The sequence below is a fragment of the Gambusia affinis genome, linkage group LG23 (genome assembly GCF_019740435.1).
Source record: "Gambusia affinis linkage group LG23, SWU_Gaff_1.0, whole genome shotgun sequence".
Taxonomy (NCBI): Eukaryota; Metazoa; Chordata; class Actinopteri; order Cyprinodontiformes; family Poeciliidae; genus Gambusia; species Gambusia affinis.
The window spans coordinates 13,045,310-13,149,568 of NC_057890.1; the positions used below are offsets into that span (position 1 = coordinate 13,045,310).

Consider the following 104,259-nt stretch of genomic DNA (forward strand, 5'->3'; position numbering starts at 1 on the left):
AAAAGGAGGATTCCAGGTGTTTGTTTTATAAAACAGAGCTAATGTGGAAAAGATAGGGATAAATGTAAAACATTCAGCTTTGATTTACTTTTATTGTTTCAAACTTTATTGTATTTACCTCAAACCAGTTGTTCATTTTTATGCATACATTTGTGAAGTGAAGTCTGTTTTCTTCCTACCAGAGTGTCAGGTTACGTCTTGTTCTCATGGTTATTCAATAATTGGAATATGCCGAGTAAACCTGCTTCAAATCCTTCGTCAAAAGAGATTATGTCAGCGAACACCCCACTGGCACCTCAGGAAATGATCTGTACAAAAGACCTGAAGTTAATTTGAGATGTCTTTATTTTTCTTGCTCTCTTTCATCCTCAAGATCAATCTGTGTTTTTTTTATCTACCCATCCAATACAACCATGGACATGCTTAGGCAAATGCTGAATTATAAAAATTATTCCACATCAAACGTAAGCAGTACGCTGTCTTCTTCTCATTTCTTCTCAAGATTTCTTGACCTGTCAAACTTCACCAAAGTTTTCAAGTATCTCCATCCATCCATCCATCCATCCATAAAAGAATAAATTCTTTTATTCTCTAAAAGAACAAAACAAAATCCAACTCAAAAAATGTGCTAGACAAGGCAAGTTTACTGGTATTGCACATTTTAGCAATTCAAAGTACTTTATATGATAGAAATTTTAAATTCGCCTGTAAGATAATGCAGATTTGAAAAACTGTAAGATTTATTATTATCATCATCATTATTATCTTCTTGACAGGTGTGCTACTTGTGAAGAAAGTTCTAATCTGTAGTCACAAGGAAAATAAATGGACAACAAATGTCTGTCAACATATTTTGTTTATTTTACTCCACGTATCTGAAGCTTATAAACCAATGTGACTCTATAAAATTTTCTGCATTGTTTCCATGTCAACACTGGACCTTTAAACTAGATTAGACTTTTTAAAAAACAATTTGGAAATGGAATGGGCTAAAAAGTCGTTTTTCCATTTTTCCAAGACTACAAGGTACACTCTGCATACTGAGTTTAGGGGATTAAGAGGAATTGTCAATGATCATTTTCATTTTGTTTCCATGACATTAGATCTGGGAGAAATTAAATAAATGCAAATCCTAGGCCTTTTCTACAAAAAAAAAAAAAAAAAAAAAAAAAAAGAAAGAAAGCTTGGCAGCTGACATGTCAGTTTAAACGCCGGCCGCTCTGGAAGGGTTACATTTACTCTGCTGGCAGACAAAAGCACCACTTGGATGCTCATCAAGATCCAGTAAATCAGAAACAGATTGGAATGGAAAGAAAAATGCCCTCCAATTATATCAAGGTCCATTTCAAAACATTAATACAATCTCCTACAAAGATTGGTAGTTAGTGACAAAGTTTGGTTTACACAAGGTTGAGTTCTTGGACTTTACAATTCGGGGGGGGGGAAAAAAACAGTCATGTTACTAAAACACTGTTTTCAAACATCAAATATTTGTGCTCGATCAAAATCGCTCCTCCAACATGTTTCATACAACCATCTTTTTAACCATGCATGCCTCATATTCTATTCTGTGGTGAGAAAATTGATAAAATCAGTTTCTTCCCGGCCTGCCTAAAGCACCAAAACGGGAGTTTATATTGCTAATTTGTGGTGTCACTCAATAAGAACAATATCTAACAAATCTGTAGGTTTTCTTTCCATAAACTGTCACAGTTTAAGTCACTTCTTAAATAAATTTTAGATTTTCATGCAATGCATTTATCAAAACAAAGACGTTGGTAGGTGTCGGTAAGGTAAATTATTTCAAAAGGTTGCTTTTTTTTTTTGCTTTTTTTTTTTTTAAATGAGTCACATATGTAAGGCGTACGACCAATATAAAGAGATTTTTAAGCACAGAAATGTCACGAAGTGTCCACCCCAATGACTGGAAAGACTGCTGACTTGACAGTTTCCCGGTTTAAAACTCTTTACAAGAACGGTGAGTCTCCCAAAAACAAAATACTAAAGAAGCTGACTTTTAGTGGAAGGAAAACTTGTGGTAGAAAAACGGCCTAAAAGAACAGGGATGATGTCAGCAGGAACAATGAAGTGAGCTAAAGAGGAAAAACGACCAGAATGTTTTTTGTGTGGTCCATGGTTCTCTCTCGTATTGAAGGCCAAAAGTGACTAAATCCAATAAATATCTAGTAAGATTTTGAAATGGGTCAGGAGGTGTTAAACTTTAGAACCAGGGTCCTGCATCATTTACACCCACCTACCCATCAGCACACCTGGATTGCATAATTCACACATTAGCAGGCGTCTTGAGAAGTTCACTAAATGCTCAGTAGGTAATTCAGCCATTGGAAACAGATGTGCACTGCCAGGGACACATTCCAAATAAAAATAAAAAAATAAAAAACACCTCTTATTGTGTGTGGTCATTTTTTAATAAATATGTTAAATCAAAAACGAAATAATGCTAAATTTAAAAAATGAACCTCAAATAGACCCTGATGTTTGAAGTTTCAAATTGATTTGATTATATGTGCAAATACTGAGCAACTTGTGATTAAAGATTAAATGTCACTCGTACAAAGTTTGCATTTTTTAATATAGTTTTCAATGACAGCCTTATTTATTGAAAAGCACCTGCACATTCAGGCCTTTAATATATTTTTTAAGACAAACATAATTTTAGAAGAGTTGCCATGCTGATATGAATTCATATCTGAATTTCAGCATTATAGAACACAATTTAAAATAAAAAGATTAACTCTGTCGCTTTCCTGATTAAGTCAAATTATTAATTATTGTGTGGTTTGGTGTTAAAGCACTCCTTTCTACTCATGACTGCAGGTGAGGATGGTAGCTTCAGCCCAACCTGGCAGCATTTTGACACATCACAGACTTTTGAGCAAAAGAGGTGCAGCTGTATTCTGCGTGATTTAAGTGCTTTCCCTGCCCCTGTTAGTCACACCTGCACACAATATAAATTAATTCCACAGCATGTGTCCAAGTTCTGCAGGAGTTTCCTAATCACCCGTTTATTTACGTCAGGTGTGCTCAGTCACTCCATTCCAAAAAAAAAAACCTGCAGGCTGATCGAATGTGAAATAATCCACTGAATGGTTGTAAATAATCCATTTGTGGATATTGTTTGTGTTCCACACCAATGCGCTCCATTTCACATTGTGGAATGGGTCTAGTCCATAAACCTGATCCCATGTCTTCATTTTAAAACCATCCAAATCGTATTAAATCGGCAGGTTATTCCTGCAGCTCTTGGCGAGGAGTTTGAAATGTGACTTTTTGATTTACTTTTATTAGGCTCAGAGCAAATAACAACTAAAAACTTCACATTTTCCTCCTGAGTTGCACACTTACTTTGCAAATGGTCTCTTTATAATGACTCCTTTGTTTCTCTTTGCCATCACAAGTAACTAGTGTTTTTATGGTGAGCTTCCACACTGTGATTGTCAACTTTGGCACAATCTTCTCTTTTATTACAGGATGCGATTAGAAGTTGGCCGGGAAGGAAAGCGTGGCGTCTTTCGTTTCCCTTTCTGCTCGGCAGGAGACAGTCGCCATGGAGTCATGAATGCCTGCAGTTCCCCACATCAGTCTTTGTGCGGATGAACATTATTGTCCACCATAGGAGATTGCTTCTAGGCACATTTCGTCCAGTATTCACTTGGACTAATTTAAGGTAATTTCATTCAGCAACTGTCAGAGTGGCCTCACCTCAAACAGAAAGCAAAAAAATCTAGAAAATGTAAAAGTTGGTGTGTGGCCCAGTGCGAATTAAAGAAACGGATGTAAGCAGTGCTTCAGAACAGAAATTATCATATGAATAAGAATCACCACACTGACTCACTCTGATTGGCCCAAACAAGGTCATTTCCCACAGTGCTGCTGGCTCTGGGGCCATTGTCAGTCTGTCAGTCTGCCTGGTGCCTCCTCTCCACGTTTCTCTGTGCGTGCTCTGTTCTGCGTGTCACAGCTGAGCCGCTCCATTCAGAGATGGGAATGACAAATCCGCTCCGTCTCTCTGCTGGTGAATCACTTACAGGCTTGTGTCCTTGGTTCTGCGCTCACCGCCTTCATGGCTCTGCCTTGATCTTAGCAGAAACGGATAAACTCTCGAATTGCAAAGCAGGTGTGTTCGCGATATGCCAACACGCACGACCAGGAAACGCATGCAGGAGGAGCAAATTAAGGCCGCAGAGGTATTACTTGTAAATCTAACCACATCAAGGCATCCTGTGCGCTGACTCTCAAAATGAAACATAATTTCAGTTCATTATGGTGAAGCAGAGTTTGCTGACCACAAATGACATGCAATGTCTATCCTGGTATGTGAGAACATGATGGAGATTTGTTCTTCCAAGTTCCAGAGTTTCTGCTGGATGCACATCAAATCAGGTAGTTTTAAAGAAACAACACCACAAAGTTCTTTGTAAACTATTGATAAAAATTGATTGATGCTGCAGTAGACATCCTGCCTCTCCCACTGCTGGAAGTGTATTTTTTTTCCTGTTGCTGTGCTGGGGGAGGGGTGGGGGGTTGGCAAATCCACTGCAATTTCTAGCAAAGCAGAACAAAATTGAGGTCATGGTTTGATATAGATCGCTCCACGTTTATATTTTGTGAAACCCTTCACTGTTGCTCCTAGATCCTCACAATCTGAAATCCTTAAATTTATTTCAATATGAGCGTCTTTCTCCTTTATCTGAGCAGTTGTGGCTGTCTACAGTGTGAGATAGTAACACCTGAAAAGTTAAGTTGTCAATTAATCCCATCTGTAGTGCAGAAGTGATAATCTGTAACATCCTTAAAGGCCAACAAGTAGAAAACATCTCCAAGTTTTATCTTTAAAAGTAGTCCACAACGTGTCACAGTCAAACCACCTATATACAGTAATGATAATCTCCTTTCCATCATTCTTCATAGACAGAAGAATGCAGACAGTTTTTTATTGTTTCATAATCACATTGCTGAATGATCTGCCAGGTAATGATCTCAGTGTTTAGGTTGGACGCCGAGTTTATCAGATTCTCCAAGTCAGGCCACAATCCCTCTTGGCCTTTAAGGAGCAACAGAGATGAGGATGAGGGACGGAGGACCTGAAGTCTTCTGTTTAAATATGGTTGTGGTTGAAGTTTATAGTTAAAGTTTATAATCTTCGAAGAATTACAAAACAAAAGAGCCAAAAGGTTCACTTCCACATCAACAACAGCGACAAAGTAGCATAATAACAGTAGCTGTAGTCTTGAAGAAAGTTCATCAGCAGAAGTTCACACGAAAAAATCCTCTGATATCATCAAGAGACTGATGTAAAGACTAACGTGCAGTACAGCCTGTCAATGAGCGGTTTCATGATGTGCTTTGTAAATTCATTGAATTTACTACATTAGTCACTTTTCCGTTGTCAAAAATCTAACCTTATCATGCCCAGTTTTCATTGTTTATACTGTCACATGCAGGTCCATGGCTCAATGGGGACACCAGCGTCCTCATGGCAGTTAAAGGGTTAAGCGACAGCAACAGAGTTGGCAACTGAAATGTCAGATTAATGCATAAGATAAACTTGATTTGACCTTAAAACCATCAGAACTCGGTTCATTTAAGTGCTTGGCCATGCTAATGGCTTCCAGACAGAATGATGAATGAGGTTTGGTTCACTGGAGGTAAAAATCCCACTACTTACTTTGATTAGATAACACTAAGAGAGGAATGCACATAAAGTCCACATTTTATATTTAAGTTTCCCATTAATGACAGTCAAGTCATTTAGTTGTCCAGTCGCAGCTCAGTTACTGAACCCTTCTGCTTGGGTCCAACCAGGAGTTTGATTTATTTGGATAGATCTCCTTTGACACCTAAGAGAAAACTCACCAACATCTGGCGCTTTGCTTCCAGTGGGAATTCACTCCCACATCCATGCAGAGTTGATGCTGAGTATCAAACTCAGCACCACTATGATGAAATTTAAGGAGTTTTAAGCTTAAATAAAACCGATGCACTTTGTTGGAGGAAAAGTAGGGATTTTAATCATGTTTATTTATAAGAAAGAGGAATCTGGAGGCATTTTGTGCTTTCATTCCTCTGACAGTGGGAGTGTCTTCATACACAGTGTTTATGTGGTACTTATTTGAAAAATGTGAGAAATGTCAGGGGCTTTCAAAAATAATTCTTATCTCACAAAATAAACAGTAAAACAGTCTGACTTTATTCTGTACTTCCAAATATATGCTCTCTGCTTTTCTAGGAGTTGTTGTGATTTAACAAGCGGAGGATAGAAACACAAAACATTTTGATAAGGAAAAACACCGCTCCTGGTGTGACTAAAAAGGTAAATAATAAATAAACCAACAAGTATGTAATACTGAAAGAGACACACCATTTGACTTGGTGGTTAAAAATATAAACTGATTCAACTGTTGGACTTTAAAACTAACAAATCTTCCCCATGACTTCATTCAGGAGTTTCCGTAAGTGTTCAGTACTGACTGGCCTTGTGTAAAGATGTGTCTGAAAAAAAGAAACCTTTCAAAATGAGTCTTCTACTTCCCACATGTAGTTCACAAATGAAGCAACCTAAACTAAGTTCATCAAGAACTGCAGACTGTGATTTAATGTGCTAAAGGGAGGCATTGATTCCAGTTTATTCAGCCGGACAAAGTGTGGCTGAATAAATTGGACTCCATGCCACAACTACAGAAGTTGTACTTTTTCTCTGGGGTTGCATGTGAATGAATGAGATGTCCTGAAAGCAGAAGTGGAGTTTGTGTGCAGCACCGTCTGCAGAGCTCCTCATGGCCTATCATTACCAGATGTCACTCTAAGGGTGGCTGCTTAAAGTCCTAAACTCCAGCTCTCTGTCTCTTTTTCTTCCACTCCTGCCTTCCTTCCTACTTTCTTACGTTCCTTCCTCCCTCTCCCTGTCTCCTCCTCACTCCCGCAGCCCTTTTTTTTCCCCTCCTCTCCTCTCCACTTCCAGCTGTTTTTGGCTCCGAACAGCAGGAGCGGAGGGGAAGTTCTCCACCAATTGTCTGGGTCCTGAGAGGAGCTTGTTGGTCGGATCCCACCCTCCTTCTGTCTCTCTCCTCTCCCCTCCCCTCCCGTCCCGCTCGCTCTCTTCTCCCTCCTCGCCGTTCGTCTCTCCTCCCCCTGTTGTGAGAGAGCACACCTGCTTGATTTTGGCTGCACGCTCTCCGATTCAAACAACCCCACAGGCCCCGTCAGCCACTTCGTACTCTCATCCGCCCACTTGACAGGATTTTGGAAGTCAAGCTCATCTCACCGGCTTCTACTCTTCTTGCCTGGCTTCCACTGAGAACAGGTAGGTTTTACTCGTCAGTGGCTGGGAAAACTGGAAAATCTGCCGTAGATAAGATGACAGCTTTGGGTTTTGTTTCAATGCAGTAGATCATTCTCTGGAGATAGTTGCGGTGTTTTGTGAAAGGTCTCGAGATTAAGTGAGTCTGTTCATCTTTTATAAGCATTACATCGTTCCTTCCTCCCTTTCGTCCGCTCTCGTGCTGTAATATTCCAGATATGTTGCCAAGTCCTGTTCTCACAGCACTCATGACTATGTGAGGAGATTCCTTAATCAGTTCAATCTGCATACAGGACAAAAAGAGTCAAGAAAAGAGAAGCGGCTGCAGGAAAGGGGGTGTGGTGGGTCCGATCAGGCTGGTACCCAGCTTCGAATTCTTCTGGCCCCTCGGTTTCCTTTAAAGCATAAAGAGGCCCATATAATGTTTGGGGTTTACAGAGTGAGCTTGTTGTTTTCTTTGGAAAGTATTGGTTTTCAACTTGATTGATTCCAGGTTAACATCTGAGATGAAATATTGCTGGATCATCTTTTCCTTTGGAGAATCATAAAGACAAATGCAGGGAAAGGGGGGGGGGGCATCTTTGATTGTTTCATTGTGTTCTTTAACTGCCACCATAACTGGTCAAGGTTTTATATGGGGAAAAAAAGAGAGATTCCCTGATTGGTCAAACACTTTAGATTTCAGCCAGATTATGTAAATTCCAATCTCTTATCTTTCTGCTAAGAAGTGCCTGTTTCTTCTCAGCAGGAACCTAAAAAAAATTGCCCTGAAGGATCGGGGTGTGGGGGCAACGTAAAAGTAAAAGACTTAAAAGAGGAAATGAAGAAAGAGTCTTCCTTTTTTTTTCTTTTTTTTTTATCTGGCAACTCACAAAGTGCCATTAATCCTGTAATGGTACAGCTTCTTCCATCAAAGAGACATCTGAATGCTTCCCGGCAAGCCTCTGCACAACTCTCTGCTAACTCATTACATCTTTTTTCTGCGCAGAAAGGGAAGAAACTAATGTGGTTGAGCTGTAGTGAATAAAGTGAAACTGAGAGGCAAAGTGGAATCAAAAATGGCACTGTGAGTTAAATAAAAGCTACAGCAAAAGAAAGGCAGGCGCAAAGTACGAGAATAAACTCAAAGCAATGAGCAAATGGAAGTGCTGGATGAGGCAAGGCCCAGAATCTTGCACACACAGGCAGCATTTTTTCCATCTGGACTTTATTTTTCCAGGTCAAGCAGAGTAAGAGAACAATTGGGATCAAATGGACAGTAGCCAGGAACTCTCACTCTCCCTGCCCCACTTTGCTCATTGGAACGGCATAAAGTTCCACGTTTGAGCCTCTCTCCATGACCAAAGGGGTCAGAAAAGAAGAAGGAAAACTTAAAAGGGAGTAGCAGCGAGCACAGAATGGGAGGAAGAGATGCAAAGGGGAAGAAAAGGGAGAGAAGGCTGTTCCACGTCTGTGCAGAGCAGACTGATAATGAGTTTGAGGTATGATGGTTGGGTGACGGTTTTTCACACAAAACAGCTGAAATGTGGCTTAACCACTGGCTGTCTCACAGGCATGTTCGGAAAGCCCCATAAAGATCTTCCAGTTGAAGGAATCACAGTGACTGTGAGGTTCATTGGCCGGGTGTTTTAGGGGAGAGAACATTGAAAGCAGCCATTAAAGATCCGGCTGATATCCTGACTTCCCAAGAAGCTTCTGGGGATGTTTTTTGGCCATCTCTATGCACAGTTTTATAGGAAACTGCTGGCTCAGGATTAGGAACTGCTGTCATTGTTAAGACAAACTGAATCTAACTGTTTTGCATTTTAATTGTGGTTAAACTGGATTGTACATACCTGAATTAAAGCCGGTCTACACCACGGGTGGGCAACTCCTGGCCTCGAGGGCCGGTCTCCTGCAACTTTTAGATAGAGCTCTACTTCAACACACCTGAGTCAAATAATTAGGTCATTAGCAGGACTCTGGAAAACCTGACTGCACTTAGGAGGAGATTCCGCTCTTGGACCAAGGAGACATCTAAGAGTTGCAAGACACCGGCCCTGGAGGACCAGGATTGTCCACCCCTGGTCTACACAAATGATTTCTGCAGGAATTCACCGGTCTGACTTCCTTTCTTCACCTGGCTGCATAAAGCATTTTGAGATTCATTTGGCTGTGAATTGGTGCTGGTACAAATAAGCTGAACTGGACAGAACAGAAAATCCTCAGGCGTTGGAGAAACATTTCAACACCGCTGACCTCTGACTCCTCAGACGACGGTCGAAATGATGTGTTTGGGCAACCACGCGGGAGGGAAACTCGCATTCATTTGCTGACAGACTTAAAGACCTTCCCATGTTTTAAATGTCCTGTGGCCTAGTAAATACCTTACAGTGATAAATTGCTGACAGCCGCTTTGCAGACGCAAACCCAGGCCTTGGGGGAGGTGGAGGAAACAGGGAGGCAATGCACAAAGTTTAAGTATGTTTCGTGCGGTTTTTTGACTATCACTGTTGGATTTTTATGTTCACTCAGTTTGGTTTCTCATTGGTTTTCTTAGTCTGAACATTTCAAGTAAAGGTTCCAACAACATAGGAGCGAAAGTAGCAAAGAAATAAAGGGTAAATACCTTCCTCTCTCATGCAAAGGTCACGGTGCTTCCTATCTGGGAATCATTAGTAACGCTAGAAGTAAGAGACAGGAGAGTGTGGAGAGAGGGATAGATGGGAGATACAAGGAAAATGAGAAGAAGGGAGAGCAGACAAGGTGGCTGCCATCAGAGGAAATGTCACCCTCCACCCCTATTTCCTGACAAGTCATAAAACTAATGAATGATCCGTTGCAGCTAAGAGAGAAAGACTAGCAATTTGTTTATAACTGTAAAATGTTATTTGGACTAAGATAGTTTCACAGCTGTGTTATTCACCAATTTGTCCTCTGTTTACACGCTAAATGAGCATGTAATGGTCTTTTGTGACTTTTGAAATAATCAACTGATTGTATGACGTTCAAAGACAATGGAGGAACATTTCCAGTAAATGAAAGTACTACTCCAAATATAGAACTGATCTTCAAGAACTCAACAATCAAAACCAGTTTTCTTTCTTTCTTTATTTATTTATTTTTTTTAGAAGTAAGATTCTCTAAAAACAAAAAACATGTTTTGGTCTGCTATATCCACAAACCATGGCAAAGGTTAAAAGACTTGGAATTAAGTTGTAACTCACTTATGAAGGATGTTTATGATGCCGCTTGGTATTTTTGACAGTAATAGGTATTTTGTCAAAAAGACAGTCTCAATATGAAGCTCCAACATGGATTAGCTAGGTTGAAAACCCTAATATTGTCTTAGCAATATGGATTTTTCATGTGTTAATATATATTTGACTCCCATTTTGCTCCTGCTGAATGTGTTTTCATTGGCTAAAACGCCTGGCACTGGCATGGTCCCACCTCTGTTTTTATTCTTCTTACATATTTCAGTGCCATTCCTTTTGGTAATGAGCAAAGATAACCTCCAGGAAAATCCTTTCCTTCATCTTCATAAATGTAGAGCTTTGCCTTGAACATCATAAAACTTAAAGAGGATCGTTTCAGCTGCCCTCTGCTCCGTTTTCATTGAACACTTACAGAGAACACAGCCTCTCTCTCAATTTGAACCACATGGTCTGCAGTGAAAAACATCAGATCTGTTGGAAGAAATCTATATTCAACAAATAGATCAAATAAAAATGACTCTTATATGGTTTCAGTAGCTAAATAGGAAAATAAGCCATGCTCTTTTTATAGTAGCTGTTACATTTGCAGCTCTATAGCTTACTGAGAGTACATAAAACAAAAAATATCACAGTGCACCACACACAGGTATTTGGTATCCTTAAAAAAATCTCAGAATAGGCAAATATGCTGAACTGTGAAAAAAGTGATTTGGATCTACTTGCAGGATAGATTTTCTTAGATTTGCATTGCGGTTCTTAACATCTTAAAAAAGAGAAAAGCAGAAAAAACTAGTCAAACTGTTATGCAACCAGTTGGTTCACAATGAGCAACAGCTTTGAATTAGGGGAGGATGGTGATTTTTCTTTTACGGTTTCCCCCTATTAGTGGGAGGTGGATGTTTAGATGCCATGTCCTTCTTAAAAATGACACACAGACAGGGAAAAATAGAAACTAAAATTGTATTTTAAGTCTTAAAAGCATTAGCATGTACAGCTGTATTTTTATATCAGAAACAGAAACTGGAGGTTTTCTGAAGTAGCGCTCCAGCATTTTGTTTCGACTTTGCTTTAGTCTGAGCACACTAGTCCACCCTTTGCCAGGATTTTAAGTGTGTGTGCATAAACAGAGAGGAAAAAGGAAAGTTTTGGCCATCTTCCCAGTTTAGTGGATGTGTGTGACTCGAATGGTAACGAAGAAACTCCTGCCTGGGCTACAGCAGGTTGTCTCGAGTATTGTCTCCTTACATTCATCCCAACTTAATCCAGCTGAGAAAGCTTGGAAAGCCATGGATTTAAGCTATGTTTGGAATCTTAATCTTTTTTTAAACTCTTTGAATGGACATTTTTGCAAAGCTATTCTCGAGGTTTTATTTTCTAAACTTGTGCATCATCAATCTGTTGTTCTGCACCGTTTCATGACTGGGTCGTAGACGTAACACGTCAATCTCTCTCCATAGTGATATTCCACAGTCCATTCTGGATTTTTCCAGGGAATTTCCGGGCCACAAGGGATATAAAGTCCTTATGTGTTCGGGGTCTGCTTCTGGATTTTCTCCAAGTGGAATTTGGAAAACTGTCGAAGCGAGGCACCCATAAAACTTCTTGATCAGATGCCTGAACTGCCTCATTTACGGCCTAACAATGTGGAAGTACAGTTGCTCCACCCTGACCCAGATGACTCTGTTCCCGGTTGTACCTCATGATCCGAGAGTTGCATTTTGGCTCATATCTTTCATTCTGAAAAGATGTGAAATTGCACCAAACAGAGAATATATATATATATATATATAAGGGATCCCAATGACCCAACCTTTTGAAGCTGAGATTCCACATTGTGGTTAAATTTTTCAAAAACAATCATCACCTAGTTATGAGGTACAACAAAGCTCCAGTTTCCAGGTTTTTTTGCAAGAAAGGAAACTATTAATGCTAACAACACATTTTCTTGCCTATTTGCAGAATTGTTTGCAGAAAATGTTTGACTGCTTGATGGCAAGACAAATGGAAGAACATTTGAAATGGAGCACCAATAAACATGTTTGTATGCATCTGTTTATGTGCTCGTAGCCAACAGTCAAAGCAAGGAGCTATGGTCCATTAATACAGCAGTTAAATTAATGTTATTCTCAGAGTACTGGTGCTTTTATCAAGTAGAATTGGTACAGAGCGTTTCTCCTCACAGAACAGGCCAGATGTTAGTATTTTATGATTTTAATAGCTAGATGACAAGACTGACATGGTGGCTTTCGTCAGCACAGTTTTATACAACATTGAAAGTCCAATCAGTTTAACACAAGCTGGTAGAAACGATGCTTTTTTTCTGTGAAAGATTTGTGCCTGGTACCAATCAGGTGACTCAGACAAAATATCCAGTAAAAGAATCTACAAGCTCCGTTTGTCCTGGGAAGGCTATAAACATCTCAAGATGGAGAGCCACTGCTCTCAAAGTCTCCTTACAAAGTTTTGGTTGGACTGAACTGTCAGCTTTTTCAAAAGCATAAAAAGCGAACATCGCCAAGCTTAGTCAGCCTGTCAGACATTTGAATTAATCCTTCGCCTGGATCTGGTCTGTGCTTAGACTGGAGCCGGAGAATGCAATGTTTCCAACTGCTTGGAAAACTTTCCCCTGAAGTAAAACACTGACACGCATAATTCCAGATTCAGACTGAACGTGTAAAAGATGTCTTAACACGTCATATGCTCAAAACGGGAGACAAAACACTTGGATGGATGTGATTTCAATCCTCAACATACTGGAGCCGTACAGTTTGATAAAGTACTGGCTTCTGTGGACAGAGACTATAATTACTATTGGGTCAGAGCGTCTCTCTCAGCTCTCATTCCTTGACCTGACGTAACCCTAACCTGCATTTATGATGGTCAGCTATTTCCATCTCACACAGACATCAAACACTGTAAAGATTTTAACTTGCATCTCTTGTTGGTTTCTGTTGTTCCTCTGAAGATTTTCTTCTCCGTTTGACCTCAACTCTTATGAATGAAAACTCCACGTTGCCAGAGGTACTGGGATGGCTGCCATTGATCACTTTTAAATTTTATTGACATCCTCTTCTTGATTTTTGGGCTCTTGTGCACAGTTGGCACACTGTTTGTAGATAAAGCCCTTAAAGCTAAGCACATTTGGACTTTTCATGTCGGAAAACCTTTCAATGTGGTTGAATTTAAACAATTCTTCATAGTGGGCCAGAATTCATCCACAGTGATGTAAGAAACTCATTAACAGGTATAATAAACTCTTAATGGGAGCTACTGCTGCCAAGAGTGGTACAGGTAATGATTAGGCACATTTACTACTTTATCAAACAGAGCCAGTTGTGTAGCTTGTTCCTTGGATAAACTAAATCATCATTTGAAAACTAAATTTTTTGTTTTGTTTGGGTTAAATTTATGTTACAAAAATTTGCACCAATGCATTTTAATGTGACACAAAGAAAAACAGATGAAATGTGTAAGAAAGAAGACACTTTTTCACAGCAAAATTTATTATATATAGGGTATGTTGCAAAATGATTAAAAAAAAACAAAACATGAGCTTTATCAAGATAGGACACAGTCACAAGACAAAAATAAATAAATAAATAAAAAAAATCAAAGGCACAGCCCATCATCATTACAGATCATTTAAATGGGCTGAGAGTTGCTTTTAGGCTGTGGCCAAATGCTGGTCTTGGGCAGGTTTCCCCATCCCGATCATGATGTTTGGGTCAAGGTCCGCTGGAGCTGCGGCTTAAACCAGCCCTTCAATTATTGTGGCACCGCGTCGGATGGAACAGCTTTTGGATTCTTACCAGAGTTTTCTTTTCCTTTTTTTTTTTGGATTGTGATTCAATGCTTTGTAAAAAAAAAACAAAAACGAGAGCGACTCGACTGTACGTGGGTGTGGGTGTCTGTGGAAAAAGGTCGGGAAGTTTGTACAGATGTCTGGTGTGTGTCTGATTTTAAGACAACGTCCACATGTGTCATCTAAGTCATGTTGAAACTTAGAAATTGACAAGGACGCGTGACGCTCCCACTGATTTCTGCTTCCATAGTAAATAGAAACTCCCTGATGCTGTTGACACCCACTACTAATAGAAAATGCTTGGCAGACACTCAATCTCTGTGATTTATTACGTTCAAGCAGGAGAAAACATGGAACAGTGGTCTACAGTTGTAGCTATGCAGCTTCCTGCAATGCATTCCCTGCGTGTTTCTGTAAAAGTTAATGCAGATGTGGCAGTAGCCAGTGGTGTACTCATCATCTTTAGAAGAAGATTGGCTAGTCATAAATGGACAAAAAGTGAGCAAAGAAAATGAATAATTTATAGATATGGGGATTTTTTTTCCTTTTTTTCTTTTTCGTCAGATGCATTCAGTCATTGTTTAACCACTTTTGGTGGTGTCAAAATGAGTGCTTAGTCTAGAAAAAGGAATAGATAAACAGTTTATGGAGGGAGAATGAAGGGAAATCCCTACAGAGTGTATCATCAGTTAGGAATAACTACTTTTATGGATTTTTCCATTTCATAAAAAAATGTTAAACAGTCTGAAAAGCACTCAAACCATCAGAAAGCACCAAAGGTCAGTAATAATTAAGAGATAAATGGATTACTAACAGAAATTGCTGACTAAAACAGCCAAACTAAAAGTAGACAAATGATTTTTTGTTTAAAATATGAAGCATTTTCCACTTAAAGCAATGCACACTGTTGGACAGCTGGCTGAAAGAAGACTGCTACACTTTTCTCTAGCTTAAAAGAAAAGCAAATTTGGCTTTTTTGGAATCATTTCCATTTACAAAAAAAACCACAAAATGCCATGTTGTGGACACCAAAAGAGCCCCAAACATCACTCAGTACACTAATGTTATTTTTGAACTACTGTTTTTAAGCCTGCAGGCTAGCTAGCCAAGCAAACAATACAACTAACTAACCAGTTAATTTCAAGTTCTTGTACAATAAAGAGCAGGATGAACACTGGAATTCCACTTGTCAAGTTTTTGCACTGAAATAAAGCAATAAAAGATTAATATTACAGTTAACAATATTATAAAACTAATTGTCAATGTTATTTTTTGAGCATGAAAATTTTTGTTTTCTTTTACAAAATAAAGTATTATATTTATTTTTTCAAGATTCTTTACTAAATTACACAAAGCCATGAAATGATTTCTCAGTATTTTTAATCCAATGAGAATGTAATACTGCCTAATGAAGAATTTTTCTTTTTGTACATAATGTAACTATAAAGTAAAATGGAAATACTCAGGCACATTTACCTCAAAACATAGCTGTTTGGGGTTTTTTGGGGGGGGGGTTTGGCATATTGGTGGACAATGCATATTAACCCAAACACTGCCATTCGTACTGCCTCCAAACGCCTTTCATGCAAACAGTAGCAGCATCACAACCAGCATATTCCACCTGTTTTCAGGCATCTATAATGCAATCAACTCGCCTGTGACGTAAATCCCAGATTCAAGTTTAGACTCCTAAGGCAAATCAAACCGAGCAAAACTTTTTGCCTTCCACCAAAAACTGAACATTTGTCCTTTAAAACCTTAATTGTAATTAAAACCCTCAGCAGTCACAATATTTTGGGGGGGGTGGGGGTTTCTGAGTAACGCTGCACCAGAAGTGGTATTTGAAGAACAGATCTAGTTTTGGAACTAATACTTTCCAATGTGACTTTTGCAGGCTCCCTGCGAGCAGCACCATGCGGACCGCCTGCCTCTCCCTGCTTCTGGTCACTGCCTGCTGGGCTCTGCCATTCCATCAAACCGGCTTCCTAGACTTTATGATGGAGGACGACGCTGGATCGGGGGTTGATCCAATCGGGCCCATCCCCCCTAATGGCCCTGCAGGACCGAAGTGCCCATTCAGATGCCAGTGTCACCTTCGTGTGATCCAGTGCTCTGACCTTGGTAAAGCAGCACAAACCCAAATGGTTGCTTGCATGAAAGAAAAGTGCAACTCATTTTTTAATTTTTCTATTTAAAAAATGTCCTTTTCAGAGTGAATCTAGACTGCACCACGTCCTGATCTAGTAGGAACGTTGCAATTATTCAGTTCTGACTACCTTTGCTACATAGTTTACAAAAGTTTCAAGACCTCTGGAACTCAAAATAAATGAAAACCTTAAATGAAAGCCACCTCTCAGAGTTATTTGCAAATCAGGAGTATCAATTATATGTTGATAGGCATTAATAATGTCATCCAACTGCAGATCCTGCCTACAGTACAAGGTGGGGTTTAGATGAGGGGACAATGTAGAAATTTGCCTAAATTAATATCTCTACCTAAGCTTTTTATTAAGTATTTTAATGCCTAAACATAAAAAATAGCAAATGGAAACACCAATAAATGCCTGAGATACATTAAGAAGTAAAAACATCTCCTGAAGGTTTTCTTTCCTTTGGAATCTATCCAAACTCAAAATCATAATCAAATAAGAGTTCCTGCCTCAGTTTTTGTAAGGATATGTTTACGATGACCACAATAAAGTTGTGCAACGACTTTCAGTTGGCACAGTTTCTGCAGTGCAAACTTGTAATTTCAAAGCATCGTGCACCACTGTCAAAACAGTCAGGCTTAATTTATATAATCCAATGAAATTAACATTCACTAAGCACTCCTCCAGCCTCATTATAGCAACTCATTTGTTAGATTATCAACCCTACATGTTGATGGAGATGCCACCTTTGGGATTCCAAAAAAATATAAATGCAGTGAAGTAGTGAAGTCACATCAAGTGCCTCCACATCCATTTTCTCCTTGCAGTCTTCCATTTGATTCTTTGGCCCAGATTTCAGAGTACTACGCCCAGTTTATTGTACCAGGCCTTGAGGTCAGATGGGCAGCTGCAGTAGTTTTACTGAAATCAAACCAAGCTGAGCTATGCTTTAAAAGGAGAGTAAGTCACCGACCCACCCACCTAAACCCGGCTCGGTCATTCGACGGGTGTATTGTGTTACACATTACTGCAAAGTTCTCCAGAGAACATGAGGCCATGTGTTGATATGTTAATCGCTCACAGATGCTTTGAGTCTTGCTTCACTTCCTGTAACAAATGCATGATCTGCTCTTTCTGAGAAATTAGTTTTCTTAAACATTGGGGAAGATTAAAGCTTTCTCTCAACTTTGGAAAGTCCTGAGCAACCCCTAAAACAATCCAGGATGTGTTTCTCAGCAAAATGCTTACTTTACAATTACTTGGTGACCTCTTTTTACTTATGCGTAATCTAAACAGTTTTTTCAGTCATTGTGCTTGATGTTTGCTTAATCTGATGTATAGAGTATACAGCAGTTTGAGTCATCCCTGCAGACACTGTCATAGAAATAGCACCTATTACATAAAAAAGGAAAGACAGGCAGTAGGATTAGATTTTTTTTTTCTTTTTTTGGGGGGGGATGTTTGGAAAGGGAGAGGCTTGTTCTTGAAGAGAAAAGATTAGGGGGAAGGGAAACGGACCAACTGGGGATTCTGTGAGAGTGAAATAAAACAGCAGCAGACAGAAAGGAGATGCTTTGGATCCAGAGGATCAATCAGAATGCAAATTATAAGGCAACTGTATTTACTTCAGAAGAGTTGATGTGTCAAATGTTAACGATAAAGACAGTTTAAGTGAATAATGGTCATTTCCGTTTGGCTTTGTACCCCCAAAGATGTCGCCCTTTGTCTGGGTCCTTGACTGCTGCATAAGCTCTGCTGTCACTGAACCCACATCTGCTTCCCAGACCTGCTGGCATACACACACGCGCACACACACACTCTGCGGCTCAAACATGAGCAGGAATAAGCATCAGTGTTCAAACTCATACAAGCACAAGCCATACTGACGTCTCTGCTCTTCTTTCTGCAGTACTTTTAATGGAACCAAACTGGATAGTTTTCACACCTCAATCTTTTAAGATGTCTTTTTGGGAGGCATGTTGGATGTGGAAGGCATATTTTCCCAGTTTCTATTTTTATTGCTTTATAAAATGGTTTAACTAAGCAAGCAAGCCGAGGCCTACGGTGGTTTTGATGTTGTCCTGGTGTCTTTTGTGACCTTCTGGATCAATTGGAGTAGTTTTGATAGGTTAGCCACTCCTGGGCAGGTTCATCACATTTCTGTGGTTTCAATAGCTGTCACTGTTATCTGTGTCCCAAAGTCTTAGAAATAACTTTATAACTTTTCCTTTACTGATATTTAAAACTGTTTCTCACTTCTTGCTATTTTTTCATTAGATTGAGTCATAATGTCTTACTTTTTGAGATTGTTCAGCTTTGTGTTGTCAGACTATTTCTCTATTTAGGTGATTTTTTTGAAAAAACTCACCTCTGGTTGTGGCTGGTGAATAGCAAATAATCTAAAATCTGTGTAATCAGAGTCACTTTACTTAACAAGAGGAGGTTGTTTTTATACGTAAGACTAGTTTGGTTTAATTTCATCATTTGCTGGAAGGAGAAACATTCAAAATTGAAAGTGTTTGATGATAATCAATCCATGTTGCCCAATCACTGATCAATCTACTGGAAAGGAAACCTTTGAGAAAAATGTGCTTAATATTCTGATTTTTGTTGTGCTTTCTGAGTGCACATTTGGTATATTGTCATATAATGTGTAATATATACTATCTTAATGTTATGTAATTTGTTAATAAATACCTAAAAAGCGTGTTTTCATGTCTTATAAGTGAGCCAAAAATAATGTACAGTACAGTGATCAATTTATTTCAGCATATTTCTCAGGGTTTGTGGATGTATGCAGAAGGATGAGCCAGTCTGACTTTTCTCAAAGTAAATGAGGCAGCGACCGCAAACAGCTGTGATGGTTTGTGGATCATTCACAAACCATTTTCAGTTGGAAAAGCTGACAGAGGAAAAAAAACAGCTTGCAAGAAGTGATGTTTGTCTGCAGTCATCACAGGTTTTTGGGCCAAAGGTTAGGTAGACCAGAAACTCAAGGAGAGTCATTCTTTGTTAAATAGTTTATTAAATGTCTCTTTGTTTTAAATAAAAACTCTCTATTTTGAGTTGTTGTGTGTGCACTGAGACGTATCTCCTGTCTTTGTGAAGTTTTTTTTGTTTTGTTTTTTTAAACTGTCCACCTCACCAGACTATAGGACTTTCAAAACAGATGGGATTTTCTGTAACCGAATGCCAAGTAAAACAGTTTTGTGTGACTTTGCTGTCCAGGTATGCAGTTGCTTATTTACTCCAAAGGAAATTTGTTTTAGGGTCGATTTCCACCATATGTGCCTCCGAGCACAAAAAATAGTTGCTTAGTCGTCCAGGAAAGCCACTGTTTTGAAAACTTTAAGGACTATAAAGCAACATTCCGGGATTTATTTTTTTTACTTTCATTGAGATAAATATTCATGTGAGAATAAACAGCAGTCAAGCATCTCTTTAGAGTTTAAACAAGGCAAATGTTAGTACAGTGCCATTCATACACAGGGCAATTCAAAGTTACACACAAGAAAAGATATATATATATATATATATATATATATATATATATATATATATATATATATATATATATATATATATATATATATATATCTGAAACATCTCAGGTTTTCAGGGAGTTGGATCTGAAACTAAAGCTTCCTCCTCTTGATAACAATTTCCGTGAGGGAAAATCCCAAATGGGATTAATAAAGTTTTCTATAATTTCCTTTTTCTGTCTATCTACACAGATCAAGATCTCATTATGTATTTAGACAGATAAACATTTACTTAAATGCTCTCTGCTTTTCAGACAGCAGTCAATTTATTTTTTTGGAGTTTTTTTACATGCTCCATACGATTTTACCTCAATCAACTTTTATTTATCGTTCATAAAATTTGTTTAACTTTACACTTTGTACTAACCTAGCTCTGTCTGTTAGAGGACGTCAGCAGAACATCCACCTTAGCTGTTTCTCTTGTGAATTTCACCATCAGGTCTAAAGGAAGTTCCTGCTGACATTCCTGATGATGCCACTTTGCTGGACCTGCAGAACAACAAGATCACCGAGATCAAAGAGAGCGATTTCAAGCACCTGAAAGGATTACACGTAATTACCGTTGCCATGTATTTATTATTTTTCATGTCTAAATAATTGGTGTTATTCCCAGTAATATTGCTGTTGTACAAATTAGAAGAACTCGAACAGGAAAGACCAATACTAGACATAATTGCTTATCAACACAGATCTGAAAACGTCAAAGACAAAATACAAAAATATGTGGAGAAAAAAACGTAACAGACTTGCTGCATGCAGTGTGATAAAACCAAGCTGCTGTAATTTAGGAGTAAAGTCACCACAAAAAGGGCCTGGAAAAATGAGGTATAAATGATGTTCCCAAAATAAGGTCAAATACTTTACATCCATCCTTCTTCTGACACCCTGGTCCCCTAATGGGGTTGGGAGGTGCTGGTGCTCATCTCCAGCTAACGATCCGGGCGAGAGGCGAGGTTCACCCTGCCCACAATCTGTCGCAGGGCAACACAGAGACAGGGAGGACAAACAACCATTCACACACACACACACACCTAGGGAGAATTTAGAGACCAATTAACCTGACAGTCATGTTTTTGGACTGTGGGAGGAAGCAGGAGAACCGAGAGAAAACCCACCATGCACAGGGAGAACATGCAAACTCCATGCAGAAAGACCCTAGGTTAGGAATCAAACCCAGAACCTTCTTGCTGCAAGGCAACAGTGCTACCAACTGCGCCACTGTGCAGCCCTCAAATACTTTACATAAGAGTGAAATTCAAGTCTTGAATTGGATCACTAGTGATTTGAACAGTAGATTGTCTAGACTGCAGCTGCCAAGCTTCTGTCCAAGGTAGGCTCGGCTGCTGAAGCAACAACATGGACTCCCGTTTCTCCTTAGAATATACTTTAAGATTTTTAGGAGCTCTGCATGAGCAGGTGTCAGCTTACAACAGGAGAAGGAGAAGACAGAGCGTTTTCTGAAAAGCTAGTAAAATCCTGATTTTTTTTATTTGATTTTGATTAATCTCTCATTTTACTGTCGATTTTGAAGTACTTTCTGGCCTACATATATATTGAAAGGAGCTATATAAATAATCTTATTACTTCATTTTAAGTCAGCTACATCACTTATATATCTACACTAATACTACTAAAATTCCCAGGTGAAAATAATTGATTTATTCTGTGGTGTAGTGGTGTTACACCTTCTAACTCTTGCACCTGCCACATTTATTGTAAATTCCTCAGTCGGAGAGCAGAAGCTGCTCCACTATAATGTTTCTTTTCCCTTAACCAGAAAGACCCAGACACCTAACACTACATCCTCTCTCTTTGCCAGGAGAAAAGCTTTAGGCATAACTCATATGTCAAATATATATATATATATATATCATGGAGTGCGGTTTGCAATATTTTTAGAAATTTATGAGAACGTGTTAAAGAATCTCTTAATGTAATCCCAGGGATATAACGTTCTCATTTATTCTACTTTGGAAGCCAAATTTCTGTGGAGGTCGTGGTTTCCTGGACTTGGCAGCAGGAAGATGTTTATGATTTCTCTGGTATTTTTCCATATAGGCTCTCTTCCTCGTGAACAACAAGATCACCACCATCCACCCTAAAGCGTTCAGCCCTCTGACCAAGCTGCAGCGGCTCTACCTGTCCAAGAACATGCTGAAGGAGATGCCGGCCAACATGCCCAAGAGCCTGCAGGAGCTTCGCATCCACGAGAATCAGATCACCAAGATCAAAAAGGCCTCCTTCCAGGGGATGTCCCAGGTCATCGTGATGGGTATGAGACCGAAGAAAAATATTTTAAATCCACCTAACTTGGAATACTTAAATGTGATTATGGTAGACATAGACGTATCCTTTGATTTTCTTGCAAATCTTCACCATGTTGCGGTTTTCTGCACTGCTTGAATGCTCAAAACAATTTTGGTTTGAATCTTTTGAACATTCTTGGAAGAAGCAAACTTCCATACCCAACTAATTATTTATTTTGGGGGTTTTTTTAGAACTTGGGTCCAACCCTCTGAAGAGCGCAGGAGTTGAAGCTGGTGCCTTCGCTGACCTGAAGAGGGTCTCCTACATCCGCATTGCAGACACTAACATCACAGAGATTCCTAAAGGTAAGGATTCGTTTCCACAGTTTGCCGCAAGCAAGAATTAAAGTCAAATGCATTGAAGTTAACAATTAGATTGGTGATTGTAGTTGCAAAAGATGTGGATCATCTTTTGTATCTTTATCAGATCTCAACTCCCCAGATTATATGCTGATAAACACGATCTCTGCAGGGACTGCTACACTTTTCTTCCCATTTGAACAAAATTAACTTGTCAAGATATTTCTGGATGTGAAAAAGATGACTGACATGATGATGAAACAAAATATTGTCACGATGTGCAGTTAGCAGAGGTGGTGAGGCAGACGCCAGGTTGGAGTGAATGATGGTTATTTAATGATGAAATAAATTGCAAAAGCACAATAATTCAAAGTCAAAAATCCAGGCAGCACAGATGAGCGAAAGGCTAATGCTCACTACTGGTAGCAACTGGTACAACTGAATAACAGACGGCAGACAAGACAAGGCCAGACAGCAAGACAGATTAGACAAGGACCCAACAAGGAACAAGGAAAACTGGTGGGATTAAATACAGAGAGGGTAATCAGGGAACGAGACACAGCTGGGAACAATCAAGGGGTAGACAGGACAACAGGAGACCCAATAAACACAGAAACCTAAAAGAAACACAAAGAAAACTCAAATCCTCACAAATGTATTATTATTTTAACAGAAGACTTGGTAGAAATAATTGTTCAGTTTTGATTGAAATGCACATTTCTTGAAATCTTTTTATAGACTGTGAAAAAGGAATATTTTGACTCTGATTTTTGAGAATTACATGTTTCAAGCGAGCTTATTGTTGTCTAACAATAAGAGTAGGTTCTGATCAGAACCAGAAACCTACATATTTTATCATGATCATTACAAGCTTTACCAGAAACTTTAAAATAAAATTCAGAAAAAGTAAAAGCAGATTAAAAACTAGTTAATTTGTGTTGTTGTGAACTGATGACATCTGTGGCCAGGCACCGATGGTCTTCAAGGACTGACAAGTTGAAGATTTTTTTAAAAATTTGGGTTTTTCATTTTGAATCTGTGTCTAAAACTATCTGCTAACAACTGAATTTGTCTGTCATCCGTCAGTGGACTGAGCTTATCTTGTACTTCAGAACGACACATTTCATCTTTGCTTCGGTACTTAAAGTTTAATTCAGCTGTGAAGAATTACAATCAACCAGTTCTGAGCTGAGGAGCACAAATATGTGCGGCTTAGCTTCTCTTTCAGCTCTTGGCGATGCATTCGCAGTTGATTTATTCGCTGTAGAGTCACAAATTAACATAAAGTATTTTCCAAGAGTTTAGAATTAAATTCTTCTGCTCAAAACCACAAAAATTACAAGTTTAGCTGTTTACCCTCTGAAAAGAGTCTGTGAAAAGGGATTCGATTTAAAAACCCAGAACATTTTGCTTTGATGAGTGAGTTGAAATTATTTCGTGGCGTTCCTCAGCTCGGACTTGATGGTAATCCTGTCTCATTTGGGTTTGCAGGTCTTCCTAGCTCTCTGTCTGAGCTTCACTTGGATGCAAACAAGATCACCAAGGTGACATCCAGCTCCCTGAAAGGCCTGAAGAATCTGGCCAAGTAATAAAAATGCTACTTCTCTTTCCAGCTTTGCTTGCTGCCTTGCTGTAAACCAGCATTGATGCCAACAGTAAACATTTTCAGAAGCATAAATGCTCACAGCTTTGTTTGCCTCTAAACATTCGTAAATCACTCCAGTGAAAGATGATTGAAAGCAGCATGTGTACGATGAAAAACCTTTATGCTCATTTCCCTACAGTGGCTTTATCTTCCTTTATTGTATAAAAACTTTTACAGTATCGCTCCGTTTTTCAAATCGTGGCAGTTGTGCTCGTTTGTCTTTGGTTCTTAAAGACGTGACTCATTCCTGCGCTTATTTTCCTTGCAGGCTCGGCCTGAGCTACAATGAGATCAGCACTGTGGAAAACGGCAGCCTAGCTAACATGCCACATCTGAGAGAGCTGCACTTGGATAACAACGCTCTGACCAGCGTTCCTCCTGGCCTGCCTGACCATAAATACATCCAGGTACACAATGGCTCCAGAATTATAGGTAGTCTCGAATGCCAACATGTTGCTAATCCCGGCGTCATCACGTAAATTGCTCCGAGAAGAGTTTCTGAAACTAATATTCTCCATTTGCAGTCAAGAATAAATGAAGAAATAAAAAAAAAAAAGAAACAAAGAAACAATTAGATATTCAATTCTTGTTTTACGTTTGGAAACTGAGCTGATTTATTTGTCAGGTGCGCTCTAATACACAGCAGATGTCTAAGGGAATTTTCCAATAGATATCTGGCCACACACTGATCCAACAAACCATGATACTTCCAGCTCCATGATTCACATGGAGGCTTTGTTTTTATGAGGTTCTTTCCCAATAATGTTGTTTTTGGTTAATGCTAAACATGTCTTCTGTTCTGGTTTCCAAATAAGACAAACTAAGATTCATTTGGCTAAAACTGCTTCTCCTGAAGTCCTGTTTTTTGTCTACATGCTCTCTGGCAAACTTTATTCTGGATTTGTGTTTTTCTTATGGACCCTGAAAGTTACATTTTCTGATTATGCACCTATATTAAAACTGGAATTACTTTGATGACATGTTATGATCTTTAGAGACATGTTTTAGCATCTTGCAGTCTGCATTCAGGGTGGATCTGCTTGGATGACCAAACTTGGACATGATGACACTGGTTTCTAAACTTCTTTATATGAAGACTTTGTTCCTTAAGGTCAAAGGTTTTATTTTAAATTCTTTTGAGATCTCGTTATATTCCTCACCGAACTTCAATAAGCTGTGATGCCATCTTCTCAAAAGCCTCTACCAGCTCTTTTGAAAACAGCATGTTTACTCTTAACTCAACAATCAGTAACACACCAAAGAAAATGTCTGAGGCTTAAACAGGGTAAACCTCCAATATACAAGGGATGTTGTATCATAGAGAGATTGAAACATGAGTAAATCGTCAGAGCGCTGAAAGACTAACAAATTCAGATGACTTTAGCAATTTCAAATAACTCAAAATGTAAAAGTCCTGGTTCAGTAGGATAAAATGCAATATTATGGGATAATGACTATTCACACTTTCCTAAGAGAATGTTGTTAAGCTTGTTGCTTTTTGTTCTATTGAAAATCCTAAACGTTTCTGATAAAAAACTATTCAAGGTAGGAATATAGTTATCAATCTTTTCTCAGTGCACTTCAGTGCAGTGCATCTTATTTATGTTAAATGTGCCAATCGATGTGCGATTGATGCACCGAAGTGATCCTTATATATATATATATATATATATATATATATATATATATATATATATATATATATATATATATATATATATATATATATATATATATATATATATATATATATATATATATATATATATATATATATATATATATATATATATATATATATATATATGTTACCAAAGCAACGTCTCTGTATAGATTTGTGGTTTTGTAATCTCTACTCCTACTGACAGCCTAGTGATGAATGAGCAGCATACGCGAAGGATTCTGAATGTTTGACTTATCTGAGCAATTCATCTAGAGACATATCATCACTTTTATTTACCTTTTCTTCAGAAACCTAAATTATAGCTGTGCCCGTCTCATTTACTAACCACATATTGTAATTATTTCAATCCTGTCTCCAGGTGGTCTACCTCCACGCCAACAAGATTGGCGCTGTGGGAACGGAGGACTTCTGCCCCCCTGGCTTCAACACCAAGAAGGCCATGTACTCGGGTATCAGCCTGTTCAGCAACCCGGTACCCTACTGGGAAGTTCAGCCAATCACCTTCCGCTGCGTCTTCGACCGCTCTGCTATTCAGCTCGGAAACTACAGGAAGAAGTAGAGCCGAGCTCCTCCGCGAGCAAGAATGTGTTTATAGATGAGAGCGTGAACGTTTTGCAAGTGTGTGTTAGACCATAACCCCACAACACTGACTCCCACCACTTCTCCTTTCCACCACTGCCAGCGTACAAATTATGACGTATTAATCTACACTCTGCTTTCCAAAGCTCTAGCAGACATGGACCTTAAACACAACATTCCTCTCTCAATATTTAGCTTCAAGGTTTGTGGAGCGGTCATACACACGGCTCATAGTAAACACTCGCACATCTCGGTGGGACTCACACACAACATATCATTCATGGAACTAGTTAAGCAATTCATTTCTTTGATTTTACGTTTTTTTTTGCATATGTGTTTCAGCGCATTAATTTGCAAATGTTAATTAATTCAGTGGTTCAACACAGAGACGAACCCAGACCAAAAAGACGCCTCGCTCTGGGGGAGCGATGTCACAAATCCCACTCAGTTCACCTTTGTCTTCCTCTATTCATTATACAGCTGGCCTGCAGAGCAGGCAGCAAGAGCAACCTGTGTTTTAAACGACCAATAACAGCTGATTTTTTTTTATTATTATTATTTGGTATGTACTAGCTAATGCCTGTGTAATATGAATGGCTTCCAGAGTGTAACATCAACAAACTGCACAGAACTCAGCTCTCCATTTGTCTTGTATTTACTTAAAAATAGAGATAAAAGCAACCGTGTCTTGTTCTACATTGTGATTTCTTTTGCTTACAGCAGTGTAGTTTTTACATGTTCATCATATTCCATCTTCTGTTTCTCTCCCCAGCGTTTTCCTCAACACGAGTTGAAAATGGCTTCCGAAAGTTAGAATAAACAATATATGTCTTGAAGAGATGATGTCACTTCCAAAGATTATATGCATGCTCTTAATTTTTACCTTTCGACTTGAACCAAGTGCTTTTGAAGTCATTTGTTAATGCGCTTATGTGTTTCCCTATTTCCTTTTTCTTTTTTTTCCTACTTGTCCTTTCTCTCTTCAACCGTCATGAAAAATTGGAGGGTGCGTCCAAAGCGCCCACGTTGGTGTGAATGTTGTATGTATAGACGCTGTATATAAATGTTGTATAAAAACCTCTCAATGCTTAAAGGCACAAGGCACTTACCTTAGCTCAGACTTAATATATCAGCAGGAAAGGTGTTTCTCTTTTTTTTTCCCGGGGTGGGGGCTCCAGCTAAGGTGTCCTAAACAAAATAAAAGTACTAATAAAAATGTAGCATTTCTGTTTATGTTTGAAATTTTCTGAATTTTCGTCAGTATTAATGTGGGAATTGGCTGGAAAAACTGACTAACAAGCACACAAGACAAGACACATAATAGCACGAAAGATGTTCATTGGGTAAACTACTGACTTGTTGGTAAGTAGTTTGCATTCAATTGATTATCGGTTGGTTAATCAGCATTTAACATATATGTAATTCTTTATATAACTACTGATTTTCACTAACCTACACTGGCTTGCAAAAATATAAATACAAGCCCAGATTAAGTCAAAATGTTACCTAACAAGCCACCCAAACAGATATTTCTATTCAGAAAAAGGGGGTCTGACCAGAGATATATAAATAAACTAAATTGAAGTTCAGCTTTCGACATATTTCACCCCGATGGGAACTTCAAAGTTGTCCAACCTACTCTATCACATCCTTCCTTTGAACAAAGGGCTGGTTTCTGGCCATCTGGAAACAATAAGTCGCCCTACAGATGTGTCTTCACACCACAGAAACTGTCGTCCTGTCAGAGTAAATATGGGTCAGATTCTTCCTCCAAACACTTCCACAACGGAGTCAGTTCTCCATGTGCTGCACAATGAGATGTGAACGAAGCTGCAGTTATTCCTGGGACTTTAAGTTTCCTTTTGTATTGGTTTTAATTAAAAGAGTGCTTTGAGTGGCTGCACCAACATTACTATGTACTGCATGATAATAAAATGTATTTCCATCCATGTTTAAAAAGTTCCCAACACTCTGGGAACTCTCTGGATATTGTATGCATCTAAATATAAATACATACATACAGACAGCAAACACTTTCAGCATAGAGTGTTCAGTCCGCCGTGCCTTTGGTTTGCGGGAGGAAACCAGCTTTCCCAGGGGAGATCACCCAGACTGAGAGCAAACGTGCAGAACAACACATTTGATTTAACACCTCAGCGCTTTAAGCCTTAACTTTTCACAAAATAAATAAATTTACCTCGACATTACAGCACAAAATGAGTAAAATCAGACGGGTGGAAGACATAAAGTTAAAGTTACGCTATCATAGATTAGCTCTCTGAAATTTTTAAATATATATGTTTGCACAAGAACCATTTCATGCTCCACTGCAGATTTATTATCCTCCAGCCATTTAAGATACTTTAGTATGAATATTTACACTAAGCAAAAATAAATTTGGTCCATATGACATTTACTAGTTGTGATTTGAAGTAAAAAAGCACATTTTGAAGACTAATGTGTCGTATAGATGATTTAGTGCCTCGTAGTGCCATTTTTCTTATCCAACATCAAATTGTGGTCCACAGTGCAGCCATAGCACAAAACCACAATTTTTATTTCTCATTCAATTACTTGTCTTTGTTGGCTTACCACAAAAGTACGAATAAAGGATATGTTTTCATGCACTAAATTGTTCTATCCTGTAATCATGAGGGGTTTTTTATGTTCTCAAATTGATTTATTTTTTATCCAAGTTTTTGTATGTTAAATCCATTTTTGTTTAGTCATTTCTGTTAATTATAGAATCAAAATAAAAAAGAATTATTGCTGCAATGTCTTCTTGCTGCAGCTAACAACCTGGGACCTAAACTAGCTTCTTGAATCAGTCCCCGCAATAATTATTAAAAGCACAGCTGTTTGCAGCATTTGTGACTCAAGTCAAGTCATTGCACAAAGGCTCTAATTCAAATCGATGACTCCGGCCTTCTGTGTGAATGACTTTAGCAACTTTGAATTAGTTTCTCAAAAGATGGCCGTGTGTCTTCAAAACCCCTGATTTGTTGGCTTGATATTTCGTGGCTAATGAGGCAGACAGATACTACTCCTGTTCGTCCACACAGATTCTAGTTTGTCGAAGGAAACTAGAATCTATCACCTAGTGGCTTTGAAATGATTTCAGGCTAAATTTATTACCCTACCAAAGTCATTTTTCTTTTCTTGCGAGTACAGTGTAATAAATCATTGATTGTATTTGCCAAAGTGGTGACTTTAGAAAGGTTAAAAGTATTGTTTGACTGAAAATGGGGCAAAGACAACCCTACGCTGTAGCTACTCCAAGAGATTACCAACAATAATTCAGGGTCTATTTCAATTGAACTTACAGATTAAATCAAAAGGGTCTAAAACCTCAGGCCAAGAGTTAATATCATGCAACTTTTACATGCACACCAGAATCAAATAGCTGGATTACTACAACAGTTGATGGTCAGGTTCTGGAGAGGCTGGTAATAAGCCATTTGTCTGATATTGGCATGCTTTAGAGATGTCCAAGGAAAATAAATGGTGCAAACGCCAACCAATAGCATCTCACGTAGCATTCCTCCTATAGATGTTATAGTTTCTCAAGCTGCATTTTCCTTTGAATACTTCAAATACGCTCTAGGAAAGTAGGCAGACTTTTGGTTAATAATTTGGAGTCAAGTTCTCCAGAAAAGCGCCAGAATTCAAGTTGTTTTTTAAGGCCTGGGATAACTAAACCTGTTATCCCAGGTTTGTTGTCTATCAAAACCATTTACATATGGAGCAGGACAATATTACCACAATAGAGTAAATATGCAAACATTTGTAAAAAAAAAAAAAAAAAAAAAAAAAACATTAAGAAGGTATCAGACCTACTTCTATTAAGCCCATTTTTTTGTTGTTCTGTTATTAAAGGTCATGTTTTTTATTAGAAGCAGGCAAAAAATCAACATAATTATCAGAAATGATGGCTTAAAACATGCCTGTTTGTACACACAATGTGTTTCACGTTATGAATTGAGTTACAGAAATCTTTTCAATAATATTCTAATTTACTGAGGTGCACCTGCATAAGCTAAGACCAGATGTCAAGACAAAAGTGAGTGAGTAGTAATTTTCTGAATTATATTTCATTGCATTCCAGACAGTTTATGGCTTAAAGTAAAAGGTGTTGGACTCCATATGAACGGATACTTTAACAACAAATATGCAGATGAAAATGTAATCTTACATCTCTCTCCACGTGATGCAGTTTTGAACTTCTATGTCCTCCCAACAGGACAAAGCGTCAGTGTTTGAATTCTGGAGCTCATCCTAAAACTCTCAGAGTGAGTTCAGCTCTGCACTTCAATCTGTTGCCCCCAAGTGGTGATTTCCAGACCAGCACCCTGTCCGCCTCTTTTCATGAATCGCTCTCCTGAGCATGGTCCAACTTGAGGATGTGAAGAGACATTTATCTCCTGGACCCTATAGGCACGTATAGCTTCTAGCTTGAGGCTTACTGCAAATATTCCTGTGTGTTTAGACATGCGTGTCGGACAGCTTTAGCTCATGTGCAGCCACTGGCAGGCGGAATACCCAAAGTTGTGTTTGACTGTTCACTAAAATCACATTTGCGCACACTTGTTTAAGTGTGTGTTTTCACATGTGTTTCTAGGTGTGTGTGTGTGCGTGCATGTGCTTGTTTGTTTTTTTTTACTGTGGCGCTTATGCAACCAAAGTAGCCTGAGCTCTTTAACCTTGTCAAAACAGATGAGACAAGATCCTGAAAGAAAAAAAAACCAGGTGTTTATTTTCAATCTGTCCAACTCAAAAACTATCATGATTAATTTTAGCGTGCTTTTTAACATAATATGTCGACACTGATTCTGAAACCCTAGCAATGTGTGTTAAACTTAACTGCAGGCATGATGTTTTATACATCAAAAACACCTTTTAGGTGGTTCAAGATACACTGCATTTTATAATTTGGGGATTCTTTTTTAAAAATCAGGTGGGTTCTGTGATGCAAGACGACTCAGACAAAGAGGAGGAGACGTCATGTGCTTTAAGAAGCTCTCCGCCTTGGATTTTGTCGCCCCTGGGCACATGTGAGCCCATGAGACTGAAGGTGAGAGAACGGCCGGGCCTGCGCAGGGCACGAGTCTCGGTTTAAGACGCGCGGCAGGAACAGAAGGTGGTGTCTGGGTGCCGTCTGAGGTTTTATTAGAAGCTCCTGTGTGTCTGTGCCAAGAAGCCTGAGAATATCCTGTTTGCTAATGTGCTTGCTTGGATCTCCATATGTGTACCCTTTGACAAAGCATGCTCATGTGGGCTCCAGCTGTATTTTTTTTTGTCTGTTTTTTTTTTTTTCTTTTTCAACATGTGCTGAAAATCTCTATTAGCATTGCATTCACAGCAAACACAGTTTGCATTTTAATTTCTTATGGATAATTTTTTAACTTAATAAATATTTTTGATTAGCTAATGAGGTTCAAGATGGACAGAGATGCTGTTAAAGAGGAAAGCAAATCTCTAGATGCCCTTTAAAGAATCTGTATGCTAAGTTTTCTCTATTTTTATTTAAAATAGAGAAACAATATTTCCCTCTGCTACATGTACATTTTAGTTCTAATAATTTTCTGTGTGCTTTTTCTATGGTCACATGGATTGCAATATATAAAGCTAAGCAAAAATATTTAATGTGTGGTTAATTAATAATAGTACCCATTAAAGAATAATTAGCAACATTTTAAAAGGTTTTTTTTTGTTATTATTTGGCTTCGCTCGTTGGGATTGACAACATAGTTTGACCAGTGTAACACAAACATTTATCACAGTAATTAGCTGATGCATTCTATCAACCTCTTAAAGGAAGTCATTTCATCTTTAACTTTAACTCATGTTCTGCACAATCCTAGTTCATGAGGGCTGAGTCGCCCTCGGTTTTTGCCTTATGAACTGCTTTATTTCTCTGTGATGTAGATTCAATAAGGTGTCTTTAAAAATATCCTGGGATTTTGGTTGTAGATTCGCCAGTTTCACATCATGATGAGATTTTTTTTGTTTCTTCACATCCCAAAGATGCTCTTGATGTCAGATGTGCACTGACACTGGCATGTACCTAATGAAGTTTACCTTCTTTACCTTGAAAGAATGTTTAGGAAAATGAGATTGAACATGATTTAGAGACATGTCTTACAGAAAAGTTTGTGTTATTTTGGTAAAGCCTGATAATAACTTTATTGGTATTTACAGGTTCATGACATTGTGGAAGATCCGCTGCAAAACCAGATTACTGTAAATTTACCTACTGATGCAACATTTTAATAAATCCAGGAGTCTATGCATTCTGAAGAGATTAAACCTTTTCTATAACATGTGTGTTAACTGAGCTTACTGTACTGTTTCATATCTGGGATCAGTTGAAATGTATGATAAAGTGCCTTGTGGTGACATTTGGTGTGAATTGACATTTATATAAATAAACTGAATTGAATTTGAATCTTTCAAAGGATAAAAACATATTTATCATTTGCTCAAAACTCCATTGGATTTTTTTCCCCCACTTTCTATCACTTTCTATTTTATGGTATCTAAGACTGCCATTAAAAGCCTAACAAAGGCCTGTTTGTTAGGCAACAGAAACACTTTTTCTGGCAGCTTCATTTTATAGGTTAATTTGAGGCTTTAAGACAAAAAGCTTTCCCTTTATGTCTTCCCTTTCTCAGATCTAATCTGATTGGTGAACTGATTAGTGAAAAATGCAGATAGCAAAAGAACTGTCTTTATTTGGCAGCCAAACCCGACTGTTGTGCTGATTTCTCATGTTTTTCTTTTCTTTCTTTTTTTTTTTTTTTGCATTTTGAAAATGTTTCCACATGCAACTTTTTTGTGGAAAAAGTTTAATGTGGAGACATTTTCTACATTTAACTTGGAAATGTTGATTTAAACCAACAGTGGTTTAAATCCAGCGGTTTAAATGCCTACTGGATTTTCTTTAATCGTCTGCATGGCTGCTTCCTGTGGTCAAAGAACACAAACACATATGTGATAAGGAAAAAAATGTGTGTTTGGCCAATTATTCTTTGTTACAACAATGTTTTTTTTTATGCCTTTTTGTATATTAAAAAAATGTTGCAGTAATTGGTTTCTCTAAATTGCCATCAGCAACGAGTTTGGCAATTATGTTTTTTGTGCTGTGAGTCTTTAAGTTGCTCCATGACAGACAGGCGACCTGACCGAAGGTGATAAATTATCGTAGGTGATGGATGGATGTTGTTTTATATTCAAAGTGTGTTAAAATTGTGACATAAATGCTTTTGCGCACCAAATCCTTGCAATTAATAAAAAGTTAGTTCTGCGTGTGAATCTTACTTTGCATTGACTGAAGAAACAAGATATACAGACAATTTAATTCATTATTCATTTAACAAATAGGGTCCTTATAAGTGCATGGAAGAATCATCTACAACCACAGCAGGTCAATGCCTCGGTTACACATTGCTGTGGTGTCCCACTCTTCAACCATCCCGAACCAAACACCCAAAATGTCTCCACAAATGTTCAGTGGGGTTAGTAATCAAGTAGTAACCTGAGTACTAAGAAAACACTCCTGAAAGCAAGTGTCTGCAATCTGCTCCAAGAGAGAATTAGAGAGCAAGAATCAAACATCTAGACACTCAAATAGAAACAGTGTGACATAGAAATGACAGAGTGTTGTCCCCGAGAAAAACAACAACAAAATAAATCTGGAATGACTTACGAGTGTGTTCACACTAAACGCTACCAGCAACAGAGGTAGAAACATGGCAACCTCAAGGCAATAAATATTTGTGGATGTGCTGAGATGAAGTGACAGAAGCATAAACTGTATCCTGACCGGGAAACAAACTGTTCCCTTCCAAAGCAAACTGGAAGGAGTAGTCGTTTGTCATTTTTGCAGCTATACCTTACAACTAATCAGAAGTTTGATATCGACTGATTAAATGTGAGGTGTAAAAAGAATCGTTGTGCTTTGAATGCATGATTTATCTGAAGTTTATGTTGTAATTCAGCTTTGTATAAATCTGAACCAGATTACCAACAACTTTGAAATTTGATTGTCATGTAAGAGAAACTCATCTGTTCTCTAGTTGGACATTTATCTAACTGAAAAAGTACAAATCCATTTTTATGGCCTGTGTCATAAAATATATTAATAACAGAGCTTGATACCACTATCCCAGCCACTGATATATATATATATATATATATATATATATATATATATATATATATATATATATATATATATATAATTATATTATATTATAATGTTAATCATATTAACATTATATTAACTGCATTATTTACTACTTAGATAACATTTGGAGGCACTTGGTGGCGCCAGATTTTATTTATGGGTATCAGAGTCAAGGCAATGGAATGCAAGTCCAAACCCTGCTTCTCATATTCTTGTTTGTGAAAACATCCCTATCTCATTTGACTTCTACTGTTGGTCTTGCTCGTAATAAAAACCCAAATAAATGTGCTGATGTTTGTGGTTTTAATGTGGATTTAATGGGGGAAAGTTCAAATGACATGATTAGTTTTTGCAAAGTGACAGTATGCCAAGCAAGACTCAGAAGAATGAAAGTTTTCCACAGAAAAGGAGAATGTTATGCAAGTAGAGAAACAGAGAACTGAGAACAATTCGATCCAGGTGTCAGTTCTCAGCATAATGATGGGCTGAAAATCCACCCATAAAAACAGACAAAGGTTTTCGTCCACTGTACCTTCATTACTTATTGTTTTTTAAAGTAATTCTCCGTCTTTTACAAAAACTCTCCCAGAGATTTAGCAAGTTAGAACAGAAATAAAGGGTCAATGGTCAGAATCATGATTCAGAAGGCTCACACATGGGATCAATTGGACTTGCTTAAAAACCCGATAGTTTTGTTTTTACTTGTCAAAAACAAAAGAGACGGGAAGAAGAAATGTTTTCCTCCAGTGTTCTGCAAGTCTGCTTTTGCCGTTTTTATGTCCTTTCTCCGTCAGAATTTCCGAAGCCTGGCTCACAGGCTGCGGATTAATTTATTCATGTTGAGGAGCAGCGTCTGGGCTGCAAACCTGCCAAAGATGATTTTCACATTTTTCCATAAAGCTTCGTCTCCATGTCGAACATTTTCCCGTAAACAGACCCACAAACTTGGTTTTTGCTTAGCAAACAGAACTAATGACCGTTTGTGAAGGGGCGCACTCACAGGTAGACTGAAACTGTTTCAGAAAACTTCTAGACGAAAGTTTCTTTTAAACTATTCAATATCTATTGCTACACCTAAGCTCAATTGTTTGAGCGAAGTGTTTTTTGATGATGGTTCCCCCTTACGTTCCCACTGATCACGCCCTGACTCCCATCTTCCCCTCCTCTTTCTCCTTCTGTTTCTCCATCAATTCCCGTCACTCCTCCCCCTCTCCTTCTTTCTCTCTGATTTTCTCCAGAGACTTTCAGTTTTTGAACACCACATTGTTCTTTCCTCCCGGCCCCTCTGCTCAAAAAAAAAAAAAGAGAAGCACAGGTAAGCTTGCATGGATTTGAGATTTCCTCTTTGAATATTCCATTTTATTCCTGTTTTCCGGATGGGAATGCTGGGGCTGCAGGGCACAGGCTGCAACAGAGAAGGCAAAAAACATTTCTGCATGTCTGAAAAGTTACTCATAAAAGTTGAATGATTTTGCATTTTGACAGCTAAGTGTGAAATGAACATGTTTCTATGTTTGAACAATGCCTTTGTCTGGCTTTGAAGAGTAATTCCTCATTCTTGGATCCAGAATCTTTCTGCATTTCCACAGGGTCTGGAATTAATCAGTCTAGTTAAACCTTATCTGCAAACCTGATTTTGTGCATCTCAAATGTAATAAAAACACTATTTTTGTTGTTGACTGCCTTTAACGTCGAGCTCCAGTGAAGTTTTCAGAGCAGTAAAGAAGCGTTACTCATTGGCAGTTTGTTAATTTCTGGAACATTCTGGATTTGTTTGGTTTTATGTAAGCTTTCGATGCAGTTACTTTATTTTGAACGGTGTTCAAGGACTACGACTCCCTCATCTGCTTTACATGGAGTCATCTGTCAAAATACATTGAAGTGGGTGTGGCCACTGTGTATGTTGTCCAGGCTTCACAACTTTTTTCATCAGCTACGAAGTGTTTACGTCTTTATTTTTAACTTTCAATATGAATACATGAGTTCTGAAAAACAAAGGTACTTTTTTTTATTTTAAAAAAGCAGATCTTGCCTGCTTACCTTCCTTCTACAGATGTTTCTCAAATTAGAACATGGAAAAAGTGTCTCAATAATTGAATTACGGTGAAATATGGACCATCATTACACACAGGGATATAATTAAGTAATGTTTTGTTGTTACTTTTAATTAGCTAAAAGCTAATAAAAACCTAAAATAAAGTTTTGTTTTTACATTAGAACATCACATAACGTTAATAACATTGTAAAACCTTCCTAAAATGATGGTCTAGGGTTTTTTTTGTTTTGTTTTGTTTGCCAAAAGGTGATTTAGACAAGGAAAAAAAAAAGTAAAAATAAATAAAACAAAAAAAAAAAAATCACTTTTGATGATCACTTTAGGAAGGTGATCATAAAAAAAAGTTAGCCTTTCACCAAAAAATTATCCTGGAAACTAATACTATATAATGTACAGCATATGCTTGGCCAGCGCTCTTTTTGCATAAATTAGTGCACCAGGAGTGTGGCTTGGTGGTGAGCATCCTGTGACTCTGATGAAGTTTTAATAGCTGCTTTCATCTCATCTCCATTGTCGGGTCTGGTGCGTCTCTTCTTCCTCTTGGCAGTTGCAACACTTCCTTGTCTCAAACCAGTCTGTGTGTAGTGGCTCTTGAAACACTTGTATAATCTCTCGAACAATCCTTCCAATCTTTTACTCTACTGCACTCAACTTTCTACTAAAACGCTTCTTCTTCATCTTTAAAAATTATCTTCTGTGACTTAACCTCCCGGTGGAGGGTGTAAGTGACTGTCTGCTGAGCAACTACTTTGAGTAGGCCACATAAAACCATTACAAGTTTATTTTTAATTAATTGACAAATGCTTGGAATATGTAACTGTATAATGATTATTAGAGTCAAACACCAAACTGAATGCCAATTTTCTGCTTCCTGAAAATTATTAATTGATCTTCATCTGCAGATGAAGATCAATTTCATGTAATGTTATTTATCTTTCACTTTTCTAGTTTTTAATTAATTCAACCTTACTGTGTTTTTATTTTTTTTTTTTTGCCAGCTTCTCTTTTTTCTTTTCCTGTCCACAGAAGCCATGTTTCCTCTCCATGTCACCCTCTTGGTATTACTGGCCAACATCGCCCGGTGCCAGTATTACGACTACGACTACCAGCCATTTTCGATGCTGGGGCCGTCAGGGCCAAACTGCAACAAAGAATGTGATTGCCCAATCAATTTCCCAAGTGCAATGTATTGTGACAGCCGCAAGCTAAAGTTTGTCCCTATCGTTCCCACTGGGATCAAGTACCTGTACCTCCAGAACAACTTGATTGAAGAGATCAAGGCAGGAGTTTTTGATAATGTCACTGACACCCTGCGCTGGCTGGTGCTCGACAACAATAAGATCACCAACGCCAAGATAGAGAAAGGCACAGTTGATAAACTGACGGCCCTGGAGAAGCTATTCTTCAGCTTCAACGAGATCACAGAGGCAGTCATTCCTCCCTCAAAGTCCCTCGAAGAGCTGAAGATGACGAACAACAAGTTGTCCAAGTTTCCGTCTGGACTCTTGAGTGACAAGGAGAATTTGACCTCCGTCAGCCTTCAGCACAACGAGCTAACCTCTGAAGGCATCGCAGACGCATTCAAAGGCCCGAAGAAGCTGCTGTCATTGGACTTGAGCCACAACAAGTTGAAGAAGATGCCAGCCGGAGTCCCGAGTTCGCTGGAAATCCTCTACGCTGATTATAATGAGATCGATAAAATCGGAGCAGGGTTCCTGAAGAAGCTGCCCGCCCTGCGGTACCTGAGGGTCTCCCACAACAAGCTGCAGGACTCTGGGATTCCTGCTGGGGTGTTCAATGTGACTTCGCTCTTGGAGCTGGATCTGTCTTTCAACAAACTTCAGTCGATCCCTGAGATCAACGAGCAGCTGGAGCAGCTCTACCTTCAGGCCAATGAGATCAACAGTAAGTTTATGCTCTGCATGTGAAGCTATTTCGGCGCAGAATGATGCAACATCTTGAAAACTTCATTTTAGACGTTGGTCGATTAGACTAATCTCCAGCAGAGCCTGTCTGAATGTGAGCTGCCATCTTACAACGGACTATTTAGTCATTTTGAAATAGGAATACTATTTTCCTGCAAAGAGTAAAAAAAAAAAAAAAAAAAACACCTTTTGAGATCTCCCCACAAGATAAAAGATTTTTGTTTCTGTTGGTTATTAGTACAATCATGATAGCATTTGAGTAAAATGGAAATGCTGGATCAAGAAACAGAGGAAACAGAGTTACACTTACTTGATTTGACAGAACGGATCGGTGTTGGTCATTTTGACCTTTTGCCATATTATACTTTTGCAGTATCAGTTGTTTCATAACCAACTTTTTCACATATGAAAACAATATTTTGTTCCAACTGTCCATCAGTCAGAACACATCATTGCAATTCACTATAAGAAAATGGGAATGTGGGATCAGCATGACGTCACTCAGAGTTATTTTGGTTTGATCATGAGTCATAATCTCTCGTATTTCCAGGAGTCAACGGACCCAAGTAATGATCAAAATCATAATCGACAGAAATAGGAAGCAATATAAAACATTCATAAAATGATTATTATGTATGTGAGACAAGAATTCATCAAAATATTTACCTCCAAAGAAAAATAAACACATTTATTGTGATTAAGATCATGGATGCAAATATGTTGATTACAGGTAAGAAATGTAGGTATGTTAGAACGAAATGTATCTACTTATGATACAGTCATAAGTAGATAAAGATACAGTCAGTCTATCTTTCAAATCTAATATTTCAATACAATCATTCAAATCACATCACAAAGCTTACATTAGGTTGACAATGATAAGAGTCATAGCATTATTTAAAGGATGTAGTAGAAGAACAAATGTAATATTTGGGAGGATTTCAACGTTCATCTCCTGTTTTCTGTTACCCACAGAGTTCGATCTGGCGAGTTTCTGCAAGTTCACAGGACCGCTGAACTATTCACGTCTCAGACATCTGCGTCTGGACGCCAACAACGTCACGCACACCGACATGCCCCCCGAGTCTGCAAACTGCCTGCGTCAAGCTTCGGACATCATGTTTGAATGAGGACCCCCCGACCGGTCCAAGAGTCCACCATCTGCTGCCATGACAACGTCAACCCACAGCCTTCATGGATCAAGATCCCTCATACGTCTGTGCACTTATTGCAAGCATTTAGCAAACATGAAATATTGATCTCATCTCCATTCGTCTGCAGTCACAATTTTACTTTTCTTTCAAAAATATACATTCGAAGAAGAAAATGTCTGATTTCATTGGAAACACAGTAAAGCAAGATACAAATTAAACATTCCAGCTTTGTATATAAATATGCCAAATATAAAATACATTGGAATGTCTTACTTTCTTGAATATCATAATTTAGTTACAAAGCAATTTTCTAATCTGTCTTGTATGTTCCATGTTTGTATGTTAATGATATGTAGCACAATCCAGATAGACATCCTCAGATTCCAGAGTGTAATGTAAGCAAATGTGAAATAGCTGAGCTGATTCATAGCAGCCATATTTTAGCATCTTGAATGTATTAAAGTGGACAAAAAGGAAAATACCAGAGTTGTGAACTCACAACTGCCTGCTTTAAATTTGACTCTTTTTTTCATATTAACAGCTTGAAGACTCACATTTGTTTTGTTTTGATCAACAAACTGACTTCTGTACAAGAAAATAACTTTTTGAAGAAAGCAATAAGTAACATGCATTGCTATTGTGCTTAAAGTTTCATCCTTTGTATTCTTGTAATAGGAAATAAATGTTCAATAACTCATATCTGGAGTCCTTTTTTGCATTCAATGCAAGTTATTATGCACCACACTAATTAGTGTACTTTTACAGCTTTTGCAGTTTTTAGCTACAATAAATATAGTTACGACAGTATTATACTTATGTGGTAAAATTAGGACATTTTCAAAGGTTTTTTGTATTGTGCCTTATCCTATCTCCCAAAGTTATGGGGCCTGCCAAAAAAAATCAAATGCTATCTTGATTCTAAGGGTGCAAAAATATCTTCTTGATATCTGTGATGTCACAAAAGAAGACAGTATGTTTGAGGTGTTGACTTAAATCACCCACCAACGTAAATTAGTCATTCAGAGTCTTGCAGCAAAGGCATCATGGCTTCACCAAACTGTTCAAACAGATCACAATTTCAGTGTAAATAGACTTCAGACTTTAAAGAAAGTGAAAAGAAATCTTAAGAAAACGTCTCTCATTTTAATGACATTTAGTAAAAAGTGTTTTGGATTCTGACATAAAACAGAAAAAGTTTAGTCTGATATAATGTCAAATTAGGAAAAGTCTGATTTGTATCTCTTCATATAGAGTGAAATTTGATTTAATCTTTATTTTTTACTTAGGATATGATCCCTATTTGCTTGGCTTGCGGTAAAGGCTCCCCTTTATGTTAAATGAATTTTAACACTAACACCAACACTGTAAATGGTTGAACAACAACAAACCATCTCTAAGCAAAGCCTAGGTAGATCTTATCCCAACTCACTTAAAATGAAACCAGCTATGAAGTGAAGCACTTACACCATTTTCTCCTGAAATAAATCTGTATTAACTATTTCTGCTACAACCCTAATAACACTCATAAGAGTAAAAAGTAATTAAAAAATCTGCGTTCCTCACACTCCCATAACCATCTTACATCATGTTACATGTTTGCTTTAACAACTGCTTCAATATTTCACATGTTTTCATACAGTCATTTGCACCGATTCTAAATCTAGGGCAATTTCCTCCTTCTCCCTCTGCTGTTGCTCTTATTTAAAATCCAGGAGTAAAGCTCCTGCTGTCTGTGTCTAGACAATAAAGTCCTTCATGAAGCGGTAAGCCTCAAATCTTCCCACTTCAGACAGAGAGTGAACGTACAATCAGCTTTTGCCGTTCGGCAGCCCCCAAAGTTTATCCTCCAGCCCAGACCATCTCCAGCTGTTCTCCCTGTTTGCACTCATTTTCTGCATCCATCCATCATTCCCCTCATCTGTTCTCCATCTCCTTTTTCAGATTTCCTTTCACTTTTTTCTTGTGTCATTGTGTAATGTTTTCTTAGACATTTACTTCTTTTGATTTTTTACATGAATATTTTTGTTACATTTTAAATATTCACATTTGCTTAGTTTCTAATGAGAAAAGTAAAAGATTTTTACAAAAAAAAAAGAAGAAGGTAACTGTCAGGGTCTAGGGAATGTAAATAGGCTGTTTAACAACACATCCCATTAAGATGTGTTAAAATAAATGATGGTTATGGAGAATTTCTCTACTACAGATGAGCTCTGGAGATTTTATTTACCTTCCTTACGGTCCTATTTCTAGGTAAATTTGAGCAAAATTGGTTCTTTTATCATCATCTTTTATCCAAGTTTCAGTAATTTAATCCTTTTGATAATTGTCAAAAAGGTCAAATTAATAGATCATTGCATTTTTTTTTAGATTTTTCACTCAAATCTATTGTTTTTCATTTGAATTCTACAGGGTATACTTGAATCTGGAAAAATGTTGAAATGTTTTGCACACTGTGTTCATGCTTTCAAAAGGAAAAAAAAAAAAACATTTATCAAGCTAACAAAAATCTCTTTTAACAAGACATTTTGTTCTAAGCTGATGCAAAATTGACCCAAACCGCCAAGTTTTAGTTTCCATTAAGAACAATTAAACAGTCATTTAAAGTTTCTGCAAGGGAAGAATCCATTGTATTTGACAAAAATCTTTTCTACTTGAGGATTTGGGGGTAGTGGGACAACAAACATTAGCCTTGGGTTGTACCAAAAGAGGAGAAGGTAACTCCTCTACAACCTCACCTGTCAGCTTAATATTACACCCCAACGCCTGTTCGTTAAAATCGAGCAATAAACTGGTCTTGTACCCATTCCCCAGTTATGAGTCAAAAGCAAATCCTCCACTTAAAAAATAAATAAATTTAGTTGTGAGGGGTTCCAGCACTTTATGGCTCTGAAGCCCACTGACGGCTAAAGAGTTTAGAATGAAACGTTGAAAGAGGTGGGAGAAAAACTGCTGGGCTGGCAGAAAATGTTAAGTGACAATTTCTGAAGGGACATCCCAGCTCGCAGTCGTCCTCCCACCGACAAGACTTGCTCTAGCCACTCGGTTCAACCGGTGTGCAAGGTGTTGCATGAAGATTTAACAGCAACTGAGGTCCAATCACTGTCTGCTGTGAGAGAGGACAATCATCACCGAGTCTCTGGAGAGGAGCGTTAGCCAAACCTCACCTGTCTGCAGATTCCTTACTTCACCTGGAAAAGTAGGTAATAATGTTAGTTTTCTTATTTTGTGATAAATTTTAATTGTTGTTGTTAAATTTGTATAATGGTGGGACTAATGTAAAATTTTGTTTTAGCTTTCATCCTCTGACCTTCATGCCAAAACTGAAAGACAAGATCTAAAATCTCTTGACTAGTTTTGAAATCTAAATCTTATGTGTTTTTTAATATATTGGAAAAACAGTAAGATTCAACTTTGCTCCACTTTTTATACCTATTATTGTGATTTTTTTCAAACAATACGGGTGAGTGAAATCCATCTCTATACATTAATTACCCATAAACTGGGTTAACTTCTCTCAACTCTAGTTATAACGATCCCTGCTAACAAACTCCTACAGTTTTAAAACACAGGAAAACTGGATGCAGTTCTGCAAACTCATAATGTGCACATGAAGGCTGTTGTGTAATTACAATAACTGGCTCAGTGTAAAAGATCCTGGCAGGTAATTAGTACTATGAGAATCCTCAGCATGTGTTTCTCTTTAGTTTTCTCAGGCACAATGTTGGAAGTATTTGTTTTCAGTAAATATGTGTTTCATTTTACAGACAAAGTAAAGTTGTGACTCACTGTTCAGCAGCAAATCTTGCACACAAGGTTACTTTTAAAAGTGTATTTTACTTTTTTCTCAGATATGGTCTCGGTGGCATTATGCATCGACCCTCAATGCACCTTTGCATTGAGGGTCGATGTTAAATCCATTAACATGGCAACTTTAAGTGTGAAATTTACCAGCAGCAAACTCTAAATGCCATCACACAGCCAGCAGGACGGAGGAGTTGCATCAAGCTAACCTTAGCAGTGAGACTTTATGAAGTCGATAGATTAATTAGAAGAGCTGTTGTTAATATATCAAAAAGATTCTTCTCATGTTACTCCTAATTTGCTAATCATTGTGACCAAAAAAAAACCTCTTTACTTTAATTCATGTGTGAGTTGATGAATCCGCTCTACTGAAACCTTATAGAGTTGTTTTTAGTATAAAATTTGTTGTTGTTTTTCCAGAAAATCCAGTTTTAGATTATTAATCTATTATGCAATCTTCCAAATTTGCATAGATCAATTAGCAATGCACACAAATACACCACGGGGTGAACTGGAGGAACTCTAATGGGCTTGCACTGCTGATCAAGGACAAGTGTTGCTCCTATCCTCACAGGTTGGCCGGGATTATCTCGTATTTGATCCTTTGCCGTCATCGTCAGAAATTAGCACAGTCTCACACCTGCATGTTAAAAGGCCATTAAGCCTGATGTTAACTCAGCTCTGAAAAAGAATTTGCATCTTATGCCTGAAGTAAAATCTTGTAAACTTAAGTATGACGCAAGTCCCATAAAACCGTTACCTCTTGCGCCAGCAGCTAATGTGTTAAACTTAGACTTTTTTCATTTCCATGCTTGATGTTACATTAGCTCGTCTGGGCAAGATAACACATCCCAACCCCAAAAAACCTGAAATCCTCATAAAATTAATATTAAATGTCAAATTGAATTCACTTCATAAGACAAACTGTTCAAAATGATATCAATTATATAGAATTTAATCAAATCAATCTGGCACATTTTAACAAATTCGGTTCTATTCAGGTCAATTTAGATCCAGTTACATGTGCTTTCCAGTTCAGTTTAAATCATTGCATGCCAACTGGTAAATGTTACCCAACTGACTCTAACTTTGCAGCAGACAGGAGCCAGTCCATTTTAACAGGAGAAACCTCCAGCAGAACCAGGCTCAGTATGAGAAGCTGTTTGCTGAAACAAATCGGGAGTCAAGAGGATAGGAAACATTTTCAAGTATTGGACCATGACTACTCCAGGAGATAGGTGCAGTAATAGTTCAGCCTGTTGCTTAATTTGTGAAAGAAACACTGGATCAGAAACATTTCATTGGAGAAGAAAAGGCAAAGAATATGCAGTTTTTGGCAACAACTCTGCCTTCAATTACTCTATTCAGGAAAAGGGACAGAGGTAAACACAGCATCATTAAACCAATTGTACTTTATTTGGGAAGAAAACCAAATTACAGATTGGTGATTTCAGTAATAGCTTCAACATTAACTCAGGTTACAGTATCACTACAACAGGAGTACTTTCTATAGAAAAGTGTAACGGTTAATGGAAACAAGAGCTCCAGCTAGTGACTCAATTGAGGAAAAAGACACAGCTAAACACAAAATCATTCGTTTAAGGAGTACTCACACAAAAATGTTTATAAAAGCAAGATATCCATTAATGACTGACTAGGAAAGACAGTCACTAGATCATGTTAATCTGGGGAAAAAATCTTTATAGGCAGCCATTGCAAAAAGAAATGGAGAGAAGCAGGTGAAATCAGCAGTGTGAAAAATTACTGCACAGGAATTCATGACAAATAAAATGAGGGTTTAATTTGTCATGAAACCCTCATTGTTCTTATAGCAGTTGCAATAATTATTATATGTACTTTATTTTTCCGAAGTTTACCCTTGACCATGATGTCCTGTTCTTGCAGTCCTGGCAGTCAGGCTGTTTTGTTGGATAACTTTTAAACGCTGTTTAGATCATTTCCATGTTGGGAAACAGATGTCTCTACCCATTATACTGACTTTGTGTTTAGACACTATGTTCGCTGTTGTCTGTAAGCAAATAAACTTTGTAACTTGCAGAGTAATAGATCCTGATTGCCCTCTCAATAAATTACCTACAAATGTAGCTTAAGAGTTGATAAGGGGCACTGGATTTATTTACGATCGGTCATTCCTGCAGGGCAAAGAAGGGCTGTCCATGTGGACATTAGCAATCCAAGAACAAGTACATCTAAGCAAAGTGGGTCATGTCACTGAGCACTAAAAATACTTAACAACCCTAGGAGATTATGGACCCCTTTGTTTGGGTCATCTGATTGGCTAAGAAGGGCTTTAAGGTCATCCTGAGTGACAGGTTGGCACATGTTGAATGAAACAGGCTCTGGTACAAATACGGGGAACTAAGACGAGCATCCCTGTCATTTCGGACCACGCTTGATCACATACGGAGGAAAGACATTGCAAAGAAAACTTTAGAGAACTAAAGGTAAGCTGGGCTTCTGAAAAGAAGAGAGATTAGTCATGCCTCCCTGTGATTATAGCTGGGGATGTTTATTAGAATGAAACTCACGATTCTGTGATAAAAAACAGATTTGTATTCCATTTGTCGTTGATGTTTTGTCTACCGGGCCCATTGATGCTCGGTGGAATGACATTTCCACCATACTACCATACCTTGTGTACAAACTATAGTCAAAAGCTTTGGTCTTTCTGACCACAGGCACAACTCTGAAAAAGGGGTGATTCAGCTTTGTCTTTGAAGTGAGCTCGTCCAGGGGAAAGTATGCCCTATGCAAAATGAGTTCCAGACAAACATGGAGCGCATCAAGAATTTAAACAAGCAACAGATGGCAGCTGAGACAAATCAAGCGAAAGTTTAAAGGGGAGGACTGACAGGAGCCGACAAGACCTCCACTAGACCTTGTTCATTCTTCTTGTGATTTTTGCTTTTAATGCTTCTTTATTAGCATGTTTACAGTCAGTCACTGAACTTTAATCCCTACAAATTGCATATTTGTTTTTTTGTGTCTCAATACATCAGCTAAAAAAGTTGTGCAATGAGCTTTGTAGTAAAGTTTTTTCCCCAATACAACTGAACAAACAGCATCTTTTTACTGAGGGGACAAATCTTTGACTTGTCTAAGCAATTAATATTGATCCAATCTTTTAACCCCTGCTTTTGAAAGATAAATTAATAACAGGATGGTGATGCTTTAAGAAACAGATCACTGTCTTTAACATTTAGCTGATGCTGTATCTGATGCTGGTAAAGTCCACTCGTCAGCAAAGTCCCTACAGAAGATTTGATTGCTCAAAAGCAACTAAACTAATAAAATTTTGGTTTCCTATTTGACTTAATTGACTATAGTAAATGTGTTATATTTTCTCTTTCAAACATAGGTCAACATGGCTGGTCTCCAGAAGATTTTGGTTGTTTTGTGCCTGGTAACACGAGCCATCAGCCAGGACATGCCTTACGAGGAACTCCTTGCCCAAGTGCAAGCCTGCCCTAAGGAGTGCAATTGCCCCCAAAACTTCCCTCGAGCGGTGTACTGTGACAACAAAGGGCTGAAGAGCATCCCTAAGATCCCCCCTTACACATGGTATCTCTATCTGCAGAACAATCTGATTGAAACAATGCCATTAGACGCACTGCAGAATGCCACACAGCTGCGCTGGATAAACCTAAACCGCAACAAAATTACAAGTGACAAAGTAGGCGATGGTGTCTTAGGTGGGATGAAACATCTGGCTCACTTGTACATGGATGATAACCTCCTGTCTACTGTTCCTTCACCACTGCCAGTCAGCCTGGAGCATTTACGCCTCTCTCGCAATCGCATCTCCAAGATTCCCGCTGGTGTGTTTGTTGGCCTGGACAAGCTACACTTGCTGGATCTCCAGGGGAATAAGCTGATGGATGACGGTGTCACTGAAGTGAGCCTAAAGGGCCTCACCAGCCTGGTCCAGATCAATTTAGCTAAGAACCAGCTGAATAGCATGCCCCTTGGACTGCCGCCTACCACCACCCAGCTTTTCCTCGACGGCAACAACATTGAAAAGATTCCTGCTGATTACTTCAAAGGTTTGCCCAAAATGGCATTTCTGAGGCTCAACCACAACAAGCTCGGCAGTGCTGGTGTTCCAAAAGATATATTTAATATCTCCAGCATGCTGGACCTGCAGTTGTCCCACAATCAGCTGACAGAGGTTCCAGTCATTCCCTCAGGCCTTGAACACCTCTACCTTGACCACAACAAGATTGCAAGTAAGTGTTAGCTGAAGAAAAAGTGTTTTGGGAATGTTGTTTTGTAGAACATGAATCTAAATGTCTTGTTGTACTTCCACTTGCTCTTTTCCAGGTGTGAATGGCTCTAGTGTGTGTCCCGTTTCTGTTGATTCTCTGGATGATTCGACGAACGACTCCGTGCCAAGACTTCGCTACCTCCGACTGGATGGCAATGAGATCAGTCCACCGATTCCCAGGGATGTCGTCATGTGTTTTCGTCTCCTTAGGTCTATTGTTATCTAAACAGAAAACTGTTGAAATGACGTGGATGTTGTTCCAGTCAATGAAACTTGAGAAGTCATCCACTGACATTAAGCTTTCCATTGATTCATCTTGGAAAGTCTTTCAAGTGAAACAAGGAATAAAATCTGAAAAAAGCACACTGATCAATAGATGTTTTTGATATAATATTTCCTGACCACTGGCTGTGCCTTATGTCAGTGAAGATACCCGTCTGTAGACCCCTGAACTTGTGTGTAAATAAATACAGAATGGGATATGGTGAGATTTGGAAATGAATTTCAAAAAGTTGCAACATATCCATATTCTCTGTTTTTATTTTTTGTTGTTGTTTTTTTTGACACTTTATATTTGTAGATTTGGTGTTTTTATTTGCTTTTTAAAAGAATCTGTCAAGTATACAGAAATATATGTACTGTTGGTAATTTATTTTTATTTAATACTGGGTAAGAATTTGAATCCTGTGAATACTCATGGCCAACTTTACTCCTTGTTTTGTACACAAAAATGTGAATATTTGCCAACTTATTTTTAACATTCTGGTCATTTTTTTCTGAATACATTGTGTAAGAGATTTCATCTTAAATTATCTTCAATAAAACTTAGAATGAACATGTGATAATGTAATTGTGTATTTTTTGAATTGTCGCACCATTTACATGAAGATTAAATGTCTACCATAATTTACCATTTGTGGTGTGTCATATTGGTTCCATTGCAATATATCACATAACATGACTAGCGTACCTATAAGTACTTATCTCTGTTATTGTTCTGTACAATTGTCTGTCAGTTTCACCAGTTCTACAAAAAATCATTGCACAATTTTGTCTACAAATGTCCATACACAATACTGAAATACATTTTGAGCTATAGCATTAGCATGCTAGTATTAGCATAACACTTGAAGCACTGACAGCAGCAGCAGCAGCAGGGGAATTCATTAAAGGCTGTCACCATGTTGTGTTTTAGGTGAAGTAAATATATATAAATGTAGAATGAACACCAGGTAAATTCAATACTAGCTTTTAAGAGTTTACTACACAGTACAACCACTCTAGCCTGCTAACTAGTCAGGCTATCTGCAAATATAATCTGCCTGTGGTCAGCAGCTTAACACAGATACAGCCAGAGCTTTTCCAGCCAGAAACATTACTAAACAGAATGTTTTACTGTGGCAACCAAGGAAAAGTTGTTTTACACACCATAATATTCTAGTTCTGCCATTGCTTCAACCTCAAAATGTACAATAACTGTTTACAGTGGAAAACTTCAAGAACCCTTAGCTGTTATGTTTTTTTCCATAAAATCTCAAGAGATTTCACCAGGATTAGGCATCATAAGACATTTGAGTCAGGCTAGCAGTATACTTTTACTGCTGGGCAAATAAAATTAAACAGAGCCATCATGAACACTTTAACAAAGGAGATCAACTTAGAGCATTTCATCTGGCATACAAGTTACTCTGTCATGCAATCTATCCATCGCCCTCTCAAGCGATGGTACTTTGAGGATTTAATTTGATCCTCTTCCTCATTTAGAAACGTCAAATGAGGAAGAAAAGCTTCTGGATAGAAATCTTAGCTCATATAGCAGGTGCAGACAGATTTCCAGCTTTCCTACTCCATCCTTTGTCTCTCACTCAGCAGAAGGTCTCGAGTTACCGTGGAATGAGTGGAACAGGCAGCATGTTGACACAAAACTCTGGGGAAATATATGTGTGTGTTCTCTTTATGCTTTAAAAAAAGGACTAAAAAAGATTACGACAACGTTAAAAAATCTACTCCACTTACATCAATGTGAGTATAGCAAACCAATCTTGTAATCTTTGAAAACTATCAAAAATTTTAATTATTTTACTTCTCCACTGAATTATCATTTAATAGAAGAAGGGCTTATTTCTCCTTTTTTCCCCCAACTGGAGAAAAATTGAGTATTTCGTTGAGGAATGAGGACTGAAACAAGAGAGGGCCAAATTTTGGAGGCTTCAGGGCATTTCGTATCAAAAAACACCAGCTATGATACAAGGTGTCAGTCTTTTGTCCAATCAGATCTGTTGTTCACTTCTCTTATTGGGACTGGATTGGTTTTTCGTTGCATACCGTTACATCTGAAGGCGCTTTTCTCCATCAGTCAATGACCCAGAGGCAGCAAATCCTGGGAAATCTCCAGTCCATCACAGTGGAACACAGATAACCAGAAAAAGACAAGACACAACAGTTTAACTTGCATGTTTGTTCAGGATGAACATTGAAAATTCATGCAGAAAGCCCCAAGCTGGGATTTAAACAGAGAATCTTCTTGATGAAAGGGAACTTGGCTCCACCTTGCAACCTTAAACACACATGTGAGAACTGTTTGCAGATCAATTTACCATTATTATGCCTCCACTGAATCACTACATAGTGATCAGTCCTGGCTTTGGGCTGTGCATGGTTTCTCACTGGGTTCTCTTGTGTCTGTTTCAGTGCAGCACAGCTTTGACTAAAGTGTTGTCACCACAAGATACCAAGCAGCCAATCAGAAATAGATTTTGGTGCAACTATAGAAAGAATTTAATAATGAAAAATGTATTATATTTCCAATATGAACTTAAAAAATTTTGTGCAGAAGCAGATTATTAACAGTGACCTTAGTAATAACAACATAAGCAACATAGTACAACAAAAAGATCATAGAACATAGAATAACCCTAACCCTAACCCTTAGGGTTAGGGTTAGGGTTAAGAGTTAACCCTTATTTAACTCTTTCAAATTACTATGTTGAAAGAGTTAAATTAGTGGTTTATTATGACTGAATTAAAGAGTCCGGCTCTAGGTCTGCTGAAGTGAACAGGTGCACAAAGTGTCTGATAACCATTTGAAGCTAAGAGGTGATTGCTGCTACACCTTCTTGCTGGAAAAGGAAAATAAGAAAAATTTATCTTGGGTTTCCGTTGATCTGAGCAAGCGACGACGCAAAGAGAAATCTGCTTCACCTATAAAGGAGGGAGGGCAGAGACCGTCCTCTGAGCTGGGACTTCCTCTCAGCACCATGCTAACAGGAGCTCCTCACAGAGGTCCCATTGTGCAGAAGGGCCTCATGGATCCCTCGCACATGAAAGCAACACATGCCAGAGTTTCACCTCAGGAAAAGAAGGACAAATATTTCAGCTTGATTCAACAACAAAAAAAAGTAAAAAATAGAAGGTACTCTTGTAAGGGATAAGCCACCACTTCCTGGTTGCTCTTCGTTTCCCTTTGTGTCTGAAGTGTGTGTGTCCTGTTTGAGGCGATTGTGCTGGTGGGTGTACGGCACGAGAGGGGTGAGGGGGCTGCACTCTGAGTGACCAAAAGCAATCGCTCCTGTCCAATCAGTCTCAGTGCCTACCTTCACACATAAACGGCAGGGCACTCGGGTCCACACAGACCTACACATACACACACACACACTTACACTTAGACACTTGTCACATCTGCACCCATTTTCCCCCCACCCCCACCATCACCTACACTCCCTCTTCTTCAAGGCTACCTGTGTGACCTCTCACCATTGGCCAAGTCTCGGAGCCCTCAGCATCTCCATCACGGCTGAAGGGACCATTCGGGAAAGCAGGAGACAGAGGTAAGCATTCTTAGTGCTGTGTTCATGCTGGTAGTGGGGATTAGGCAGGCTGAGGTGCATGGTTAACCCTTTCAAAAACAGTAGCATTCAGGTTTTAAACAGGTGCCTTAACACCAACCAGTTTGGGTTAGATGCCTCGCTTTCACCACAGTAGTTTTATCTCGTTATCTTTTTACTGCTGGTAATTTCATTCACTTCCATAAACTTCAAGAATAGGATGTAGAGAAATTGGGGCTCATATTTTAAAAAATTGCACGTTTAAAGACCTGTCTTGCTCAAACTTGAGGCTGCTAAATTGCACTTCTTCAACACAGAAGTCCTCCTAGGCGCAGGTGCTTCTGCAGCAAAGATCTTTGGAATGTTGCAAATTATTTGCACAAGTGATTTTTCATGCTTTTAACTAAAAACTTACACTCACAAAAACATGATGTTAGTGTTTATGCAGCAGTTTATGCTATAGTCTCCAGCAGAGGGAATACTATTGGATCTGCTTGAGGCTTCTGAGGGAGAAAAGGTAGAATCGCTGGATATCAGGTATGCCCAACATGTAGCCAAACATAACAAGGAGGCAGTCTAGAGGAAAGACACAAACACAGCTTCCACACACTGTACGCTGTGATGGCCTGTATAAAAGCAAAGCTCTGTGCTGTCTTCAGAAAAGTCCTTCTTTCAGTCTAGCTGTGCTGGATTTCTCCTGATCGGTCTATTTCTGTAGCAATGCGAACCAGTCAACTCCCTCAGCAAAGTGCATACAAGTTCATCCTGAAGTCAGAGAAGGGACTGATATTATAATCCGTATTTTATTGTGGTAACATGCAAAAAATAAATTGGATAAGCATTTCATGATTGGTTTTATTTGTGCCCTCGTTCCAAAATAGCAGCAGATGTTTCTTGGTTTTCTGCCACTGAAAGATAGATGTGTGAGGGTTACATCTTTCCAACTGTATGCATGAATAAGTGTGTGTGCATCTGTGTGCGTGTGTGTGCCTAAGCCCCGTCTCTGCTGAATGAAGCTTTTCCTCGTGAGCTGCAGCAGGTTGCTGCCATCCTGTCCACAAACCTCGGTGGAATTTGGAGTTTGAGTGCTGAGACGAGCTGCGAGCGGGCCTCATAAAGGCTCTCTGTGAAGGCCGAGGGGTCGGGTTAGCGCAGAAACCTCTCTCACCTCTCCTTTTTCTCACTTACTCGCCCGGACTCAACTTTTTTTTCTGCACTTTCTCCATCTAACCCTGAGGGCCAACATCTTGTCTGTGTCTCCCTCTCCATGGCGCTCCTCTTTTCTTCTTCTCTCTCTCCTTGCTCACCGTTTCTCTGCCCTGGCCTGGAGGACTCTCTCTCTGCTCCCATAGTGCCATCACCGGGTCTTGAGTGCCGACACATTGAAATGTTTTCAGTCATTTAATCCTTAATCCCAGGTCTGTAAGGAGTTAACCTCATTAAGCAGTAATTAACATATGCTAATCTTATTAGTGCTTTCCGCTTTGGAGTAATTCATGAACTTAACGGCCTGTGCTCCAGAGGAAATAACAGGATCATGAGCAGTTGCTCTCTAGGTCAGGACAATGCAAAGGGGACAGTCATGTTGAAAATGATTCATGTTTAAATTAAAGTTTTGAAGATATCTTTGTTGAGATTTTTGTAGCTTTAGGCAAAAAATTTTGTCTGATTTGAAAAAATCCTTAAAAACTTTATGGCAAAATTCCCCAGACATTTCAAAACTGTATATGCTTATTTTATTCTGCCATTACAACTGAATATCTTCTATGTTGGGCAACAAAGGCCATTTCTATTCTATTGCAGAAATGCTTAAATAATTTAGGACAGTCCAAACATTTTTAGCGCCAGTGTTATGAAAGCCATTTTCTGGGTTGCCTGGATTTTCACCATGTTTTTGAGCAAATCTTCATCTCGTTGTAATCTGTTGATGACAATGGCAAATAAATCTTATCTTATCTCATCTTATCTTTATGCAGAGTGGAAATACATTTCTTGAAACTTTATTCACATAACTGCACAGAATCAGTTTACCATTCCCAAATTTGGAATGAAAATTTTACAGAGCCTTCCAAACACTTTACACCACAAACTTCAATATTTTTATTAGGATTTTATGCAAGACCAATCACAAAGTGTGGCATGCATTGGAATTCAACCCACTTTCCTCTGGTAAACATAAACTGCAATTTTTAGAAATCCTGCATATCGTAATATAAAGCCATCCAAGTGAAATGACAGGTCAGAAGATGAGCATATCAATCAGAGAGACCGTTAAAAGACTTGGAAATTTTGGAGAATATTAAGAGATGCTTGGGAGAATGTGCCGACGAGACTGAAATAAGTGCTGCACTGTGTAAATCTGAAATTTTGTCAGCCAATTTTATAACTGCCAGGCATGTATGGAATATAGCAACCATTAGGAAGAAGGTCTGTTGGTAAGAAGAAGCAAAAACGGAAACTTTTGACCCTTGTGTGAAAATGTTAAACCACTCATCACTCTTAAACTATCACACTGTGACACATGGTAGTGGCAGTAATCAGCCTAGGGATCTTTTTCTTCAAGAAATGGAGAATAAATAGGACTGTATGAAAGGTAACAATAAGGAAATTGTGAAGACGCTGCAAAAGACTCTTCACACCTGAGGGAAACCTTTAAATCAGCTCAAATGTCCACATGTAGCTACGCAGAAGGCAAAGACAAGCAGCATAAAAGATACTTTACAAAGTATCGGGCTGAACACAAATGTCCTCTCTACTTTACAGGTTCTTATTCGTAAGAATTTTAAAGAAACATGAGAATCACTTCCTTCTACTTCACAATTATTTAGTACTTTTTTGCTTAAAATTTGTAGTGATTAGATGCTTGTTGTTCAAATATAAAAACATTTATGGTGCCAAAGACATAATGCTAGAAGTGTAAAATTCAAGATTTACCTTGATGAGAAATAAATACACTGATTGTTTCAAACCACACTAAAGTAGTGTTGGCATAAATATTTACTGTGTCTGACTCTAACCAGAAAATGACGCAAAAACAATTACAATAACTTATTCTGTCACATATTTAATGGTCTGCCTTTCGAGTACAGACAACTATCATCTCCTCTGATCACAAATGGATCATTATATGTGCCATCATGAAAACAACGTTTCTGTTGCCATGGTTTCCGCTATGGTCAAGTAATTACCATTTAGTAAAACATGAAACCATCAGGGTTGCTTCATTTAAGAGCAGCAGGTACATTTCCAGAAAATAGTGAAGATATGGTGCTTTTTTTAGTGAAATAGATTATAATGACTCAGTTGTCAATGACACGACAACAATGTGTTTTGGTTTAGGAGAAAGAACCTGGTTAGTCAAACAGTGACTGTCACCCATGAAAAGGAGAGGTGAACTGAGGCGTATGAGCTCCTAAATGAAATTATAAAACTGGTTTTACCAGAAATAGAATCCCTGGTGCTTCGATCCCGTACCTGTCTGCACCTCCATAATAAGATCAGCGACCTTAGTGGTCAGGGAACGAGGTCAGACCTCAGTCTTTGGCACTATTACCAGCTTCCATTTCCAGTTTCATTCTCTTTATATTCTCATAAAAATTTACACCACAAAACAATCACGTACAACATAAAAACTGTACTTGTTAAGCAACCACTAAACTAAAGAAACCTCTGTTTAATTCTGCTGCTCTGTTATTTTACAGGTGGACCATGAGGATCTTTTTGTGGCTCTTGTTCGGACTCTTCGTCCTCAAAGCGGTGGCGGCCAGTCCCAGATTTTCCCGGCAAGTGGACTTTGACTCATACGATGCTGTTGACTATGATGAAAGAGAAGACAATTTTGAAGATAACTATGACTACGGGGACATAATGACAGTTGAAGAGGTAAGAGGTTTTAGTTGTGCTCAAGATTTCACAATCTGCATGTACACCTTAGCTTTTATTTAATGTTTGAAAATTAAAGTATTTTATTCCTTTATGTCCAAAATGAAATTTTTGGACATCTCATTTGTTACAACAAAGATTGTAACAAAACCAACAAATTATGGTAATTTTTTAATTAAAGCACTGTTTTTGTTGAACGTGTGGTTTTGGGCTGAGGTCACGAGGTTCTTTGAGCAGACTGGAATGCTGCGGATGGCAACTGGAGTGATTTGGAGCATTGACAGATTTATTTCTTAGTGTTCTGTACAATTGAGCCAAACATTCCTCAGTTTATACTTTGGCCAGCCACTGTTATAGGGTCAATGCCCCAGAATCCTGCATGCACCTGGAGCCTTTTCAGCTGGAAAGTAAATGAGTTGGCCCTAATAAGAGCCTCATTCTTCTTTGCCCTAGACTTGAGTTTTTGTTGAAGGCTGGGATTTTAGTTACTCTTGTAAATAAGCATACTTCTAATTTAAAATACATAAAAGTAATCGTACAGTAGAAAGGTACAACTAAGACAAAAGAAGCATCCCTTGCACCCAATGGTTATAATATAAGTTTACTTAAATCGCTTATGAACACAAATATCAAGTCAGCTATTCATAATGCATTTAGTCATCTAGACATGGGGACTAGCTGAAGTTCAAAATGAGCATCGGAATTGAAAAGAGAGTGAATATTAGTGACTTTGAGGGTGACATGGTTGTTGTTGCCAGACAGGCTCTTCTGAGTATTTCAGAAAATACCAATTTTTAAGAAAAAACACTGAGTTTGCCAAGAATGGCCCAAAAAAGAGAAAGAAAGCACCCAGTGAGTAGCCGTTTGATGGAAATGACTTATTAGAATGATAACTCCAAATATTGAATATTGCTTAAATACCACGAACTAACTCGAACTATTGTTCCTGACTCGGTCTATCCTGTTATGATCATAGTTCATCCGTTTTCTAATAGAAAAGTACTCCAAATGGTGAAGCTCAATTAATCCCAAACTACTTTCTTGAACATTTCAGTGAGTTCATTATTCCACAATGAAATACAAAGGTGATGGATTACATTTCACTATGATAGATCACCTCTAGTCAGGGGATGTACACCTGACAAATGTTCTCAGTATGGAATAAAACTTGAGGAATCATTCGAACAACTTGTTGGAACTGTACTGCTAAGAATGAGGACCATCCTGAAGGCAAAAGGGAGTCCTACTTGGCACTAGCCCTCGACAAAAGTAGCCAGGGAGTGAATACTCTCTTCAAAAGGCTTTATCAGAGCCATGTCGTTGATATAAAATACAAGGAGTGGTCAGAAAACAACAATCAGTTCAAATAAACCAATCTCGACGCAATTATAGTTGTGCGGCAGTACACTAGCTTGTACTTTCCCTTTGCAAAATGGAAAAGTAAAAACAGCAATTTTAAGCTGTGACCATTCTAATGTTGCTACACTAACATGTTAGTATACTGACCTTAAAAAATACAACGTGCTTTACTGCTGCTTTTGTAGATTTGCTGTTAAGTTGCTATAGGCCTATCGTTACCACAAGAATGGGTTGCAGTTGAAATGTACTAATGACAAGAGCAAATTAAAAATGGCTCCCAGAAGCTTAAGTTAAATCATGTTTAAGTTGATTTTGATGTGGCAACGCTGGGTTTAACCAGCATTACCAACCAAGGAAATTGGACTGGCTTCCTCCATAACACAAACCCTCTACATAAACTTTTTATGTGGCTCTCCATTGAACAACCAGCTTAAGCCAACCATAATTTAAATCAATTTTAGTTGTTTTGTAAAGCATATTTACTGTGATTTTATGCCTTTTCAAGCCAAAACCACTGTATTTTTCCCCAAACAATGACTAAGAAATGCAATCACAGTCATTTTAAAGCCTTAATCAGCATGACTTAGTGGTGTAGTGTGAAATTGCACGACTGAATTACTTCACAATTACTGTGCGTTGGAAAACTGCTGTTTTGCTTGGAAATCATTTGATAACAATTAGCAAAACAGAATAATGCAGGATGTTGCTTCAGGCTTCATGGCATTTATCGTTCTTTTACTTCTCCTGGCTTCCTGCATAAAGGCTACATTAATTTTTATGCTTTCCACATACCATAAACTCAAAGGTTTGACACATAATTGTAGTGAGGGAAAATCACCAGGGATCTCGTTTAGCTTTCTTGATAATGCAGAGAAATGTGAAGGGCAGACTTTCAGAGAGTTGAAGAACAAATGTCTTTCATATCCAAACATAGAATCTCAGGGGAGAAATGAGGCGGTGATGAGCTCCATCCCTGGAATGCTGAGTCTTTGCTTTTCATGGCCAACGCTACTTTGGCATTAACCTTCCTTCCCTCTGGGTTTTGTCTCTCTCAGTTGAAAATAAGCCTCATCTACACTGTTATCCAAGCAAATCATCCTCAGTCTGCTGCATTCAAATGCTTTAATCACCATCTTTGGACTCATTCAGGCATTTTTTTGTTTCCCCGTGTTCTTTACTCTCACAACTGAAGCAGCAAGCAACTTCAGATTTCTATATTTTTGCACTGTAGCAACATTTCTCTAACATGGGTGTATTTAGTCCTGATCTAAAACACCCAAGGACTTTCCATGTGCATCTGTTTGGAAAGTTGCATAACAAATTACCCAACGTTCTGTTTTCCCAGAGAACGTTGAAGTTATTGATCAAGTTTTTTGTGTGATATGTCTAAGATCAATATTCAGATGTTAACATGATCACAAAACGGATGGTCATATTGTCAAATAATTTGATTTGAAGAACAAATGAGTTTGATCTTGGAACAGTTGCATTAACTTATGGACAATCTTGAAACAGTACAATGGCATTTCTTAACAAATTTATTAATTTTTGCTTTCTGAGAGAAGACTTGGCTGAATAATTTCAATAAAAGTAAGATAATTACCCCACAAATTAGGGGCGTGTATCTAACAACTTTAAAAATGTTATGTTCATAACTTAAGATTTATGTTTATGCAGTGTGGGAGGAAGCTGAAGTACCTGGACTTTGCATGTTCACAGGAAAAGACCCAAAGCCAGGGTTCAAACCCAGGACATTTTTAAAACTCCATTACACTGGTCTGTTTAGTTCATACAAAAAAATTAAAATTAAATAAAAAATTAAAATAGGATCCATTCCTGAAAACAAATGACAAAATTACCAAGTCATTAGACAACAACTAATCCCAGTTCAACACCAGTTTAAAATCTTCTTTGGCTAAGGGATTTTTAATAATCCCGTAATGTAACAATGTTTTCTAGCTAGCCAACATTAACCAAAGGGATTGTAAAATCTTCTGGGGAAGGTGCGTACAGTCCGTCTAACAAAGTCAAAACATATCAAGGTATACAGAAACTGCAAAATGCAGGTAAGGCTTTAAAACTGCAAACCTTTGGTTTCGTACTGTTTCTGCAATACAAAGTTTTGGAAGGACCAGTGTTCTTTTGTTGTTTGAAACGTAGATTAAAAAATATGATGCTCCATCCCCACTTGTTGCTGGATATTGCTAGTTAACTGGGGCTGTAGCCATGGGTTACGTTTTATGGCTGTTTTACATACTTTAGCGATTTTGGATTTTAGTAAGTAAATGATGCACATCTTTAAGTTGCACCAAACTGTTTCATATTGACAAGGAATTTCTCTTTACTATACGTTTTCAAATGATGTAGAAAGTTTCATTAAACTTTTTCGAAAGCGAGAGAAAGAATAACCCCCAAACATGAATTGTTAATTATTTTTCTTTTGTTAGTCAACACTCATGGATAGTGATGGGTCATGGATTTCATTTTTTGTTTTTAACATTATGTCCTGTGTGAATGATAATGCATGACAGTAATAGTGAGGTTCTTGTTAGACACCTTCAGTCTCATATCAGTCCCTCTGCAAGCTGAAACGTTTCAGAAAAGCTCTGCAGTCTTCTGGTTCCTGCTTTCACATTCTGAACACCTTAATGCAGTTTATATTTTATTTTCCCATGCTGCTTTCAGAGCTCTTCTTTTATTTATCTGTTTATTTTTTGGTCGCTAGCCTTTAACCTCTTCTTTTCCCATAGGTATGTGTGTTTGCTTTGGAGAAAGGGGAAACGAAGGGGAGTAGTGCAGTGAACCAACACTGTACATGACTTTTCAAAGACTTACCTTGTTGTATGCCAAACTGTGTGTACGCTAACTTTAGAACATGACATTCAGAGCTGAATATCTCTATTCTAGTATGTCTCCTGCTTGCTTTCTGGGTACTACATGTTCTACTAAGAATCTATTCCCTGGACTTATTTCCAATGACAAATCTTGGCTCATTGATATCTAAAGACATTCGGGTTGACTCACTTGCACACATTCAAATTTTTGCAGCTACCATGTGTGTCTTGGTTCCACAAGGACCATTACAGATTTTAGTGGGTTGAGTCATCTGGAGCGTCAGGTACTACCTGTGTGTGGGAGTTCAATACCCTCATCTGGAAAAATGATAGAACTGCAGGTTCCATCAAACACTGGAATATCAAAGGGCAACTGCAAAGAAAAAAATGCAGCTACAACACCACATGGATGTGCTCAAAGCTTTTAAGTCTCAAAAACTGCAATTTATAAAGTTTTGTATGGTTTCCTATTTGTTTCCCAACATTAAACCTAATACTGGTTGTGCAGAGAATTTTACTTATGATGGAATTTGTAATGTTAAGAATAGCAGAGACATTTTGGTTATCATCTTTAACTGTTTACTTTTTGTCTCAACAAATATAAATTTAATGGCTACTCACTTGCTGTTGGTTTGCAAAAAGCTCCTAACATTTAAAAGTGGAGTATTTAACCAGTTATGTAGTAAACAGCAAGGTATTTTGGGGAGCGGTTGTTTTGTTTTTCTTTTTTTTGGATTTTGCACAATAAATTGTTTTGCTAAAGAACATCTTTGTACATTTATACAATCAGAATATATACATTTTAAAGTGAAAGCATCAACTACTAACAGTGGAGGCCTTTAAATGCATCTGATTTGAGGCCATTTTTGACAGTTTGCTTCCATCTAGTGGTGAAAGATTTCAGACATTCATCTTGGATTCCTGACCTTTGTGCAGGTGATAAAAGTTGTAAAGTTCTGAGTTGCCTGTGCTAAGATTTTTGTTTGTGCCCAGTTTTATTAAATTAGATTTTTAATGTGCAAACTGGTCAAGCTTCATTGATAAATTCTATAAAGTTTTCAGTTCATATTACACCACAATTTCACCTAAAATTAGATGTAGCTGATTGAACGTCACCCAGAAAACAACCATGAATTAAGGAAACGGTACATGCTTTTGGTTTTAAGTGATTGAAAAACCAGGATTTCATATGCAATTCACAATCTGGGGTAGTCAGGGGAAGAAAATCGCTTTAAAGTTCCTAAATTTCTGAAAATATAAAGTAAAGAAAAATGGGGTTGACAAGAAAACAGAACTGATCCATCAAGAGACTATATATACTCTGAGGGAGTAACTAACATGAAACACAAGACAGGTGTGATGATTAACAAATAAGGAGCAGGTGTGAAGAATATGCAGAAAGCAGCAGGAAGCACCTTAAAGGGGAATAAACACTAACCAAAAACAAACACTTCAAAACAGCTTTGAAGACCAAAAAGCAACCTAATAAAGTTTATGTAAATTCATGACTTAAAATTATTCAATAATAACTGGATGGCAACAATGGTAATAGGAGTTTATCCTCTTTAGTATAATAGTTTACCACCACCAGCGTGTGAATGGCGCTCAAAAATGAGTAAAGATTTTTCCCATAATGAGTACACTCTTTCTCAAATGGGCTCTCAGAATGTATTCTTCTTGTGCAAATACTGTCTGTTAGAATATTCCCTGTTAGAAAAAGGTTTTAAAATGCCATTTTATGAGCGAACAAAAATAATCCATGAGCACAAACCAGAATATGTTGGTAAAACATGTGGGTAAAAGAAGTTGAGTGCTAGGAATAGGATTGAAACAGGGATGCTTCATCTCTTGACTCACTGCTAGTGTTTTTCTTTCAGCCAGAGATTGAGAAACCGGATCGATCTGATTATAACTATCCTGAACCAGAAGTAGAAGCAGAAGAAAAGGAGGAGGAAGAGGAAGAAGAGGAAGAAGAATTGCCTCTAAAACCTCAAGCTGTCCCTCAGGGTTCTGGTGGATCTGGTGTCCTCATGGGTCCAGACACAGAGAAAGGTCTGAAGAATATATAACTACTTGACATAGCACGCAATTTAATAGAGGGCTCAAGAATTTCCCTCTCTTATTGTGTTGTGAAAGTAGCTTTATTGGAATAACTGGGTATTCCACTCGTTCTTCATCTCAACCCATCACAGCAGTTCTGTTTTCCATTTGCATGTTATCCATTTAACTGTCAGTGGTTAAATGTGTTGTGTTGACTGTCTGTTTCTCATGTTCTTAACCCAATCATCATTGTTCTCCAAATCTGATCAATGATCTGTGTCAGTCCTGTCTGTCTGTTTATCAGTACCTCGTTTTGTCTCTAACAAGAGGTGGAGCTGCGTCAGGCAACGGTCGAAACTCTTCATGTTTCCGGGGATTTTGGAGGCTCTGTAGGGTCCGGAGAAACCTCAGCAGCTTCCGGGGCCTCTGGGTCTGCCGTCTCAGGAGACATCCTGGTCTCCAGTGGCTCTGGGGATCTTTCTGGTGACATTATTCTGATATCTGGGGATCCAGAAGAGTTAATTATAACCAGTGGATCTGGGGAGTTCTTGACAGGTGGGGATCTCTTGATATCTGGGGACATCTCAGGATCTGGAGACGTCACTGGGTCCACGTTTTCTGGAGCCTCGGGAGACCCTCTCCCTGAAGATTTTAAAATAGTCACTGAACTCCCCTTTGAAACCGAAGTGTCTGGGGACCAGTCTGGCTCTGGGTGCTTTGGAGATCTTCTGAGCTCTGGGGCCTCTGGAACCTCTGGGGATTCTGGGGACTCTATTGAGTCAGGATATTCAGGGATAACTTTGATATCTGGAGGTTAGTACCTTGAATGAACGTGTGATTCATGCTAATTAACTATTGTTCCATTTAACTGCTCTCTTCAATAATGTAGTTAAATGTTGACTTTAATTATTTGTGCAACACATTATGATTGTATTCAACTTTTTCACCACAATCATGAGTTTCTAACATCTTGTTTCATTCTAAATGTGAGTGTGATTGATTGTCCCTCTTAACCTCCAACCCCTAACACCAACCCTCGGCTCTAACAAGAGGAGGAGCTTCTCCCATCTGTGGATAAAATCCCAGAGGAGGCACTGAGTGCTTCTGGGACGCCCTCAGGAGACATTGACGCCTCTGTAGACATTGAAGCCTCTGTAGACATTGAAGCCTCTGTAGATTCAGAGGTCTCTGGAACCTCTGGACTTCCTAGTGTCTCTGGCTCAGGAGACATTGAGGTCCCTGTGACAATTCGACCCAGAGAACCAGAAGAAGGTCAGTATCAAACATAGAATTGTGTGTTGAAGACAAAGGAAAATGGAAGAATGGATTTTAGACACCCTCCTAACTTGTTTTATGTGGTTTTTGTCTAAAGTACATTTTGTCTAACTTTGTTGGCAATTACATTTCATGTCATTAACCAAAAAAACGTAAGGTTCATGTAATCCTAATCCAGAAAAATGCATAAGCACTTGTTTAACACTGCTAAACTGCTTTGCCGCTTCCTGTCCCGTGTCCACCTCAATCTAACCTCTTTTTTTAACACCTAATCTTGTCTCTAACAAGAGGAGGAGCTGTTTCCAACCACAACTGAATCCCCTCAGGAGGGGAAAACAAGTGTAGAAGAAGATACAGGGCCCTCTGGCTTCCCATTGCCAGAGGAGCCAGAGGAGCCCGAGGTTATTGATGAAGGTCAGTACTGTTCAGAGCCAAATCCAGACTGGGAGTTTTAAAAAAATCAAAGTCATAACAGGCAGTTGAATCAATGAAGCATAAAGGAAAAAGTGAAAACCTCAAATATACTGTGACAAGAGATATTCAACACATGGTTTTACTGTATGGTTTTACTGTAGTATTTGTAAATGCTTGTGTTTGCATAAATGTTGGGCTTCAGGTAGTTTCCGTTTAAGGTGAAGGTTTAAACCATTCTGAACAGCCTTAATCCTGCAAGGGGGCTTTTGGGATACACTAAGAAATATCTTCAGCCCTCTATGATTTATATTTGAATTCTGTTTCTATTCTTCCGTCCCTTTTCCCTCTCGATCTTTTCCAGGATTGCCTGTTTGCTTGCTGTGCACATGCCTCGGTGGTTCGGTCTACTGTGACGACTTGAAGCTGAACAGCGTTCCACCTCTGCCCAAAGACACCACTCACTTCTACGCCCGCTACAACAGAATCACAAAGATCAGCAAGTCTGACTTCGCCAACATGAGTATGTGTCCCGTTTGAATGAAAATGTATGGTTATTAGAGCAGATATGTTCAGAAGCAAAGTTAACCTTTTCACTGTTTACAACTCCAGAGTAGGTGTGAGCGGTCAGTGTACATACAGCATGGGTATCTGAGCATGTTTTATTGCTTTCCAGACAAGCTGAAGAAGATCGACCTGACTGCTAATAGAATAACCTCCATTGAGGATAGAACATTTATGGGCCTGCCTGAGCTGGAGGAGGTGATAATCAGAGAAAATCACATCTCACAGCTGCCAGCCCTTCCTGAGACCATGACCCTGATTGATGCCAGCCACAACAACATTGGCTCAAAGGGTATTCATAAAGAGGCATTTAAAGTACGTACACCTTCTTCAGTAAATTTCTTTCAATGAGTACTTGTGTATGGTTGTAAAGTTGACAGAAAATCTGAGGCAGACTCATCCATTTTGCATTGCATGATCTCATTTTAAGCCAGATTCCAAATACTGATTCTAAACAAACGGGGAATCCATCATCAAAAGGTTTTAAAAGTGAACAGGATTACTTTCTACTGGATAGAAACAGATCATACAAGTTAATGGCAACCACTTTGTCCAAAAGAGACAGATTTAATTGCATTTTATATAGGGAAGAAAAACAAAGCATATGCAAAGTGGGTACATTACTCAGTCTGGAACAGGGGTGGAAAAGACCAGTCCTCGACAGCTACTATCCTGTAGATTTTAGATACATCCCTTCTCCATTATACTTTAATCAAACAAACGGCATGACTACCTCTGATCTCAAAAACAGACCTTTCTGTCAGAAAGGAAAACAAAAAAAAAAGAGTTAATTATTTCCATTGGTATAAACACACAACTAAAAGCATAATCATAGAACCATGAGTACTTTCTTTGAAAGAAACAAAGAGGACACAAAGTTCATGGCAGCAATAGTTCCGCCCTGAAATTAGATAAATGCAGAATCAATGACCATTATATATTATTCTATAAATAATATACAGATAGTTATAATAGAAAATAAAAAAGTTTTGTTGTGCGAATGAAATTTTATATCTAGTAATATCTCTGCTCTTCTCTGGATTACAGGACATGACTGGCCTGCTGTACCTTTACCTCACCGATAACGACGTTGATTATATTCCAGTGCCTCTACCAGACAGCCTACGCTCGCTACACTTACAGGTACACAAAATCTGGCTTCATTTCTTGTTGTTGACTGCACACTAATGGAGGGGTATATATTTTTCAGTACAGGGTGTTGCATTCTTTGAATTAAAAGTCTTTCCAAACAGAACAACCATTGCAAAATAGCACAGCTCTCTTCTTGCTAATTGCAAAACTTCAAGACGAACAGTTTAGACTTCAGAACTAAATCAACTAGAATTTTCAAGAGACTAAATGACTGAAAAACCTTCTGTGCCTCTTCTGTTGCAGCGCAACAACATTCAGATGATGCATGAGGACACGTTCTGCAACCTGAACGACTTCAACTACATCCGAAATGCGTTGGAGGACATCCGTCTGGACGGAAACCCCATCAACCTCAGCAAGACCCCGCAGGCTTACGTCTGCCTGCCCCGTATACCCATCGGGAATCTCATTTAACCTGGACTCCTGCAAACTTCTTTGTACATACTGACACGCAGAGTTAAGCTGTATTCATTGTTCAAATTAACAGTCATTTCCAAAGGTGTGTTTCCTACGTGCATTTGACAGATGGAACCAATCTGTAAAATCGTGTGCAATCTGTGCGGAAATGTTCAGCATCGCCCAAAGAGCAAATTCGACTGATATTCCAACAATCAAGCACATATACACTCCCTTCTTCCTGTTGCTCAGTATTTTCATGCCAACACAATATAAATTGTATAAAGTTTTACTCAAATACACATGCAAGCACACAAACTCTTTTTATTTTGCCAATACTTCAGAGGTACAAATCTGTATTATTCAAAGAGACTCACCGGATGTTTATTTTTCTGTTCAGTGTCTTTTCCAAAACCCAACCAGTAATGTGTTGTTTAAAGGTTCACTTTGTAAAATAAAAGAAATATTAATTTTAAGATTAATGACTAACACTTTGTTGGCAATGTATACAAGATGAGAATTGATGCAACGTAATAAACTAAATGCATTTAAACACAACTTCTGGTTGTAAAGTTTGTACTGTAATATAAAATAAATATATTTAGATTTTGTTTCTTTACACAAACTGACATAATTTTTATATTTGATTGAAAAGGTCCTGTTTTAACTGTGCACAATAGTCTAAATCAAGAACTCTAATGTCTAGAGTCGATTAAATAAAGACTATTGTTAGGTTATGGAGGTGGGTTTGTTTTGCTTTTTTTTTTTATTTAAAAATTTTTTTTTTGGTTGTGGACCGGGTTTAGAATATTGCCATTGTGTGCCCTGTATGGAATAACCACAAGAGAATAAAGTCGTTTTAAAGACCTCTCCAATCTAGAGGTGGCTCAATGTTTTTTTTTATTGAAAACTTAAAAGATTGTTTGTAGATTTTAACTTCTGTGACAACACAAAATAGAAAATAAATATATGACCATAAATATATCTGCATTCTTTGCAAAACATCCACATTTGGAAAATATGCAGGATCACAAACATCCATTAGAAGAATTGTATACAATCATGTGCGGTGCAATTTTATTCAAGTGCTTTGCTGAAGTATTCTATCTAGGAATGATCCGATCAGGTTTTTTCCTGCCGATTCCAATACCGATCACCCATGAGGCCGATCTCTGCCGATCACCAATCTTTGCCGATCACCTCAATTGGTTGTTGATTTTTCACGTTAGGTATAAATGCTGCTATGTGATCTGGCAAAACTTTAAAAAATAAGTAAACATGCAACATACTTTCAGGCACAATACAGCAGCTACTCAGTCAAAAGGACAACTGAAAAACCTGCAACCAGTTAAACAATATTTAACAGTAAGGTTCTCTGTTCCCTCAAAAAAAATCTGCGGGTTGCATCAAAAAAATCCCGAGTTACTAAATCCAAACATCCGAAGAGCACGGTTCCACATGACAGGATTTGTCGCCGCGTGCTTGCGCAGTGTGAAGGAAAGAGATCAGCTGCACCCGCAGGCTGAGAAGTGAGATAAATGTGATCGGTTTTGGTGATCGGCAACAAGAGACCGTGATCAGCGATCACCGATCATACACTTTTTCACCGTTTATGATCGGTGGCCGATCGATCAGCTCACCTCTATTTATAACCCCTTGAATTTTACATTCTAAAACCCAAATTCAACACGTTTCACTGGGATTTTATGTGACAAACCAACAGAAAGTAGTATTGTAAATGATACATAGTTTTCTAAATGTTTTACAAATAAAAATCTGAAAAAAAAACTTTCTCAACTGGGAGACTGACTTATCCACTATTTTGTGTTGGTCTATTACATAAAGTTACCATCAAAATGCTATGAAGTTTTTAGTTTTAAATTGACAAAATGAAAAATAATGCAACAGGTATAAACACTTCTGCAAGGCACTGTAATTTTTCCTCCAAAGATTAAGGTAGTGCAACCTGTCATTGTACTGATTTTTTTTTTTTTAAATGTTCTCTGCCAATTTTTCCAACAAAGAAAGAACTCTCTCTCTTTTATCCACTGCATCAGAGTTCATCACCTTGCTGTCTTCTTCAATGATCTCCTCCGGTCTTTCTTTTTGCACCAGAAGTTTCTGCCACTTTGCCTTTTCCTTTTCCAGAACCAGCCTCTCGCTATGCAGAGCGTCTCTGTCCTTCTCCAGCATCAGCTTCTCCCTCTCCATCATGGCCCGTTCCCTCTCCATCACTGCTCTCTCTCTTTCCATCACAGCCCTTTCCCTGTCCGTTACCGCCCTCTCCCTCTCCAGCAGCGCCCGCTCTCGGTCCAGAGCAGCTACGTCCTGATACGGTTTCTCTCTTTGAATAAGCAGCTGTTCACTCTTTCTGTCTTGTGGCTCACAGTTTGTGCTGATATCCACCTCCGAAATGGAACCGTTTACCTCCTCACTTTCTGCAGGCTCTGCCGCAGCAGTGTCAACTCCATACAGCTGAACCTCAATCTCTGCAATACCTGCTACCTCGTCTACAGGAGAAGACACCCCCATGTTGGAAGCCTTTCTCCTTTTGCGTGTGGGTGCTATTAAGAAATCACTAACGTTGCTGTTATTAGGAAGGGCTTTGAGGATAGGGGCTGAACTCTGCAGTCGACCCTCCATGGCATCATCCATCAGGGAGAAGAAAGGCCATGATTGAGGCACCACTTTGACTCCTGCTGGAGGATTCTTTAACTCCTGAGGAGGAATGGAAGAAACAAATGGTAAAAAGAGTAAAATGGTCAAACTTTTAACTCAACTAAGGCAACCAAGTCTGTACCTTGTATCTCTTCTTCAGGTTTTCAAATTTTTTAGAGGCTTGACGATGAGTCATCCTGTGATGCAAGCCCATATGTTTCAGGATGGCCCTGAAAATGATATTATTTCACTGGATTACCAACAGATAACAGTCTAGTCGTTTTAATAAGTGTACTAAAAAGAAGCAGTTGAAAAGTTATTTGATCAAAAGGCAGTTCAAAAGACAGTTCAAAACGATGCTGCATGTTGGAGTGTACTTAGTTTTTCAAATATTGCCATTCCATGTTGATTTTATTTTCATTTAATAATTAGTAACAATGTGGAGTCTACAGTTTGTTTTGTAAACAGGAGATAAGACTAATTATTTTTGGAAACTTTTAAGGACCAGAGTGGACTTTAAATTGTAATTTCATCTTAAATTTTCTAAAATACCTTTGACCACATTAAATTGAATGTATTGATTGTAGAACTGGTTGTTATGAACGGTTTTGAAACATTGTTTTTGCTCAAATTGTATTTTATACATACCTCCATGCCCACTTGGAACTATTTCTCAATCCAGAGAACAGGTAACTGTTTGAAACCCGCAACTTCACAAAGTTTTCTATTTCTTTGTTGCTCACTGAAAAAAAAATAAAAACAGGACAAGGGTTAAACACTGACAGGATTCCTACACGTTTTTCAGTGCAAAATGAAGACCCAAAATACAAGAATTAAAGTTCAATTTGAATTTAAGGTGGATGGATGAATATATTGAAAAACAAACAGAAGACTGAATGGTCACGTGGGTTGGTGAATACAACTTTTAATCTGTGTAAGAAAGCATGGAAAGAGAAAAATATGTACAAAATCCATTTTCTCTTCATCAATCAGGCCGTTAAAATACCATCATCAAATTCCAGACTTCCCTCTACGTAGGAAGCCTATACTGATGATGACTACTGACACGAATCTTCGCCTTGCTATTTACAATTTACTATCTAAAGTTATCAGACGTTCTTTTAATATTACTTTAGTTCATAAAGACTTTGGTCATCCGCGGGCATATGGCTAAAGACCAGACTAAAATGTTTGAAATAAATTGCAGTCGCTTTAATAAATACTCAAGCCTGACGTTAATACGTCACTATGTAGCCTTGCTAGGTTGCTCCTAAGCTAACTCTGCCCAGTGTAGATAGCTTCGTGAGACCGTCATCACTTACTTTTATAAGTAAACTCCGTCGGGATAATCCCATCACACATGGTGTTGGTGTATGCGTGATCTGGCTGTGCAGTTATGTCCATTCTGCTTTGTATAAACATTTACCAACAAAGCGTCCTTGGTAGTGGTTAACAGTCGTTCCTACTTCTGAAGGTCCCTACTTTCTTCTTCGTGAGTTTAAAAAGCCAGCAGAACCATCTCTCTCGCAATCTATCGTCGAAGTTGTTACACAGGTGACAAAAAGCATTGTTATTTTTTTAATGCCATTTTAGGTATCAAAAAGATATCTAATATAGTAGCAAACATTGTCAAAATAAATTTGACATGGAACTCAAACATAATTAAATAATGTAATTACTTAACAATGCATTTTAAACCATATTTAACTCAATTCAGTGCTTTTAAATAGCAGCAACTCACAGCAACAGCACTTTGCGAACAAGCTGTTATATCTGCAGACGGTTAATTTTTTTCCATGATTGTTCAAATTTTCTACTTTTCTTATTAACAAAATTAAAGTTGTTGTTTCATTTTAATTGTAATAAGTTGTAAAGTCTTTATAACTTGGATTGTTTAGCAAGGAAGTTCAATGCCATTCCTGGGAGTGGTATTTGTTTACTGCAGTGTAGGCACAGCATAGCGCTTATGAGTAAAACGAAAGTAGTTTTCATTTTACTTATTAGTAAAACGAAAACCCGGCAATGGCGTCTGCTCATGGTAAGTTGGCTTTCGCTCTGACCTCTACTGAAGTATTCATGATTTTAAAAAATACCTGCAATAAAGTGCAATACTGCCTGTTACATATTGTATTTTTATATTCCGTTTTATCTTTATTTGTTTAGCGAAATAGTTAAAAATTGTGTTAGATGTGATGAATAAGTAAGTATTAGATACAAAATACATTTTAAATCTCAGTTACGTATTATACCACAGTCATACTGACGTTCTTGCAGTTTGACAAGTTGGAGTTTCGTTTCTTGTTGAGTCAACCTACAGACCATCTATAAAGTTCTTGTACTTACAGTTTCACTAATGGTTGTGAAATTTGCGATTGCCTGATTTAGTATACATTATCCATCCATCCATCCGTCCATCCATCCATGATTTAGTATACATTATTAAAGCTAAATAAATCTCGGTTTGCTACCGAGCAGGGAAATGAAACTAAAAGGATTCACCAGCAGGGGGCCGGGGGTTTAGACGAGCTCTCGCGTTCTTATGACAAAATATATGAATGCTTTGTTTGTTTACTTATCAAATGACGACAAAAAAAACTATGTAGGTTCAGTTAATAGGGAGACCTCTAAAGGAAGCTGATAGCATTAGATTTTATTTTTGGTGCATCAGAGTGAAGAAGATGGAATGCAATGTAACACTTTGAATTTGTATGTAATTTTGACAAAAACTTTCTGTTTTCTTTTACTTCACAGTTCTGCCCTACTTTTTGTTGAGACGTAAATTTCCAATAACATTTATTGTTTGTATTGTGACAAATTGTGAGATCTCATATTGATTGCACTGTTTAACAAACAAGGAATATCTCCAATGTATTTGAAATGCTTGTTTCCCAAAGTTAACCATATGATGATGACTATGATTATAAAAAGGATGGCTTATCCTGCCTTAACCTGATACTTAAGTGAAATATTCTTCAGAGTCTGATGAGGAAACGTTTTCTGGAAGCGAATCAGAAGTCAGCGATGAGTCAGACTTTGAGTCGGGGAGTGAGCAGCAGTCAGATTCAGAGGATGACAGTCAGGTTAGTTTCCAAACAAAACCACACATAAACCTAGGAAATAACTAATCCAAACTAAAACTACTCTCTTTTCCTTAAATCATTCTTTTCCTTTTTCAGGTTTGCACAAAGCCACCCTGCAAATATTACAACCGTGGCGGTTGTAAGAATGGGGCCAGGTGTTCTTACCCGCATGTGTGCAAGTATTTCCTAACAGGAAGCTGCCGCCATGGGTCAAGCTGTAAACTCAATCACAGCTTGGGTGGAAGGCGATCACTTGGGGAGTGTGACAGGTCCGAAGACCAATCAGCAGCAAGCAGTAAGAAGCTATTAACTTTGATTTATTATCGTTAATAAATCATGTTGCTCAAGTAGCTCCAGTGGTTTATGTCACCAATTTTCTTTACATAAATGTTATATATTTTGTTTAATATTAGTTGCTTACCGTATTCAAATTAAATTTATGTTTGTTTTTCCACCAGGCCCCCAACTTACTGATGGTCGACCCTACCAGTGGCAGATAAATGATGGAAAGGGCTGGAGGGATGTTGAAAATGATCATATTATTGAGGCCCAGTATTCGCTGCCCCACACTAAAAGCATCAAAATATACAACACACCATATGGGTAAACGTCTAATCATATATATTTATCTTTCTTTATTTACGGTAAATCTTAAAACTGTATTAAATTGTTACAAAGTGAAACTAAATATCAACAAGGTGAGAGTGAGGTTACTGTCCTGCAGGGCGGTGTGTATAGATTTCAACAAAATACGAATCTATGGAAAGAACTTGAAGGTGAGGCGCCTGGATGATGGCAACACTGTGTGGGACTGGTACTGCACCTTAAGTCGGAAGTGGAGGAAGTATGGAGACAAGGTAGATGGCTTCTGCATCTTTATTCTTGTTTAAACCTCCTGCAGTAGGTTTGAGTGATGACTTATTTGTCATGTTGGCTATATTGTGGGCAGGACTCGAAAGGCAATCCAGGTCCGGTGAAAAGCTCCGACATAGAGAGAACGTTTCAGAGCAACCCGAAAAGCTCCTTTACTTTCACAGCTGATGGGGAAACTTTTCAAATTAAGTTTCCAGGTGACTTACTCTCATAATGGATTCTTTAAGCACACAACTCCAACTAGATGCAGCACATTCATTACGATTTACTTAACTTCACTGACTCGTTTTTGACTTTTGATAGAAATGCGACAGGTGGGAAAAAAGAAAAATAGGAAGGTCACACGGCGACCTGTGTTCAGACAACAACAAGGAATAGCAGGGTAAGTTTGGATCTGGTTCAATGATAGAATGTAAATTAAGCACTTCATCTTCTCTAAAGTAAATTTGTAATTTGTTTACAAGTTTTGGAGTTTTTCCCAGGTGGCATGCTCAAAATCTATAAAACTCCACAGTACACAGCACAGTGAACATCACCTCTAAAGCATAATCATCAGCATATCTTTCTGGTTATAGATAGATTGACTTTAACACTAATCAGAGCAAAAATCTTTCTGTCTAAAAGCCTCAGACAGAAAATGTTAGATTTTTAAACAGGGAAACAGGCTTTGAAAATGCAGAAGAATGTTATTGTTATGATGTGCACGTTACATAAAATACCAAAGTGTAATTTTAGACATTGTAAGTGAGAAGTGTTATTTGGGTGTCCCAATTATAACTCACCATTTTATTTTGAAACAATATTTTATTGAATTTTTTTGTATTACTTGAGAAATTCATGTTCAAATATGCACAGAATGTTTTAGGTTGTCCTAATAGCCATAAACGTGTCTTTTAAATGCTGTAAGTCCAAAATTTGATTTTATTATTTCAGAGCCGCTCATGTAGCCACATTGTTCAAGAAGCTTTCTGTGGGCACCAAACCACAGTGGCAATTTGAAGGACACAGTGGAAACTGGTATAACTTCAAACGCAGGGTCAGCAGAGCATGTGCTTCAATTTTATCTCAGAGACTTTGTTTTCCAGTTTGACTGCAACATGTTAGTTTGTTTCAACAGTTAGGCACTCCGTCTGAGTGCTCCATAACCAGTGATGACATCGAGAGCAAGTACCAGCTAAACCCCACCGACACCATAAAGTTCAAAATAAACGGACAGCCCTACAAGCTGGATTTTGGAGGTTAGGATTGTTGACAATTCAACATAATAAGATAATTAACATAATTAGAGGATAATTTCATCTTGTCAATCAAATCAATTAAATAATTCCTTTCAACATGTATATGTTTTTCATTCCAGCGATGATTCAGATCAACCAGACAAACAACTGTAAACGCAAGATCAGACGAATACTGGTGTGAGGAATAAAGATGGAGCTACTTTTCAGAAACCAAACAATTGTGCAATACTTTAGTGCATTAATTTATGGTGCTTGTTTTCCAGTTAGACCAGAGATAGCTCTCCAATAAAACATTTAATGATGTTTACATAAATTATTGCCTGATACTATGAAATATCAGTGAGGTTTACAAGTGAATATATAAATCCTGCCTGAGAATCATGCACTGAAACAATCCAAGTTGTAATTTGCCGTTGATTTTTGAATTTTTTATCTTAGAGTCTTAGAGGCTCTTGTCTATTTTTGGCAGAGTACCGAAACCAACCATTGGGTTTTTCAGAAAACCAAAATAATCTTGGTTAAATTAGAGGACATGGAATGTGATTTTAGAATCTGTCTATGGAAGATACACAGACAGATTCCCTTGTTGCAATAAAAATATTAATATTAAAGTAGATCATTTCTGTTCTACAACTAATATGCACATATGTTGCTCAATTGTCCCATATGCATTACAGACAATCTTTGTCATTTGCACTTCTTTGCCTTCTTTTTCTGTCTTCTTCTTTATATTACGGTATGTTTTCAAACTGGTGCTGATCTGGTGAGCCTGTGGTGAAGATCATAATCTCTTAGCAGAAACTGAAATAAATAAAAGCTTCAAATTTCTGTCGACTTGATTATTTTAAGAATGAGGAATCTTTCCACCTATTTTTGTAAATCCTCTATTGACTAAAAGAGACACAATCAGAGTCCTAGTTAAAGTCTGATTACTCATGTAATTTAATAGCTGTCTTTAAAAGAAGTCATAGTTGTTGGGTCACATTTGGGTTGTTTGCTTAAAAATATAACTTTTGATCACATTTAAACAGATTTTGTTACTATAAAATGGAAAGTAAAACACCAAATATGGCGGCATCCTGTCCTCAGTGACATGAGTGTAAGCTTTGTAAGATACAATCAGAATGGTCCAAAGAACATTTTATTTATTTTTAGTTATGGGCTGCATTTGATCTGTGATTTACAAAACCTTTATTCTACATGTGAAAACACACAAAATAAATTTACTACTCTTCTTTTTGCATTTGGGTCACCTGTAGTTGATTCAAGCAGAAAAAACAAAGGATTTTTATTCAATAAATTAAAATGTTATTGAAAACTTAATTTATTCCAGTAACTCCGTGACTAAGTAAAACACATTATAAATATAAATCACAAACAAACCCATATTTTGAAGCCTTTATTTCTATTAATTATAATGTTTTGACGTTTACAGCTACTGTGAACTTAATAAAAGTATGTTAGTTATCTGCTTAATGGTTGTTATTTTCGAAAGTTACTTTTAATCTGACAAATCTAATTAGAACATTTACTCTAACATATTTCTAAAGTTAGTATACTTTACTTATTATAGTCGACAGTTGTCTTTGAATCATACGTTAGCACATGTGGCTACACCCATATGGCTGAAGACCAAAGAGTCCATATTCAGTATTGACAGAGTTAACTTGTAAACAGCGACTGGAGTTTCCCCTTCCTCTCCCTCTGTCAAAGAAATGAAAGTGAAACTATTTATGTCTGTGAAGTGACAGCGTAGCAGAAGGATTTTAGCACAAGTAAGTGGGCCAATTCATGTTGTGTTAATTTTGAAAATCTCATGTTAAGTCACTTTTGTGCGTAAACCTTCCAAATCCTGCCTTTTTAGTGTATTTTATTTGTCTCAGCTTATGTTGAGTCTCAATCAGTCTGAGGATTAGGAAGTTGGTGTTTGGCGATTGTGATTTACAGAACCTATACAAGAAGTTCAGTGTTGTAGATTAAGAGCTCTTAACAAACAGAAGGATTTCAGTTCTTTCACTATGGCTGGGTTTAGCAAGATTACAGCGAAATGTAATAAAGTCAAAATTTCTGTGTTTGTCAGTGAGTGACAATCATTATCAGTGGCAACTGTTGAACGGCAATCAGTGGCTGAAAATTGACAACGATCATGTGATCGAGACTCACTACTGCCAACCTGGAGCAAAGGGGATCAGCATCAACACAAACCTAGGGTTTGTATTTTTACACTCTGTATAAAATAGGTTTGGTCATGTATCTACAGAAACCACATGGAATATACCATAGTGCATTTTTTTGTCAATCCACAGGAAAGTTTTTATAGACTTTGATGAGCTGAAGACTGATAACCCAGCACTGAGAGTGCAGAGACTGAGCTGTGTCCCTCAGGGTCAAGAAGAGGACATCGGATGGTACTTCAGAGACGACAGCCTGTGGTGTGAATATGGATCACAGGTAAAGAAATGTGTTCTCTCTCTCAGGGTCCTGACACTCTGTCTGGGCTATTGTCTTTCTTGTATCATGCGTGATGACTATTATATACAAATGCAGCAGTATTAAGGGCATATGAGACTTTCCAGCAACTGTGATCTCGAGTTCTTGTGGAGTATAAAGTTTCCTGTCCTTGAGGAGAAAAAGCAAACTTCTGTATTATTGTGAACAAAGCTGAACATTTTTCATCTTCCTCACCCCCTCAGAGCTCCAACATGTCATCATCCTCCATCACCAGCAAAGACATCGAGACTCATTTCACTCAGAATCCCCAGGGAGTCATTCAGTTCAGCGTTGGCTCGACGGGATACTCACTGGATTTTTCCAGTACGTGGTTTTGACGGGTTTCTGAGAGCTATTTCCACAATCGGGTAAACATTTTAGCTATGCAGTTAGATGTAACTGAAGGTGTTTCAATTTGCAGCCATGACCCAAACCAACGTCGCTACAGGCTTGCGCAGAAACGTGCGCAGGCGACCGAAATTCACTTTAAGCCCCGCAAGGTAAGCTTTTTCAACCTTAGTTCAGTTATGCCCATGTAAACGAAGTGAAACATTCTAGCCTCTCAGAATAATAATTTTACAAAATACTTCACTTTTATGTCCTTGCAGCATTAGCTATGTTTCATTCCTGCCTTTGGCTTCACAATCCCAGTTATACAATCCCAGCTTCAAGTGGGAGTTTATGGGAGATGAAGGACAATGGACAGAATACCAAGCACATGTAAGTACAACTTCTTATATACCAACTTTATTCACCATCTTTCAAAATTATAATCTTTTAACATGCATTTATTTCATCCTTAACTTTTGAGTGTCATATTTACCCTTTTGCAATGATTGGGGAGACTCAACAGTGACATCTGGTGGTTATTTTGTTACATGTCATATATACGTTTCAACGCGTTACTGAGATTTTCACTGGAAAGACCAACAGCAAACAGCGATAAGATTTCTTTTTATGAATAAAACACTTTGAAGATGGAAGCTTGTGATTGTATTCAGCCTTGAAGAAACAATCTTTTGTAGAAACACGTTTTCCTAAAATTTCAGAAACGTAGACTAAAAAATTTTCCCGTTTGTCCTTCTCTAACACAATAAAAGTTCAGACAGATTTATTTGTGATCTTCTGTGAACATAAAATTTTTAGTTTTGACACAGTTTACATATTGAATGAAGAGCTTGGCTTTTTTCACAGCATGATGCTGCCACCACCATAGGATTAGTGTAATTAACAGTGGTTCTATGATAAATGCTTTCCTTTTGTTGCCTTGTTTATGTTGTCTTAGTTGCTTTGAAGTTGTGCCATAACATTTTTACTTGCAGTTTATGAAATAAGAAGTACCATGAGATTATCCAAGCTAAATGTATCGACATTTATTTATTATTGTTCTTTTTTTTTTTTTTGGCAGATATGTTCACTTGATAGCGCTGCCATTGAGAAGCAATACCAGCTGAACCCACAGGGCCAAATCCTCTTCAGTGTCAGAAACTTTTTATACAGACTGGATTTTGCACGTAATACACACAATTTATTCTCAATATTCCACTATTTTATTCAAGAAGCAACTGAAAACCATTATTAATTGCAGGAATGTGCCAAATTAATAATAATATTGGGACAAAAAGAATCGTGAGGCGGAGTCCGGACTACGGACCTCAGAAAAACAACAGGTAAAGCTAAGTTACTTCCTTTGGAGTAACTTAGTCCTTACATGAATAACAGTATCTATATGATGTTTCCACTTATGCTCAATTATTCCCCTTAATCTATTTCTATATTTTCTTCTTCAGTTCAGGTACAAATGTCTGTTGGCAGTTTCAAGATATCGATGGGATTTGGAAAGATTTTTCCAAAGTAAGACTCAGTATCTCTTTTTATTAATATGAGAACAGCGCAGTTAGAAGACAAACAATTGCTAATAAGCAGTAAAACTGTACCTTGTTTATGGTGTCATGCAGAGTTATAGTCAATGCAGCGTTTCCAGTCCAGACATTGAACTCCAGTACCAACAGAACCAGTCAGGCATTATGACATTTGCCACCAGCAGGTTCAGCTATGAGCTCAACTTCTCAGGTGAGCAGCAGAAAGAGAGGTAAAAGTTAGCAAATATGTATTTCAGGCAATGCAAATACTGCTGCACTCATACCTTATGCAGATGATATTAAGTTTTTAGATGTGGAAAAGGTTCATGTACTCCGTCTGTTTGCAGCCATGACTCAGAGGAACCTGTCCACAAATACCACCAGGTCAGTGAGACGACTTCTCCAGTGATCGGGACAGATTGTTCAGAGGGAGGAGAGATACTTGTACGTTTTCCTCATAAACTGTCTTGTTTCTATCTTGATTGGTGTTTACAATACTGCTAACATAGGTTGAAGCAGAGATGCTCATAGGTTTTCAGTCCACTTTAAAATTAAAATTTGGGTTTACTTTCTGACAAGATATAGTATATCTCTTATCAAAAGCATGTTCTCATACATCATTCTGGGCTCCTACAACTTTCATGTCAAAATCCCAAAATTGTCTGTACTACCCAACCTGCTTTTTAAGTATAAAGTGAAGTGATGGCAGATAGGGATGTTAAGCTTCAAGTCTAGAAGCTTTAAAAATATCTGAATGTGATTGTAAGAAAGACTGCAGATACAAATATGGAAAATACTTAAAAATGTCTGACTGTGTTTTTTCACAGAAAGTTTCAAGAACTGTACTGCATGTGCCGGACCCGTTTGTAAATGGTTTACTTTACATCAATTAGCGCTATGTAGTGAAACTAAGTGGTATTTTTGATTAAACATTTTACATCACGGTGGGTTAGGATGTAATAAATGCAGAGATATTTATTTTTATGAATTTTTTGCAATATTTTGGGCCATAATGCACCTTTAAATGTTCATGAAATCTGCCACAACAAAAGAGCTTCTTTTTTGCTTTTCACTTTTATTAAGATGTCTTAAGCTTTTGTTCTAATTTATCTATAAATGGTTAGTACAATTGTTTTCCCTTCAAATAAAAGTGATCACAAAAAAAAAAGAATCAAACAAACAGTGACCATCATTTGAGAATATTAGATTGTATGCTTTTATACATGTACAGATCTTCATGGAACCACTTCAGAAACCAGCACCTGGACACAAAACGAGGCTCACACGTCACACACAGAACAGCTTTAGTTTACAAATGGCCTAATCAAAGACCTAGTTTCAGTTAGCTTTGGGATTCTGCTACAATGTGTGAAACAACACTCCAATAAACCAATCGAGTTAATCAAAGCAAAGCGTTAACAGTGTGGAAATGAACAGAACCTGAAGAGCGAAGTTCATCTTAAAACTTTAAATAAAATGACAATCATCAGCAGAATCAATGTGAGCGAGGTGAATCTAAAAGACCCAAAATGTTTAATTCAGAGTGAATTTACAATGATATCTAGTCATTAATAAAATCCGACAAAACAGTGAAGTTACTGCCGGTCAGCAGAGAAAGCCACACACAACGAGAGCTGGTTCCGACAAACTATTTTCACCCTCAAGAACCGAAAAGGATTATTGCACTGAACCATCTAAGGCCTCTTAACCCAGAATCACAAAAACAAAAAGATGCCAAGGACCTCGTGGAGCGTTCCATATTGAAATAACTACACAGTTACATTTCATATTAATGCACATGAAGTATGGGGATTGTGATGTGGTTGGTCAGTAGAAAAAAATACAAAATCTTCGATATTAGTTGATAAAAAGAAAAACAGTTTTTAAATTGATGTGGTCAGTGAAATGCAACCAAGCAAGTCACATCCATTGGAACAATTTTGTGTAGGCATGGGCCAGTTACTCTTATCAAGGTATGTAAAAACTTCAATAACTGCAAAAATCTTCCAGTGTATCGTAGCCAAATCTATCTTAGTTTTTCCCACGTGGAAATATGTCCATCCATAGCTGTCTTCGCTTTAAAAATGAAAACTAAAGGGAGCGCCATCCACCGCTATCTTTAAGGTAAAACATGTTTTAAAACCACAGTATAAAAACTGAGAATCTGATGCAGCTGCTTGAGCAGTTAGCCTGACTAACATCAGCTAGTTTTAGTTGCTTTATGCAGAATGTAAAAAGAATAGAAAAGTTGTGACAAAGCTACAACTAAATTTAGCAAGTGTTTAATTCTTTTGCTTCAGCCTATGTATTAAAATTCAAACAATAAATAAATGTTACAGAAATCCACCGAAAAATTAGTTGCCGAGAGGAAATCCTGATCCGTGACTAGAAATTCATCTCACTGCTTCCAGGCTGAAGTAATAGCTAATAATTTTGAGGAAGAACAAAGAATTATATTTTTACAATATTTTAGTGATTCTTACAGGTTATGTGAACTAGATGGAGCAGAACTTGGAGGAAGGAGAATTGGAAATGTTGGCAACTTTTTTTGAAATCTCAGATATAAAAAGGTAATATTATAACTAATAACTTACTTTTGAGGCATTAGGAATTGTCAGTTTTCCTGTTTTAGTAAGTGATAACATGCTTATCAAAGTATGTTATGTTTGTTTTTTGTGTTAACAGTATAACACCATGGAATGATCCTCAATATATTATAGTAATATTTTATCCTGACCCATGCCTACTTGTGTAACAATTGAGTGCTGCTTAGTTTTAGACATGTACCCTTGTAAAGCACAAGAACAAAAGTGCATACTTTCCACATTTAGCATTGAGATGCCTTAGAAGAACATAGCAGTAACAGCCACTCTGCTATGACCAGAACCAGAAAGGAGAAAGACTCTGCCACAATAGAAACCAGGTTATTCACCTACAAAAGCTGATGAAAGCAAATGGAGGCCAACGTACAAGGAATGGAGATAATTTTGGTCATGTTACAAAAGAATGAAGCCCAGAAGGATTGTCAAGTTCATCTTTAGAGAAACATATATAACATGTGAACCTGCAAATAAGCGGTTTTTAAAACCACGCTTGCCTCCCAATGAAATCACACGCCATAGTCCTTAACCTGAACCTCAAAATCCCAAAATATTCTGGAAAGGCAGTGGAAGTACAGAAGCCTGAAAGTGAGCAAATGTGAAGTGAGCACAGCAAGTTTTCTACATTTGCTAGGTATGAAAATGAAAAAAAATCTTGTTCTTTTAAGTAAAATACTCTCCCTCCATTTGGGCAGTCAACAATGAACTAAACTCAAATTCAACTTGACCCAATCGACATATTTGCCTGGGAAAGTACAAAAACAGTAGGAAACCCCCATCATTGAAAGACCGAAGAGTAAAAGAAGTGAAACCCACACCGGACATTTGGCGCAGGTTTCATTTTCCAGCAGACCGTCAGCACGAGACGTTAAATTAGACGAGATTAAAAGTACAAAAACACCTGTGAAAGTGCTCCACAATCATCTGTGATAATTCAAAGCTCTCATCTCTACAGTCTTTAAAAGAATATACTTCATCAGGGGTTTGTTTTCATTTTTGTTTCAGCCGAATAAGTCCTGCAGGTCATTGTTCGCAGACGCGCTCGGTTTCACTCCGCCTGGGTTTATGCTCGGGGCAGAACCCGGCTGAGAAAAGTTCTGTGGGCTGAAGAAAGGGTTTGCCTGCATCCCAAACCCGCTGGGCATGCCTCCCACCCCCACCGCCATCGGAGTCTGAGTGTTTTGGGCCGACCCAAACTGACTCGCCCAGGGGGAACCGCCTCCAGGTGCGGCCTGGGGACCTATTTGGTTGAGAGAGACTTTGGGTTTGTTGGGTGTAAACAGGTTGTCCAAGGCCGACATGTTGGGCGGTCTGTTCGTCAGCCCAGACGGTCCTTGATTCTGCGTCAGAGCCCCAAAGTTGGGGGTGCTGGTGGTGGAGGCCATTCCTCCGTAGAGGCTGGGGCCCGAGGGCCGCATGCCCATCCCAATGCCCCCAGATTGGAAACCCATGCTGGGGTTGAAACCGTTAGAGACCGGCCCCACCATCGGACTGGACGAGGGGAAGGCAGACACGGTGGTGCCTTGTACTGGGGGTGGCCGCGCTGAGCTCGCCAAGGACAGGCTGTTTAGAGACGTCATGCTGTTGATTAGGCTGCTGGTAAGATCTTTAGTCTGCAACACAGAGGCGAGTTAAAAACCCAACACATTTTAGTCAAGTTGTGTGTTTTTGTTTGGGAGAACGTTTCTGGCTTCACCTGTGAGTTGCTGGAGGACGAAGGTTTGATGGCCTGAGGTGCCAATGGCTGCTGGCTCCTCAATTTAGCTGCCTGTTCTTGTTCCTTGGCTAACCTTTGTTTCTCTTCCAGTGTCAGAGAAACCTGGAGAGCACCAAGAAAGTGACTGGATCACAGCCAGAACCCTCCATATTTATTATCACCCAATTAAAAAGATGCCTAAAATGTCTTGAAGTTATCCATATTTTATTGGAGTAACATAATCTTACTGAAAATTTTAGAAAATTCAACCTTAAGTCACTTAATCCCATAAGAAGCTTTTGTTTTAACATTTCCTATAAAATAGGGCTCAACAAGAAGTTACCAAGAAAGTGTGGTTTTCCTGAATATTTGATTATTAGGAGGTTCAGAGGACATGAGGAGTTAGATAAATGAAAGTATTCCATAAAAGCACAGTTTTGTTTAGGTTTATTTATATTTAGTGTCTGTAAACGTGAAGGAAGCTGTAATGAGATCATGTGAAAGATGAAGGTGTGTGTGTGTTTACCCTGTTAGGCTGCGATGGTGTTGCAGCAGATCCATTTTCTTTCCCATTAACACTTGCGTTGCCAAATATCTCGTCAATCTGAAAACAAACAAACCGCGATCAACAGAAACCCATACATTTGCAATTCCTTTATAGTTCACAATTTTAAATGTAGAGTCAAAAGTATTACCTGGTTTCCAGAGTTTGGTGGGCTTTTAATTTCTTCTGTGGAATTCCCTGGATTTGTGATGTTTAGACTCCTATTACATAGAATAGGAAAAAAATATTTACCTTCATATCCATTACATATTTTCATTATTATGGCCAATTTTATGGTAAATAAAATGAGAAAAAAAACCTCTGCTGCTCCTGCATGATATGCAGCTGCTCCAGTTTGGTTTTGTGTTCAGCTTCCATGCGGTTCAGCATGTCCCGGATTACCATCATAAAAGAATTAAACTACAAAGAAACACACACTAGCTCAAGTTATGAGAAAAAAAAAAAAACTTTATATGAATCACATCCACTAACCGGTGGTGTACCTGATTTAGATTGAGGTTATTGTCAATACTAAGAGAGACGAGGTGGGGCAAACTCTTTGTGGCGAGATGCTCTTTGGGGATGCCAAGCTTCTTGTGGGTAAAGGTGCATTTATAGATTCCTAAAATAAACAGCGACCACTTCAAATAAACATTTAATGTTTTTTTTTAGTGTGAGAACGGTAAGAAAGTTATTGCAGCTGTTGTTTGTTTACCCAAAATGCCCATCAGGACAGCTGGCTCTCTGGAGGGGATCTGCTGAAGGAAGGGAAGGATTTCATCGATGACAAACCATTTATCTAGATATTCCAGAATCTTCCCCAGACACACCAGAGAGTTCACTCGCACCTGCACCAGAACACGAGATGTAGATTAATAAACTTAAATAATAAATAAACGAGAGTTGAGCAGGAATGACTGATGGAAGACTCACAGCGAGAGAGGATGTCTGTAGGCAGGCTGATTTGATGCGCGGGATGAGAGAATTCTTCATGGACGGATAGTCAATCAGGTTGGCAAACGTTGGGATGATGTTCAGGCACAGCTCCTGCTCAGCCAAGAAGAAGATGTTACAGAATGTGACAGTTTTATGATGCCAAGTGCGACATCTGCACTTCTAGTCCTCTGGAGATAAGGAGGTGATTCAGAAATGTAAAGGAAGGCTCCAAGATTTTGCTGCAGAATGCTTGAAATATGCACAGGAATGCTTTAGGGATTGGCAACTAGTCTAGGAAAAATGAATGCACTTCAAGGTGGCAATGTCTAAAGCAAAAAAAAAGAAAAAGCAGCAGCTGAAAGCATTTTTATAACAGTGCCAAAGTATTTTTATTATCCGTTTTTTTTTTTCTTTTACTTCTGGATCTCAAAATCAAGAACTGAAAATCATATTATATAGACTGAATTGTTTATCTATTAACTTGGGTATGAAAGGCTTACAGCTTATGAAAACCCAGAATTATGTTTCCAAGTGCAATAAAATATTGTATAAGGACAATACAAAAAATATAATTTTCTACAGCAGAAATGCATTGGTACAGAAGGGAAAGTCACTTACAACCTAACCAAGAAAGATAAGCCACAACATGTCACTGAAGAAGAAGCTGGCTGTTCACAAAATACTGCAATCATGCATCTTAATGGAAAATTTTGTGGAAGGAAGATGTTTGGAAACGTATTTCTTAGCTGTAAGACATATTGCAACAAAATTTACAAATATCCAGTGAATCTACATTCTTGTTTTTGAATTTAATTACTGAAATAAATAAAAATGATCAATGATATTCTTACTGAGAATACGGTAAAAATAAACCAACTGAACAGTTTTCCATCTGTACCTGGATCTGAACTGAGGAAGCCTCCACAGCCCTGTAGACCATGGGAAGCACGCTGTTCTTAATGTCATCTGGCGGTGTCTTCGTCAGCAGCAGGTCCATTTTTTGCAGGAAGATTAGCAGGATCTGAACAACAAACACTCAGTTAGGAAACCAAGACTGAAAATCAGCAGCATGGGAGCCTGGGTCTAGCACAGTATTAGGGAAGTTAGATGTGATCAGTGAATATGATCTGAGTGAGTTTAGTGCAGATGTTATTGCTAGGCACAACACAAGTCAAGCCTATAGCTGAGGTGTGACACGTTCACCACAAGAAGACCACTCACCATATTACTAGCCTGAAGAGGCATGGAGAGAAAAAGACAGAGAAAAGACTTAAAACGGATGCAGTAAACCCAAAGCAGCATGCTCTTTAGTCAGGTTACATTCACAGTTTTAAACATGCATGTTATCTTGAGCTTCTTAAGACAAATCAGATACATTTTACAAATTTTACATTTTTTATGTCAAACTTTCAGAATTTTCCCAACTCAAAAAGTCACCTTAAAATTTTGGCAGAAAGAGTGGTAAGAGTTTCAAAAGGTTTTCCATGGATGGACGGATATTTTAGACAATAGGATAGTGAATAAAGTATGGAAAAAGTGAAAGATTTTTTCTATTCTTTATCTTCTTTTCCCATGCTTATCCACACCTGAACAATACTTTGATCAGATTCTTGAAGACAGTGTCGGTTTAAACATCTTAAAAGAATCAGGTGTCTCCAGCACAAGTCTATCCCTTGGTTCTACCTGGAGAGGCTCCTGCTGTTTGAAAACAGGCGTGAGGTCGGGCAGGATGAGGCGAACGTACTCCTCCTTGGTGCAATCTTCGGCAATAAGCAGCACATTCGGCAGCACAAACGGAACCATGTCTGGGTTGACGAACTCTGAGGTCAAAGCCGGCAATATGCGGTACACCACAACTCTCTGGGTGGAGAAAAAATTAAGTTTTCAAGTATGGGCTCAAGGGAAGCAAAAGAGTCACACTTTGAATTGTAAAAGTATCGTTTATCACTGGTTTTAAGTTTGTACACGTATTAAAAACCAGTTCCACGCCACTATTTTACCTTCGGTAGCTTTGGCAGCACTTTTGGTAAACCTTTGTAGAACTGAGATTTCTGCAGGTTGTCCCGTTGAAAGAGTGTGTCAAAGTACTGCAACGTTACTGCGCCAACATCATCAAAAAATGGAATCTGCATTTGACATAAAGATGCGTAACATGTCAGACACGAACATCACAATTGGTCAGTTTCTTTTGTATGTTTACAGACAGACGAGAAGAGCAAACCTTAGTCATCTGGTCTGCATCCGGTCGGACTGTCGGCGTGACGCTGAGTAACATCTTGACATGCTCTCGCACGTCCTCTGGGATCTTACTCAGCAGTGCCGGATTCATGCTGCTCAGCTATAAATTTAATAAAAATGTTGAAGAAAATGAATGAATAACTCAATCAACGCCCTACTTTGGATGTATTCAAATTTGGATCTGGACTCACCTGATCCAATTGCCTGCTGAAACTCTTAAAAATATCGTGCTTGTTGACTTGGATTACAGGCTTGCCTTCGTTGAAAACGGCGTGCATTATGACTCCGAGAGAGTACATGTCGGAGGCCGAGTCACAGCTGACGGACAGGATGTATTCAGGGGCCAGGTACTCCGGGTTGGGGAGGCAGAGAGGCGGAAGGTTGGGCTCCCACTCTTTACATGTGTACTTCAGCTGAATTGAAGAGAAAACAGGGATGGGAATGTGAACGTGGAGGAAAATAAAAAGATGCCCGATGAAATTTCTGATCAGTACTACCTCAGCGTCCGAAGGGTTAGTTGAGGATATGCTGAAGTCAAAGCCCATGATCTTCCAGGCTCCGCTCTTATTGAGGATGATATTATCTGGACACAAGTTGCCGTGGACCATCTTAACCCCACTGTGAAGAAACGACAAACCCTCCGAGATCTGAAGGGACAGAACAAACAAAAACAAACCCAAACAATTAAATATAAAGCAAATGAGCTGGATTTTGAACAACACATTACAATCGCTTAATGTCCACTCTTAACTGGGGATTCTTTCAAATTCAGAAATCCACAAACAAAAAATTATTTCAGAAAGGCACATTTTATTTGTCCAATGGAAAACCATCAGGTACTCTTTCTGTGCATATCCCTAACCCAGGGGTGCCCAAAGTTGGTCCTGGAGGGCCGGCGTCCTGCATGTTTTAGTTCTCTCCCTGGTTTAACGCACCTGGATCGTTAGAAGGCCTAAGAAGAACACTGACATGCTGAAAAGGTTGTTGGTACTACAAGGAAGAGAACTAAAACTTGCAGGATGCCAGCCCTCAAGGACCGACTTTGGGTACCCCTGCCCTAACCCCTAAAGAAATGCAATAGCAAGACTGCATTGAATAATACAAGTAAAATAGATGAAGGAAGAGGATGGTAGTTTTAATAAAATAAAGCAAAAATGCAAGTTAAACTGAGAGGATAACTTGTGAGGAAATGAGCTGGCATTGTAGCCAGCCAGACATCATCACAGTATTGACAGAAAAGAGGCGAGGCTTGCAATTGATCTGGTTTTACTGGCTTTTAGACAAAACGGCATTTGAATGCATATCAGGTCCACAGGAGAAGAATACAGGGTTCTGAAACCTGCTCAACAGCTGCTTGGAACCCTAAAATAATCCATACAACTGCCCGGTAGATCCTCAGAGCTCAGGCGCTTTGTTAGGGTAGAAGATCTGTTGCCAGCCTGACATTTTATAGACCAAACAAATGTCTAAAGCAAATGCTAAACTAATCAACCATGACAACAAATATTACAATCAACTTCAATACATCCAGTCTCACCTGTAGTAAGCCATATTTGGTCTCCACATCATAGAGTTTGTATTCTTTGATGTCTTTGGGCACGGGGCTGGGCAGGTTGTCCCACTGGCCCAGCACGTTGGACAGACTGGCGAACACTGGCTCTGTGCAGAATGCCAAGCAGTCCCTGGAGGCCAGATTAAAAAAAGAACAGCTTCATTTATCATCCTTTGAATATTGATGAGCCTTTCTTCACATACAACAAACACTCAGGCAGACAAAACCGTTTGTTCTGCATTATTTTCATCCCTGCGACTCATTTTTGTTTGTCCTTCATAACACCGCTGTGTGAACGCATCGACTCTCGTCTCACCGTGACTCTTCCAGAGGATGCTGCACAGTCAGGAGGCGCGGGTGACGCAGTCTGGTCAGCTGCTGCACCCCTTTCTTCAGGGAATCAATGATTTGGTCCTTGTCAAACTTCTGATACTTATCGATCATCTTCTTATCAAACACAAACACTGCTACTTCCTGAGTGAAACAAAAACAGAGCGTGGACATTAGAAGCATCCAGCTGTGGAGATTTTTCTCTTACAGGATTTCCAAACATTAATTAATCATTGACAAAGAAACTGAGCTCCAGGAGGGTGTGAATACACACACACACACACACACCTGTTTGGTCGACTTCTTGGTGCCATTATAGATCCTCCAGCAAAGGCCAGGACCTCCGCTCGCAATATGTCGGCCAACTTCAAATTCCCGCGTCACCGGGTTGCCCATAACGGCACTGGTGACATCTGCCGTCACTTTAGTGACGGTGCTTTTCAGCTTGTTCAACATTGACTCCATGTTCAGGCTTGATCCAGCAGCTGAGGCAACACATCAGCGGTGAACACACAGGACAGATAAGCAGTTTAAACAATGTGCAGACAGAGGGGAAATAATAGTTTTTGAAATTACTGAAAGAGACAGCTGTACTGCTGTTATCAGAGAGAAGCTGAAACAGGAACCCTAAAGCACCTGCATGAACATTTGCACATCAAAGAGCCCACCAGCATTAAGGCTCTCTTTCTAAACCAAAGCAGGGTCAAGCAAAACATTCCTGTTTGCACTGAAACACTTTTCTGTTACGAAAGTCTCCTAAGGAGGTTGCAGTACTATAATTTAAGCCGTGAAGTGTTCAAAAATAACTATTATATTAATCAGCATTCACAGTATAGATTTATAACAAACCAAAGATGGTTTCTGTAATCCAGGTAAAATGGGCAGTGCACAATAAGTAAGCTTTTCCCTAGAATGAAAGCTGGGGTTTAAATTATTTGGGGTGTGAAAAGAGTTACAGAGGCCAGAAAACCAGAAAACTATTTTTATCACACGTTTGCTCTGGTAGATGTTAAGTGTAAAGCTGCTACGTGGACGAGTGATGTCCATTTTAAAGGCAATGACTGAGTTTCTTTTTAACCACCTGAAGACACTTCCTTGCAAGACTCCTCAAATATTCCTAAAGCAGGTTAAAACATGGCTTAGCTACACTTGTTACTGCTGATAGGCTAAGTCACGTTTAAGTGTTTAGTTAAAATCAGTAAGCGTTATTTTATCTTTCTCTTTATGACACAGGTCTGACTGTGAAATATCTTGGGGTTAGCCAAGTTAGCTGTCTTTTATAGCCTAAACGCAAACATCCACTGCAGTCCAGCAGTGACATCAAAACTATCATAAATGTTTCATTTGAAAACTTCCTCTGATTTGTGACAAACCCTTCAACTGACATTATGCTTACGAAATGCTGTCAACAAATATAAAGTATTTTGCTAAGATATACCCAAGCTAACAAACTAGCCGCCAGCTATGCGCAAGTAAACAGCGGCGTTATAACCAAGAAACAGCCATTTTCACCCAAAATGTGTCACTTTGAACCCCCCCAAGCTACTTACCGTAATACGAAAGAGGCTCTCAGGTTTCCGTCTGGTTCTAAATGGATTTCATGCAGCGCTACAATCAGTAATGGCTGTGAAACACAGCCCCCATGTCTTCTTCCAGCAGCATACGAAATGAGTTAGCTTAGCATGCTAGGTAAACGACAGAGCTTACTTCCGGGTATTTTTCAGTGTCGTCAGGTGAGCATACGTCACGAGTTTTAAAAAATCCTTGACAAAATGTAATTTCCCTCTGGGTTATATAAAGCATTTTTAAGTTGAATTGAATATGTGAATGAATTTTCAAATGGAGGTTTTCAAAACAAAAACTCAAAAGTGTGGCATGCACATGAAGAAATAGTTATTTTACGGTACATACTTTTCATCTTGTTATATAAAATCACTCTAAAATTATGGAGGATTCCATATAAAATATAGTGTAGTATGTAGTGACAATGTAACTGAATGTGGTAGAGTTACAAATGGATATGAATAGTTTTGCAAGACATTAACTGAACTAAACAGAGGTAAGTAAGTAAAATAAAAATAAATAAAAACTTATTTAAGGGAACAGCTTTTATTGCATGTTCTGGTACGTTTCAACATCATAAAGTGCATTCTGTCCTGATTCAAGTGTTAGCAAATGACAAAACTAAAAAACGAGAGTAAATAATAGTTCCATCAACTTGGTTTAAAAAAATTACCAACTTCTCACATTTCACCAAAGTTAAATTAGTATTCAACAATTATGCCAAGTCATTACACACAATATCATTTGTATTAATTCAAGTGTTCAAAAGTTTAAATTAAAAAATAATCGAGTAAGTAGCACTTTGTATCCTCAAAACACCTACAATTAAAACCTGAAATATTACCCTGAGCTACAGCAATTCTAACAGTGATGTACCTTTTCATTTCAGTTCATTTAAATATAACGATAAAACGGGATTCCTACCATAAACTTCAGTGACATGACTCTTCAGTCCTTTTATCAAAACAAGATAAACTACAGAAGTGTTTTTAATCAACTGATATGTTGAAATATAAATGCTTTATGAAGGTGGGCAAGACAGAAGTGCAGAGTAACTTTGTTCTAATCTAAACAAAATTAGGGTTTGTCCAAATAAAGCATCTAATTTCAGAAGAAATACTCAGTTTAACACAAAAAATTTCATCGCATGTTTTTAGATTAAAGAAAAGTCCTACCTATGTCTGCTTGAGCATCATTAGCTGCGTTCCTAAAAATAGACTCAAATCCAAAGCAACAAATCTCAACTATAATAACCTGATACATTTAAAATAATTTTCTTTACTTTAACAATATTTGAATAAGCTGGGATGTTTAGCTGAAAACGTTTCATTTTCTTTCTACTAGACATTCGATGGTTGCATTCCAGTTATTGCTACTGAACCTCAGACACCAAAACTTGTTTTAGAAAGAGCTAGAAAAATGTTGGAGGAAGACAACAGGGTGATGTTTCTCAAACTCTTTGAGCAGCTTCCTCTTCTGCTTGGCAGTCATGTTGGTGTTGGATGAAATGTCTCGAAGAAGTTGTCTGAGGCTTTCCAGAGTCGTGGCGTCACGCTGATCTTCGTACTCCTGAAGGGTTACCCGCTGGCAGAACGCGAACGCTGCTACACAAAGACAAACATTTACTTACTCTACGCTCAAAAGACGTTCTAACTTGGTTTGAACTTAGAGCAACAGCGCCCTCAAGAGGAGATACAAATTAACTACTAGACAATACCCTTCTCAACATCAACTACAGTTTTTTTGTTGTTGTTAAATAGACATGTAGATATTTTTTTTACATCAGAATACATATTCATATGAATGGAGTTGTTCTTTTAGATGACTGGTTTAAACTTACAAGCAACCGAGTCTGGATCCTTCCCCTGTTGCAAAGTCCTCAACGTTCTTCTCACCGCTTCAGTAAGTGTTGCAGGAGTCTTTTAGAATACAAATACAGCAAATAAAAAACAGAAAATCACTTGAGTGCATTTACAAAAGTTATTTTTTTTTCACATTTCATTACATTCACACACAACACTTCATTCAGGTTTTAGTCAAACCCAAACGCAAAGCAATGCTTAATTGTGAAAAAAATCTAAAAAGTGTGCTTTCTATTTATGTTCAACACTTTACTCCGTCACTACCAGAAGAAATCCAGTGCAAACATTTGTCTTGAGGAGTAATTAATGTTATGCATTGTGGAAAACTAGCAGTCCATGTCAAATGAGCATCATAATGCTGCCACCAATCTTCAAACAGCTGATGGGAAGATTGAAAGACCCAAACATTCTATTTGTAAATGTTTTTAAAAATCATATAATTTTCCTCCAGCTTTCAAACTATGTATGTACTTCTTTGCACTGATCCGTGGCATAAACTCCTAATAAAAAAACAGTAAAATCAGTGATTGCAACATGTAGAAACATAAACAATTTCAAGGACTGTGAATAATTTCGTTAAGCTCTTTAGAAATACAGATAGCAATTTTTCAGTTTCTGTAGAAATTGAAAAGTTCTGAAACCAAAAAAAAAATGAAAGAAAGGAAATAAAAAAATTTACAAGACCAACAGCTTCAACAGAACAGAAATCCCTAAAAGCAAAGTACCTTGAAGAGTTCAGCATGATGGTCCATGAGAAACAGCACTAGCGTTTCGCTCTGGGGTCGAGTAAGTTCATGATTCTGAACAAGCCCTCTCTGAAAAGTGCGGCAGACCAAAGTCCGATTATCAACCTGAAAGAAAAACACCCCAAAATGAGTCAAAAAGCGCTCAGTCAGTCACCATAAAGAGTTACTTTTGAAACAATTCTCCTACATATCTACAACTACAGCGGAAAAGCAGCTCAGAGGAAAGGAATCCGTGTTTATTACCTGCTTTTGAAGCCGGCAGGCGTCTGACCGTGCTGCGGCGGCCATGAAGGTCAGCAGTCTTCTCAGTTCGTCCCTCACACTCGTCTCCAGCAACCGCAGACACAGCTGAGATGCTCTGATAGCATTCTGCATCTTCCCGTCGCCTGGAAACACATAAATGGCCTTAGAGAGAACAACTGAAGCTGCATCTGCATGTCTGTTTCCTGATCTTACCCAGTAGATTCAGAATAGCAACATGGACGTCCAGATAGCGTCCCGATATCAGCGCTGCTTTTTCCTGTCCGTTATAGTACTTGGCAATCGTGTCAAATAGAAGTCTCTTCTGGCTGGCTGTCTGCTCTGCATTGTTACCGTTATGGTGGCTGAGTTGTTCTCCTGTGACCATAATCAGCTGGTCTGGAAACAGTTCTAGGCAGTCTGCTGCTGCTGACAGCCAGGAGTCCAGCCTGAAGGGGAGAAAAAAGTGGTAAAAAAAATAATAAATACAACCAACACACATCGAGATGGGTGAGCGTTGGTGAGGTCCTGACTGGAGCAGGCTGAGCGTGTCGGGGAGGTCTCTTTCCAGGCAGGTGTTAGAGATAACCAGGTCGTAACTGGCCAGCGGAGCCGTGCAAGATCGGAGCCGAACCCTTTCAGGAGAGGTGAGGATTGAGTCCAGCACCGGCAGCTCCACGATGTGCAGCAGCTGCAGCAGCGTCTGCTGCTTCCAAACCTCATCCACCACTGGAAGGGGGGACAGAGGGGAAAGAGCAACAAAATGGAAAATATTAAAATTGTAATACTTCCTACATCCCAAATAAAATCCTGGCAGCTTTAGTTTATCATTACCAGCTTTAGACAGGAAGCCAGAAGCTGCCGATGCTCCGTCCAGAGCCGGAGAAAACGACGCCCGCAGGTTGATGGTCCTGAAGAGCCGTTCAACTCTCCTGTCTGACGGTTCGACAGCAAGAGGGTTCGATATGGTCCTCATCTCATGAAGCCTGCAGTAAGAGATGAAAGATAACATGTGATTTCAGGTATTTTAAACACAAACACAACAAGCGTGAATTTGTAGTGGATTTTCTGTAATATTTGAATAAATGTCTTTGAGCGAATTACTCCAAAGCAGCGTTTCTGAGCAATGAGCAAAATTCTAACAGTAATCTGACTGAATATTTGATCCAACTTTTAAAAATCATCCAAACATTTTAATTGGGTTGATATTGGCGCCGTTCAGCTGTTAAAAATCTGTTCTGATGCGAGTTTAGATTCAATTTCCTGTTAGAACTCTCAAATGTGTGCCGAGTTTATACTTCTTAGCTTGTTCTTGTTATGGTAGCCAAGCAAAAGACTGCAAGAATGAATCTGAACATATAACTGGAACACAAAACAATGAAAGTTTTAGTACCAAAGTGTTGAATAAGAATAAGGTATAGAAGAGCAGATAATAATCCAACCTTGACGTCTTTTTCCTCTTTGTCTGGTGTTCATCCAGCAGCATGTTTTCTACATCACCGCTGTCCTCCTTCATGGCAGGACCGCTTCTCCTCCTCTGTTCCAGGAACCGGTAAAGGCTGCCGCTGCTGTCCTCAAAGGTCGCCTCTTTGTCCGTGCGAAACAGCTTGGTCCCCACCGGCTCAAACACCTTGGCCTCCATCAGAGCCTGGCAGAGCCGAGCGGCCTTGAGGCGAGACACTTCGCTGGTGCAGAACACCACGTTCTGCATTAGGTAGCTGAGAACCGCGTCCACGGCGTCAGAGCCAGCGAAGCAGTCGGCATGAACACGGAGGTGTCTCCTGCAGCGACGCACCTCCACCTGAGTCCGCAGGGCATGGATGATGTTTTGCCACAGCTGAGTGGCGCCGAAGGGCCTTGAGAAATCTGGTGGAAGAACAGGACACAAATCAGCCTGAATGTCAAGGTTGAATTTTCAGGTGGACTTAATACAAGTAGTTTCATGGAATCATATTAAACATTTTCCAACAAAATGAAGAAACTGGTTGCTTTCAAAAGTCACCTAATTAGAATGCAACTAGTAATTAGGTGTTAATTGTATTGTCTAATTCAATTAGACTGAATTGGACAATACAGTCTAATTGTGCATAGTTTAATTTAGAAACACTATAAATGCAGTTGTTCTGTGAAGTGTTTCAAATAACACAAGTTTAACAAAAACCATTGAGTTCAACGAACACACCGGACTGATCATGGATGAAGTTACTAAAATGTAACATTTACACCTATGTGCAATGGGATAGCATGAAGTAAAACTGGCACTGCGGCATATGTAGGTGGCAGGATTATGCTGTCGTTGTAGTTTCTTCAGGAAGGACAAGGAAGTTTGTCAAAGAAGATGGGAAAATTGATCGTGGGAGAAAAGCTGATAACTTAAGTAGGTATCCAACAGAATGGATACGTAATTCTAAGTAGCAAATTAAGTTCTCATAATCGTATTTTGCAGCGGTAAGGTTTACAGGAACAAGCTGTAAAAGAAGAATATACCTTTAAGCTTTCCTGTGTTGGGCAAAAACTTGTATAAACAACCATTCAGCATTCAAAATGAAAAACAACACGGCGTTAAGGAGACAATCTACTCATAAATAAACGGACAATAACAACCTGCTGTAAATACAAATCAACATATTTCTGCTACCATGTTAAACAATGCGCTTATTTAAATGTATCTGCTAACTAAAAGGTTACCATGAGGCGTATTTTCTCTGAAACTTCTTGTTTGGCTGTTCAACCTTCGAAATCGAGGAGTCAAATCAACCGCCATCATGCGACCATCTTCTTCTTCTTTGGTAAGTGAGCCACTGCTGCCCCCAGCAGGCGAGAAGAAAAACTTATACCCTTCGTAGAGGCACGCAGAGAAAGTCACATCCGTAAACAAAAACGTCCTACTTGGGTGTATGGCAGGCAATTTTATCACATAAGAGTTAGACCCAATTTTCCAAACATCTGCGACTCTGGTCTTCCTGGTCAAAAAATACCCTTATTAGAAAACTTTTTAAATATCTAGACAAAAAAAAAAATTGTAATGTAAAAGGGTTTACTTTTGGTTGCATCCTGAATTAGTTATTTATTTTGATAAAGTCAATGCAGAGTAAAACATTTAATTATTGGAAATAAAAAAAATATATTATTCTTAAATCAATAGGATAAAATATATATGATGCAAAGAGTAGGACTTACCTAGGGTGTAATGCAGCTTCCCCCTCTCTGAAACATCTCTCTCTCTATATAAGCATTTTTTTCTGAGGTCTTTATGATTATAATTAGTGCCCTGTGCCACTTTTAGAAAAATACACTGAGAGTGATGAGCAATGAATCCTAATACAAGGACAACAGTGAAGGACTCAAACATCAGTGATGGAAGGGTAAAGGAGGAATTCGTCTGATAAAGTCCACTGTTCTATTTTTTAGAACAAGTGGCAGAAAAAGATGGTGTTATTATTTAACAATATAGGAAAACAGTAATAAATTTAAGTACATTTGAGACACTTATGTCTCATGTTTACTACATAAAATGCAAATAACAAAACCTCTGTCTAAGCAAAGGCTAAAGTATTTGCCTATCAGGAAATGCAAATATTACAAAACACCACGAAGCAAATGATAAACCACTACTGACTAGTTATGACAAAAGATAGCACCGATGTCTTGTGTTGACCCTCCATTTAAAGTAGTTAAATTGGATAATATGCATTTATTGCTAATTCTACATTTAAGAAAAAAATAGTTTGTCCTTTAAGACCTCTCTTGCATTTTTATTGGAGAAACTGAATACAAGATTGCAGTAGTCTGTCCTCTTGATGTTTTAAAAGAAAATTTAATCAAATTTACTTTTATCTGACCATTATTCTTGTGTCAGGCATTATGGTTTAGAAGTCACTAAACTGGGTTGTTTGATTTTATCTGGGAACATTCTTTAAAATTGAGGTAGGCATTTTTGCGCTCGTTTCCACTAAATAAACATGGCTTACATGCAAATGTTACATGATCTTTTGAAAAAAGACAACTTAATTTTAATAAACATCTACTATGAGGAAGGTGTTATCACTTTTAAAGAATCAGCATTTACGTTTTCAGATAAAGAAGAATATACAATCTTTGCAGGATGGATTATGGGATGTTGATATTTTAGGGGGGACGAGCTAACACATAGTTTTTAACCTGTGACGACAGAAATAGATGAAAAATATATATAAATGTACTGATACCTTTAATGTCAAATTTATTGCTGTATTTACAGCAACAAATTTGACAAATTTGAAGAGATCCAAAAAAAATCTCCGCAGACTACATTATATGCTACAACACCCTGCCGTACAACCTTGGTTGTAAGGCAGACTGGGTCATACCATTTGATTAACATCGATACCTTGTAGAATGTTAGACTTTTTAAACGGTCTTCTGTGTCTCCTAACTATTAATGTATATTTTTTACAACCAATTAAAAGCTGAAAGTGTGACTTAAAATAAAAAAAAAACAATTTCCATACTAGCATGCTTAGCTCCAGGACAGCCGTTTTGTGTGTGAGATGGTTTGAACCGTTTGTCCTCAGAGCTTGGGACCTTTAATACCAAGTAGAGTAGAACTCGACGGTGCCGAGACAGTGTCAGTCTTCTTTTCTAGAGACTTCTGTGAGGTAAATGTCTATCATTATGAAACGTGCTCGATAATTTGCAATTACATCTGATTAAATGGCTTTTCTTGACGACGTTGACCTTTAACACCGAGTGTCGCTTTGTTTTAGAGCGGAAATAAAGTACACATTTCGAGTTAAAGTCGAACCCGTCGACGCTGACAATATAATCAAACTATAGCCGTTGCACTAACTAAAGCAAGCACAGCTCGCATGCTTCACTACAATGTATAGTTTGATATAAACAAGACTGTTGAGTTTGACAAGTCGCTTCGTGTTAATCTTGTCGACTTGAACGGAATGTCTTCAGTCTGTGCACAATCTGGATATCATCAATTAAAATCGAATAGACTGTCACAAATGTACACAAGGTTCTTGTTTTGGTAGGAGGATCACGTGTACTCATTTCTTACGCGTGTATGGATGTTTTTTTTATCCATGTGGAAAACTATGCAGCCAAAGGTTTTCCACGGCAGGATGAGTGACAGGCAGCAGCAGCCAATTGCAGAAGTTTCTGTATAGCTAGCCCAGCCTTCCGTTCCCAAGGCTTTGTTTACATTGTACTGCGCTAATATTTAGAGGTGAGGTTGATTTCTTCTTCAAATTGTTTTTAAAAGCGAGGGCTGAAACTGCTGGAATTATTTTTATTTTAAGCTAAATCAAAACAAGTAGGGAATAAAATGCATAGTTTAGTAAATAACAGGACCTTTTAATATTTAAAATATACATTTAGCAAATTATTTCAGTAATTCATGTATTTAATAGTCCGTTATTGCAGAAAATCATTAATTAATTTTCGGCCGTCAGCTTTAGTAGGCGGGGCTTACACTATAAGGCACAAAGTGATTGGTCTGCAGACCAGCGGCTGTGCACGTTAACCAATCAAATATCGACTTCCATAATAATTATACTTTCGACAATTAAATACTATCATTTATGACTTAACAAATAAAGAATTTAATGACAAACAGTTACACATTTCTTTGTGTTTTAATTAATTCTGAATATATTTAGATCTATAGATGTTTAATATTTGTTTAATGCACTAATTATAGTCTATGTTATCACATATAAATCTGTATTTAGAAACATTCTTTAAAATGTGGTTTATATTTTTCTACATATTCTTTTTCTATATCTTTACCCCATTTTTTAGATTTTGTCTCTTTTATTGTCCAATTTTGTCAGTTGTTATAAATTGTTATAACAATGTGTACTTGGTGAGCATTTTCTGTTTTTTTAAATACACCTTTTCATAAAAAAATAATTATAATTTAGACTTTTTATGAAGTTTAGTATTGTTATAATCTAATATCTTACATGGACTCAGACTGCTTACATTAAAAAAAACAGCAGATGACACCTAATCCCTAATTCTCTCCACTCAATCCGATTAGATTATCTTTAAAAACATGTGCTGCTTTATTGGACCCAGCTGTCAATTTTAGCTGATGATTATTTGCAGAAATTAGTCTTGCACCCCGACCCCCTCCCTCCTTTCATCCTTACCCCTTGAGCTATCTTTAAACTGCAAGAGCAGAGCATGTAGTCATTTTTGGCTGCAGATAACGTGAGGCCAGGAAGAGAGGCAGCCCTGCCTTTACAGTCCTGCATGTCTTTGCTAATATTAAAATAATAATTCTTCCTCTTTCAAGTGATAATATTTGCAAGTGCAGAACAGCTGGTGTAGGGTCAGGTGTAACGCGATCGCTTTGGTTGGGTCGCTTTGTCAACTTTTTGTTGTCCTAAAAGCATTATCTCATTCATTGTCACAGTTTAATAAGGCGTTCAGCTGAAACACTGCAACTGATATATATATCTCTGTAGCCATGGTAACTAGCCTGCCAGCTGTTGCGTAGCTGGTGTTTTTGTTGCAGTCGTAGCCCTGACAACGAAAACCATCGCCCCCCCTCCGACTGCGGCACGCGTATCACTTCCTTCCAGTTGAAAATAATCTGTCGCTGCCTGTTGATCTGTCCCATTAAGAAAAGAGTTTGTAGTTGTGCTGAGACAAGATGTGTTTTGTTTTCTCCTTTGCAGCTGGAAGCCAGGATGCCTCTAAATAATGAGCAACCCACTTCCACTTCCAGAAGTGAGGACCAAGGAAGTGACGCGGAGTCATCGCTGGCCAGCGACCTGGACTGCTCCCGGGACAGCTTCAACAGCGACAGCTCCAGCAAACACTGCACGCCCTCGTGTAAGTTAGCTATCTGAGGTTTTGATACGTATTTGCAAATGCATGACTGTTTCCTTTGTTTCCCCCTGGATACATTTCTTCTCTTTGTTTTGTCCACAAAGTTAAAAGTTTGTGTTGAAAATTTGATTTTACGAGAGACACGTTTGCTAATGTTGTTTTCTTTTTGCAATAGTAATTGTTTCAGTGACTGACCTTTTCCTGATTGTTGTCAGGCAGTTTTAATAATCCCTTGTTTTCATTCCGGCAGCGAGTCCGCCCAGAATACTTCCTCGAGACGAAGTCATGGAGGCCGGGCGAGACCTTTTCAATCTCAAACTCGTACATGAGATTGTCGTTGGAGACGTCCGCGCGGAGCTGAGTCAAGGACCACAGAACAGGTGCTTTACCCACTGAATCCACTTGTTTCTGGCAACAACTGATCAAAAGAGGAAAATATGTTTTTCTTTAGTGTAGTAGTGAAGAAGACATGAGCAGAAACAGATGGTCAGGGATTGTTTGGATACAAGTCTCCCTGTTGTGTAGGAAGGTGTACTTCATCATAGGGTGTACTTAGTATTTCATTTGTATCCACTGCATTCTGTAAGGTAAATTGTTTATTTCTTTACAGTTTATGGAACATAGTGAGACAGAATCTCTTCAAGGCCTTTTGGGACAAACTGGAGACTGAGCTGAATGAAGACCCGCCTGAATATCAGCACGCCATTAAACTAGTGGAGGACATCAGAGAGGTTGGTACAAAACTGGACGTTAATGGTTAAAAAAAAAACATTTCATCAGCATAAAATAGCACTTGAACTGAATGTTTTGTCTACTCCGGACAGATCTTGCTGTTGTTCCTCAACCCGGGTGCCAATCGAATGCGGACCCAGATCATGGAGGTGCTGGACATGGACCTCATTCGTCAGCAGGCTGAAAACGACGCCTTGGACATCCAGGGACTCGCATCGTACATCATTTCCACAATGGGGAAGCTGTGTGCACCAGTGAGGGACGAAGAGATCCGGAAGCTACGAGAAAGCACAGATAACATAGTTACATTACTGAAGTAACTAAAACCCTCTATCTTTATGAGTTTTACTGAGATAAATTGGGACCAATTAATTTCAGTTTGCTTCTCCTCGTGCTCATAAGGGAGATATTCCGAGTTCTGGACCTGATGAAATTAGATAACGTCAACGGTACAATTGAAATCCTGAGGCCTCTTCTGCAGAGGAACGGAGTTGAATACCAGAGGCAACTTTTTCAGAGCATCCTGGACGATCTACCCGGTGAGTTAAAAAAAATAGGATGGATCATTTTGAACTTTGTAAAACAAACACATCACAAAGTTGTAACCAAAACATTGCTTGTTTTCCAGCTGCTTTAAACCGCACCACCGCCTGGATCCAGTCGGCGCTGGAGGAGCTGCTGCTGGCCAGCGTCCCTCCAGAGAAACCTGATGATGCCGGTAAAGGTCAGCCGCCACTTCCTGGTCCCATCCAAATCCTGAATGCTGCTTGCCTGCGCTTTCTCACATGGGACTTTTCTAAGACACTGGTTCCTGAGGTGATTTATTTCCTAATATATTTGATTTTTTTATTTAGGTCTGCCTAATATAATGCAGAAAATATTAGACACAAATTTAAATTTAAATCCAAAAGTGTATCTAAAATTGAAATGTTTGGGGGGGGTTTATGTTTCAATCTCTTTTTTTTTTTTTTTTTTTTTTAGACTTGGGTGATGGACGAATACCGTCTAGAGGAGATTCAGCGGCAGCTCCGGCAGTGGGAGACGGTGAACGAAGTGCTGCTTATTGTGCACAGCAAAATTGGGGGGCCGATCTGGGGGGCCTCCTCGCTCTCCGACCGCCTGAAAAGGATGATCAGTGTTCTGTTGGAGGGCATGCACAAACCGTCAGTTCATCCTCATTTATTACGCCACATTCAAACACTAATGATCGTTTTCTTTTATGAAGAGGATTAAATGTGTGCTCTATTTGCAGGGACTTTAACCTGGAAGAAACACTAGAGGGCGTCAGTGCTCAGGTTTGCAGTGAGCTCAACAAGTCTCTGACTGAGAGAAACTGCCCTGCGCTGACCCCAGATCAGCAGGCGACCCTCACAGGACAGATCTGCAGCATCAGCCAGAAGGAGAATCCCATTCGCACTCTTGTCGGTACGGAAAGTGACGACAGGAAGTTGTTTTTGTGCCTTTTTTAGTTGGGGAAAAAAAGGGTTTTGTGTCAAAAATGTATGAATTTATGGAATTTGATTTAAGAATTTTTCAAATCTGGTAAGTTAAGATCAAACATCTTCTATTTCTGGACTTTTTTCCTTAATCCATTCTCTATAGCATGAGTTTTTTAAGAGACTTTTTACTTATTTGGAACCACACATCTTTTATTCTCTTAGAAAAAAAGACGACTTGCGCGTTTTGATATACGTCTATTAGAAGTTTGCCAACATACTGTTTCAATTTCTAAGTTTTAAAAGGAAACCTAAGACATTTGCTGAGAACGGAGAGATTTTATAACATGCTTATTTGTGGAAAATTATGTTAGGAAAAAGCATATTCTCCTCTCTTAAACCAAAAATAAATCAAAAATTGTTTTTTTGTAATTTTAGTGTTTTGTTGTGGAAAGTTTGTGCAACAACTCCATGAAAACACTAAAAAAAAGGTTAAAATCTTCACTTTTAAAAATATATCTGTGTTTTAAAACATTAGTTGTTAATCCTGAGTGATTGCAGATTTGAAGGTCTGTTTGTTGTCATGTCCTTTCTGCAGAGGATCGTGTGCAGCAGTACTTCATGTTGCTCCTCTCTGACCCCAAAAACCAGACCAAGCTTGAAGAAGTGTCAGCCAGCCTGACTGCCATCAAGCCCGAGCTGGTAGCCATTGGAAAAACATTCATCTCTCTGATTAACTACAACAGGGCCGTCTATGGACCTTTCTATATGGACATCATCAGGAAGCTGCTGTTTGGCAGCAGCCCACCAACCCCAATCCCTCATCAGCAACAAGCACCAAACTGTCATGTCTCTCATGAATAACCGAAAGTTTTTAGGTTATAGAGAAATATGGGAATGTGAGATGAGAAGACGTTAGACCAACTGTCATTGATTTAACAGGAACTAAAAGGAAATCTTAAATATGAGATCAAAAAATTGACAAATGGGTAAATGTTGTTACATTTTTACATCCATTTGTGATATTTATCACAGCATTCTTGCAGTAAAACATTTGTCCTCCTTGACTCTTTCAGAACCCAAACTCAGTGTTACAGTACTCCATTTTCTCAAAGTTATCCTGACATCCTAGTTCATTTCTTTCAAGTCTCCCTTTATCCTCAGTCCTGTAAATAAGACAGTAAAGGCAACAGCTTAGTATCTGCAACATATAAAAAGTTATAAAGCAATACAAAGGATGTGCATTTTCAGAAATGTAGCAGAGAAGTTTTACAGATTCCTTCCATATACATGATGTTTATTGCTATATAAATACAAAAAAAAGCATATTTGAGTGAGTTCTGGTAAAATTGTACTGTACAGAGTAAGTGCCACATTCAGTGCTCAGATTTATCTGTCAGAACTTGGATTTCTTTGTTACTTTGGAACCAAGTATGAGTTTGTGTTACTTGTTTGCATTAGCAGCTTGGTGTTGGAGTTCTTTATCATTGGCCACGGGTTATGTTTTTACCAGTGGAGTGATTGTATATAGTTTTGTTCTCCCTTCTTCTGTACACTTAAAATGCAAACTTCTGTGTGTTTTTCAGTATTTGTTAAATTTGTTTGTTTGAACAAGTTGAGAAAAAAGGTGCTGACCTTGCAGGAGATTTTGATGTTGAAACATTTCCAGCAGACCTTAAAATGCACAAGGAAGAGCAGTTTACAGGAAGATGTGGGAGATTGATTTTCTCTGTTACCACAATTATTATAATAAAACTTGAATTGTTGAATCTATAAAACCAAGTGAAACAATTAAATTAAAATATTGCAAATAATAAAATGTAAGATGGAAAACAGCTTTTATACATCCAACAAATTTATTCTTTGTTTAAATGAAACAAAAAACTGAGACACAGTAACTAAGATGATATTTGGAGGAGCTAAGATAAGATGTTAGATCTAAAAACACTGTACCAAATATCACACATGACAGTATAGCAGCATCATTCTGTGGGTATGTTTTTCTGCCACTTTCATCCACTTTCATAAAGTGGATGGAATAATAAACGATGATGCTTTTATATTCTTTAATATTACCTAACAAAGTTCACAAATTGTGATTTAAAACACTCATAACCTTTGCATAAAGCTTACCAATGTCAAGCATGAAGAAGCATCCTTGCCTAAAACCTAGAAATATGTGCACAATGTTTTAAAAGCAGTTCTGTTTAAAAAGAAAAAATAAAGGTTTAGGTTTACCTCCAATCTATTTTTCCTTGCACATTTAATTTTGTTTTTCTGTATGTTCACTTAATCTTAATGTTTTATATCTGTTTATATCACAGTTTAAAAGGTTTACCTCCAATCAACATGTTTTAAAATATGTATTGCGTGCTTTAAGTGGAGAGTGATCTCACAGACTTCTAAAGTGGTTTTGATATTAATAAATTACATGTGCAATAAGGGCTGCACAGTGGCGCAGTTGGTAGAGCTGTTGCCTTGCAGCAAGAAGGTCCTGGGTTCAATTCCCGATCCAGGGTCTTTCTGCATGGAGTTTGCATGTTCTCCCTGTGCATGCGTGGGTTCTCTCTGGGTTCTCCGGCTTCCTCCCACAGTCTAAAAACATGACTATCAGGTTAATTGGGTTCTCCAAATTCTCCCTAGGTGTGAGTGTGTGTGTGTGAATGTTTGTATGTCCTGAATGTTTTCTGTGTTGCCCTGCGACAGAATGGCGACCTGTCCAGGGTGTACCCCGCCTCTCGCCTGGAACGTTAGCTGGGGATAGGCACCAGCAACCCTCCTGACCCCATTAGGGACGAAGGGTGATTAGAAAATGGAGGGATGGACATGAGCAATAAGCTCTTGGAGAGCCATGAACTCTTATACTGAAAGTTTTTTGTAGTTTTTTTTAAACTTTATTTACAAATAACAATTTACAATTGCAGACAGTAGAATACTCGAGGTGCTGGGGTAACAAATCCACAGGATTCCATGACAAAAAAAGAGAAAAATAAAATAACAGTTTACAAATCAAATTCATTGCTTATGGTAATAAGTTTCATAGCTTTAGAGTTGGTGCACATTTTAAAAGAGTCCAAAAAACATCT

General features: G+C 38.3%; 10 protein-coding genes across 15 annotated transcripts; 7 read left to right on the forward strand and 3 right to left on the reverse strand.

Annotated features, from left to right (window-relative positions):
• The first annotated feature begins 6,954 nt into the window (after positions 1–6,954).
• Positions 6,955–27,759, forward strand: dcn (decorin). The gene is made up of 8 exons (XM_044107710.1): positions 6,955–7,324; positions 16,215–16,441; positions 20,452–20,564; positions 22,071–22,284; positions 22,511–22,624; positions 24,110–24,203; positions 24,532–24,670; positions 26,306–27,759. The coding sequence occupies exons 2-8, from the start codon at positions 16,234–16,236 to the stop codon at positions 26,504–26,506; spliced, it is 1,083 nt and encodes a 360-aa protein (XP_043963645.1). The 5' UTR covers positions 6,955–7,324; positions 16,215–16,233; the 3' UTR covers positions 26,507–27,759.
• An 8,154-nt stretch (positions 27,760–35,913) lies between these two features.
• lum (lumican) lies at positions 35,914–40,543 on the forward strand. Its single transcript, XM_044107711.1, has 3 exons — positions 35,914–36,026; positions 37,794–38,672; positions 39,668–40,543. Exons 2-3 carry the CDS (start codon positions 37,799–37,801, stop codon positions 39,820–39,822), a joined length of 1,029 nt encoding a protein of 342 aa, XP_043963646.1. The 5' UTR covers positions 35,914–36,026; positions 37,794–37,798; the 3' UTR covers positions 39,823–40,543.
• Positions 40,544–45,969: 5,426 nt separating this feature from the next.
• kera (keratocan) lies at positions 45,970–48,689 on the forward strand. Its single transcript, XM_044107712.1, has 3 exons — positions 45,970–46,112; positions 47,027–47,894; positions 47,989–48,689. The coding sequence occupies exons 2-3, from the start codon at positions 47,033–47,035 to the stop codon at positions 48,156–48,158; spliced, it is 1,032 nt and encodes a 343-aa protein (XP_043963647.1). The 5' UTR covers positions 45,970–46,112; positions 47,027–47,032; the 3' UTR covers positions 48,159–48,689.
• Positions 48,690–51,602: 2,913 nt separating this feature from the next.
• On the forward strand, positions 51,603–66,422 carry epyc (epiphycan). The gene is made up of 10 exons (XM_044107713.1): positions 51,603–51,759; positions 55,458–55,638; positions 61,709–61,883; positions 62,199–62,684; positions 62,922–63,143; positions 63,435–63,560; positions 63,922–64,080; positions 64,234–64,436; positions 65,169–65,264; positions 65,517–66,422. The coding sequence occupies exons 2-10, from the start codon at positions 55,465–55,467 to the stop codon at positions 65,685–65,687; spliced, it is 1,812 nt and encodes a 603-aa protein (XP_043963648.1). The 5' UTR covers positions 51,603–51,759; positions 55,458–55,464; the 3' UTR covers positions 65,688–66,422.
• A 138-nt stretch (positions 66,423–66,560) lies between these two features.
• On the reverse strand, positions 66,561–71,247 carry si:dkeyp-38g8.5 (uncharacterized protein LOC568385 homolog). 2 transcript variants are annotated; one of them, XM_044107716.1, is made up of 5 exons: positions 70,671–71,247; positions 69,650–69,858; positions 68,976–69,069; positions 68,470–68,557; positions 66,561–68,387 (listed from the first exon to the last, which is right to left on the reverse strand). In XM_044107716.1, the coding sequence occupies exons 2-5, from the start codon at positions 69,747–69,749 to the stop codon at positions 67,662–67,664; spliced, it is 1,008 nt and encodes a 335-aa protein (XP_043963651.1). In that variant the 5' UTR covers positions 69,750–69,858; positions 70,671–71,247; the 3' UTR covers positions 66,561–67,661. The 2 variants fall into 2 exon arrangements, with proteins under 2 accessions (XP_043963651.1, XP_043963652.1); XM_044107717.1 differs by lacking the exon at positions 69,650–69,858 and having other exon boundaries at positions 70,671–71,244.
• On the forward strand, positions 70,090–74,346 carry si:ch211-244b2.4 (uncharacterized protein LOC541512 homolog). Of its 2 annotated transcripts, XM_044107714.1 has the most exons (10): positions 70,090–70,365; positions 71,304–71,407; positions 71,504–71,702; positions 71,866–72,010; positions 72,132–72,264; positions 72,357–72,477; positions 72,584–72,662; positions 73,214–73,316; positions 73,398–73,518; positions 73,638–74,346. In XM_044107714.1, the coding sequence occupies exons 1-10, from the start codon at positions 70,350–70,352 to the stop codon at positions 73,697–73,699; spliced, it is 1,083 nt and encodes a 360-aa protein (XP_043963649.1). In that variant the 5' UTR covers positions 70,090–70,349; the 3' UTR covers positions 73,700–74,346. The 2 variants fall into 2 exon arrangements, with proteins under 2 accessions (XP_043963649.1, XP_043963650.1); XM_044107715.1 differs by lacking the exon at positions 71,304–71,407 and having other exon boundaries at positions 70,091–70,365; positions 71,601–71,702.
• An 854-nt stretch (positions 74,347–75,200) lies between these two features.
• si:ch211-244b2.3 (uncharacterized protein LOC557230 homolog) lies at positions 75,201–79,035 on the forward strand. Its single transcript, XM_044107724.1, has 11 exons — positions 75,201–75,293; positions 75,599–75,728; positions 75,825–75,969; positions 76,212–76,332; positions 76,430–76,508; positions 76,617–76,728; positions 77,417–77,522; positions 77,597–77,678; positions 77,799–77,862; positions 77,967–78,081; positions 78,218–79,035. Coding segments are annotated over exons 1-11 (1,017 nt in total). The 5' UTR covers positions 75,201–75,292; the 3' UTR covers positions 78,280–79,035.
• Positions 79,036–79,062: 27 nt separating this feature from the next.
• scyl2 (SCY1 like pseudokinase 2) lies at positions 79,063–89,472 on the reverse strand. 2 transcript variants are annotated; one of them, XM_044107718.1, is made up of 19 exons: positions 89,317–89,472; positions 88,055–88,251; positions 87,753–87,910; positions 87,422–87,566; positions 86,382–86,531; positions 86,076–86,297; positions 85,868–85,984; positions 85,647–85,772; positions 85,330–85,506; positions 84,868–84,879; positions 84,545–84,667; positions 83,644–83,757; positions 83,426–83,558; positions 83,214–83,332; positions 83,030–83,130; positions 82,862–82,931; positions 82,693–82,770; positions 82,167–82,289; positions 79,063–82,083 (listed from the first exon to the last, which is right to left on the reverse strand). In XM_044107718.1, exons 2-19 carry the CDS (start codon positions 88,229–88,231, stop codon positions 81,472–81,474), a joined length of 2,757 nt encoding a protein of 918 aa, XP_043963653.1. In that variant the 5' UTR covers positions 88,232–88,251; positions 89,317–89,472; the 3' UTR covers positions 79,063–81,471. The 2 variants fall into 2 exon arrangements, with proteins under 2 accessions (XP_043963653.1, XP_043963654.1); XM_044107719.1 differs by lacking the exon at positions 84,868–84,879.
• A 384-nt stretch (positions 89,473–89,856) lies between these two features.
• depdc4 (DEP domain containing 4) lies at positions 89,857–94,985 on the reverse strand. 3 transcript variants are annotated; one of them, XM_044107721.1, is made up of 9 exons: positions 94,866–94,985; positions 93,620–94,043; positions 93,012–93,163; positions 92,711–92,906; positions 92,394–92,626; positions 92,181–92,323; positions 91,917–92,042; positions 91,170–91,248; positions 89,857–90,933 (listed from the first exon to the last, which is right to left on the reverse strand). In XM_044107721.1, the coding sequence occupies exons 1-9, from the start codon at positions 94,942–94,944 to the stop codon at positions 90,731–90,733; spliced, it is 1,635 nt and encodes a 544-aa protein (XP_043963656.1). In that variant the 5' UTR covers positions 94,945–94,985; the 3' UTR covers positions 89,857–90,730. The 3 variants fall into 3 exon arrangements, with proteins under 3 accessions (XP_043963656.1, XP_043963657.1, XP_043963658.1); XM_044107722.1 differs by having other exon boundaries at positions 89,857–90,930; positions 94,866–94,984; XM_044107723.1 differs by lacking the exon at positions 94,866–94,985 and adding an exon at positions 94,665–94,748.
• A 1,722-nt stretch (positions 94,986–96,707) lies between these two features.
• Positions 96,708–103,410, forward strand: tcp11l2 (t-complex 11, testis-specific-like 2). Its single transcript, XM_044107725.1, has 10 exons — positions 96,708–96,814; positions 98,852–99,008; positions 99,256–99,385; positions 99,616–99,736; positions 99,830–100,053; positions 100,140–100,276; positions 100,366–100,553; positions 100,719–100,900; positions 100,990–101,162; positions 101,772–103,410. The coding sequence occupies exons 2-10, from the start codon at positions 98,864–98,866 to the stop codon at positions 102,035–102,037; spliced, it is 1,566 nt and encodes a 521-aa protein (XP_043963660.1). The 5' UTR covers positions 96,708–96,814; positions 98,852–98,863; the 3' UTR covers positions 102,038–103,410.
• The last annotated feature ends 849 nt before the right edge of the window (positions 103,411–104,259 follow it).

Excerpts from the sequence above, each read along its gene's own strand:
- dcn (XM_044107710.1), top strand. The coding sequence starts at position 16,234 with ATGCGGACCGCCTGCCTCTCCCTGCTTCTGGTCACTGCCTGCTGGGCT. Across the intron at positions 16,442-20,451 it reads GATCCAGTGCTCTGACCTTG|GTCTAAAGGAAGTTCCTGCT; the intron begins GTAAAGCAGCAC and ends TTTCACCATCAG. Across the intron at positions 22,285-22,510 it reads GTCCCAGGTCATCGTGATGG|AACTTGGGTCCAACCCTCTG; the intron begins GTATGAGACCGA and ends GGGTTTTTTTAG.
- lum (XM_044107711.1), top strand. The coding sequence starts at position 37,799 with ATGTTTCCTCTCCATGTCACCCTCTTGGTATTACTGGCCAACATCGCC. Across the intron at positions 38,673-39,667 it reads TCAGGCCAATGAGATCAACA|AGTTCGATCTGGCGAGTTTC; the intron begins GTAAGTTTATGC and ends TGTTACCCACAG.
- kera (XM_044107712.1), top strand. The coding sequence starts at position 47,033 with ATGGCTGGTCTCCAGAAGATTTTGGTTGTTTTGTGCCTGGTAACACGA. Across the intron at positions 47,895-47,988 it reads TGACCACAACAAGATTGCAA|GTGTGAATGGCTCTAGTGTG; the intron begins GTAAGTGTTAGC and ends GCTCTTTTCCAG.
- epyc (XM_044107713.1), top strand. The coding sequence starts at position 55,465 with ATGAGGATCTTTTTGTGGCTCTTGTTCGGACTCTTCGTCCTCAAAGCG. Across the intron at positions 55,639-61,708 it reads ACATAATGACAGTTGAAGAG|CCAGAGATTGAGAAACCGGA; the intron begins GTAAGAGGTTTT and ends TTTTTCTTTCAG. Across the intron at positions 65,265-65,516 it reads TACGCTCGCTACACTTACAG|CGCAACAACATTCAGATGAT; the intron begins GTACACAAAATC and ends CTTCTGTTGCAG.
- si:dkeyp-38g8.5 (XM_044107716.1), bottom strand. The coding sequence starts at position 69,749 with ATGTTTATACAAAGCAGAATGGACATAACTGCACAGCCAGATCACGCA. Across the intron at positions 69,070-69,649 it reads GACGGAGTTTACTTATAAAA|TGAGCAACAAAGAAATAGAA; the intron begins GTAAGTGATGAC and ends TTTTTTTTTCAG. Across the intron at positions 68,558-68,975 it reads AGTTCCAAGTGGGCATGGAG|GGCCATCCTGAAACATATGG; the intron begins GTATGTATAAAA and ends TATCATTTTCAG.
- si:ch211-244b2.4 (XM_044107714.1), top strand. Across the intron at positions 72,265-72,356 it reads GGAGGAAGTATGGAGACAAG|GACTCGAAAGGCAATCCAGG; the intron begins GTAGATGGCTTC and ends TATTGTGGGCAG. Across the intron at positions 72,478-72,583 it reads TTTTCAAATTAAGTTTCCAG|AAATGCGACAGGTGGGAAAA; the intron begins GTGACTTACTCT and ends GACTTTTGATAG.
- si:ch211-244b2.3 (XM_044107724.1), top strand. Across the intron at positions 75,729-75,824 it reads AGCATCAACACAAACCTAGG|GAAAGTTTTTATAGACTTTG; the intron begins GTTTGTATTTTT and ends GTCAATCCACAG. Across the intron at positions 77,679-77,798 it reads GGACCTCAGAAAAACAACAG|TTCAGGTACAAATGTCTGTT; the intron begins GTAAAGCTAAGT and ends TTTCTTCTTCAG.
- scyl2 (XM_044107718.1), bottom strand. The coding sequence starts at position 88,231 with ATGGAGTCAATGTTGAACAAGCTGAAAAGCACCGTCACTAAAGTGACG. Across the intron at positions 83,559-83,643 it reads TACAGACATCCTCTCTCGCT|GTGCGAGTGAACTCTCTGGT; the intron begins GTGAGTCTTCCA and ends GTTCTGGTGCAG. Across the intron at positions 83,131-83,213 it reads ATAACCTCAATCTAAATCAG|TTTAATTCTTTTATGATGGT; the intron begins GTACACCACCGG and ends GTTTCTTTGTAG.
- depdc4 (XM_044107721.1), bottom strand. The coding sequence starts at position 94,944 with ATGATGGCGGTTGATTTGACTCCTCGATTTCGAAGGTTGAACAGCCAA. Across the intron at positions 93,164-93,619 it reads AAGAGGAAAAAGACGTCAAG|GCTTCATGAGATGAGGACCA; the intron begins GTTGGATTATTA and ends CTCTTACTGCAG. Across the intron at positions 90,934-91,169 it reads GGATCCAGACTCGGTTGCTT|CAGCGTTCGCGTTCTGCCAG; the intron begins GTAAGTTTAAAC and ends GTCTTTGTGTAG.
- tcp11l2 (XM_044107725.1), top strand. The coding sequence starts at position 98,864 with ATGCCTCTAAATAATGAGCAACCCACTTCCACTTCCAGAAGTGAGGAC. Across the intron at positions 99,737-99,829 it reads TAGTGGAGGACATCAGAGAG|ATCTTGCTGTTGTTCCTCAA; the intron begins GTTGGTACAAAA and ends TACTCCGGACAG. Across the intron at positions 100,901-100,989 it reads TTGGAGGGCATGCACAAACC|GGACTTTAACCTGGAAGAAA; the intron begins GTCAGTTCATCC and ends CTCTATTTGCAG.